Source organism: Muntiacus reevesi, chromosome 18 (assembly GCF_963930625.1).
Source record: "Muntiacus reevesi chromosome 18, mMunRee1.1, whole genome shotgun sequence".
Lineage (NCBI taxonomy): Eukaryota > Metazoa > Chordata > Mammalia > Artiodactyla > Cervidae > Muntiacus > Muntiacus reevesi.
This window is the reverse complement of record NC_089266.1, coordinates 14,164,494-14,286,389: the sequence shown is the minus strand read 5'-3', so window position 1 is coordinate 14,286,389 and position 121,896 is coordinate 14,164,494. Positions and strand designations below refer to the sequence as shown.

Below are 121,896 nucleotides of genomic sequence, written 5' to 3'. Positions count from 1 at the left end.
TCCAGTCCCATCACTTCAAGGCAAATAGATGGAGAAACAGTGGAAACAGTGGCAGACTTTATATTTTTGGCCTCCAAAATCACTGCACATAGTGATTGCAGCCATGAAATTAAAAAATGCTTACTCCTTGGAAGAAAAGTTATGACCAACCTAGACAGCATACTAAAAAGCAGAGACATTACTTTGCCAACAAAAGTCTATCTAGTTAAGGCTGTTGTTTTTCCATTAGTCATGTATGGATGTGAGAGTTGGACTATAAAGAAAGCTGAGCGCCAAATTGATTGGTGCTTTTGAATTGATGCTTTTGAACTGTGATGTTGGAGAAGACTCTTGAGAGTCCCTTGAACTGCAAGGAGATCCAACCAGTCCATCCTAAAGGAAATCAGTCCTGAATATTCACTGGAAGGACTGATGTTGAAGTTGAAACTCCAATCCTTTGGCCACCTGATGGGAAGAACTGACTCATTTGAAAATACTCTGATGCTGCAAAAGATTAAAGGCCTGATGAGAAGGGGATGACAGAGGATGAGATGGTTGGATGGTATCACCGACTCAATGGACATGAGTTTGGGTAAACTCTGGGAGTTGGTGATGGACAGGAAGTCCTGGCATGCTGCAGTCCATGGGGTCGCAAAGAGTTGGAGATGACTGAGTGACTGAACCGAACTGCATGGTCTAGTGATTTTCACTACTTTCTTCAATTTAAGTCTGAATCTTGCAGTAAGGAGTTCATGATCTGAGCCACAGTCAGCTCCCAGTCTTATTTTCTCTGACTCTATAGAGCTTTTCCATCTTTTGCTGCAAAGAATATAATCAATCTGATTTTGGTATTGACGATCTGGTGATGTCCATGTATAGAGTCTTCTCTTGGTTGTTGGAAAAGGGTGTTTGCTATGACCAGTGTGTTCTCTTGGCAAAACTCTGTTAGCCTTTGCCCTGCTTCATTTTGTACTCCAAGGCCAAATTTGCCTGTTACTCCAGGTATCTCTTGACTTCCTACTTTTGCATTCCAGTCCCCTATAATGAAAAGGACCTCTTTTTGGGGGTGTTAGTTCTGGAAGGTCTTGTAGGTCTTCATAGAATCATTCAACTTCATGGGCTTTTACCTGGCCCATGGCTGACACTGAAGATTTCATTTTTATACTTACCACATTGGAAAACATATGAGAGCTTCCCTGGTGACTCAAATGGTAAAGAATTTGCCTGTAATGCAGGAGACCCGAGTTCCGTCCCTAGGTCAGGAAGATCCCTTGGAGAAGAGAATGACAATCCACTCCAGTATTCTTGCCTGGGAAATCCCATGGACAGAGGAGCCTGGCAGGCTGCCTGTCAGTATCTGTATATGATAGTGAAAATATATCCATTTCAAGAATCTGTGGAATATTTATAAAAATAGACCATGTTTTAGGTCACAAAGAAAACTAATTAATTTCCCAATGTAGAAACTGTACTACAGAGCAATAAATGTTGAAATTAAAAACAAAAGTTTATTAAACAGCAATGAAAATAATCGTTGTAAAGAAAAAAAATGTTGCCTGCCATTCCAGTTCTACAAGGATCAAGCCATTAGCTGCTGCAGTTGCCCACCACTGACAGGGGACCTGAGAGGAATTCAGGAGCAAGAAAAACAGGAAGCATTCTATGCTTTGGATACTGGCCCCTAGATATTTAAGACACACATCTAAGGAAAAATGTCTACAACCTCCAGATTCTTGCATTTTCCCACATATAGAAAAGCACTAAAATCATTAACTTGAGATGGCTGTTCTTTGTGAACGGCAGTAATCTTTGACGTTTAACTATATTTGTGTGTTGTTTTTTTTTTCCAGCAAAAAATTCATGTATTTCTTGGCTCCTCCCTTACTTCTTGGCAACAATTTCTCAAAGCTCTCTGTCTCCTGGCCTAAAATCCCCAGTAAGACACTGAATAAACTCAGCTCACACATCTTACACTGTGGGTTTTTCTTAAAGTCCACATCATATACAAGTTACAAAACATTCCCCAAAATAATGATTGTTTTGGACCAAAGAATTTAGAAATTTAATTAAAAACTATGTAGAAAATAAGGAAAGTAAGAGTCCTACAAACACAGGTTGAAATGCTTTCATTATTACAGAAAACAATAAACTTTCCTTATTAAGTTGGGAGAAAAAGGAAATTAATTCCCAAGGAAAACATATAAAGGAAGTAATGATAACCAGATTATTGTGCCTGTGTGTTTTCTGTTCCCTCTTCCAGTAAATCAAACCCAGAGTGTGTGAGTGCTCTGTTGTGTCCGACTCTTTGTAACCCCATAGACTATCGTATAGCCTGCCAGGCTCCTGTCCATTGAATTCTCCAGGCAAGAATATTGGAGTGGGTTGCTATTTCCTCTTCCAGGGCATCTTCCCCATCCAGGGATCTAACCAGCATTCTGATTCTTTACCTGGTGAGCTACCTGGGAAGCCCAAATCAAACCCAGATTGCAAGGACATATTCTTACTGTCCACTTGTGATTAATGTGCCTGCCTCACAGTTTGATCTCAGTACTTAGAAGTACTTTCAGCTTTCCCAAAGTTAGACCTCTTCTTTCGGCCTCCGAAGTAGGTTACTTCTATTTTAGCATTTATTAAAGTAATATAATCACATAAGCCTTCCGCATCGCAACAGTACTTCAAACACATGTATTTGTTTACCACTTAGAATGTGTCAGTTGATTGACATTAATGTAATCCTTGTACACCACTGTTATTTTGGATTTCTCTGTTTTTCACAAATCGAGGCTCAGAAAGGCTAAATGATCAAGGTCAAAAAGCGAATTCATCACAAAGTCAGGATTTGGTTGCACATCGACCTGCTTTCAAATGCAAGCTTTTTCTGCCAGAACAGGTTACTTTAAAATCAGGGGCAAGACTAGTTTGTCACCTCAGCTCGTAGCTTAACTTAGCTCGTGGAACAGAATATCTAACAGGTTAGGCATTACTTGCGCCCTACTGTCTGTTAGGTTCCGTTTTGTGTACTATAGAGAGATACACCAGTCACAAGCCGGTGACCTAGGTGAGGAAAGAAATCAGAATTTAGGACACTGCGCGACACAGCCTTTACTTAACGCCCATCTCTATGGTTGGCATGTAACCACTCTATACTCTGGAGGACTCAGCGAACCCGGCCAATCAGTGAGCCAGTTTACAGTCACGTGGCAGGAAGTTTAACTTGCAATTGGTCAATAGTGGTAAGGCCCGCCCTACTACATCCGGTCTGCTTCTTTAAGTAGAAACCAGGCCCATTTCCTTTCCTTTCAGCCGCTGAAGAGGTGGGCAGGTGAGGTGGTGGTTGTTTTGTCCCGGGGCAGGTCTGTACCAGGTCTCGGGAGCCTGGGAATCGGGCGGAGGGCGGGCCGCCTGCGGTGATGACATCCCAAATAAAGCACGTGTTAGACTGCTGACGCGGGTGATGCGAACTGGAGTCTGAGTCGGGCTGCCTCGGCGGCGGGGAAGAGACGGGCCTGAGGGCGCATCGCACTCCTCACCCACCGCTTTTGTTCTTGCAGATGGCTCGGAGAAGGACGTCGGATGTTATTTTACTCCCAGCTTTTCAGTCTTCCCCCGAAGCCCCTCAATAAAACGGTTTGATTCCAGTGCTGGTGTCCGATGTTGTTGTTTGTCGCGACGCGCTGCCTTTGAGCCCCCGCCGCGCCTGCGCGTGGCGCCGGGGGTCAGGCTGCAGCGCCAGAGCACGTGCTCGCGCATAACTGGGGTCGTCTGCCCCAGCGGCGGCGGCCCTTTTAACCGCGAGCGACACGGCCGCCCTGGGCTGCCGGGGCCGGGGCGGTACGGGGGCCTGGGGAAGACGTCGGGGGTCCTGTAGTCTCTGCCTATTTCTTGTGCCTTCCCTGAGTCCGAGTGTCACTTTGATGGGGATCTGTGAGATGCGCAGTTTCATTTAACCGCCATGTGGATGGCCATCTGCAGGGAGAGGAGATGAGAAATAGGCTGTGGCCTTGAACAGTTCAAGGGCCGTGGTGTACTTCACTGGAACTGCCTCCCGGTCTTGGGCTCCATGAGCTTAAAAGAGGCTTACCTGGTGGCTCAGACGGTAAAGCGTCTGTCTGCAATGCAGAAAATCCAGGTTTGATCCCTGGGTTGGGAAGATCCCCTGGAGAAGGAAACGGCCGCCCACTCCAGTACTCTTGCCTGGAAAATCCAAAAGAGCCTGGTAGGCCAAGGTCGCAGAGTCGACCGACTGAGCGACTTCACTTTCTTTGACTCAATAGGGTATGCCTCAGACAGTGTGAACAGCTCACAGTCCCAAGGTTTTTTGCCACAGGGCACAACGATTACACCTACTTGCAGGTGTAATCCGTATTCTGGGTGTTTTAAAAACGTGCACAAAGGGAGAGTTGAGTTTTATCATCCACTGGATGGACATGAGTTTTGAGCAAGCTCTGGGAGTTGGTGATGGACACGAAAGTCTGGCATGCTGCAGTCCTCAGGTGGCAGACGACTGAGCGACTGAAGTTGTATTTGGGGCAAAATAAGGGCTGCAGCCCAGGAAACAGCTCTGAGAACCGCTCCAAAGAAGCAAGTCAGTACAAAAGAGATTTTGGTGAGGGAATGCATGCAACTGAGCACGTTTATTTCTCTAGTTTTCTGCTAGTCTCGTAAAGCTTTTGCTAGTCACAGGGGCAGTTGTCACCATGAGGTTTTCAGTGTCATCTGAAGACCTGTCTACCAGTCCCTGCCTGGAGCACGGAGTGCTTTATTACTGGTCTCCACTTGTAGGGGGTGGGTGTTGAAGGTCACCAGCTGCAGCAACACAGGATTTAATCCTTGGAGAGGTACATGACAAGTGCCAATTTGTAGTTAAAACATAGATGGCAACAGTCTCTGAGGCTTAGCTGAAACGTGCATTGGTTCCCAGGACAAAGCAGCAGGTGTTGAAAGGCAAGTACTCACAAGTGCCATGTCTTAACTGCTTTGTTGCTTAATAATGGAGGTGGCTCCAAGTCAGAGTTAGTAAGCAGTTGGTGTGAACTCAGCCTAGGAGGGCTTTGCAGGTGGTGCTAGTGAAGAGTCCACCTGCCAGTGAAGGAGATCTAAGATGCAGGTTCAATCCCCGGATCAGCAAGATCCCCTGGAGGAAGAAGGCATGGCAACCCACTCCAGTATTCCACCCTGGAGAATTCCATGGACAGAAAAAGGAGCCTGGCAGGCTGCAGTCCATAGGGTTGCAGAGTTGGACATGACCAAAGGATATATCCCATACCAAGGTGTGGTCTATGTTGGATCCTCAACAGAACAAGTCCAGTGATCACTCAAGAAACGAAAGCTGCCATTGGCAGCTGATGGCTCAGATTCTGTGCCACAGTTTATTCTGTTACCTAAACAGGATTAAGTAGAAATAACTTGGATGCTTATCTAGTATTTGACATGAGATATTTATTTGTGAAACAATGCAAGCGATTGTAAATCCCCCACATACTATTTGATTAAGTGCAATAAGGTACAGTCATGTGTAATCTCTTTACACAATAGTGCATCTAGTCCTTTGCCTTAAATTATTGCACAAAAATTATAAGACCAGTGAAGAAGACATGCGGACTGACAGGCAAATTGGCCTACACGATGAGAACAGTACACCAACTGGAATGGTCCAATAATTTAAGTCAAATGTTTTAATGGTGCAATTAAAGTAATCAAAACAGGGTTCAAATATATTCTTTCAATATATTAATTTCTTTAAAGTCATGTTCAGGCAAGGTGCTGCTGCTGTTTAAAAAAACACTATTAGCTTTGTCCACAGATGTAGTTGTCAAAAGTCACCCAAGGTAAGTCTGATGTTGAATGCAGCTTTAAACAATTAAAAATTTGTATTTTGAGTGTACTTCTCAAAGCAAATTATACAGTTGAGAGCCCTGAAACTTGTAAACTAAACATTCTGACACAAGTGCACAAAATAAAAGTTGGCAACGTTAAATGTCACGTTAATTTTGAGATCTGTAGTGTTTGATGTTGAGCGAACTTTTGGTCTTGACTCAAGATGATAAGAGAGCAGTCCTGTTTTGGCCATCAGAAAAGGAAACTGCCCACAAAACATCCCTAGCCAATTAGGTTAACAAGGCATTTAAGATGCCTATTTAAAGCTTCCCAGAGCACAGAGGAAGTGCCAGGTGGATGGACGGTGGCTCTGGCTTCCTGGCCCCACCCCAATCCAGTCTTGTGCAGTGTTTGACATTTTCACATATGCTTGGGTCTCAGGAAAACAGGATCAGTTAGAAACCAGGTGATGGTACCTTGTTGATAGAAGGCATGGGATGGTTTGATCTCATGGCTTTGCCTAATGTACACATAAATCCCACCATTCTCGCCCCAGCTGATAGTGTGTTAAGAGCTGTATGTTCTATGGCTACTTGCTTCCAAAACACACAATTTAATAAGAGTAAGTTGCTACGCACATCTCTTTATCACCAAAGACATAGTTGACAAAATTCCACTCCCCACTCTCCACACATGGAACCACATTGATGTTCTCTGGGGCTGCCTCACACAAACTGGAGAAGTGAGAAAATGTTCTACTGCACTGGCTGCCTGAGCAAGAACCTTGGAGGCATCGAGGAGGCAAAGGGAAGCCTTCCAGCTGTGCAGCTTCGCTCTTAATGTGCTCTTTTGCTACAACAAAACCTGGTAGACTTAGAAAAGCCAGGATGGGAGTCACCAGTAATCTCTGGATCCACTGGGATGATCCTTCCAGTTTTCCTTTGCTGAGGCAAAGCTTTGCAGCAGGCAGTCTGGACCCCAGTCTCGACGCCTCAGGGTGGGACCGGCACCGGCAGGCAGAGGGCCGAGCGTTGGCCCAAGGAAAGGCCTGTGCTACAGCCCAGATGGCAGCCGAGAACCCCACACTGAGCCTATCTCCTAGTGCTGGGAACACCAGGACTGCACCCATCACAGCTGATCAGCGGCCTCCACAGGCGGCTCTTTCAGGAGGCTGGAAGTGGAGCGAGGATCCATGGCCGAGTGCATGATGGGGATATAAACATCATCCATGTTTGGCATGACAAAAACTTTCTGCAGAAAGAAGGGAGAGACATGGAACAAGGCTCTGTTCTCTGGGAGTTGCCCTACTGTGTTCTGATAAGAATTTTAGGCTTTAGACAAGTTTTTAAAATACATATGAAACAACTTTTCTTACACATTCCACAGTCATTCCAAATATCATTCCTCTATGACATTCAGAAAGCCTTGAGGAATCAACACCAGTGCGTGAACATGAGAACCCAATAGACTGTGAGGCAGAAGCAACTTCTGAGTTCACGTACATATAATAAAATTACTCGAGTTGATAAATAACATTACGAAAATTGGCATAAGCTGCCCACAGGATTCCAAACTACTATATCCAGAACACATGTTCTAAGTAAATTTTATCCTAGCACTTAAAATCCTAGCAACAAAAATATAAGTTGATTTTTCCCCCCAAACCAGAACCAGTTAAAGCTGCTTAGAAAAGAAATCCTACTATCATGAACACCCAAAGGATAATCAGTGATTGACAGTAATGGTGCTTTGCCTATTTATAAACTAATCTTATGTAAGTGAATTTTGGCAATGTATTCAATTTCAGCAATGCTTTCTTCCAAAAGCAAAAACAAAAACATGTGGCCTTGGGAGAATGCAGTTACCCTTCAACTTCCCAACTTGCCTCGAAATTACCATGCACCAAAGTCTGCCCCCTAAAAGGGGTGACCCTTCTACCCCAACACTCTTAAAAGAGATGACCCACCCAAATTCCTCACATAGGAAAAAGGAAAAGAACTAAAGGCATGAGGTTGTTTTTCCCCTAACTAGGTTCAAAGTGCTTTTTCTTTTGGAGATAAAGCTTTCCATAAAGTGGTTGTTATATTTACAGATATAGCTTTTAAATAATATAGTTTTTAAATAATAAAAAGTATAATTTTAAAGGCAATGACTGAAAAGCTACTACTGCAAACGTAATATGCGTTTTCTTCAGAAGGTGAAATTCATTATAAAGTAAATAGTCTGTTAATCCATAAAACCTTAAAAGTCAACTATGCCTCAAAAACCTGATAAAAATTTAATAGAAACAGCTCATTGCAAGGCCTCAGCTACACTGCTATTTCCTGTGGTGGAAGAATGCAGAGACAGGCTTGGAGAATGCACTCTGGTTGAGTCAACTCCAGGACTACCCAAGAAGATTCACAGGGTAGGGACAGGCCTGATTCATCTTTGGACTCCCAAAGCAGGTGGCAGCTGCACATAGAATGTTTGTAGACAGGTAAGATGGATACCACACAAGCGCAGGAATGACTTCCCTGACCACGGCCCAGGTGCTACTCACTGGCCAATTCCAGGCCCCACCTAGGGAAAAAGTCCAAAGATGGCCCCAGCAGATGGATGACTTACCCCACTGGGACATGACAGTCATTTTGCTCTTTGACCCCAAAGTTTTGAGTTTCCTCTGAAGACTATGTAACAGGGTGTGGACGAGTTACAGGGTTTCTAAAACTAAACGTGAAATTTCATGCCTGTTTGATCACATGGGTACTTTCCCCAGATGAGGGTCCATAGCTTTCATCAGATTTTCCAAGAAGGATCCTGACCCATGTGAAGTTCAGAACCTCTGTTCTGCCTAGAGTCTTTAGACTCAGCATGAAATACTAGACGACACTGCAGGTATACCTGAAACTCTTGTTCCAGTTTCTTCTCTATCCAGTCTGTCACATGAACTAAAGTCACTTCTCTCTCTCCAAGTTTTGGCCGAGCTTTCAGCTCGATATATGGTGGCTTCCGGAAACCATACCTTTTAAAAGAAGACAATAACCACATTTAGAAGCAAAGAAAAGAAGCGGATGGTACCCAGAGTAAACATTCTTCATTTACACAAAGGCTTTATCAGTACTTGAAAATGTTTTCTTCTTCTGAAAATCCCTTCTAAAAAACAAATACTTCACTGCAACAGGTATGAATTGTGAACTCCCTGTGTCCCTGGACCCAGGGCTGTGATGACTGGGGAACAGTTCTGACAAACCAAGACAGCCAGGAAACACCACTGGAAAAGTCTATGACCTGGGCACTGTTTCTGGTTTTCGTTTTTCCTAAAATGGCGAGGATATTTTTTGTTTCTATTTTTATGAGAGTACGATACGTCTGTTACAAAACCCCAAATATAAAAGTGTATAAGGCAGGAAATAACACTGTCTCTCTCTGGATCTAGTAACCAAGATAGGACCACTGAGAGAAACGATCAATTTCCCCCACACTCCTAATATGCATACACGAACAGAGAACCTTCTGTAACCTGCTTTTTCATTCCACACTCCACACTATGATTATTAGAGCTTCTCAGTGGAGACAACTGGCGCTCAGAACTGTTGGTAAGGTATCCAGTCAAGAGACTGTGTGCTCTCAAACTAAAAACTTCTCTCCATTATGGACCAACGTTTTAAAACATCCAGGTACACCTTGGAGATATGTGGGCTCAGTTCCAGACTGCTGCACTAAAGCTAACATTGCAATAGAGTCATGTGAATTTTTTGTTTCCCAGTGCATATAAAAGTTATATTTACACTATGTTGTGCACTATTAGGTGTGCAAAAGTATATACCTCAATCAAAAAATACTCCATTGCTTAAAAAAAAAATGGTAACCATTATCTGACGACACAGGGCTGCCACAAACTTTTAATCTGTAAGAAATGCACTATGGGCAAGTGCAAGAAAGCAAAGCATAGTCAGACAAGGTTTGCCCATACAATAAAAATGGCAAGTTGCTATAAGTATTCTAAACACTCTGAATATGTATAGTTATCTTTGTGGATTAGTAAGAATAGTTCAGCACTCAACCATGCACTGGGTAGCACTAGGCTGTGCATGCTAAGTCGCTTCAGTCATGTCCAATTTTTTGCGACCCCATGGACTATCGCCCGCCAGGCTCCTGTGTCCATGGGATTTTCCAGGCAAGAATACTGGAGTGGGTTGCCATTTTCTCCTCCAGGGAATCTTCCTGACCCAGGGTTCGAACCGGCATCTTTTAAGTCTCCTGCATTGCAGGCAGATTCTTTACCACTGAGCTACTAGGCTAGAGGCCTCTAATTTTAATTACCATTGAGCAGTGGTGTTTGTAACTCCTAAGTCAAAGCTTGGGAGTAAAAAGAAGATATCTATTAACTCTTACTATTAAAAAAAATTTTTTTTTAAATAAATTTTTTTTTTATTAAGCTGTACAGTAAGGTATTATCTGGTTATTTTTGAATGGTAAAGTTATCAGTTCTTATTTTTTGTTGTTGTTGTTTTCATGTTCTTCCAGTGAAAATATTACTTTTTAAAAAGAAAATCCTAAATATTATTTTAAAGTTTTTACTAGGAAAACACCAATATCATCATTAAATGATCAGCCCATTAAACAACCCTTTTGTAATCATTTTTACAAATCCTTCTGAACACCAAGGATGTGCAGCAACATGCTGGTTTCACAGAGGTACCTTTTTCACAGGGGCTGCCCTGGTGGGTCAGAGGTAAAGAATCCGCCTGCCAATGCAGGAGACTCAGGTTCAGTCCCCGGGTTGGGAAGATCCCCTGGAGAAGGAAACAGCAATCCACTCCAGTATTCTTGCCTGGGAAATCCCATGGACAGAGGATCCTGGCGGGCTGCAGTCCATGGGCTCGCAAAAGAGTCAGACATGACTTAACAACTAAACAACAACAATCTTTTTCATATGAATGTAGCTTATGGCACAATGAGGTCTTTTATGTGATCGCTATATACCCTTATGCACATTCATAGGTCTTACTTGCCATCTTAAAATTGAGATTTAGAAATAGTTGTTTTCTTCTGCTGGGATCATGAATAATTTTCTTCAGTGATTCTCGGTCCTGGCTTAGTCTCCCAACCCCGGAATCATGGGGGCTGGGCTTGGCTGGGACTTTAACAAGTCCCCAGGTGACTGCGACATGCAGGTAGGGTTAAAACCCACTGGTTCATTCAAATGACAACTCTTTGGGTCACCCTTCTCGGTAGCTCAGCTGGGAGAGAATCTACCTACAATGCAGGAGACCATGGTTTGATTTCTGGGTCAGGAAGATCTGCTGGAGAAGGGATAGCCTACCCACTCCAGTATTCTTGGGCTTCCCTGGTGGCTAAGCTGGTAAAGAATCCACCCGCAATGCAGGAGACCTGGGTTTGATCCCTGGGTTGGGAAGATCCCCAGGAGAAAGGAAAGGCTAACTCACTCTAGTATTCTGGCCTGGAGAATTCCAGGGTCACAAAGAGTTGGACACGACTGAGGGACTTTCACAATCTACCAGTTACCAAGCACACATCCTGCCTCCTCAATGTGCAGGTCTGACCTGGGGAAGTCTTTCCTCACCACCCAGGACTCTGTTGGATGTGTGATCCCCATCTGTAAAGTGGGGCATAATGGTAGCCCTGTCTCCACAGGACGCTGTGAGGACTGGCCCGGCAGAGAATGAGGGTTCTACAAATCGCAGCTCTTCTTCCCGGTGGAAAGGGCTGGCTTGAGAGAGAAGGAAGACCTAGAAACAGCTCATCCCACAAACTTCACCTGTTGACTTCAACTCTTCCTAAGTGTGAAGATGAGTATTTTTTTGTTTGTTTTTATTTTTGGTTGCACCATGCAGCATATGGGATCTCAATACTTCAACCAGGGATTGAATCCATGCCCCCTGTAGTGGAAGCCCAGAGTCTTAACTACTGGGCCGTCAGGGACATTTGAAAGACGAGTCTTTCTCACCATTTTTAAAAAATCTGAATTAATATTTCATAGCATAATACCACATATGCACGCTTAGTTGCTGTCGTGTCTGACTCTTTGCGACCCCATGGACGGTAGCCCTCCAGGCTCCTCTGTCCATGGAATTCTCCAGGCAAGAATACCAGAGTGGGTTACCATTTCCTCCTCCAGGGGATGTTCCCAACCCAGGGATCGAACACCAGTCTCCTGTGTCTCCTACAGCGGCAGGCAGATCCTTTACCACTGTACCACCTGGGAAGCCCTGAAGGTATATCTTTATATGTGAATTAACCACTCACAGAAGAAAAGCAGAATCAGATTTACAACTAACTTTAAGGTTCCAAGAAAAACGTTTGAAAGTGCTTCCTCCCAGGAAGAAGGTACTTTCCATAATGTCACGGGTCAGTAAACTATGATTTTTATGATCATGCTCAAGGGGAAATCACTGGCTGACCCCAAGCGGCCTTCAACATACGAACCATATTCGATCAGTCGCAGGAGGTGGAATGTTGACTGCCAAGGTTCCTCTACATTCTTGTACTTCTACAGTTAGCAGTAGGGGTGTATTGGAGACTTCTTCAATCTTCTTTTTAATGAATTCTGTCTCTGTTGCTTTTTGGAAATATTTTGACTTGGTAATTTTATCAACAAACCTCATGATCTTGCTTGTTCTATGACCTCCAACATACCTTTAAGTGAGAGAGACAGGCAAGCGTTAGTGTCGGCGTTGTTCCTTCATAAACAGAAACTTGGTGGCTCTGTGTTCACTTGATTTTAGACCAGAGATTCTCAACAGCAGCGCCAATGACACTGTGGACTGGGAGATTCTTTGCTGCGGATGCCCCTCTGTATGAGATGTTTAGCAGTATCCCAGGCCTGGGCTGCCTTCATGTCAACAGCACATCTCCCAGCAGTTAAGACAATAAAGTGTCTTTGGACATTGCTAAATGTCCCCTAGGGGGAACAAAAGAACCCCTAGGTGAGAACTACTACTTCAGATAAGGTGTAGACATCAGATGGAGCCTAGTCTTGATGATGGAGAGTCAGGGCAAGTTCCCACAGTGCAGGCAGGGAATGCATCTCAGCTGCTCTCCTTAATAACCTTCAAATAGGGAATACAAATCTTAGAAAAAAGATTCCTGTGCCCTCTTAGAAAAAAATCTCACCGTCTCTATATAGCACATAAGACAACAGGGCCACAAAATACAGTAAAACATCTGCCTTTCGGATAGTGTCACACTAACTTTGAGCAGCAATTACTTGTCAAAGAGTTTTAGGAGCATCTAAAGAGAATAGCTACATCAAGATCATGTGCCAGCAGGCCAGGAAAGTAAGCTTCTGTATCAGACCACATCTACCTATGACTGCCCTAGGAAGAGAGGATATTTGTTTCTTAAAATCCCCCGCAGATCTAAGATTCAGGAATAGTACATGTTTGTGTGTAGGGAAAAGCCATTATTCTAAAGGTCAGGTGGGGAATTTAAATAGTGCACGCAAACTTTAGTGCCAACTCCTCAAACGTCTAGATTCTTTTTGTCTTCTGTAGGATTTCAAAAGTGAACAGGATGATGTTTTCTTACAAATGCTTCTGAATCACTTGGTTTCTTTATCGTTTCAGTTTCTTTGCTCACTGTAAATAATTAAAAGATCCTTACAGAGAGGCAGCCTAAGCACCACAGTCCAAGTAACAGGCAAAAGAAGCCCCCAAAATGAAGTTCATGATCGAAAAGGTCATCTAAGTGATCCACGTTTTCAAAATTCACCAAAGAAATCACTAGAATGTTTCAACTTTGTAGGCACTATAAGACGATCACTGGAGGCACGTGACCCGTAAGAAGGGAAGTAATGATCCCCACCGACACCAGGGGGAGCTGTTGTGCAATTTATGGTCCTTGTGTTAAACATCCCTTCCATTCTCTTATCTACTCCAATGGCCTGAGAAAACCATTTTGGTCTAAACTCTCTTAATAAGAGAAAACTATTTGGGTGTTTTTGATTTGGGGTCTGGAATTTTAAGCCACTGGCTTTGAATTATTAATGCAAAAACCATTCACTCAAAGTGAAGGAGGAAGTAAAATCAGAGAGGGAAAAGGCGGTGCAAAGCTCACGCCCAACTTAAGGCCCTGAGCCCCGGGGAGACCCCAGAAGCTGGATCTACTCACCCCTCAGCCCCCGGGAGGAGAGGTTTGTCTCCGGCGCTGGGCTCTGGTGCGTCGTCTTCGTCGGAGGAGCCAGCACTGGAGGACTCCTCGTCGCTGTCGGCCAGACAGAAGGCCCTGGGCCTGCAACTGATCAAGGCAGAGTCACCAGGCTGCCCGCCCAGCGCAGGCTCTGCTTAGGAAGAGCACGCGCTCCACCGCCGCCATGGCTATGGTGGCAGCACTCCCCGCCCCCCGTCACCCGGACAGAAGAGGCCTAATCCCAGAATCCCGGATGGGCCTGGTCCCCTGGGAGACTCTTCAGCGCCCAGTCCCCGGCAGAACCCCAGAGGGCTTGCGCCGGGAGGGTTGGATTCTGCGCATGCGTCAGAAAGACAGGTGGTCAGAGTATGATGCGGTCCACACAAAATGCAGTGATCTCGTCCACACAAAATGCAGTGATCTCGTCAACAGTGCAGCGCAGTCAATGGGAGGTGAGTGGAAAGAATGAAGATTGCATGGGTGACGGGACAACTCATGTTGGTGACATGACCACTTCATGGATGACAAGGATGTTCAAGCAAGTCCTCTAACACTGGCTGAGTTAAAAAAATTTGTGCTTTCTGGCTTAGTCATCTCCAAGTTAGTTTTGGCTCGAGACTGCTTCCTTGTGAAATTACATACCCCCACTCCTGCCCCAGCTCCTGAAGGTCACAGAAAAAGCCAACAACCAGAGGTACAAATCTCAAGGGATTCCAGGAGGCAACTGACATGGGAAGCCAGGAATCTTTCAGGAGAAGTACTAGTTTAAAACTTTTTAAAATGAAGTAATAAAAAGCTTCACCAGAGAGCAATGTTCCTCATGAATCTTTCCAGGGTGGCTTCTCAGTTTCCAGAGGCCTGGAGGGTCTGGATCACCAGCAGTGGCGAGTCATCAGGTTCCCCACTGAGGGCACTGGGGGTTCCTGGCTGAGCTCTGGGCCCACAAAAGGCAGCTTCCTCCCTGAAGGGAGGCTTTACTTCAGAGAGGCAGAGAGGCAGAAGGCAGGGCCCATCTCAGGCTCAGAGACTTGATGGGGACAAAATGAACAAGGGGCAGAATTGTCTCTGAACACTGTTACGCTATCAGTGGTCACTAAGCAGAGCGTCGGTCTTGTAATTTTGAGAAGGACAAAATCACCAGAGCAGGGGAAGGCATCCCAGCTTAGGTCCCACCTCCTGCACTCGAAACCCTCTGGGGTCTTCCTCAGATGCTGTCCTTGGCCACCAGAAGCCCACAGGGGTGGTCATCTCTTGGCCAACAAGGGCCAAGGGCACCCAGGGGCAGAGCACACCTGCCAGTGTGGCCTTGAAGGCCCAGCTGAGGTCCCGGCATGGGGAGGAGGGCACTGAAATCTCCGCCCTGAAACAGGAGCCCGGCTGTAAGAGGACCTCCCTGGCAGGACACCCGGATCCTCCTCAACCCTGCTCTGAAACATTAGAGCCCGCACTCTAGCCAACGGGCTTGAGTGTGACGTTGAGAAGAAACTCCCTCTGCAGACACAAAGGCCTCTTGTCCCCGGCCTCGGGGACAGCACCTGACTCCTCCTCCTTCCATCAGAGGCCGCTCAGTCCAGGAAATGCTCATGTGTGTCCGCTGGTCACAAAACCATCTCAGCCCTTTCAAGAGTTGGGCGGCCCTCACAGAGTTCTTCTTTTATATAAAAGGCAAAATATGATTCCTAAGAAAGCTTACACTGGGGCTTGGGATAAAGAAAGTCAGGGAAGTAAATCCCCAAAGATAATACGACCTTTCTCAGAAACCTATCTTACTTCTCAGGAACATGACGGCGCCCCCTGGTTCAGACCGCGTGCTGCCAGGTACGGAATCTACACAGCACCACAGGCTGCCTCGGTGTCCTGGACCGCAGTGAAGCCTGCAGGGACACTGGCCCCTCCTGTCCCCACTGGTGTTTGTCATCTGGCAGCCTCCTGACCTGAGGCAGAAGATGCCAAAAGCTGAGCACTGCAGTGAGCTCTCGGGTTCCTGAATTAACCCTCCGCACGATAGAGAACGGGACAAATTTTGTGGCTTAAAGTTAATAATTTAGACAATGCCTTATCAGTTAAAATAGATCAGATGACATGAAATTCTGATTGTGGCTAAATGGTACCTCTTCTCTCTGCCCGGGGAGCTGTATTATGCAGCACCAACACTAATTACAAGTGGGGCTAAATGTTTGGCTGATTCAAGTTTATAACTGAAAATGCATGTTGTGATCTCAGACTTATGATGAATTTCAGAGAAAGACAACCTGCACATTCTTATATATAAGGTATGCGAGTACACCATAAGCCTATTTTTTAAAACACACCTTGGAATTCCAGATGGGAGTCCTATCCTTTCTAACAGTCACCCTAAAGGGCTGATTCCAGTTTCGCTGCCTCTGCTAAAATTCTTTTTGGAAATGTGCTTGGAGTCGGACACGTAGGAAAAGCAAATTACTTTATCACTGATACTCTGTCTTAAACCAAACATTGCTTAGCCTCATAACCACTGGCACCTCTGAGTGATGCCTGGCAATTACTCAAATATCTAAGTCATCTAGAAAAAGTAGGATAATTTGTTATCACTCAGAGTACTTAAAAGAAGGTCACAGACACCAGAGGCAGCTCTACAAAGGAGCTCCAAAGAAAGCTCCAAGTGAAGGTGTACAATTAAACAGCCCAGTGAGGCGACTGCTTGGAGGGAGCCACGCTCTTGACAGTGTTCGTTTTCTTTAACAGAAATTAGGCCCATACATCTGCTACAGATGCGTGTGCAGGTACACCCACAGTCAGACTGAGTCACAGCGTGGATGACAAGGACGGGGTTCCCAGGACATCAGGGCCTCGGGGCGGGGTGGTGGACTTGGATACACTGAGCAGCCTAATTTGGAGGTCGGGGGCCCCCCTACGGGACTTGCACACCAGCCCAGGCTGCCGTGGTAGAGCATGGACAGGCTGTGTGCCTTACAGGGAACGCCGGCCCCAATGTTCATGTAAAGAGAACATTCCTGCTTCCTGACTCATTTCATTTAGGTCCCCTTCAGGCAATTCCTAAAGTTCCAACCGCCCAGCTCACCACCTGAATTCCATTTTGGGCATCTTATGGCCTAAGGTTACTGTAACTACCGTACACAACCAGAAGACTATTGGGGAAATGAAAAGACTAAAGGAAAAATGTATGCAAGTACAAAGTGAACCCACGTTTCAAAGGGACAGGCCTTCACTAGAGTGGAGCAACACAGACTTCTCACCACCAGCCTTGGGGTGATGATGTGAGGACAGGAACAGACTTCCTATGATAAGCAGGACTTCCAGAGAGCTGAGCAGCATCTCCTCGGGGACTTCTCAGGGCACAGTCATTTGCATGCTTGAAGGGGGTCGGACAAAAGCAGTGAGACCAAGCAGAGGCCCTGCCAGAGCAGGACAACAGGGGACAAGCCCCCGGCTGGAAGTGAGCCTTGGACTGGCAGCCACGAGATAAAGGGAGGACGTGGGAGAAAGGCTGCTGCTGGCCCACTCTTCACACTCGCGGCTCTAGGGGGGGCTTCCTGAAGGAAATTAAGGCTCATGTACCAGCCACAGGTGCAGGGACTCTGCCTCTCCTCTGGTACTCAGCCTCAGGGCGATTCCTCAGCTCGTAACTGAGGAGAAGTGATGCGAGGATCACTTCTGGGATTAGGCTCTTAGCTACAGATGGGCTTTTCAGAGGCTCTCGAAGCTCCCAGATATTATGAGCCAAGTGGTGTGTGGGGGGGGGCATTTTTCTGGGGCAAGGATCCAGAACTCTCAGATTCCCACTTGGGTCCTTTTTGCCAAAAAAAAAAAAAAAAAAAAAAAAGAATGGGTAAGGGTTCATTCTTCCAGGCCTTTTTCTCCCAAGGTCAAGTGCTTTGGAATTATATTTGTCTTTGCTTTTAAAATTAAATGACAGCCAACTACACATCAACATAAAATTTAACACCCTCACAGGAAGGCAAAACATACCAGACTCCACTGGGAAAAAAATGGTACTTTAGGTATATATTAAACATTAAATATAATATCATTATATTCTTAAAGCAGAGGATATTTTTCATGAAGTCTAGAGAAGCACTGCCTGCTCAGAAACATGTCCATCCTCTGATCAGCAGAATTTTATGAACTTGAAATTGCTCCAGGAGAGCCGCATGAATAACAGTGAACGTGGGACGCCTCAGCGGCAAGGATCTCAGTGACGCGTCCATGATGGGGCCCCACCTGCCCACAAGACCCCCTTCTTTCTAGTGGAGCCCCAGCAGCTTTGGGCAGCACGGGGCTGTTTCCAGAAAGGGCTCCCTGCACAAATGCTCCTGATTTAAGCCTGCTCTGTCTCGCTTCTGGTTAGTTAGAGCTCATTTTCAAGACCGCTCCTGCCTGCGGTGCTTGGTTTTATTGGCAGCTGTCTGCAGTTCTGCTGTCCTGAGGCTGGCCTGATGGTGCTCAGCGGGGCATGGCGCTGGGGAGGGGACAGAGGCTGGGTTTGACTCGAGGGCTGGATCAGGACCCCAGCGATCCAATCAAGGAAAGCCTCTTAAGTGCTCCTGATCTCAATCCTCTCAGGTCTACAAACGGGGCCTTTATGTCAGGGGACGTGATGAAAGGACAAGCTTCCTTGTGGTTGTCACATGGGTCCACATGAGACTCAACACTGATGGGGGGATGAAAAGCTACACGGAGGGCTGATCAATAGCACTCACCGGAAAACATAATCCACAGATTGCCGAATCCAAACACATTTTAACAAACAGTAGAAAGGTGAAAGGAAAATAGCACAGATACAGGTTAGATTGCATACAGCAGCTGAGATTCTCCAGTAATTAAAATATAAACATTTTCGTTAAGTCTCCTTGGACAAATCAGAATCATCTCAGTGAAAGAATGTTCTGGAATGTATGATCCAACTCCCCCCATCTATTGTGCGTCTACCACAAGTGTGAATTACAATCATTAGGGCAGCATCATAACAAAGCCAACACCTAAGAAGAGCTTGTGTCTTATGTCTATAACCAGGTGCTGGGAAGGTGGCTCCTGGTGGCATTTCTTATCATTTTACTGCTCATTCCATGCAAATGGGTTATAGATGTGAGATGCAGGCTCTAATCAGAATTTTTCAGTCTGATAATAATTATATAATTTAAATTTGTCATCTGAAGCAGTCATTTTTAAGGTGTGTGGGAACATAAAAGGTCCCAGCTTATTCAGTCTAGGCATCTAAGGGAAAAAAAATCAACTTCATCAACTGGCTCAAAAATTGGGAATATTTACAAAATCAGACAACTCCAGGGCAGATGCAGTATCTTCTACAAAGAAAGGCATTTACTAAGAAAATCAGTGTTGTCTTATTTAGGGAAAATGTGTTTCAAAATACTTTAGAAGCACCCTCTTGGCTGCAAAATCAATCATCTAATTATAAATAATTCTGACACTGTGATTAAAGCAGATAGACCCCCGAAGGACCTCAGCCCGGCCCACATATTGCTATCTGTGGCTGTAAGTTGGAGAAGGAACTTTCTGGATGGTGATTCTTTTCACAGAGCATTTTACTGTGCAGCCTGCCCTGCTGATCTGAATCAGGGATGCTTCCTGGGTAATCAGTACTGTGCAGCCCCGAGGCTGCTGGCCGGAGGCACTGTGCAGAGGTGGGGATTCATGGTCTGCAGGGGATGAAACCAGGACACATTCCCTGAAATCCTCTGTGGCCAGGAAACACTTTGATGGAAGCTCACTCAACCTTGGGTCTACTACACAACAAAGCTGCTTCTCAAGGGCTGGAGGGAGGAGGCGGTTCCCCAGGGTCGGGTAAGTAAATTCATATAGCCCTTACCCTTCTTTGCCAATTTCGCCAACCTTCAGGGCTTCAACAAGAGGCTCTTTACCTAGTTTGGTCAAATTCATTTTGGTCTCGAGAGTCATCAGAAAGGACCCGTTGTAGGACATTTCCAAATCGATCCAGAGTCCTAGAGAAAGAGTTAAAAAATAAAAAAAGGTTTCTTTCCCCCAGAAAAACATGACTACGAATAACAGTATTAAAACTTATATTTTAAAGTATCTAAGTAGGTATCACATTGTAAGTCTATATATACTGCCTGTACTACCAAGGCATGTGAGAGGAGACTGTGAAATGAGAAGCTTCTAGAAATAGTTCAAGCATCTGGAAAATTGCCAGCATTTCAACACCCACTATAGTGATCACAGTGACCTCAGCACACGTTGTTAAGAGATGGAAGGGTCCGGTCCTCTGGGTTCTTCTTACACTTAGTAAGAAACACAACCCCCAGGAGGAGAGGGCTTGTCCCAGGACAAAGGCGGGACGATGTCTGCTGATTCTCAGCGGGTTAGAGGCAGAGGAGACGTGCAGAGACTTCACAGCAGGTTGGGCTCTTTAAAGACATAAGTGAGAACCACTGTCTTTCTTAAAATTCTCCCCTCTTGGGGAGTGGAAGTGGGGAGGGGCACAGAAAATGGTTCAGGTTTAGCTTGGTGTGATAAGGATGGTGACAAGACCTTTTACAACCCTTTTCTTTCTGGAAATTGTGTAGTAATGGAAGCAAAAGAATTTATATTCCAGCCCCAGGATTATCCAGACAAAGCTGGGTAACCACTTTGTACCTTTGCTTTAAAACCTGTTCCTTAGAAGACACTCATGTTGATGGGAGCATATCTTAGAGGCTTTTGGCTTTGTGGAATTTCACTGGGAAGGCCCATCAGAAGTGGCCACTGACCAGATGTCTAAAATGCAAACAGAGGTCATCTCATGACCTTCTACCCAGGGTCCTAGAATTCAGCAGGCAGGACAGACCACACTGATTTTGACACTCCATGCACCACGCCACCTCATGGACTTCCCGTCAAAATGTGGTCCTTCAAGTGGGTGTTTAGATGCTAATAAACGTATAGATACTCATAAGACAAATAATATCTGAAAGGAAGCAGGAAATTAATTGAAAATCATGTTCACACACAGCCGCATTTTCAAGTAATTATAGTAAATAACCTATTCCCTGTTTGGTCACCAAGCATTAATTGTATAGCTCCTTACTAAAGGCAGAATAATTTCCATTTTGCTTTCACCAAACTCCTTTTTATCATAATTGAAGGTAATTATTTTCCATGAATGACCTGGTCTAATTGATATGCAGATCAGCTGTGAATGTCTTTGCAGCAACTCACAAAACTGCTCTATTTCTTGCTTACGTTAAACACTTAAAAATCATTAATTAGCTTGCTCTCCAAAGGCGCTGTTACTGGAAATAAGGGCACATCTGCTCTAATAAAGATATTTAGTCATTAATCACTTCCAAAAGAAAGGGGATTCGGGTAAAAGGCTTGATATTAATAGATTTTTAAACTCAATATAAACAGAACATCAATAAAGAAGATATTTCTTTAAAAAAAAAAAAGTCATTTGTTTTTGTGTATCTCCAGCTTTATTTAACTTGAGAATCAATAGACTCAAACTACCTGCTTGCTGTGTGTGTTCATACAGGATCCTTTCCTTTGAAAACCCTACTCAGGTTTCCAATAAATATTACTAGTTCAGACTCCCTTTGAAGGTTGGCATATTTATATACATATAATATGTATATTATATATTATATATAATATGTATATAACATATATGTATATATTACATATTATATTATGTATATAATATATACATATATGTATACATATATACATATACGTGTATGTTATATATTATATATATATATAATATGTATATATTATACATGTATATATATATACACACACACTTTTTTTTAGTGCTAACAAGTTTTAAAATTCCAGAGTCATACATAACTTTCCATTTGTACTTATCCTTAGCTTCCCTCTTTATTTTTTAAAATTAGTTTATTTAATTGGAATACAACTGCTTAACAATGGTGTGTTAAGTTTCTGCTGTAGAACAACTTGAGTCAGCTAAGGCTGTCATGTTAAAAGAACCAGAATTTTACTTATTATAAAGTGGAAGCGTTCATCTGTGTTTTAAATAAGGGTATATGGATAAAGGTTTGGTAAACAGCTGGCCCACACCCTGGTCATCGGGACACTCCAGTCAAGTCACCTGTGGCCTGGCCCCCTGAGCTGAGGCTGGAAGGAGGGCAGAAGAGTACATGGAGCCCGGTCACATGGACAGGGCTTGGGTTCCCCGGGAAATTTCTCGGCCTTCGGGCACCAGCCTCCTCCTCTGCACCAGGGGACGACGCCGCTCACATAGCCAGCGCCTGGTGCACCCTGGCAGGGCTCTTCCTTTTCTGCGCCATCGCCAGCCCACTTCCTTCCACGACTCTGGGCTGCAGCCTAGCTTGCTGTTGTTGCCGTGGCTCCTGGGAACCAGACCAGAGGAGGCCAAGGGGCCAGAGGGAAGAGGCTGCACCGGGCAGCCAGACAGCCCTGTCTGGCTGGGGAGCGGGGGATGGTACATGGACATCTGACCAAGCTTCTGCATAGGGGATGGAGCTTGTTTTTGTATCACTGTGTATGTCCCATGACGGTTGGATGGCATCACCAATTCAATGGACATGAACTTGGGCAAACTCCAGGAGACAGTGAGGGGCAGGGAGGCCTGGTGTGCTGTAGTCCATGGGCTCAAAAGAGTTGGACACGACTAAATGACTGAACAGAGTATGTCCCATGAGACCCACCCACAGGGCCCTGCGCAGTCCTCGTTCTTAGTGAAGATATAGAGTCAAGAATGGTTTGAGAATCTTTAAATACAGACACAAAGTACAAACACTCAAATTATCCTAACATGGCGTGCTTGCGTTCAGCTGAGGATGACTATTTGACCATTAGATGCAAAGAAAAAACATGTTTCTGTGACAATGATTCAGCTGCAAAAATCGCCCTGAAAACCTTGGAGCACATACACCTGAAGCCAAGACCACCTGGTTACATAAAGAGAGTCAGGAGTTCCCACCTTGCAGAACTGAAGGATGAAATCAACAGTTACCAGAAAGGTTGTCTTCTTCCTGGGGACAAATTAGCAACACTGAAGTGGGGACACACACCGTGTCCTGAGTGGCACCCTAACCCTAGCGGGCTGCACACTCCTCACCTGGCTGAGTGCAGGAACTGTTTCTTCTGGGCTCTTGACAAAGGTTAAGACTTCCTTGGGAGGCATTTCATTTAAAATGCAGCTTCCAGACTCCCCTGGTGGTACCGTGGATAAGAATCCCCCTGCCAATGCAGGGGACACAGATTTGATCCCTGATCTAGGGGATTACCATCTGCCGCAGAGCAACTCAGCCTGTGCCTTAGAGCCCAGGAACTCCAAGTGCTGAGCTCACACTCCCCAGAGCCGGTGGTCCTCAGCAAGAGAAGCCACCACTGTGAGAAGCCTGTGCACCGAGACTAGAGTAGCCCCCATTTGCCGCAACTAGAGAGAAAACCCATGTGTAGCAACGAAGACCCAGCGCAGCCAAAAAAGTAAATTAATAATAATAAATAATTTTAAAAATTCTGCTTCCTATAATCACCTGGCCTTGGTAGCACTTAAGGGCAAAAACTAGGAGTTAAGGAGCAGGATAAATTTTTAAGACAGGAGTAAGGTGGCTCCCCCGTGGCTCAGCGGTAAAGAATTCACCTGCAGTGTAGGAGACACAGGAGAGGTGGGTTCAATCCCTGGGTGGGGAAGATCCCCTGGAGAAGGGAATGGCAACCCACTCCAGTATTCTTGCCTGAAGAATCCCATGGACAGAGAAGCCTGGCGGTTTACAGTCTGTGAGGTTGCATAGAATCAGACAAGACTGAGCACCCCGAGAGGCTCTCTGGAAAGGGCATGAACACAAAGGGTCTTGTCTCAGTCTGCTCAGGCTGTGTAACAAAATACCACAAACTGCGTGGCTGAAACAACGGATGCTTATTTGGCACAGTTTTGGAGGCTGGAAGCCCAAGATGAAGGAGCCAGCTGATCCATTCCTGCTGAGGGCTCTCCTCCTGGCTTGCAGACAGCCACCTTCACCTGTGTCCTCCTGTGGCAGACAGCGGGTTAGCTCTCTGGTCTCTTCTCTAATCCCATCGTGACATCATCTAAACCCAATCACCCCAAAGGCCTTGTCTCTACCATCTCATTGCAGGTAGGGCCGCAACAGATGGATCTGGGAGGGGCACAAACACTCAGTTCATGAGGTCTCTACCACACAAGGGGTCTTCATGTTGCGAGGCTGTCCCGTGGTGAAGGGTGGCACCTGATTGCCAACAAGTCCCTGTTGGCCTTTCACTGGCAACAGGGGAAACACAACTTACAATGAACATGACAAACTTCAGTCAGGCTTCACACAAGGACCTGAAGAGCTCAGAAGGTTGTTTTTCTGTTCCCCTTTTTTTATCTTTTAACATAGCGTCTGTCTTTTTTTTTCCTCCTGGATGCACTGGGTCTTATCTGCGGCACTTGGGACCTTTATCACGTCATGCGGGATCTTTCTCGTTGCAGTGCACGGACTCTCTAGTTGTGACTCCAGGGCTCAGCAGCTGCAGGGCGCAGGCTTAGTAATTCCACGGCATGTAGGATCTTAGTTCCCTGATCAGGGATCAAACCACTGGACCACCAGCAAAGTCCTGTTTATTGAGTTCTTGACACAGGCTATCAGAGCTCAAGATGCTAAGCTAAACCCCTAGCCTCAGGCAGTTGATGCCTGAAGAATAACAACAACGGCCTGGGCCGCGGGGAGCAGAGCAGACTGAGACGCCACCACAGGTAAAACACGTACCCTGGTGCGTGTCACCCGAGACAAGTAGAACAGAGCTTCTTCCACCTTCTCCCTGGTAGTTGATTTAATAGATTCTACTAGGGCTTCCCTGGTGGCTCAGTGGTAAAGAATCTGTCTGATAGGCAGGATGGGTTCAATCCCTGGGTCAGAAGATCCCCTGGAGAAGCGCGTGACAACCCACTGCAATATTCTTGCCTGGAGAATCCCATGGACAGAGGAACCTGGCAGGCTACAGCCCATGGAGCTGCGAAGAGTCGGACACACTAAAGTGACTGAACACAAAGGCATTAAGACTAAGAAGCAGTCTTACCATGTTGGTAAGAATCTAGTACTTTCACTCAGCAATTCACTGTTGTGTTTACTATTAAAATAACTAAGTAAAAAATAAATAAAATAAAATAACTAAGTGACCTCAGTCTCACTGGAACGGGTTTAAGGGGCAGGGGCAGCACAGGAGGTAAGAGGCCCTACAAGCCTTGCTCACTGAGCCCAGCTCATGTTACCTGCTCCTCCACTTCACTCTACCCGTAATTGATGGCTGATTTTTCTCTTTGAAAGCCAAAATCTGGCATCCAAAGAACAAAAGCTCTCAAAATGGAAGATGTAGTCATATGTTATCAAGAACAGACGTTTGAGCTATTCAGCTCTTAGACAAGCACATCGGTGACTGTTCTGCTCCTGGCAAACAGACCGGCGCCACGTCGCTCCCTCGGATACCACAGGGAACTAGGATTGTTCCTCGTATTCGGGTGTGTCCTTTAGGACAGATGTCATCTTTGGTTCTTTCAACCTGTAACTGCTCTCGGAACGGCTCCACCTTTCAAGGTCGACACAGTCCCAAATCAGAGTCTCTCCTCTCCACCTCACCCAAGACCTGCAAATGGGTACATTTTTATCCTTTCTGCAGAAAATATACTTTTTCTTCCTGCAACACCATCTGGCCAGACAGTGTATGTGCCATTCTTGTGCTGAGCCCCACAGTCTGGCTTTGTCACGGTGGTCAGCCCCGGGCAGCTGCTCTCTTGATGAGGGTGTAGCCGACAGAACGGGCAGCTCACAGCTGACTCTGGTTGCACTCAGTTCACAGCACTGAATAAAGGCACCAGGCACCATAAATCAAGGTCCACAAGACAGTGTAGATGGTGGACCTGCCAGTCACGACTATGGGCATCTCTGGAGACAGACCAGCTTCCCATTCCTGTGCGACACACAGTCATCTTTCCAAAGAATCTGAGCTCTTTCATGCAAACCTGGGTTGCTAGTTGGGTATCTTGAAACAGGGAAAGCCGGTATCACACGGCACTCTTTCCATCCGCTCAGTGACCATCTATCTGCAGACTTAACTCCATGTCGCAAACGTCCTGAAGACTAAATGAACTAATCTGAACCTGAGGGGGTCATACTCCATGTCCCTGGTCCATCCTGACACTGCTGACGCCCCCGCAGGTACTGCTCTGAGACCTCTGGTCCCAGGTGTGGAAGATAAAAGCCTGGCCGACGGCCGAGGGTCCCCACTGCACCCCTTCAGGAAGATTTTCCTGGTCAAGCTTTGCAGCAGCGAACACCGACAGCTTCCTGTGCGTCACGTGTGCTCTCTGAGGGTAACGCAAAGCGTTTCGTCTCCACCATGACCAACAAAGGAGACGCTCCTGCCCTCAGCACTCTGTGGATGAGGAAACCGAGGTGCTGGGTGCTCAGTAACCTCCTGAGGCCTTGCTGTGGGATCACAAAGGAGCAGTGCCCGAAGGCAGGTGGCCTGGCCCAGAGCTGGTGTGCACGTGAACCTCTGGCCTGGAATCTGTGGAGCAGGATGAAGGCGAGGCTGCTGAGTGGCCTCTGGCATGTCACCCCCTCTCTGGGCTTTGGCGTGTGCATCTAAACAGGGCAGGGTCCTGCTAGGGAACCTCCAATTGCCTTCTCAAGTCTAAACCATCAATCTAACCAATTCTTTAAGAGTTGGAAAAAGGAGCTATATATTTTCAATGAATTTTTTAGTTTAAACTTTTTGCTTTCTATTGGGGCACAGCCAATTAACAATGTTGTGATAGTTTCAGGTCAACAGCTGTGAAGGGACTCAGTCATACATATACATGTATCCATTTTCCTCCAAACTCCACTCCCAACCAGGCTGCCACATAACACTGAGCAGAGTTCCCTGTGCTATACAGTAGGTCCTTGTTGGTTATCCATCATTTTAAATTAGCTTTTATCCATGAGAAAAAAAACTCAGGAGAGAATGGACCGAGAATGTACCAAATGTAGCAGAAACAGTCACCCGGTTATCTCTGAATGGTGGGATGAAGGGTTATGTTTTCCTTTTTCCTTTTCTAAATATTCCAGCTTTCCCCACTTTGGGTATCCGTTGGATGAATGAAGGTATAAACATTACCCTAACAGAGTTAATAAAACAACCAGAAAGAGCCTGGCCTGGTGGCCCTCCAAGGTCAGGCCCGGGGGAGAGCAGCCGGTGGGGACGAGGGGTGGGAGGGGGAGGCTGTGTGGCCTGTGGGGAAGGAAGGAGACCAGTCCCTGCCCACACGAGGTGTGCGTGGGGTGGGCAGGGGTCAGAGAAAGAAGGCGCACAACCAATTTCTAAGGGATGGCCACTCTCCACCTTCTGGCCACCCGCCACTGGTAGGAAGTGAAGGTGCCCAGGAGATAAGAGTCCTTTCCCCTTATTTGCTGCACGAGAACCCGGCTACGTGTCCTGGAGCCAGGACAGGTCAGTGATGGCAGATGACTCTAGGGAAGTCCCTAGAGTCAGTTTTAACAAGTCACTCCTGATTTTAATTTCCTCCAAAGCAAAGGTTTCTCTTAAGAGCAATGGAACCCAAGCCAAACCGTCTCTTCATGTTCATTTCTGTTTTACCATCACATGCATCCTTTGCAGGCTTGGAAAAACCTAATTTGATCAAACTTTCAAAACCCACAGGCTTTACGTCTTTATCTTTCCTTTCTTTAGTAACATTTCCTCCCTTGTTACGTAAGCAGGCAGATCTCTACAATTTGCCCCGAAAGGAGTTAAGTAAGCCTCAGATGGATTAAAAACTGGCAAAGCTTTGATCTGTATAATAAAACGTCTGGCTGCAGCTCTGGCTCCAGAGGAACAGGAAAGAGACTTGAGACTGAGGCATTTAGTGTATTTCACTCAAAGCCTCACAAAGCTGCCCTAAGAGGCTGCGGAGTTCACAGCCACCGGAACGCTTCTTAAATGCTTCAAAGCCCAGCTTCAAAGACTAGCTCTGGCCCTGCCCCCCTCTCTTTGGAAATTTCTACTAATTCAACAAAGGACAGTCCTGAGATAAGAGACTGCAAATGCATTAGAAAACAGAGCATGCACACATATTATTTTATTTACTTTCTTTAAGCCCAACTCTCAGGAGGTTTATGTTAGTTGATCATTTACCAGTTCGTTACTAGTCAATTCCTAAAGAGGCAAAGGGCAACCCAGAGCCTGCTAGAGCCAGAGGAAGGCAGGCCGTCCTGGAATGCAGACGGGGCCAAGATCCGGGCTCTGCACCTGACATGTAGATAATGCAGCTTTTAAAATTTCACTCACAGTTGACAAAACTCTAGTAAGGCCATTTGTAAAGAAACAATCCTTTCCAGCTTTACTCTTGGTGAACCAGAAATTAACGAAACCTAGGAACACTCAGCTTTATCTAAGTGTAGACATGATTAAGTGGTCACAGGTGATCTCAACATGCTATTAGATGGACCTCTGGATTTGCAAATATTTCTCTGATCTTTCTCTGAAATCGATGAGATGCTAAGAACTAGGAAATATGGGCTTCACTGTCAGATGAAATACTTGCTAGAGCTGCTAACTGTAGAGCTGGAAAAAAAAAACTCTTTGCATTTACATCAAATGTATACAACACAGAACTTGATTTCACTAAATATGTTCAGGAGTCATCTGATGGAGCCTTACAGGATAAAAGTAGATGCTAGGAGTCTATAAATTTTACAAAACATTTACTTCAAAACAAACATCACTCTCTTGAGAAGTTGTGATTATTTTCTCTCTTACTTTGTTCTCGAGCTTTTTGCGGAATAATATAAATCTAGTTTAAGGGGAAAGAGGCTTGGGGCTTCCCTGGTGGTCTAGTGGTCTAGTGGTCTGCCAATGCAGGGGACACAGGTTCCGTCCCTGGTCCAGGAAGATCCCATGTGCCTCGGGGCAACTCAGCTGGTGCGCCACAACTAGTGAGCCCACGGACCGCAACCAGCAAAGCCTCAAGCCCTAGAGCCTGCATTCTGCAATGAGAGAAGCCGCAACAATGTGGGAGGTGAGCGGGCCTGAAGCATAGCCGTCGCCTCTCGCCCTGGCAAGGGCAAAGGCCATGCAGAGCCTGGTCACACAAAAGCTCAGCCCCCAGTAACTGGCAGAGCAGCATCTTTGGGCTGGAGGAGGATCTTTAAGGATCCAGAAGACTAGAAGGACTAGGAGGGAAAGTCCAGATATACTCCCCAGCATTTTAAGGCTGTGACCATTAAGAACAGAAGACACACAACATGAACTATGGTTAAAAACACCTCCCCTAAAGGGAAAGTTACTCAGCTGTGTCTGACTCTTTGTGACCCTGTGGACTATACCCGCCAGGTTCTTCTGTCCATGGAACCCTCCAGGCAAGAATACTGGAGTCAGCTGCCATTCCCTTCTTCAGGGAATCTTCTTGACCCAGGGATCAAACCCACTGCAGGCAGATTCTGCACCAGGGAGGCCCCAAAACAGGGAAGCCTCCAACTCTCACCAAACACAAAGCCTTGGTTTTCAATCTGCAGTGGTGGCAACATTTTAACATTCATATAATCACTCAGTTCCTCTCTAGAGCCAGATAAGAGTTACCTTGGTGGTCAACGTAAGGCTTGAAGGCCTGCAGGATTTTTGGCACAGCTACCCCCATGTCAAGTTCCGTCAGAGTTAGCTCATTCATGAAGTACGGGAGCTGGAAGAGAGAAGGGAAAACGAAGGAGACATGTCAGTAGCCTGGTTAATGTTAGAAGTGCACAGCCTCAGAGGGAACGATGGTCCAGGTGTGGGGAACACATTTATTTAGCCAAAACTGATTAAGCACACACCACACATGACGCATCATGTTACAGACAGAGCCATGGACAAGTCAGGCAAGGCCCTTGCTCTCATGGGGTTTAGGTTGAAGGGGCAGAAACAGAAAAGTAGACAACTAGACAACCTAACTTCAGAGACTGATTGGGCTACAGAGAAAACAAGATGGGTGATGGGGAGGAGGAAGGCTGGGGAGTTTTGGATAAGGTCAGCGAAGGCGTCTCTGAGGGTGTTGACTGTGGAGAAGGAATCAGTCGTGCTGGTCAGGTTAATAATGCCCAGGGTTGGCTGAAGTCTGGGAAAACGGACCCCTCTGAGAGGACTAGTGGGGAAGACAGGAAGTCACTAGAACATTGACTGTAGGCCAACTTACCACATGTATTAAAATCCTTCACACACAAAAAAATCACGTCCTTTGACCCCTGTGCTAGACTTTTTCCCTTGCCCCCGTGGATTTGAGTTCCTCTCTACAGCCCGGGAGGCCGGTCTGCGGGAACCGCACAATGACCTCTCTTGCCCTCTGACTTCTGCTTGAGCTTGGCCAGTGGGACACACGAGTGTGCAAGGGGCCGGGAGGTACCGGGAGGGAAGTACAGTCGGGCACTCGTCCCCTCCCTTCGCTCAAGGCCACAGCTCCTGCCAGACAGGCGGCACCTTCGCACAGACACCGAGCCTGAGTTTGGGTAACCACTCCCCGCCAGCCCTGGGGTACTGCCCTAGGCCTTTCGGTTTCTCTGCATCAGTCCACACCTTCCTAAATCCTCCCTTTATTAAACTCTCCCCTGTGGCTTGTTCCATCTGAATGTGTCATGTGTTTCCCACTGGGACCCTGACTAACACAGCTGTCAGTGAGAATTTACTCTAAATGAACTAAAATAAGAGTGCTGGTATCATGCTTAGAAATTCCTACTTCATCTCCAGAGCACAAAAATTAATTCTATGCTTCCTCCACCTGGATTAATGTATGTTATGTATATTTTAAACAATATAGTTTAGTTAGTCCATTCCTAATTTTAGCATAAGACATAAATTAGGAATCTACCTTAGTTTTTTCCCCAATGACTACTCAGGCATCTTAACCTATTTCTAAATCTTTCCCTACTGACCTGCAAAGCCACCTTTCAACATGAGATTCCTATCTCACTGGAGTCTGTATTGAGCACTGTTTCCTAACAGTATCAAAGTGCTTTTATTACTGTAGCTTTAAAATACATTTTTATGTCTGGCAAGTCCATCTCTTTTCTTTTCCCCAGAATTTTCTTAGTCTCCTAAGTACTGCTCCAGTTAAACATTAGAATAATTTTGTAAAATTTAGAATATAATTAAGAGTTAAAAAAAAATTGAACATATGCTGAACATCTCCCATAAAATGAGAAGCATCGAGCCAAGCATGAATTTCGTGCCTATTTGAGCTGGACCTCTTTAGCTGTCTCTCTGCAAAGAAACTCAAGATATTTTCAGGATTCGCCAGTCAGAGAATGTCATCTTTGATTTTTTTGTGGAGATGGAGGTGTTAAATAGGTTATGATGTCTGAGACGGACAAAACGTGACTACAGTATTCAAATGTGTGTTCTGAATTGGTGGTTGCTTTATTTGGAAAACCATTTTTCCAAAGCATCAATGTTATATGGTACTTGGCCTCCCAAGCAGCCTACAGAAATGCTACTTGGCCAAGAATGTAGCCAAAATCTGGCACCCCTGCCCCAGTCCTGTGTGTCTATTATTGTCATTCTAACACCCAGTGTTTCTGGAGCAGGTCAGGTTTCCATGGGAACAGGAGCCGACACCGAGACAGGGAGTGGACTGCAGACAGAGAATGTGGAGTCCCTCCCTGTGCCCCGTCCAGGTTCCCGCCCACCCTCATCCTGGCTCCCTGGAGTCCCCAGAGGGCAGAGGTAGGGCCTGAGATGAAAGCGGGAACTGAAGGAGACCAAGAAAGGCTTGGTGTGGTGGTGGGCACCAATTACCAGTGAGCAGGAGTGGGGGTGGAGAGCAGCCAGGCGTCTCTCCCACTTACTTACCTGAGTGCCCAACTCCAAGCTTCTGCAACATTTCTAACCAACCCCATACCTCTCCCTTGCTCAGATCTATGGTCTGAATCCAAACTCTCAGGACCAGGCCCAAGAGCAGCTTCCTTTCTGCCCTGTGGGGGCGGGGGAGGGCCAAGGAAAGGTCACTCCCCCAACAGAGACGCTCCTCTTCCCACCCAAGGGAACCCAGGGTGTGCGCTTTACCCTTCACGTAAACCCAGCTGGGGACCGGGCACTCTCCAGGTTGCTGGGGGGTGAGTCGGAAACCACTGCAGTAACTGAGCAGCATCTGCTGACCTGGGCACAGAGGCCACAACTACCGGGGGCTCCAAGGTGGAGCCGGAGCAGCCGGCCAAGCAGGGTGTACCTGCTGTCGGGACAGAGACTCAGCTTGTTTTACACCCATCACCGGGCACCAGCTACACACACAGGGCTGCTCTTTCACGACGTGAGCCATAATCGCAGGTGAAGGTAACAACCCGAGCCTGCAGCCAGCCAAGAGCTGCCCGTGAGTCAGGCCCTCGAGGAGACCAGGAGACAGGGCAGAGCTCTGTCCCGGGGGCAGCTGGGGCTCCTCCAGCCATTCTGGCTCCTGACTGGTCATTCACTAACGCTCGCCACTGGGTTTACAGAACGGCCCTGCCTAGGGGGACTTGGCTATTTGCTGATTGTAGTTCTCTTGGCAGGGGTGGTGGCAGGTCAGAAGTGGGGTGATACCCTGCTGCTTTCCGGCTTATCCCATTGCCAGGCTCCCCCCTCTAGTCTGCAGGGCACTTCTGGGGGCAACAGCTCAGGTGGGGGTGGGGGGTAGGAGGTGCTGAGGCTGGCACTGCGGGGAGGACAGCCCCCGCCTCTGAACTGCTGGTGCTGCTGGATCGGGGCCCCTTTCTCCTCCCTGACCTCCCAGCACTCTGACCTCAAAATACGGGAGGAGGTTTAAGTTTGTGTCCTGCAAAATAGCCCACATGACCAGCCAGCAAAGGGAGAAGAAGAAAATGAGAGACTTTTCTCAACCTCTTCTGGGTTAAGGGACCCCACCTTTAACCTGGGGTGGACTCCCAGCACCAGCACTCTGATACCGTGTCCCAGTCTGTTCTGGAACGTCTGTAACGGGAGAGTGGTGTCCCTCGTCACCATGATCTGTGGCCCTCCTGCTCAGGGAAGCGCCCACGACAGTCTCTGGGAGAAGAGCGGTACCAGCCCCGCCCTGCACCTCCACCCAGACCTCAAGCCCTCCATGGTTTTCCAGAAAGGGGAGGAGGCTGAGCGAGCTCCAGGGTGGCTGCTGGCCTCTGTACTCCAAACACTGCCTCCTGCTTCCCCGGGGACCTGGCCAGCAGAGCAGGCAACCCTCAACTCGCCCGGAGAACACAAACAGGCTGACCCTTGTCCACAGAGCCTGCCCTGAACTCTGCCTCGAAACCCGCTCCCCTGGCTGAGGTGATGCCCCTTCCTCTTCCTCGGGGCCTGGGGAAGGGACGACAGTGAGCCGCGTGTCAGGGAGAGCCTGCCTGAGTCAGGAAGGGCTCTGTTCATGATCTAAAGGAACCAAACCAAAGCTCCTCCACGTTCACAGTTTCTTCGAACACCGTTTTACCTTCATTCACTGTCTCCTAACATGGAGTCCCTGAACTCTCGAGATCATGGGCAGGATTCTGTGTCACGGTGCTTTCTTCTAGGGAAAAGATCCATATGTTTCTGCTTCTCCAAAGTGGCTATGACCCAAAAGACACTGACTTTAGCTGCTGACTGGGCAAGCTCTCCGTGAGGATCTGCGGACCACGGTGACTCTTCCTTGGCAGGGTGTTCACTGGATCAAAAGCTTAAGTCTCAGTCACCTAACTCAGGTCTGCTGGTTGGCAAAGGTGGTACTAAATGAGTCACTAAGTGGCAACCATGAAGAACACTTATGCAAGTTTAGACTCACTTCCAAGCAGGCCTACAGCAGCATCGGGACTGTTTCTTCAGCAGAGAGAGAGCCCAAAATAAAAACACCATCTGGCCAGAAGTAAAGGTCAAATGCAGACACACTGAGAGCGCAACAGAGGCCTTCCCAGCTTTGAGAGGAGTTGGGAAAGAGGCCTCATGTAGCCTGGCATTTTCCTCACAGCACATGCTGTGTGGCTGGGTGAGCTCTCCCGCCACACGATTCAAGTTCATTACTAACTTAAAGGTAACAGAATTCCACACAGCGAAACAGCTACAAAAGCTCACATGGTCCCAGATCGAATCCTGGATTGGATAATCCGAGAGTGGATAACAATGAGGGCCATGGAAGAAAAAAAAGTAAACAGGAGCAGTCACTAAATCCCCAGATGCAGTTAGTCAGATGGTCAAGGTCACAGCCCAGATGTGTTATTTGGTAAGAACTCACTACTCTCCATTTGTTCTATGTTTTCAACCTCATTATTTTTCACTTAGGACATAACGTATAAAATTTCCAGAAGTTAAGACGTGATGAATTGGAACACTCTTGTGTGGAAAACAATACCTTTATTTTGCTGAGTTTCATTTGGATTTTCTTAGACACCAGATCAGACCAGTACTTCTCTCCTAAGAAGTCCCAAAACATTCTTCCAAGCAAGGCATTCACCCAGGCTTCCTGTTCCTCCTCCTCAGAGGGTGGCGCCTCTGGCAACTGGCAAAAGGAAAGGGCCCAAAATTAGCTAGAAAGCAACTGGAGAACAAGACAGGTGCTTATTTTTATAAAGTCACTGACGGTTCCTCCCTCTCGAGATGGGGGAACCACGTGAGTCGTATTTCTTCCCTATAAATTACAAGTCCCACATTATGTCAGTGAACAAGAAAAAGAGAAACAAAAGCCACCATCACCAATGAAAACCCCTCTTCATCTATTTTCATTTGCTACCAGTCTTCTCGTGAACCAGCTAATATTTCATACAATTAGCTCAGCCATATTACCCTACTGCACCCCCCACCCGCCCCCAAATCAGCTTGGTACCAACGTTCTGACTCAATGACACATCTCATCAAATGCTTGCCTATCTTTCTTCCAGTTAAGACTCCCAGGACATCTAACCGTCAAGCTGGTCTCCCCAGACAGCCCCAGAACTCTCACATTTAGCCTGACTCCTATGAGGTCACGATTCTCTTGGGCGAGGGGCAAGGGTTGCTTAGAAATACTGGTGTCTGGGTCCTATATCCGGAGATGCTAATATGAGTGGGTAAGAGGATTTTCTGGAAGCTCTCTCATGGATGCAATGAGCAGGTGAGGTTGAGACCCACAGCCCTCGATGAGAGAGGGGAATTCTGTGCAGCTCCCACAGCTGTCCTCACCCATCTCTGCCCAGGCCTACCCTCCACTGGATACAATCCATCCCCAACGCCTGTCACGGCCAACATGCGAGGTGGTGGTGGTGGTATAATCGCTAAGTTGTGTCCGACTCTTGCGACCCCATGGGTCATAACCCTCCAGGCTCCTCTGTCCATGGAATTTTTCAGGCAAGAATAACTGGAGTGCATTGCCATTCCCTTCTCCAGGGGATCTTCCCAACCCAGGGATTGAACCCAGGTCTCCTGCATTGCAGGTGGATTCTTTACCATCTGAGCCACCAGGGAAGCCCAACGTGGGAGGTGGGAAAAGAGCACAGCCTGTTAGCCTCTAATTTCCAAGGCTGAGTACTGAGCCCTAGACTCTTGGTGGGAGAGGGCCCGGGTGGGGGACAAGCAGAGGGAGAAGTGGCCACGACACCCAGGGCCCCTCTGAGAGCACAGGTGATGCTTGGGGCATCCACTGACCCCACACCCAGCCCTAGGATAAGACTCCTTCTCAGGCTCCCTCATCTACATCTCACAATACCCCAGAAAGACAGGACTTTTACTTCTATTTTAGGGAGGAGAAAACAGACTCAGCCCTGATCAGTGCCCTGCCTGAGGCCCCTAATTCATCAGCGCAGCCTGACTCACAGCCCCTCCCTGTCCCCCAGTGCTCCGTCCTGTGGGAGGAAGCAGGAGTGACTGGCCCCTGGTGTGACAGCCGTGTCCTGTGCCGAGGGCTCTAATGAGATGACAGCTTCACAGAGTCAATTAGCCTTGGAAGGCAAAGGCCAAAAGAATGAGAAATGCAGGATCTGTGGGCTATTCACCCTTTCTCTTCCCTCTGCGGTTGATACAAATGCATTTGGATTGTCCTCACGGCTGCCTGCAGCCATTACACGCAGCGGATGCCTCTGTGCTCCACGCGTGCAGGCTCACGCCCGTCATGTCTGTCCTGGGCAGCCCCACACAGCTGTGTCCTAGGCTGGTGGCAGAGTATATGTGTGTGTGGCCTGCTGTTCATGCACTTGACACTTAAAAGACCTGGTGACGTGCAAGTGTCCTCAAGGTCTATGGCAGGTATTTATGTGTGACTCTTCTGAAGTCCGGAGCCCTTAGGGTCTGACCCAGTTGAACCGGTCACTGAGCGTGTGTGGAGCTCGGCAGATCACCCAGCGCCCACCTATCCTCTACTCCTATCAGAGCATGTGGCGTTCGCTTTGGGGACGTGGTGTTCACTTGCATTTCTCAATGTAATGTTACTGCATACAAGCAGGGAGAGTCTATGAGCGAGGAGTCCTTCAAATTGGGATGCTTTCAAAGTTCTCCCTTATGAATGTTGGTGAGTTTCATTAAAAACAAAAATTAAACTCTGGTTTAAAAAATAAATACATTTCAGAAGACACGGCTCTGGCTGCCTTGTGTGAACAGCTGTGGGGTACCCTCACTGGGCCCTTGGGCTGTACAGGCTTCCACTGGCAACCAGGGCACCTCGGCCACCAGGTCCCAGATGGATGAGAGGGAGTCTGTGCCCAGCAAGCAATGTCATGCTTCAAGTAGTACGTGGCTTTTAGAATCGCTTTTTTTCTCTGCCTGAAAGTCTGCGCCCCACCCGAGGGGAATCTGGTCTAGCTCTTCCGAGGTTACTCACTGTCTCTGAGTCACATGAGATTATCCACGCAGACTTCTGAGTGAGCACTCATCCAAGGACAATGCCCTTCTCCCCTGGGAGGCCGGGCAGAGCCAAGACGCTGCCCACACAGGACAGCGCATGTTATGCTCAGATCTGTAGGCTGTACAGAGAAGAGGTCACTCTTTCCCTTCTCCTGTGGGAGGGCTTGCCCTTTACTAACCTCTCCTTACACCCGAGTTATTCACAGGAAACGGGGTTTAACACAATATAGTAAGAAACAAAGCCTATTTCACAACTTTTGTCCCAGCCAAAGGCATATGATGTGGAAACAAATTTCCGAAATTACTGACAAGCAGGTTGTGTTTTTTCTTTTCAACTGTTCCTTTTTCTAATGCAGGGTCTCTCCACAGACTTGAGGGGAACAAAGAAAAATCCAGGAGCAGCAGAACGCTGACAATGCATCAGGGCAGCTTTATGAACAAAATCTGGGTTCAACAGGCTGCTAGAAAGAATGCATTTTCAATGAAAGTCATAAACATGTAAGACCTTAAACGATAAATGTGCATATACTTCCTCAGGCTGCTATTTGGCTGCAGGGAGGAATGTGAGAAGCATATTCATGTCACCATTTCAACTAAAGATGTGTATTTAGAAAGGGTAAGTTTCTAAAAATGGCTCCCCAAATAAAGTCTGGAGAGCTCAATGGCCAGGAGCTGAAGCAAGGCCATTAGAACTGTCTGATTAGCTCTCAGGAGGTATTTTATTAAAAACTAACCCGTAGAAAGAAAATAGTACAGATTTACTTTGTGTGGTGTAACTCCTCCTATTATAAACAGCCAGATGAGCCCAGCTTTTTAGGGACAAAAAGAGCTTAGAGGCTTTGCTGCTAAGGTTTGGTCGCACACAATCTGGTGTCATGAGGGTTTCACAAAGGGCTGCAAGGTCCAGGAGAAGGCACAGTGGAAGACCCTCCCATGGGAGCTGTTTCCCCAATTACAAAACCAAGCATAAGTGCTATAGAAAACACCCATAATCCCACTATCCAGATTTAATTATTTAAAACATTTTAACTACATCTTCTTTCAGTCTGTTTTCAACATATATATACTTTTAAGAATACGTAGATTAAAAAAAACAGATATAGCTAACATGGTCTTGTATCCTTTTATAAAAACAAATTTATGGAGATATAATCCAGGAGGCACTACTGATAAAGAACTCATCTGCCAATGCAGGAGACTTAAGAGACTCAGGTTCAATCCCTGGGTCGGGAAGGTACCCTGGAGAAGGGTATGAAAACCCTCTCCAGTATTATTGCCTGGAGAATCCCATGGACAGAGGAGCCTGGCGGGCTACAGTCCATGGGGTTGCAAAGAGTCAGACACGACTGAATTGACTTAGCACACAGCACAATCCACATACCATACAATTCAGCCATTTAAAGAGCATTCAGTGGTATCTGGTATATTCAGAGTTGTGAAGCCATGAGCACAGTCACTTTTAGGATATCTTCACTACCCCCAAAGAAACCCTGTATCCACTAGCAGTCACTCCCCATTCCTCCCAACTCCATCCCCACCAGCCTGAGGCAACCAATCACTAATCCGTGGCAGTGAATTTGCCTATTCTGGACATTTCATAAAATGGAATCAAACAATATGTGTTCTTTTGTGACTGACTTCTTGCACTAAGCGTAATGTTTTCAAGATCATCCATGATGTAGCACGTATCAGTACATCCATCATTCCTTCTTGATGTGGAATAATATTCTATTATGTATATACGTCACACTTTATTCATTCTTCAATTGATGGATACTTCAGTTGTTTTCCACTTCTTGCTACTGTGAATAACACTGCTATGAACAGTTGTTCACAAGTTTTTGCGTGGACACAGTTTCATTTCTCTTAGATGTATACACAGCAGTGGAACCGCTGGACCACATAACTCTTATGTGTAACATTCTGTTGTTGTTCAGTCGCTCAGTCTTTGCGACCCCAGGGACTGCAGCATGCCAGATTTCCCTGTCCTTCACCATCTCCCAGAGCTTGCTCAAACTCATGTCCATTGAGTTGGTGATGCCATCCACCCATCTCGTCGTCTGTTGTCCCTTCTCTTGCCTCCAGTCTTGCCCAGTATCAGGGTCCCTTCGAATGAGTCAGCTCTTTGCATCAGGTGGCCAAAGTGTTGGAGCTTCAGCTTCAGCATCAGTCCTTCCAATGAATGGTCAGGACTGATTTCCTTTAGGATTGACTGGTTTGATTTCCTTGTAGTCCAAGAGACTCTTAAGAGTTCAAAACTCCCAACACAACAGTTCAAAAGCATCGATTCTTTGCCACTCAGCCTTCTTTATGGTCAAACTCTCATATACATACATGACTGCTGGAAAAATCATAGCTTTGACGATATGGACTTTGTGAGTAATGTAATGTCTCTGCTTTTAAAAATGCTGTCTAGGTTTGTCATAGCTTTTCTTCCAAGGAGTAAGTGTCTTTTAATTTTGTGGCTGCAGTCACCATCTGCAGTGATTTGGGAGTCCAAGAAATAAAGTCTGTCACTGTTTCCATTGTTTCCCCATCTATTTGCCATGAAATGATGGGACCAGATGCCATGATATTTTTTTGAACACTGGGTTTTAAGCCACCTTTCTCACTCTCCTCTTTCATCTTCATCAGGAGGCTCTTTAGCTCCTCTTTTCTTTCTGCCACAAAGGTGGTGTCATTTGCATATCTGAGGTTATTGATATTTCTGCCGGCAATCTTGAGTCCAGCTTGTGCTTCATCCAGCCTGGCATTTCACATGATGTACTCTGCATAGATGACATTCTGAGGAACCATCAAACTGCTTTCTGCAGCAGCTGTGTCATTTTATATTCCCACTGTACAAGGGTTCCAGTTTCTCCACATTCTCACTAACTGCTATTATCTTTTTCATTCTAGCCATCCTAGTGGTTTAGAAGTAGCATTGCATTATGGCTTTGATTTGCATTTCTCCAATGACTAATGACTTTGAATATCTTTCATATGCTTATTGGTCGTTTGTATATCTTTGGAGAAATATCTGTTCCGATCCTCTATTTCTTAATTAGGTTTTTGTTACTGAGTTGTAAGAGTCCTTTATATCAGTGATCCCCAACCTTTTTGGCTCCAGGGACTGGTTTCATAGAAGACAACTTTTCCATCCACCAGGTTGGTGGTAGGGGATGGTTTCAGAATGGTTCAAATGCATTATGTTTATTGCACACTTTATTTCTATTATTACTACAGCAACTCCACCTCAGATCATCAGGCGTTAGATCCTGGAGGTTGGAGACCCCTGCGTTATCTATTCTGGGCACAAGACCCTTAAGACATGTGATTTGCAAACTCTGGGTTGCTTTTTCCCTTTCTTAATGGTATGTTTGCAGCATAAAAGTTTTAATTTTGATGAAGTCCAATTTATCTTTTTTTTCCTTTGGTTGTGCGTACTTTTGGTATCTTATCTAAGAAATTTTTATCTACCTCCAAATCAGAGATTTACTCCTGTATTTTCTGTTCTAGGATCCATTTTGAGTTAACCTTTGTATACAGTGTGAGGGAGGAGTCTGACCTCATTCTTTGGCATGTGGAAGTCCAGTTGCTTTAGCACTTACTATTTGCTGAAAAGACTACACTTTCCCCCACTGAACTGTCATGACACTCTTATCTGGAGGCTTTCTAAAATTTATTTTAAAATTGGATTATATGGCTTTACATTTTTTACTTATTGTATGGTAAGCACTTCGCAATTCCACTTTTAAAAGTTTAAAAAGCAGACTCTGAGGAGGGAAAGAGGAAGTCTTGGGAAGCCACTCTGCCTGTTAACATTTCCTGGTTCCTGTTTAATTCCGGTTTGCTTTGTAGAGTTCTTATCTTCTGATAACACCAAACAGGAGGTAGTCCCTTATGATCCAGTTTTTAGGTAATGAGATAGTGGAACTAGTGATAATGAAGATAGGACTCTCCAGACCTGGGGCAGACTACAGGAGCTCTAAATAGTTTTTAACACCTTCCAGCGAAAAGCAATGTGGCAGTGTGTGATGTGATCTGAACAGCAGAGCCTCATACTTGGGGGACTCAGAGCATGGCCTCACCGATGGTCCCCCGTTCCCAGGCAGGCCGCTCTGGGGCCCCCAGAACTAGCAGCATCCCTGGCCTCGCACCCCTCAGCAAATCCACAGGCTGCCAGTGGGGTCTCCCTTCCTGAGGTGCCCACTCCAGGTAATCCCAACTTTAGACATTTCTTAAAAGCGTCCTCATTTTCTTAATTTATATCTTCTCCTCAAACCAAGGAGACTACCTCAACAAGATGGTCAAGCTGTGGGTCTTCTCAGCCAGCCTCATGGTCTCACTGTTCTAGAGGGTAAGCTGCCTGAGAAGAGAGAAAATGGCGCCAAGATCACAGGGCTTTGGAGACTTCAGAGGCTGGCACAGCCTGTGCTTTGAGATAACAGAGTCACGAGGGCAAGTCAGGGCTCAGAGGCTGACGGCTAATGGCTAACCATCTGGAGAACCAGGCCCTTCCTCCAAAAACAGTGGTATTTTATAATTCAAGTTTTGAGCTCCAAAGTGCCTTCAGAAAGCCCCGAACTTGCTTTTAATTACTGAGTGAGAATCCCTAACAAAAGTGCTTAGTACTGTTTAATCCAAGTCTAGTCTATATTTACTAGTTATCACTGGGTATTTTTAACACGGGCTTGGCTCCTGAGCACCTGCGGCCTCACTCACCTCCTGACCCGCTCAGCACTGGGCAACGCGTGAGAAAGGAGGCCAAGTGTGTGGACACTGTGAGTGACACAGGCCACTCCAGACATGGCAGCCTGGAGCCCCCCGGGCGAGGAAGGCTTTGAACACGGCCTGTCAGCGCAGCAGCAGGCCGAGGCAAAGGCTGGAGCTGTGTCCCAAGCTCCCTGAACAGAAGGGGAAGGACGTGCGACCTGGGGTAAGCGTGCGGGTGGTGGCCCACACTGACGGAGTGACAGTGTAACCTGAAGAGATGTCCAAGGTCCCCTTGAGTCTCAGAGGCCCTTCAGTCCCTCCTGGACTCGTGACAGCAGAGGCAATATGAACCAAAGAAATACCCTGGCCATCTCGGGCAGGAAGGATGTGTACAAATGATCACATCCAAAAGGTCCACACTTGATGAAACTGTGAGGAAACAGGCATTCTTGTGACCAGAGGGAATGAACACTGGTGCAACCCTTATGGAGGGGAATTTGGCAATATGTAACAAAACTACATGTGAGTTTACATTTTGACATCCTGCTTAGATTTCATCGTGAAGTTGTATCCCCAATAACACAAAAATACACATAGCCACAAAGTTATTCACTGCAGTGTTTGTAACTGCAAAATATCATAAATCATCTATATGCCTATAAGAGACTGAATATACTACAGAACATTAACACAATGAAGTCAGTCTTCATGGCTGTTTTAAGAAAAAAACAAGAGGAAGGGAAGATACCTAAGAACTGATGTGGAGTGATTTCCAAAGTGTACCGGTAAGTGAAAAAAGCATGCGAAAGAGTGTTCTTAGCGTGGACACCCTCTGTGTGAGAAAGGAGGGGAAATGAACCCAGAGAGGATGAGCCAGAGTCTAAGGAGACTGGGTCACTACTGCGGTGAGGGCGGGGGTGGGGAGGATGGCATGAATGAACAGGGTGGGGGAGACGGCACTTTTCTGAGTATGGCTTTGTACAGCTTTGGTTTTGGGAACCACGCGAACGCTTCACAGGCAAAGAATAGAAAGGAAAATCAAAGATGGGGTTGGGGGAAGGTCCTCATTTGCTCAAATCTCAAAATTAAAGAGAAATGAAACTAGTAAAGAACTATCTCCACTGAACAGAAAAGCCTGAAAAGTGACAAAAGGAGTACAGGAATAAATACTGTAGCATATCTTATTTCCCCAAAACGGTGCAATGCTCTTCTAAGAATTTGCCGCTCCAGTACTCTTGCCTGGGAAATCCCATGGATGGAGGAGCCTGGTAGGCTACAGTCCGTGGGGTCTCAAAGAGTCAGACATGACTGAGCGACTTCACTTTCACTTTTCTCTTTCATGCACTGGAGAAGGAAATGGCAACCCACTCCAGTATTCTTGCCTGGAGACTCCCAGGGACGGGAGCCTGGTGGGCTGCTATCTATGGGGTCGCACAGAGTCGGACACGACTGACGTGACTTAGCAGCAGCAAAAGGTAGAATCTATGCCCCTCTGGGCTCTTTGACTACTCTGACTAACAGCACAGGAAGGAAGTGACATTATTTTACTTCTGAGATTAGTCATACTTTTACTGTCATGAAAGGCAGTACAGTGTCCACCTGTCTTTTTCTCTAGGGACACTTGTGCTTAGAACCCAGCCACCACAATGAAGGAAGCCCAGGCCACAAGGAGAAGAGCCGAGGCCCTCAGTCTGAACTCCCAGCCACCACCCAGCATCTACATGCAAGCTGTGCGAGCGTCATCTTGGAAGCAGGTCCTCCAGCCCTGAGTCCAGCCTCCCCATCTGTCACTGCATGGAGCAGAGAGAAAGCTTTACTGCGAGGCCTGGTGAAATTATAAATTTGTGAGCAAAATAAATCATTGCTATTGTTTTAAGCTACCCCATTTGGGGCTGTTTGTTACACAGCAATAGATAACTAACACACACACCTATACCTGTTCACAACCATCTCTACTATCAGACCACCCCTGAGAGCCAGGACATAGACAACATGTGCTTCAGGCCAGCCAAGTAGATGTGGAAGCCCAGCACTAATCCTCCTGCACTTTCTTCAAAAGCCCCTCTTTCAAAGATAGTTGTCTCTGTTCACACAGTTCTGGTTCTCTGTGGCTTCCTAGCTCGGGCAGATTAGAATCAGTAAATCAAGGGGAAGGGTGGAGACGAGGATAAGCAGTCGAGGAAGGGCAACTAGGACACACCAGGTAGCTGACAGCTGACAGAAAATGCTGCAGTCTGTGGTCTGGGGTGGCTCAGACCGGGTGAAAGGCCTCAACTCGGTGGCCTCACCAGACCACAGGCCTGAATTTCCATGTATTGTACTGAGTCTTTAAATCAGCAAGGAAAGATGAAATCATCCCTGCCTGCTCCGCCTAAGGGGGCCAGGAAGTGCCATGCGGTTTTTAGAGATTTTTATCAGGCGCAGAAGATGAAAAAAGATCTTGGTGCCTAAAGGGGTAGCGCTAAAGTGCCTGGAAGAAAGGTTAGCAACAGCAGCGCTAGGTCGGGGCCTGGGCTGTGTGCCAGCAGGGCCTCCCACAAACCCCAGCGATGACATGAAAGAACAAGCACATGTAAACACATACTGAGGAAACGATGTTCTAAAACTGTTAATTTACAGAACTCTTTTTTAAAAAGCAAGCATTTACTTAGTAGATCATTTTCTTACATCACACAGTTCTCCTCCTGATCCTCCTGAGTCTGATGGGGGTCAAGACAGCTGACTACCCAGGGAGAAAGGGGACTGGGGTGGGGGAGTGGGAGTCAGTGGTAAACAGGACGGTTCTAGAACAGTTGTATATGATCCCACCCTAGCTTAGCAGGAAGTCTACTTCCCACTCTAGCTGGTAAATTAAGTCAGAGGTGCAGGCAGTGGGTCAGAGGCCAGCAAAGGCATATGGTCTTTTTTGGCCCTGACAGAGTAGGATGAGGGAAGGTTCTGGGGCCTCTTCCATAGTGAAGAGGGTCAGCAGAAGAAATAAAGGCTGAAGGCACAAAGAGGAAGGCCCCAGATGCTTCTGGTTAACAGAAACACAGTCATCTGATCAGAGGTCAAACACTAGCAACTGAAGATGGCCTCGTCCTGCCCCACAGGCGGAGGCTGTGCCTCGGAACCTGAGCGGCTGGAGGCCTGCGGTCGAGCAGTCTGAGAATGACCCACCAAGAAGGCAGTCCTGGCGGCCAGAGGGCCTCGGAGTCTCGGATCAGGTTTGGAGCGCTCCATCACTTAGCAACTGCGAAATTAACCTACTTAACTTCGGTGAGGTTGGGTCTCTCCACCTACAAAATGGAGAGCGTACCAGCGGGTTGGCAAGACTGTTCAAGGGATCAGAGTAATTCTATTAAAGGATCTAGCAGGATCTGGCAGATGGCAGCTTATGTTAATCACAAATGCTCTCAAGTCAATGTCCAGCTTGTTATACTAATACTGTGCAAATAATGCTGATGGTAAACCTTCAAAAGCCCTGGACACAGCTGAGGAGTCTGAGAAGTTGAGAATACAATGGCTATTGAAAAATTAGACCTCTACTGCTAATGATTTTGTGAATTTCCCTGCTGATCACCCAGCTGCTCAGATCAAATGCTCAGGGGTAACCTCTGACTGCTCTGGTTCTCTCAATCCTGCATGGAATTCACCCGCAAACCCGGCCAGCTCCCTCCAAGAGTCTCCCAAGGGCAGCTGCGTCTCACCCCTGCTGTGACCCTTCAATCTCAGCCCCACTCTCGGCTGCCACCGTCACCTCCCATTCGCCACCACCACCTCCCATCCACCCTCTTCCTCCTCCGCCCCTTCTCCATGAGAGCCACGTATCTTTTTCAAACTCAAACAGATCAACATTATGCCCTGCTCAAAGCCCTCCCAGGGCCTCCCATGATCTGACTGACGAGGAGCTGACCTGAGGAGGCCCTGCCTCTGTCCCTCGCTCACTGTCACCCACGCCGACCTCACGGTGGTTCCCTGAACACTGCAGCCACATCCCTGCTTTGGGGCCTCTGAACCTTCTGGTTCCCACACCTGGAATGCTCCCCCCACACAGATCACAGGGCTCGCTTCCTCACTCTGGCCAAGGCTCTGCCCAAGTGTCGCATCCTCAAAAAGGCCCTCCTCGACCATCAATCTAAAGTAGACATTCTGGCCACTTCCCATTCTCCCTTGTTTGGCTTTATTTTAATCCTTGTCGGCACCCGATGTTCGATGCTCGCTATTTCCCAGAGTAGAATTACAGCTCCCTAAGAGCATGGCCCTCATCTGTCTGGCTCATCACTGTGTCCCCAGTGCCTGGAACAGGGCCTGGTACAGAAGAGGCGCTCGAAGGGCTAGTGTATGAAGACCTAAGTTTACACGCCGGACAGCCAAGCCAGGGCAGCCAGCTTTACCTTTTTCCCCGTGGTGGGGCTGCTCTCCGCGCTCAGCACAGGGCTCCTCTGCGGGCTCCGGTTTTCCTGGGGGACACACCTGGCCATGTACACGCTGTAGTCCAGGAGCATCTTTTGCCGCACGCCGCCCACCAGCTCCTTCTGCTTCGGCTGGGCCACAAGCTCATCCACGCTGCCTTTGCTGCTGCTGCGGCTGTGGGTCAAGTGTCCTGAGGGGCTGCTATGTCTGCTGTGTGAGGGCAAAATCCCTGGGGCAAAGAAGAGATGGCTGTTAACGCAGACGAAGAGGGCAGCAGCAAGGGAAACGGAACACAGAGCGTACTCCAACGGGTTCAGTTGAAAAGTGGCTAAAATGCTACCAATCACTGTTCAAAAAATATAAGGCTATTTCCCAGCCTGAAAGACACCCTCCATTGTAATGATAGATCATTTTTTTAGAAGAATTTTTATTTTTCTTCGAGATGATTCAGAGTAATGGGAGCCATGATACATATCTGGTAGGTACCCTTTTTTCTTCCTGGTAACTTGTTAGGGTCAAATGAAGGACTGATACACCTCCCAGGGGCACATGGAAAGGGGGCAGAAAGCTAACTGGAACTGCCATAAGCCTGTGGATGGAAAAACACACCATCTTTCATTCATTCATTCATCCAACACGTTTTTTTAATCAAGCACTTTCTCTGGGCCAACTCCACATTAAGAAAAAGATTAAGACACACACAATAACTACCCTTGAACTCAGGCACCCAGACAAATAAACCACAGTTTTCTGAAATAAACACTGTAACTGAAGCACAACTGGGAAGCATAGGGAGAGAGCCTCTGCCCGAGAGAGCTGAGAGGCGCTTCCCCCAGTACTGACCTCCACAGGCAGTAACCTCTGAACTGCCCCTTGAAAAAATAGTTGGCAATTTTCCCAGCCCAGGTGGGGAACAGCAAGCCAGGCAGAGGGAACAGCATATGCCAAAAGCAAAGACAGGGCGCAGAAAGCAAAGACAGTGTCTTCCAGGCACTGTCTGGAGGACAGTGAGACAGTCAGCGACGTTCCAAGCAAAGTACATGGGATAGAGGGACAGGAAATGAGCACAGGGGCCTGGTGATTGAGGCAAACGCAGCGAGTCAGGAGCCCAAGGATTCTGACACTTGGATGGTGATCTCAGGCATGGAGGCCATGCTGAAGGCCAGGAGCTTGAGAGCATGAGCTGCCTTCTCACCAGCCTTCTTATTACAACTAGGGTTCTGCTGCTGCTGCTTCTCTCAGAGGAGCCTCAAGATATAAAAATAAATATAATCCTTAAGGAACCAGCAAAGACAAAAAAAAAAAAATCTGTAAATATTTCCATCACTGGTTAAATGTTTTGGTACAGAGTACCGCAGTGAGCAGCCTAGAAGGTAAATGACCCCTGAACACACCTTAGGTAGCAGACAGTCATCAATTCAGGGTGGGCCTCCTTCCTACCTGGGAATCTCTCTCAATTCACTCACAGGCCCTTTAAAAATACATAAGCATTAACACACATGTCATTACCTGGTTTACTTCCAGAGACACCAGGTGGTGGCTTCTTGGTTTCTGACTTCAGCTTAGATGCCAGAAAAAATCTCCTAAACCACTCCTCTTTTTCTCGGCCAGTTCTCCCAAAGAGATAGAGTATCTGATCTCGATGGCCAGATCGTGTTCCCTCCTGAGAGTGGGGTGGCTTCTTAGGGTCCTCGCCTCCCAGCTCCCGCTCAGCTGGTGGCTTCTCTTCGGAAGTTTCTTTGTCAGTCTGGGCCTTAGACATAAAGTCATCTTGTTGACCAAGCTCAATACAAATGGGGTACTTTTTATTCCAGATTCGTTTTCGAGCCAAACTTTTAGGCACAAGATAAACCTATGGAGAAAGGGAAATGATTTACATGCTAAATTAAGAATTGGCTATGATGAGCACTACTACTGTGCAGAGCACAAATGCAGACGTCATAGTCACTTTTGACTAAAATGATGAATGTAAAAGAATTGCCATCTGTCCATAACACGACTAGAGAAACTATAATTTTTTAGAATATTTATTTATTATTTATTTGACTGCCAGGTCTTAGTTACAGCACACGGGATCTTTAGTTGTGGCATGCGAACCCTTGAAACTAGAATTTCTAGAAATGACTTTTTCTTCAAAATAAGTCCAGAAAGGAGATGTTCAAGAACTTCGACAGTTACAAATATCTATGATTTTCAGGTAACAGTAGCACAATAACTATTTAGAGGATTATCATCAATTAAGTCTGAATATGAACTGACTTTAATGACCCTGGGCCAAACTTAAGCCAAAGAGGGAAAAAAAAGAATTTATCAAAGTAGATCTTGACAGGAAGCTCAAGTTAATCAACCTCAAGTTAAGAATAAATTTATTAAAAAAAAAATTTTTAAAAACTTCTGCAATTTTGGGGAAACTCAAAGATCATGCACGAGAGTTTTAAGAAAAATAGAGAAACAGCTTTTTGGAATAACAAATAATTTACATTTCTCAAGAACAGAAGTATGTCATACTTTTAACAAAATGTGGTTATTTTGCACATATATCCATAATCTCCAGATTTATAGGGCCTCCATTAGTTATTAGCCAGCACTGTAACATGTGACTTTTTGTCTAACCAAAAAAAATTAACTCTCCAAGTCAGAAGGGTGTATGATGCCTTTGCTTCTCAAAGTGTGGTCCGTGGATTAGCAGCATAGATATCACCTGGGAGCTCACAAAAATGCAAGCTCTCAGGGTCCCCTCATAGTTGCTGAATCAGATTCTGCGTTTTTAAAAGACACTCAGGTAATTCATATGCATATTAACGTCTGACAGGTACTGCTCTAAATTAGACTAATACTTTAAAAACACACACAACCTTTTTAAGTGAAAAAAATACAGTAAAGCATTTAATATTCCAAATACTTTTCATTCATCTAAGCTTCCAAAAGTAGGCTCACCTTGCTGTCCGAGAGGTCGTAGATTTTCTGGCTGATGTAGGTGACCTCTGGTTTTGTTTCGTTGTAGCTTGCCCTTCTGGATATATTTTTATTGGGCTTTGAAAGTCTCAAGGTCCCACCCTCAAGTCGAACAAAGACTGAATGTGTCAAAGTCGCATGGTAAGTTTCTGGATCATAGTTGTAAATCTCATTCATCCATCCCTGATGGAGAAAAATTTCCATTAACAAAATGAGAATAAACAGACATCTGACTCAGTATGAAAACGATGGCCACTTCGATATTCAGGACACTGAAGCCAAACTTGACAATGAGGCAAGTACTAACTTATTGATGACAAGAGACTGTTGAGACAAGTTGCTTAGCTTGAAGGATAATCAGTGCTGAGGAGTAATTTGATATGTTCTTGATACCTAAAAACCTGTCTTTTCAGGCAGGAAAAGACAATGTCCATTTTCCTAAATAATTAAAGGTTTCCTTCTTTTTTTGAAGCTGATAAGCCAATCAGGAAACTTAAGTTATTTTGATGTAAATATAAGTCTCTCACCCTGACCTCCTCTGGGGACGAGTGATCCCACCCAATCTGTTCTTAATTAACCAGACACATCCATTTCTCAGCCGGCCTGAAAACAATCTTTGAGATTTCACAGACCATATTAACTCATGTTACCGTACCATTCCCCATTTATATCTCAGTGAAATCATATAGTAAAGTGGATGATCAAGAGTTAGGCATTAAACAGAACTTTCCTGGTGGCGCAGTGCTTAAGAATCTGCCTGCCAATGTAGGGGATGCAGGTTCAATCCCTGGTCTGGGAAGATTTCACCTGCCTAGCAGAACTAAGCCCGTGCACCACAACTACTGAAGCTCTCACTCTAGAGCCTGTGCTCCGCAACAAGCCCTTACTCATCACAGTTAGAGAAAGCACGCATGCAACAACGAAGACACAGTGCAACCAAAAATAAATAAATAAAATATAAAAATAAATAAATAAATTGCACTTATACATATGCTATTTCAAAAAAAAAGAGGCATTAAATAAATCACAGATACAATCAACAATACATCAAAATTCAAAGATACACAGTAACTTTTAAAGTTGTGTTCCAGGTTCCCCCTACCCATTAATATAAGTTTAAAAATCCACATATGAATACAAAGAGCAAACATATATATATATACACACACACACATGTATATGTATGTGTGTGTATATATATAGGCTGTGCTGGGTCTTCATTGGGGTGCTTGGGCTTCTTGTGTGGCACAGCGCATGGGCTCTAGAGCAAAGGGCTCAGAAGTTTGCAGTGCATGGGTTTAGCTGCCCCGGGGCACATGGGATCTTAGTTCCCTGACCAGGGATTAAACCCACATCCCCTGCAATGGAAGGCAGATTCTTAACCACTGGACCACCAAAGAAGTCCCAAGAGCAAACAGTGAACTGTACAGGCAATACACAACACCGTTACACACAATAAAATTATGCTAAAGCTGGTTTTAGCTGCAGTCAGTATTCATCATTTAACACTGCCAGCCCCACAGTACTTTTTCGGATGATGTGGGTGACCCAGATCTCTTTAAATGAAGTTCTTTAGGGAATTTTAATTACTATGTTCCCACTCTCATTTCATAAATGTCTTTGAAATAAGCAGAAAAATGCTGAAGATCACTACACTGGAGTTGGGGTTGTCATTCAAGGAATAGCCATTTCCATGGTGAGTATTTGAGTCTCACACCAAAATCCTGAATTGAGATCCTTGGCAAGTGAGGGATTTTCAAAATTCTGTTTTATTCTTTCATCAATTCATCAAAACATTCACTGAATCTACATGCCAAGTAGTATGTCAGGAGTTGATACACAGATTTTTAAAAGAACAAGATTCTTGACCCAAAGGTACTCCCAAAACAGTTGAAAAGAATAGGTCCTCATTTCACCATTTCACGACCCCACTAGAGTAGCCATTAAAAAAAAGTTCTCACAAAGAGTATCCTGAGCACTTGACTGGAAATAAAAACAGACAAATACACTTCTTTGTCATTGGGTGTGTGTATGAAATTTAAGAGCCAATTATATAGATTTATACACTTTAGATCTTTCGCATGAGCTAGGGATATTTCTCCATCCTTCCAATGAGTCATTGCATCTATTTAAAAAATGCTGGATGAGCAAGCAGTTGCCATGGGAAGAGGGTGTAATCTAGGTGTTTGAAAAGAAAGGACAATGATCAAAGCAATGATGCAAAAAACGGGGACAAGTGATAGAGCACTGGAAGTCTGAAGTGCAGTGTACTGTCAGAGCATCAGCTTGGGTGGGCTTATTTTGCTTAGTACAGAACTAAATGCAATTTTTGGTTCACAGTTTGTCTTTTTCTTCAGTCTATTTTTATGGGGAAGTCCATTCACTGATTTTTGAATGTTGAACAGTTTGCATTCTTGTGAAAATTATGCATGGGTCGTGATGTGCTGAAGTTGGATTATACGAGCTCATGAGAGCTGATACCACACATCTTTTTCCAACTCCACATTCAGGGACCTTATGTTGGTCCCTGAACTTGCCAGTTGGTCATGGTGGGAGATTGACACCATGGAAATCCATACAAAGAGGGCTTCCCCCACCAACTGGGGAGCCAGTTTACCAGCGCAACACAACTATTATGCTATTTATACATTGTTGAATTTGGTTTGCTGGTGTTTTGTTCATTTGTCCCAGTGCATGAGGGAAGGTTTATTGTTTTGTTTTGTTTTGCTTTTGCAATATCTTTTGGTATTATCTAGCCTCATAAAATGAGTTGAGAACTGTTCCTTCTATTTTCTGGAAGAGTCTGTATAGAAATAACATTTCTTCCTTAAAGGTTTGGTAAATTTGCTATGGAAGCCATGTAGGAATGAAGTTTTCTTTATAGAAAGGTTTTAAACTATGAATTCAATTTCTTTAGTTACTATTGGACTATCCAGGTTATCTATTTCTTCTTGCACGAGCTTTGATACTTTATAAGGAAATTTGTCTATTTCATTAATTTTCCAGCTTCTGGGCATAATGTTGTTTGTAGTATTTCTCTTTTATTCTTTTAATTACTATAGAGTCTAAAGTGATGTTCTCTCCTTCAGTCCTGACGTAGATATTTCTTCCTTTCTAATATAATCATTTAATACTATTAATTTCTCTCTAAGTACTGTATCAGCTCCAATTCTTGATTTGCTATATTTTCAATTTCATTCAGTTAAAAATATTTTCTACTTTCCCTTGTGACTACCTTTGGACCCATGGCTAATCAGAAGTGTGTTTTCCAAATATCTGGGAAATTTTCAGATATTTTTCTGTTACTGATTTCTAGTTTATTTCCATTAGAATCAGAGAATGTGCTTTGTGTAATTTCAGTTCTTTTAAACTTGTTAAGGTTTGTTTTATGGCCCAGAATATTTTCTATCTGGGGACTGGTTCATGGACACTATAAAAAATATGCTTTCTGCTATTGTTGGGTAGAGTTTTCTATAAATATATTTCTTTGTCTTTTTAAACACAAACCTTCTTCGCTAAAGATATCCTGACGTATGATCCATAGTTTTCCTTTTTATCCAATTTGGTTGCAGAAAATACTTTCTTATGTATAACAGGTTTACTACGCTTAAAATCCTAAAGGCAACTAGATTAAAAGAAAAGTTGAAGCAGATCTGATTTTTTCAGGGCTGCTTCAGAACCATGCTCAAGGCCAGGTTATGTTTATTTGCAATGTTACTAAAACCAAGACGAATCCATGGAGGGAGGGAAAGATGGGCTGGTGCTTAAGAAGGTCTAATGGTCAAGGAAGGACTAGGAAACTAAAATGGCAACTAGTTATCAGTGTCATTTATGAGCCATTTGGCCACATGGTTCCCACCTGGGATTGCTTTTTCTTGAATTCATTACAATACTGCTTCTGTTTTAAGTTCTGTTTTTTTTGGCCATGAGACATAAGGAATTTAAGCTCCAGGAGCAGGGATCAAACCCACACCCCCCTTCATTGGAAGGCGAATCTTAACCACCTGACTGCCAGGGAAGTCCCTGATCATCGTAATTTGATATGACAAACATTTTTGCAATAATATCTCCATATAAACAGAGAAGGAAATGGCAATCCACTCCAGTATTCTTGTCTTGAGAATCCTATGGACAGAAGAGTCCATGGGGTCACGAAGACTCAGACACAACTGAGTGACTAACACACACATCTCCATATAAAAGACCTTTTATTAGTTTCCAGTTATGTAAGATTATACTAGACATACAAAAAAGCCAATAGCATGAACATGGTTCTGAAATTTTAAATAAAATTCTCAGCCTTATAGTTACCATCCAGTTACCAGACAAAAAGTATGAAAGGAAAAAAGACAAGCATTATATTGTGAAGTTATCTCAAATAATAGGACAGTCTCTGAGAAAGAGTATAAAGGATCTTCCCTTTTTGAAACTCCTAAGTCTGGACAGATTATTTATGAGTAAGAGAAATTTAAGAATAAAAGATTTGACTGTTTCTCTCCAGTTGGGCTTCCCTGATGGCTCAGCTGGTAAAGAATCCACCTGCAATGCAGGAGAGGCCACCCACTGAAATATTCTGACCTGAGAATTCCATGGACTGTATAGTCCATGGTGTTGCGAAGAGTAGGACACAACTGAGCGACTTTCACTTTCTCTCCAATTACTTTCATTTCTTCTTTCCTAAGTCAGAAAATGTGGAATTATCCAGGGAAGCACTCACTATCTAATGGAAATACAACATGAGCCATAAATGTGCATCATGGAAACATGTAATTTTAAAAGTGGCTAGCAGACACACCAAAAGAGAAAAAAGCAGGTGAAATTAATTTTAACAATGTATTTTATTAACTCAACATAACCAATTATCATTTCCTTTTTAAATATTTATTTGGTCTCAGTTGCGTCACATGGTATCTTCCTTGCATCACGTGAGATATGGTTCCCTGACCAGGGATCGAACTAGGGCTCCTGGCACTGGGAGTGTGGAGTGTTAGCCACTGGATCATCATGGAAGCTCCCAAATTATCATTTCAACATGTAATAAATATTAAAAATTATTTTAAAAGTCTTTTGTTTGTACTAAGAGAACTCTGTAGTAAATACTGTACTAAACATTCTTTGTTTTGTACTAAGTCTTCGAAATCCAGTGTGTATTTTACACTTCGAGAACACCTCAGTTCAGAATAGCTGTAGTTCAGTGCTCAGTGGCCACACATGGCTGGTGGCTACTCTATTAGACAGCCCAGGCCCAATTCTGGGGTTCCAGCTTTTTAAACCTAGGCGCTGGGCTCAACCAGAATGGTCAAAACCCTCCTCTTTCCTCTTACGGATACTTCCATAAATGCAGGTTTATGCCGTGTGTTAGTAGGCGCTTTACATTATTAAATGAGAAGATACTCTAAAGTCATCTCCAAATGAACCATGCTATTTTAGAAATTCAAAACCCCTTTAAAAAGCTAACATAAAATACTAAAAAATCAGGAATAAGAGCAAAAGTAATCTAGCTAACAAGCTAAAGTATTTAAAAGCTCATGAAGTTCTATAAGACCATTAAAAGATACTCATTCAACTTGTGAACAAACGTACATAACATGTTTAGCGTATTCCTTTGATTTTTGGTAGAAAAGATGAGACACAGACACGCTCATGGGCTTGCTCAGGCGAAGAACCATCACTCTGCACTACCCTAGCAAACAGCTGCTCAGCTTCTGTTCCTTGCCAAGTTCTTACATTTGGTTAACGAGAGCAACCGTTTGTTTCCAGGTGCTTCGGGGACTGGTTTTAGCCGCAGAGCCAGGCTCGCGATGAGGCCGCTTGAGCTACCGCCTGAGCCCTCTACAGAGTTCCCCTGGGCCACCGCCCGTGTCCGCCCGTGTGGCCACAGCTCTGAGGTGAGATGTGGCTGTCCTCCTCCGCTGACGGCTCTGACAGGGACAGACCGCCCTCCGCCACCCGCCACGCTGCAGGAACACTGGAGCAGCCTGATTCTGAGGAACGTGGGACATTTCAAGTCCCCAAAGCCACAGGACCCTGCCCGCCCCACTAAAGGGATGGCAGGGAGAAGCAGCGGGAGGCCCAGGGAGAGAGTCCAGGAGACGCTTTCCCAAAGCGGAGGGGCTGCGAACTGCCTCTCCTAGTTAGGACTGGGGTGGGCTTGACCCTCCTTCTCCCAACCCCCATCCTTTCACAATCACCCAAGGCTGTGCTCCAAGTACAAAGGCACCTGTGGTTTCTCCTTTCCTTTTATCTTCATATTTCCTCCTTCCGGCACTACCGTTCTCTTCTTTGTGTTAAAAATATATTGGAGGTTAAGGTCTACAGCTGCCAAAACCGAATAAATACAACCCACAAATCAGGATTTGAACTGCATGTCTGCTGCGAATGATCGTTTGTTAGCTTCAGTGAGTCTGGATCCTTGATTTTACTTGATGACATGAAAGACTGCTGGTCCAAACACAGGCATGGAAACCACCCCACATCCATCAGCAGAATCACTAAGAGCGTGGCACAGTTAGGTTCTGATCCTGGCGTGACCACTGACCGCCTGGCTGGAGGATGCTTAGCTTCAGACCCTTGGCTTCTCACCTGTAAAAGGGTCTGGCATGTCTTCCCGGCTTCATGCCTCCCTTGTCCCCACCTCCCACTAGGCTCAAGCCGGAATGACTTTCTCTACACTAACAGTACATAATTTTTTTTTAATATATACTTAAAATATTTATTTATTTAGCTGTGTTAGGTCTTAGTTGTGGCATTCGAGATCTAGAGTTGGGGCATGTGGGATCTAGTTCCCAGACCAGGAATTGAACTCGGGCCCCCTGCATTAGAAGCTTGGAGTCTGAGCCAATGGATCACCAAACAAGTCCCAACGGTACTTTACTGAGGTACAGTCTGCATGTAGAAAAGGAATAAATCATATGCATACGATGTTTAAACTGCTAATATTGGTATTCATTATAAAAGCTGGCATTTCAGTTCACATTATGATCCTGGCCTTCCCATGAATTATCTCCTTCTGCCAATTCCCTAAGAATTTGCAGGTATGGAAAGTGGTGAGGCAGGTTAAGTGATTTGATTAGACAGTGGGTTTTGTTTTATTTTGTTTTTTAATTGGTCTGTGAAGCGGCAAATCTGGGACTTAAACCGAGTCTGTCTGCCTTTGAGGTCTGGGCTCCTACCCTATCTCCACTGCACCGCCCCACCTTCAGCCTGGCTAACATCTGCCCAACCCCTGGGTCACGGCAAAGATATCGCTTTTCCCAGGAAGCTTCCCGGATTCCCTAAACTCTGTTCTTTGTTACCTTTATCCTTCACTCACTAACTGCCTGGTTTACTTAACTAAAGCCTCCACAAGACAACCATAGTTTTTAACAAATGCTTGTCGACTGAATACATAAATGCAGCCTAATTCAGAGGGTGGCTGTGAGTACTGAATACAATTTGTAAAGCACAGTAAGCAGCACAGATTGGTGTGCCCGTCACGGCCTGCAGGCACAGCTGCGGCTGCTCAGGGGGAGAGAAGCATAGGAATGAGCTGAGATCCTACGAGGTGCGGGAGCTGCAGGGTTCCGTTTGAAGTAGACTTGGTCACTGTTCCCAAAGAGGAAAATCAAACCATAACTGCACCAAAGAGCATAGAATAAGAGAAGCAGCAACTCAGAAAGACACAGAAGAGTGAAAACTGTTAATGCTTTCCAGACTGGAAATTGAATTAGCCACTTCCCTGTTGGCTCAGATGGTAAAGATTCTGCCTGCAATGCAGGAGACCCAGGTTTGATCCCTCGGTCGGGAAGATCCCCTGGAGAAGGGAATGGCAACCCATTCCACTATTCTTGCCTGGAGAATACCATGGACAGAGAAGCCTGGAGGGCTACAGTCCATGGGATTGCAAAGAGTCGGACACTACTGAGCAACAAACATTTTCTAACACTTATCAGAGAAAGCAGTGTTGTGACTGGAGCCCAGGTGTCCCCACTCCCACGTAAGGCTCTCTGGAACATCACAAGCTTTGATAGGAAACCCTGAGAGAATCACAAGAGCTGCCACTTGACCCACACTGTCGGGCATCCAGGATGCAGCCTGGCCATTGGGAGGCTCAGGTCAACAGGTGGCCAGGCACTGCTGCTCTCCGAGTTCTCTGTTCTGCCCCTGAATGCACTCCTACTAACCTGAATCCAGGTTGCCCATGCAGAAAGCAATTACCCAGTACAAACTCTGACTGCTTCTTTTTTGTGTGTGGCTGCCTCGTGGGGCATGTAGGATCTTAGTTCCCTGACCAGGGATTAAACCTACACCCCTTTATAGAGGAAGCTCAGAGTCTTAACCACTAGACCACCAGAGAAGTCCCAAAATAAAACATTTTTTCTTTTTTTCATTTTTATTGTTTTGGCCTCACCGTGTGGCATGTGGGATCTTTGTTCCCCAACCAGGAATCGAACCTGCAACCCCAGTAATGGAAGTACGGAGTCTTAACCACTGCACCACCAGAGAAGTCCCATGACTGCCTTCCGACACCAGCAATCAGCTAACTTTTTCCTGGGGCCTCACCTACTCCCTAGATGAAGCTATACATAGAATTTCCAGACCAAAGCAGCCAAATGTCCAATCTTGTGAGCAGCGCAGCAATTCCAGGGCCTTCATCGTGTTCCCCATATAGTGACCACTGTCAACTGCTCGGCTGTTATAAAGTTCTGAACTCTGAATTGCTCACCAAGTAAGATCTTTCTCCAACTCTGTCTTGTTATGGGACACGGGGGTGGGTATAAAGGGAAAGAGATACAGTTAGTAACTCATTCCATTTCAACAGCTCAACTAAAGAACTCAGTGGAGAAGGAAATGGCAACCCACTCCAGTATTCTTGCCTAGAGAATCCTGTGGACAGCGGAGCCTGGTGGGCTGCCGTCTATGGGGCTGCACACAGTCGGACATGACTGGAGCGACTTAGCATGCATGCATGCAAAGAACTCAGAAACACTCCCAACCCACACTAGAGAGTCTTAGACAAGCCTTGTTTCTTTCTGACACTGGAACTGTCAACGTGGAGACACAGGGCCGGCCGCTGGGGGGGACAATGACTGCAGTCAACTGGGCTGCAGCTGTCTGGCCCACAGACTGATCCTGTGATCCCAGCCATAAAAGGTCAGGGGTTTCTCTTCAATTCTCTGCTGGATTTAGAAGCCGTGACTGACTGAAAGTACAAACCACAATCTATAAAGGGGCTCATTTAATACTTGAGAAGATTAAAAGCTACAATTAACCTTTTGCAAAATAATAAACTCTGGGAGAACTACTATTGGGCTCACTTTCAGTTACAGTGCCAATCAGGAGGTCAAGGCCAGTGCTCTCTTCGTCAGCTTGATGTTGAGCTGACCAGAGAAATGCGCCAGCCCTTTGGCCTGAAGAAGCAATGGGGATTTCTGTCTTCAGCGTGTGGAGGGCCTGGGCCGACATCCTGCTGTCACACGGCTGTGCTGGCCACAAGGCTGCCTGCCCCTGCATCATTCCTTCATCTTGTCTTTCAGAGAAGGAGCAAACCCTAAACATAAGAACAGAGCCAGGACCTGAGGTCCCTGCCACTGAAAATCATCTCTGAAGCACACAAAAATGTGGTTATTTTTCTTTTGTCCCCCAGACTAAAACATAAGCAGGATTTTCACTTTGCCAGGCTCCAACCCTTTTTGATGTATTAATGGTTTAGAACCAGAGTCATCAGTTAAAACCTAATATCATAGATCATGGGCTTAGAGAATATGGCAGGAACAGTCTGCTAAACTTTAGATGCTAATTTGATTTTACCCACGAAAGACAGATAGACCTACTACGGACACACAACTCACAACTATGAATGACAGGCTCAAGCAAAAAAAAAAAAAACATTCAAAATAAATGCTGCTTGAAGACACTATCTTAAAAAAAAAAAAGTCCATTAAGGGAGGAAAGCACCAGCATCAATACTATCTGCATCCTCTGACTGCTGGCTTCAAGGTCACCTTCACGGCAGTGTCACCAGACACACTGGAGTCAGGGTTAAAGCCACAGTCTCAGCCTGGGAGAACGGCTGTCCTCCTAGTTTTTCCTGTCGTTGGGGGCAGCTTGCGAATTCAGGTATCTGCATTGGCAGACAGTGATACAGGTAGGAGATAACAACCATGTACATTAAAAAAATAACACTGAATATCAGATGAACCAATGAAATAATCAAGGTCTGACTTATGTCAATACACAACAAACATTAAATCATATTAACAAGTGTTGAAATTATAAAACAGATTAGCAAGCAAATAAATTAGTAAATCAGCTTTAGCTCATACATCCTATCAGTTAAATTTTGTTGAGAATACCCACAATATATACATTTACTTGTAAACTATCAATACATACATGTTCTAATACAGCTTTTATAAAATACAGCTTTTATAAAAATTTAAAACAGTAATAAAGAGCAAAAAAAGAAATATTTAATAATTAGCCTTTTCACTAACTTAGTTATTCCTTACTAACAGCTTTGTACTATCTTCAGCTGACACATCAAAGTTCAATATACATACTTTAGGGTGAGGCTCACTGTTAATGATAATGGATGTAAATCCATATTTCAAACAGTCTTCTTGATAATTTCCAAGGATATTGACCAAAGGTCAACAAATGGTCACCTGCACATTAAATATTAGCAAAGCTTATTTGCTTTCTTACAGATAAAGAATAAAAATACACATGCAAATAGAAACTGTAATATTTTCTTCTTGGATTGTGTCTTTAGCAACCTATTTGGGAGACTACTGAATAGAGAGACAGAATGAAACAGTTCACAAGAGCCACTGGGGTACCAAGAAGCCAACATGCTCATATGCTGGGGCTATCTTGCCTATAATCTCTTGTCTTTGGGGGGATGGCAAAAAGCTCATTCTTAAAGGCTAATTATTGCACAGTAAAAACAATCTTCAATGGGTTTTGTATCTTACTTTACATGACACATAAAATTTGGATGTGAAAAGGTATCTAGCATTGATATTTTTTCATGGTTAATATCTTACTCTTCTAAAAAAAAAAAAAAAAAACATGATTTGAGAAACCTCAGACTCATAATGCCCACGCCTCTCTCCTCACTCCATAGATGACACCTGGAAGAAAACCAAAAAAAGTACTGGATGATCCTCCAGTACTGAGCAGGAATTCAGGATGCATTTTCCCAAGGAAGTAATGCTGCAAACTGTAGTTACATGTAGGTGGACCAGAATTATGGTTTAGCCATGCCATAAGCTAATAGGTGAAAAGGAAAACTGGCAGAATGTTGATAATTATTGAAGCTGAATGTTGGATACAGCGGGATCCATTATACTTTTCTCTCTACTTTTGAGTATACTTAAAATTCCCTACAATAAAACATTAAGAAGTAAAAGATGAAAAAAACAAATCATTCCAGGGTAGCCTGACATCCTTGCCACTGTTCCTATGCAATCAAGAGGCATTTTCCACACAGTTGCTTCTCCAACCAACTCAAAACATGGGGTAAGTGAGACAATCTGCACTGAGACACCTCACCTGACCTCTCCCAGCAACAAGGGGCACTGGGAAATAGCCGTGATTATAAAAGCCAGACAGAAAAATTTAAGTGACCTATTTCAGGGGCAGGGTATTTTCAGTTAGGTACAATGTGGGGGAAAAAAAAATTTTTTTTTTTCAATTTCTCGTATTCATTGTACTGAGAATTCTGAGAGACCAACCAAGAGCAACCTTTTCCGGCTGTGTGCAACAAATCTCTTTTGGCTGAATGTAATGAAGCTGTTTTTGCCGTAAGGTTTGGTCACTCTAATTTCTTAAAAGAAAGAATTGCATGAAATTGAGGTTAAAATTACAACTTAGAATTTCTTCTCAAAATTGATAATGTTCTCCATATGAAAGTGTTCTTTTATATGTCAAAATCACAGCCTGCATTTAGGGAACACAATTACAAAAACTTATCCCTCTTACTAGAATTGATGCTTTTGAACTGTGGTGTTGGAGAAGACTGCAGAGAGTCCCCTGGACTGCAAGGAGTTCAAACCAGTCAATCCTAAAAGAAATCAACCTTAAATATTCATTGGAAGGACTGATGCCGAAGCTGAAGCTCCAATACTTTGGCCACATGATGAGAAGAGCCAACTCATTGGAAAAGACCCTGATGCTGAGAAGGATTGAAGGCAAAAGGAGAAGGGGGCAACAGAGGATGAGATGGCTGGATGGCATCACTGACTCAACGGACATGTGTTGGAGCAGACCCTGGGAGACGGTGGAGGACAGGGACGACTGGCATGCTGCCGTCCGTAGGGCTGCAAAGAGTCAGACCAACTTAGCGACTGAACAACATACCTCTTATCAAACATCTAAATGTGACATGACCCAAGGAAAAAAGGCTCTCCAAAATTAATAGGTGAGTTTGGCAATGGTCTAAAAGTAGTATTAGTCAACCTATAGGCCATATCTTCCTAAAACAGGTTATCACTATGGAAACCAACACCCTACACTGCTGGGTTCTGCAGGTGGTTTATAAGTCTGAGGTAAAGACTTCACTCATGAATATAATTTACAATTACATGAGTCATACACTCAGAACCTTTCAAAATCTGTAGGAAGCATCTCATTATGGACATGTGGAAACTCTGTGTGCAAGAATGTCACCGAATATAATTGTGCCTAAGCATCCGAGGGGGGCCTGGTTCTAAGACCCCTGCAGACAATGAAATCCATAGATGCTCAAGTCCCCTTATATAAAATGGTGTGGCATTTGCATGTAACCTGTGCACATCCGCCTCATAAACTTTTTAAAAACTTAATTAATTTGGCTGAGTTGGGTCTTAGTTGTGGCATGCAGGATTTTTTTTTTTTTTTTTTTTTAGTTGCAGTATGTGGGATCTAGATCCCTGATCAGGGATCAAACCCAGGCCCCCTGCCTTGACAGCATGGAGTCTTAGTCACTGGATCATCTTACCTAAAATAGTGTTAACTCTATGTTAATAGTTGGAAATACAGTGTAAATAGTTGCCAGCATGCGGATTGTCCGCATCTGGCAAATTCAAGCTTTGCTTTTTGAAACTTTCTAGAATTGTATCCAGGTAGTTTTGATCCACAGTTGCTTGAGTATGCAGATGGGGAACCTGAGACTATGGAGTCTGACTCTACACTCCTGGTCATGAGACAAATACAGTCTTGGAGAAGAAAGAGCATCCAACGTGCTTAAGAACACTCAGCAAGGCAAACATCCCAAGTACGAATATGAGATGCCTCATTCTCCCATTCTTACCCAGAGCCCCTAGTTCAGGGTATCTAGTCACACAAAGTACAACTCCCGGAAGGTTACTGCTTAGCGGTGTTGCCCACAATGATGCCCTTGGACTCAGTGGAATGCACAAGGCCCCACCCAGAGCTAATTTACCCAGACCTCCGTGTTTGTAAGTCCCATTAGCTTCTCCTAGCATTTGGCTTTCGTGTGTTCACATGTCACTTTGTTTTATTTTATTTGGCTGTGTCGGGTCTTAGTTGCAGGTGGCATCTTTAGCTGTGGCATGCAAGATCTTTTAGCTGCAGCGTGTGAATTCTTAGTTGCAGTATGTGGGACCTAGTTACCTGACCAGGAATCGAACCCAAGCCCCCTGCATTGGGAGCATAGACTCCTAGCCACTGGATCAACAGGGAAGTCCCCCACATGTCACTTTATTATGAATGCAGGTAGCAACTTTTTCCTCCTATTTTCTGTTTTGTATCAGCTATGAATTCCCATCACTAAGAAAAAGGAGGCTTTGGAGAAGGTTCTGAGAGTTATCCTGTGGATGTTGTGACAGCTCTTTTGCCACAGCTTCTGTTCTAGACAGCAAAGCTGCTGACTGGTGGGGCTTGGGGTGGGTGGCGGCAGAGTATCATGAGGTCTAACCAACCCCACACCAGTCTCTGAGAACAGCTACGGCTTGGCTGCAAAGCAGTCCTTTTGGCTCACCATCCCACACACTCATCACTGCTGCAGTGTCATTTTTAAATACAAATGTCTGCAGTGTGGCTGGAATAATAAAACCACCTGGATAAAGTACAGAAAAGCTTTATTTTTCTTCTCCCTTTCCTGGTCATGTGAAGGCACCTCAAAGAAAAACTGCAGTGTTCCTTGAATTGCTTATGAAGCCAATAAAGAAACCAGGCTCTCAGTCCAGGCTGCAAGGACTTCCTGGGCCCATCAATGAGAACGTCTATGGTTCAGAGGTTTAAAACCACACTGGCTCCTAAAACAGTCCCGAGCACCGAGCTTCCTGCCTGACAGGTTTGGGGGCTTCCAGATAAAGGGCAGGCAGTCTGCAGATCAAGGGGCTGGGCCTCTGTACTAGCACATTCTGTCACAGAATGATGTTTTATAGCCTCCTGTCTTACTGAATGCTTAAAAAATGTCCCATACCTGCCCTCAAGAATTGCATCATGTCCTTTATAAAAACTAACTAAATAGCATCAGATGCACAGGAAATAAACCCGCTGATAAATTCCCTAAATCAAGCCATTTTTCAAAAAGTGACTCTTTCAATTCCCACTAGAAACGGGTTCACAGAACTGCTTTACAAAGAAACCAAGGCCCATCTTCTGCACCACTTTAAAAGCCATAAATCTGGAGGCGGAGTGGAAACCGAGAACACGCCACCACCCTCATCTCTCCAACGCTCTACTTGGCATGCATTCCTCATCCCTCACTCCCGTTGCACTCGATGTATGAACACTGGTAAGAGGAGAGCAGACTTGCTGCCAGGCGATTTCTAAGCAGCAAACATCAAGTTTCCAACCCTGTCAAAGATGGACCATCCTGGCTTTTCCACTCCTGTGGAAAAAGAAAAAACTCTCCATAAGCTGTACTTTTTATTGTAATTATTTTTTATCTCCTTGAAAGATCAGTCTTATCAAATCTCTTTTAAAAAAATATTTATCTGGCTGTGCCGGGCCTTAGTTGCCACACGTGGGAATGCAGGATCTAGCTCCCTGACCAGGGATCGAATCTGGGTCCCCTGCACTGGGAGCATGGCGTCTTAGCCACTGGACCGTCAGGTAAGTCCCTCAAACCTTATTAATTTATTTTTAATTGGAGGATAATTGCTTTAAAATATTGTGCTGGTTTCTGCCATATATCAACATGAATCAGCCCCCTCAAATCTTGACAAAATGTTTTTCCCCAAAAAGGCAACTGTCAGGGAATTTTTTAAAAAAGCAACTTCCTAGGGAGATGACAGGGTCAATATTAACTTACTGCCTAAATTTTCAGATTAAAACCTCATTCATTCATCCATCCATCCATCCAACAATTACTTAACACGTGCCTAGTACATGTCAGGGGCTGAGGACACAATGATGAACAAGATGGCCATGGCCTGTGCGTTCATGAAGTTTATGGTGTCCTGGGGAAGACAGACAGTAAACAGATAACTATGGCTCTGATAAGTTCTATGAAAGTGAGGTAGAGCAGGCTAGCCGTGCCTTCAAAATTCAGGCATCTCTTTCCATAGTGGGAAGGGGCTTCCCGGTGGCTCAGAATGTAAAGAATCTGTCTGCACTGCAAGAGACACAGGTTCCATTCCTGGTCTGAGAAGACCCCCTGAAGAAGGAAATGGCAACCAACTCCAGTATTCTTGCCTGGAGAATTCCATGAACATAGAAGCTCGGTGGGCTACAGTCCATATAGTCCACGGGGTCACAATGAGTTGGATACGACTCAGCGACTAACACTTTCACCCTTTCCATAGTGTAGAGCCACTGCAGAGAAGAAGCTGCCCCACCGAGTCCTAGATTTCCCAGGGCCTCTGGCATTATGGAGGGTCTGTGGGACTACTCACCCCAGTGGAATGTGAATGGAAGTGATGTGTGTCACTTCTGGGTCCAGGCATTTAAGGAGGTACATGTTCTCTTTGCTTTCTCTTTCCCCTTCTGCCAGCTGGATGCAAGAAATTCTAATAACTTAGAGTGGTGGTCAGCAACCTGGGCCCAAGGCCTGTTCCTATGAAGTTTTATTGGAACACAGCCACACTCATTCATTTACATATAGCTTACAGCTCCTTTTCTGCTACAACGAGGAGCTGAGTGGGCTGCAACAGAAATAGAGCCATAAGTCTAAAATATTTACTCTGTGTGTGTGTGTGTGTGTGTGTGTGTGCTCAGACATGTCCGACTCTTTGCAACCCCATGGACTACAGCCTGCCAGGCTCCTCTGCCCACAGGATTTTCCAGGCAAGAATACTGGAGTGGGTTGCCATTTCCTCCTCCAGGGCATCTTCCCGACCTAGGAATTGAACCCGAATCTCTTACGTCTACTTGATTGGCAGGTGGATACTTAACCACTGCACCACCTGGGGTTGGGGTGAGTATCTACTACCTAGCTCTTTAAGAAAAAGTTTGCCGAGCCACAAGATGGAAGGAACTTGGGCTCCTAACCAACATGGGCCCCCATCCACCTACGGCCAGGAACACCCATACTGGACTGTTAAGAAGGCAAGGAACAGACTTCTAATTTGTTACAAGAGCAAATGTTATCCTACCTCATACAGAAAGCACAATGCCCAATGAGAAAATGGAAAATTAGGCTCTATTATACTATCCTTTTCTTATCACAACATTGTGTTCTAAATGTAATGTCAACACTGCTAAATGTTTTAAAGGGTCTTTTTTTCTCCTATTTGGCTGAGTCAGGTCTTAGCTGTGACACACGGGACATTCCCTCATGCGGGATCTTTCATTGTAGCATGTGGGCTTAGTTGCCCCTTGGCATGTGGGACCTTAGTTCTCAGACCAGGGATTGAACCCTTGTCCTCTCCTTGCAAGGTGGATTCTTAACCACTGGACAACCAGGGATGTCTCTAAAGCGTCATCTTTTCAAAATGCTTCCCCAGAGTGTGATTTCCTACTCAGTAAAACTAATCAAGCCCAAAGCACAGTTGCATTTGAAATCTTCAACTTGCAACACACATCCTACCCTTCTAATTCTTGGTAGTGGCCCCTTTTAGAATAGAGAATGCATTTAGCCAGGTGTCTAAAAACAGCCCTGCGCACCAAACAAAAGACCTCAGGCTACAATGTACAATTTTCTTGAATTACAGGTGTCAGTCCATGACAGCACGGAAGTATTTGTTCTCTTGAAGGAAAATCCAAATATATTTATCACAGGGACCAAGGGTAAAACACCTTCCTTAAAAAAAAGGAAAAAAAGTCAGTCCTGCCTGGCTCCCCTGTGGGATCTTGGGCGAGTAACTTACCCTCTCTGTGTCCACATCCTCATGAGCACGTTACCTCACTGCAGACGGCTGTGGTGAGGATTAAGTGAGATACTATACCCAACATTCAGCGAGCCCGCTGTCGGTGCTCAGCCTTGCAGTGCTGGCTTTACTGTTTATTATCAGATCAAAGCAACCACACTGTGCCGTAACTTTGGCATCCTCTGCGTGGTTAGTAAATTCTTGACTAATTAGTAGAAAACTTAGTAAACTGTAGTCTCAGCACTAAAGATCGAATGATTAAAATTAAAATCTTCCCAAGACAATTAAGAGCTCAAACCAGTTTAAACAGAATACTGCAGTCAGTCATTAGGCACTGGAAGCAACGTAAGCACCATTTTTCTTTGCTAAAGTTAGCACTAACTTAGAGGGCATGCACTTCAGGCAGACGCGGCACCACCCTGATCGGCAAGCTTAGCAGCCAAGCATAAGGATCACTTTGCTCCGCTTCTGATATGAGTGCTACACTTGAGTGTGTCACAGCCTCAAGACTGAGCACCAGCTTCTCTCAGAAAAGAAACACTCTCCTAACATATTGCCATGTGAATGGGGGAGAAAAAAAGGTTGAACTGCAGAACACAGGCATACCTCATTTTACTGTGCTTTGCTTTACTGAGCTCCACGGATGTTGCGTGTTTTACAAATTGATGGTTTGTGGCAGCCCTGCACTGTCAGCTGATGGCTGACGTTTTTTCAGTAATAACTATTTTAAAAAATATATTTTATGGAAGTACAGTAGATTTACAAAGTTGGGGATCAATGAAGTATTTTTATTTATTCGTCTGCACAGGGTCTTAGTCACACGGGATCGTCAATCTTCATGGCACCATGGGGGATCTTTAGTTCCAGCACCGCATATCTTTTTTGTTGTGGCATGCCAACTCTTACTTGCAGCATGAAGCATCCAGTTCCCTGACCAGGGATCAAACCCGGGCCCCCTGCACTGGGAACATGGAGTCTTTGCCACTGGACCACTAGGAAGTCTCCTGAAGTATTTTTAAATGAAGGTGCATACATTGGTTTTTTAGACAGAATGCTATTGTACACTTTACAGAGGACAGTACAGCGTAAACGGAACTTTTACATGCACTGGGAAACCGAAAATTCGTCTGACTCCTTTATTGCAATATTTTGTTTTATTGTGGTAGTCTAGAACTGAACCCATATCATCTCTGAGATGTCTGTATATGATCCCATTGAATCAAAACAAAAAGAGTTCCTGTGTGATATATTTACTCATATTTGCAGAAATGTAGGAAAAAACAAGGATATATATGTATATATTATATACTGTATTAACTATAATTCCCTCCCACTAGTGTGATAAAGAATAATTTTTTCCTTTGAGTTTTCTGTGTTTCTTTAAACATTGATCATGCATTTTTTTTAAATAAGGGAAAAAGGTTATTAAATTAAAAAATAAAGCAGAACAAACAATATTTTGCACTCTAAGAGTTCTTCCCCTGGTTTTGTGGGGGTTTTGTTTTGCAGTAAATAGAGATCATGATGCCCTTTACTGGAGCACTCATTTAAACAAAGAGGAGGAAAAACCTGTTAATAGAGAAACCAAACAAGCTTTGAATTATCAAAAAATCAGAAAATAACAAGTGTCAGCAAGGATGTGGAGAAACTGGAACCCGTGTGCACTACTGGTGAGAACGTAAAATGGTACAGCCACTGTAGGAAATAGTGTGGCAGCTCCTCAAAAGAGTAAAACTAGAATTACCATACGATCCAGCAATTTCACTTCTGGGTACATAAACCAAGGAATTGAAAGTATGGTCTCAAACATCTCTCTGTACACACACGCTCATGGCAGCATTGCTCACAAGAGCAAAAACGTAGAAACAACCAAAGTGTCCATCAACAGATGAAGAAGTAAGCAAAATGCAGTTAGTGTATACATACAATAGCAGCCTTAAAAAAGAATAAAATTTTGCAATATGCTACAATGGAAGAACCTTGTGGACATTATTCTAAGTGAAACAAGCCAGTCACAAAAAGACAAATACTGTGTGATTCTACTAATATGACATATTTAGAGTATTAAAAATACAACAACAACCAAGGAAGTAGAATGGTGGTTACCAGGAGCTAGACAATAGCCAGGAAAATAGGAGGTTATTGTTTAATGGGTTTAGAGTTTCCATTTTAAAAGGTGAAAAGGATACGGAGATGCACGGTGGTGACGGTTGTACAATAATGTGAATGAATATTAAACATAATACTGCTGACCTGTACACTTAAAAATGGTTAAGATGGTAGATTTTGTTAGGTGCATTTTACTAAAATTAAAAAATATATATACCCAAAAAATGTGCTTAACTTATGACCTATATAAGCTACAGCTATGCTTTCAATTGTGTATATTATGAAACATACAGAAGCACCAGAAACTTTTAAAATACGTGGAAATAAATACAAATGGAAGTTCAAATATTTTCTTTCCAATGAATTGCCTCAGGCACCCCTCGGGAGGTCCAAATCCTAAAATCTGACGGGCACAAAAAGGTAATGCCTCCTTCTCAAGCCCAGGCCCCACTGTGCACAGAGCAGTGTGCGGCAGCCCAACCCTGACACTACAATCGGTCTTCTCTTCCGCCGCCCCTTCTCTTGCATTCCAGAAGTCTTTACCCTGGGGTCCAGGGTCTCAAATAAATTTTTTTAATTATTTATTTATTTATCTGGCTGTGCCAAGTCTTTGCTGTAATACACAAGATCTAATTCCCCAACCAGGAATCGAACCCAAGTACCCTGCATTGGGAGCATAAAGTCTTAACCGCTGGACCACCAAGGAAGCACTACCCTCAAGAATATTTCATCCTAACAGACTCAGCTACCATGAATCCCCAGTAGGCAGCAAATGCCTGGCAAATTCAGAGAGAGACTGAAAAGGGAACTGAACGGAAATGCTACTGGAAATTCTCCAGAGCTACAGAGATCCTTACGAAGCTACCTGATGAACTGGCAAAACATGAGCTAGAATGAGGTTTACCAAACAAGTCTTTTGGGTGCCTGGAGATACTAAAGTCTTAGAAACACTGCTTGACCAAGCACCTGTGGAGACAGTGAACTAAAAAGATACAGTCAGATCTACAATGAGGCTGGTTGCCAGCAAGCAGCTACTGAGAGGCTTACCTTCAGGATCTCAGGTTCTTTGATATCCAGGGACCTTGGGCTCCAGTGTTGTAGATGTTTATGTAATCTGTGATGTTTATGAGCACTTGGTGGTGTAAAAAACCAAATCAGGCAGACTGCAGTCATGAATCCAAGGCCAACGCCCAGGAAGAGTCCGCTCACGTAATGGGGGAGGGGGAGGATGAGGTACGCATAGACGCAGAGGACAAAGAAGCCCAGCGTCTTGACGGGTATTTCCAGCCGCTGAGCGGCCGAGTCCACCTCGTGGTCACTGTCCGGAGCTAGGCCATCGTCCGCCAGCCCCTCTGGCTTGAGAGGGCCTTCTGGGAGCTTCTCAGCTTTACTCTCCCCCTCCGGTTCCAGGTCAAAGTCCTCGGTGTACAGTTCGCAAAACTCTTCATCTTCTTTGCTCGCTAAGGCAGACAGAGAGCATTTCTCAAGAACCAGGGAGCCGGTCTTCGGGCCTCCCTCCTTCAGCCCGCTCCCCTGGGAGCTCCTCGGTTCCGCCTCTCTCGCGGGCTCCTCGGAGGGCTGTGCGTGGTCGCTCCTGGGGACGCCCGGGTCGCTCCCCACGCCCTCCCCCTCGGAGTCACACTCCTCCTCCTTGATGCTGTAGTTGTTATTGCTTTCCAAGTGACCGTTCAGGCTGGACAGATTGGAGAGCTCGGAAGCACTTGAAGATAAGGCTTTGGGCCTGTGGCTGCCACTTTCTTCCCCTATAATTTTACTGAACAGCTGAAAAGGGTCATAGATGACTTCCGAAAGGCGTCGCTTAGTGTCTTCGATCTTGGCCTCCATTTCGGGCACTTTAAAAAAGGAGCGCGTGTCGGAAGGCGACGTCAGAGGGGAAGAGGGTGCAGTTTTGGAATCCCCACCTGTGTTCCGCGGCTGCGTGAACTGCTTGAACAGGTGTAAATTCAGCTTGGAGTCGGGGGGCCTGTAGGACACGGCGTCGGACTCCTGCCGGGAGGTGTCGGTGGACAGAGACTTGACTAACGTCTTCATCAAGTGCCTGTGCCGTGGGGGGTGGGGGGATTCTTTTGGCTCCACCTCGGTCGACAGGGACTTCACGAGGCTCAGGAAGGGTTTGGCGCTGGAAAGGGTGGAGGACGAGGCGCTGGATGAGAGGATGGGCGACCGGGAAGGCGAGGACAGCGGGGAGGAAGAGCTGGTTTTCTGCTCGGACAGGGAGGACACGCTGGGAGAGCTAGCTAAGAGCCCCGACGAGGACGACCCCGGGGACAGAGCCAATGGCACTGCACCGAATACTTGTGCGGCCGGAGCGGGGGGCTCCAGCAGCTTTACGGTGCTCTCGGAGACGGGCAAGACGGCGGGGGACACGGGCAGGCCATCCGCCAGGATGAGCTGGGCGCCGGGGCCGGCGGGGTCATGGCCACCCCCGGGTTCAAGGTAAAGGTCCTCCTTGGCTTCAAGCCCCGTTACAACGCCCTGGTCGTCCAGCCCCTCCTCCAGGCGCTCCCGGAACTCCTCCTCCTCTTCCTCCTCCTCCTCCCCGGACACCGAGAAGTGGATGGCGATAGTGTCTCGGGACACGGACCTCTGCACGTGCACTCTGGGGGCTGATGGTTTTGGCATGTCAAGGGTTTTCTCGGCATGGCGACCATTCAGACTTGTCATCGCCGGCTTCACAAGGGCTCAGGCTCTGTGAAAACAGCGAGAAAAACCGGAGGTCAGAAAGCGGTTTCTCCACGGGAGACGCTGTCCTGTGTGGACCAGAGCGCGGCTGAAGCTCACTTCTAAATGGTGATTATGCTTTTACCTGGCAGATGGCCACCCTTTCTCACTTGAGCAGGTTTAATGGTTTAATTTTCATCAAATAAATTCCAGTGAGGCATTCTCTTTTATGAGCAAACTACCCACCCGTATTATAAATGCCATACAACCTGTTCCTTCACAACATCTAAGTAATTGTTTCCTCCCTGTTAACTGGCCCATTTCTATCAGTAATTCTATACTGCAAGGCTTGAAAGGCCTGCACAACAGTTGTTACCAGCATTAGTTCAGAACTCCCACAGGATAAAATGCAGCATCCTGGCGATTTTGAGGATCTTGGAACAAAAATTTCACCAGTGGCTTTCCGGCTATAAAAAGTGAATCCTGGAGGGTTATGGCTTTCACTGCAATTTTCACAGCAATCCTAACAATTATTTGGCTTGTGTCTCCCACCAATGCTCATATAGCCTGCCACTGCAAATAAGTAGCAGAGTAACCAAGGGTGGCAAGCAACATCTGCAAACTAATTGCTGTGACCGGCTGGCTTACTTCCCAAATGGTAGGTACCCTGAGGCCAGAATATTTAGGCAGCCATAAAGACATGGCCATTTCTAAGACTTCAAGATAAAGCAAAGTTATATTTTCAGCTGAATCCAAGAATCCAAGGGCAGGAAAATGAAAGTCTCAATGCTGCAACCCACCACCAACTGAGAACCCTGCTAAGAGCTGGGGTGAGAGGCACGGAGGCGGCGTCACTTAGTCGCTGTCGAGACAAGAGACACCTGAAAAGCTGGGCAGCAAGGCAAATGAAGCCAAGCCTGCCTGAGACACCCAGTGCATTACACCATCCCCCATTCACTTAAGGCCCAGTTACAGGGACCCAGGCATCATGACAGGTCCTACCAGAGGGAAATGAACACCACCATCTGGAAAGCACGACTATCAGAGTAGCGAAAACGTACTTGAGGAGTGACCTGCAGGCCTTCTAAGGAGGGTGAGAGCAGCGTGGGAGGTAGGACACCTGCCTGCTCCTTTAAACTGATGGCAGGCTGTGGCAAGATAGGCCTGATTAGAAAGAAGGGACGAAGGCATGAAGATGAGCACGGGCATCGTGTGTCCTGACACACAGGTCTATTCTCCACGTCCAGGGTGGGGGGTGAGGGCCAGCACGAGCGAGGCATCATGGAAGAGAGGAAAGGCGGCCTTGGGGCCAGGAAACAAGGCTTCTGACACCTGCTCCTTCTCCAGCTGACTCGGTGGGACCTTGAACAAGCCAAGACCTCTCTGGGTCTCGGAATCTTCATCTGTCAAATGAGGGACCAATGACTTTGAGACTTTCTAAATCTCAAACTCTTATGTTTATGTTTAGAGGTGATAATACACAACGCAATCTGCTACTTACCCTGGTAATCTGCCATAGAGTCAACATTATGCTGCCTGATCCTTTAATTTGAAGAACTCCTATATTTAAGTCTTCTACCAAATATTCAGGTTCAAAATGCTAGCAACTGAGACTACCAAAACAAGAGAAAAAGTAAACCTGTGTTTGTTTGGAGGTGATGGGGGAGAAAAATCAAGGTGAGGAGGAGAGGGAGGGCAGGAAAAACTATTTCCTAGAAACAAGAAATAATCCAGTGATGACAAGAACTACAGTTCAAGAGCCCAGTCACAACAAAGATACATCTCAAACTACCAATTTCTACAGTATCAACATTTGAGAGAAATTACTTTCATAAAAACTTTTCAATCGAGTTTTGCCCAAGCTCCTTCATGATCCTCAGGCTCTCCTGTCCCCATTGGAGCCAAGAAAAAAGAATGATTTCTATTGATCAGACAAAACACTCAAATCCAGGAGCTGGCAGTAAGCTAGAAAGACACAGCCGCAGGTCCAGGACAATCCTTCCCTGTTATCTCAAAGCCAACATGTTTGTTGGCTTAGGAAGAAGAAAAATACGAAGTACAAAACCCATTTTTCATTTTAATGGCCACCTACTTTTATAGGGGCTTCCCTGATAGCTCAGTTGGTTAAGAATCCACCTGCAATGCAGGAGACCCCAGTCCAATTCCTGGGTCAGGAAGATCCCCTGGAGAAAGGATAGGCTACCCACTCCAGTATCCTTGGGCTTCCTTTGTGGCTCAGCTGGTAAAGAATCTGCCCACAATGCAGGAGACCTGGGTTCAGTCCCTGGGTTGGGAAGATTCCCTGGAGAAGGGAAAGGCTACCCACTCCAGTATTCTGGCCTGGAGAATTCCATGAACTGTATAGTCCATGGGGTGGCAAAGAATCAGACACGACCAAGCAACTTTCACTTTTACAGGGGTAATTTTAAAATAAAATAATAGAGGTAATTTAAAAAGAAAGTTTGGTTTTTGATGATTCTCAGTAGGCTGAAAAATAAGCTATTTCAATTGCTTTAATAACATAAAGGATGATCTGAAAGGCTCTGCTACTCTGAGGCTGGTAGTGAAAGTGACAGTGGGCACAGGTGCAAATACAGAGAGCATGACTGGGGGCTGAACAGAGTAAGTCAGTCATCTGGGGAGCAAGAGTGGAGAGGCTCTTCTGGAGTTGAGGTGGGATGGTTTGGGAATCTGCAGGCAAAGTCAGGCCCAGTCCAGAAGGCCAACAATAGTGCTTCCAGAAGCTTGTGGTCTCAGCAACCAGACAGGGCCATTAGGGGCCCATCTGCCCAAGCCTCCAACACATAGTCGGGCCTCCTGACTTTACAGGAACCTCAGCTGATCTCTGACTAGACTGTCTTAAGATCTTGTTGGGCTGCACCCTGCAGGCCTACAATGCTGTATTCACCCAGCTTCAAGACCAAAGAAGAAACAGCCCAGACTCAGTGACGGAGACAATCAATGGTTTAGTGGATGGGGGAATTTACATGTCTGAAGCAAGGTTCTGGAGCAATATCCACCATGTGCAGTCCGTGGTGAGCAAGACATGGCAGCAGTCTTTGCTGCCAAAGGGAAGGGGAGACTGCTAGTTATAGGGGGAATTGACATCAGGTTTGCTCACTGGTAACCAGGGAAACTAGCAGCAGGGCATGCCCCTTACTGCCCCTTTTGATAAGAACAGTCACTAGCTGGGGCCTGGGGCAAATATGCAGGTGGGTCAGTCCTGTGAATAGGTATAAGTGAAGCAGGCACTGGAAGAGCGTGGGATGTACAGAGAGCAAGAGAACAGTCATCTTGAGTGGCCCGTGTCAGCCAGCTGGGCTGAGCTGGGCCTCCTGAAGAGCTAGGTGCTGACTGGCTCACCACTGCTGACGTCCTGCCTAGGGCTCAAGCAGTGGCCTTAGAGGTTTGGAATAAACTCTCCCAAATCAGGTTTTACTAAAACAAGCCACACGAGGCTAAAGCAGCACTACTACTTTTCAAAATAAGAAAATCTTACAGCCCTTTTTGCTCATCTGCAAGTGAGGGGGCTAGGTCAGATAAACAAAGATTGCTTCAAGGAGCCAAACTGCTGATAACTGTATGCCCTGGAACCAGAGTCCATGGATTGGGTTCTAGACAAATCTGATCATCATGTGGCTGCTCCCTCTTCCTCCTAGGGAGTCCTCCAAGCACCCCCTCTCCATCCTTCATGGGCTGGTGGCTGGGGCCAGTAAGACTGACCTTCCTACGGCCAAGGTCAAGGGAACAACACCTGCCTGCTATCCAGGAACTTTACGTGACTGCTCCAGGGGCACAGCACTGAATGAGGAGGGGCGGGGAGCCGGTCAGACGAGGGCTCTTGGCACTCATGTCCCGATTCGCCACCACAGCGATCTGCCTCCTCAAGCGTGTCATGCACGCTTGTTATTCCTGCTTGTCCTGGTCTTGGTACGGCCCTCCGTGCACCGGCATGAACTGCTCTCTCAGGAGCTGAGAGCATGGTTCTCAACATCTAGCATGTGACCAGCAGGATTGGGAAATAAGAACTCGTTATCCATCTTATAATCTAGCATCATAAAAAAGTAGCCTCCTGCCCTCTACTATCTCAACTCAATTATAACCGGACTCAAACTAAATAAATGAGGACAACCTTTTCTCAAGCTCTCAGGAACTGAAATGTCAATAAAGGTCATTTCTCTCCCAACAGGTCTCCTTTTTCCAACCACCAGCAAGAGACCTTGGGTTTTAACAATGATTTTGAGTCTTGTGAGGGGAGTGCCTAAAGCTTCCACTGTCAATTAGGATGATTTCCTGCCAGAGGTATGTTTAAACAAAAGTCTGATTTGGTCATGAGCAAAGTATGCTAAATATGAACCCCATCCAGCCCCAGAATGGACGGGGGTACAATAGCTAGGTGAGGTTGATAAACTGAAGTCAGACGTCTGGTGTCTGGGAAAACAGGTTCTATTTGTCAGTTCCACCATTCTGCTGAAAACAAGTAACAATGAAATCAATATTAAAATAAAAAAACAAACTGAAAAGCACTGAAGCTTCAACAACTGAGTAAAGAATCGCAAGCCCGGCAGGAAGAAAGAACCTCAGAGAGATGAGCCCTACAGAAGCTGCTCTTGCCCTCAAAACACTGGATGATTCTGCCAAATTGGAACCTTCATTTTATTGATCTTCTGAACAGAAATCGTAGTTCAGGGCTGGCTGAGGTGGAGCCCTAACTGGAGATTGTTCCCCAATGAGCTGGGACGTCAAAGAGCTACACCTACCTGGGAGTAGGTGAGCCAGAGGCAAATGGCCCTCACTTAGATCTGAGCTTCAAGGCCATTAAGCTAAGTGAAGGAAGCCAATCACAGAAAGACGAATACTGTGTGATTCCATTTTGTGAGCTATCTAAAGTACTCAAACTCAAACAAACAGAAAATAGGACGGCAGTTACCAGGGGCTGGGAAGTAGGAAATAGGGAGTTGTTTTGTAATGGATATAGAGTTTTGTATGATTAAAGAATTCTATAGATCAGTTGCATAACAATGTGAATATATTTTCACTACTGAGTTGTACACTTAAAAACGGGATGGTAAATTTTATGTTACTTACCATAAGACTCTTGAGTCCCTTGGACTGTAAGGAGATCAAACCAGTCAATCCTAAAGGAAATCAACCCTAAATATTCATTGGAAGGACTGATGCTCAAGCTGAAGCTCCAATATTTTGGCCACCTAATGCAAAGAGTCGACTAATTAAAAAAGACCCTGATGCTGGGAAAGGTTGAAGGCAGGAGGAGAAGGGGATGACAGAGGATGACATGGTTTGATGGCATCACTGACTCAATGGACATGAGTTTGAGCAAGCTCCAGGAGATGGTGAAGGACAGGGAAGCCTGGCGTGCTGCAGTCCATGGGGTCACGAAAAGTCAGACTCGACTGAGTAACTGAACAACAATAATTAAAAAATAACTTTAAATTCACCAGTCACAACTTCAGAATGAAATAATATAATACCCTGAACCACTTATGCCGACTAAAACAATTCAAAAAGCTCACATTGTTCTTTAGTGTTTATACCACCATGTGGTTATGTTATAAGATAATAAATGCAAATGTATTCATTTATGCTGTCATACTTTTAGCAGGTGGGGAAGTTATTTAGAGCCAAATGCTCTCTGAACCTTAGTCAGGTCTGTTTCAAGGAAGCAGAGTATCTTGAACCATTCTGGGGATGATGAGTCTTGATTAAAGTCTTCACCGTAAGTCTCCAGTAAAGTTATTATGCTTTGTAAAGATGTTCATAGCTCTTACTAAGACTGAGAAAGCCTCTAACAAGGGTTTCTCTCCCCAGCATTGATGCAGGATCATAGTCTATGCAGTCTAAAAATAAGGAAAAATAAGGAACAAATCAGTGGCTCCCATCTAACCTGAATTCATAAAAAACAAAGGCCTCAACAAGAAGCTGGTAGCCAACTGCCCTCCCAACATGCCCTCCCATGGATATTACGAACTCCATGATATCAACCTCATCGAAGTCAGTTAGAATAGCAACATCCATGAAATTTATTTTATTTCTAGTCACTCAAAAAGGTTATCACCATTAATTAGTTCACGAAAAGCCAATCAACAATAAATCAGATTGTACAATGAAAAATGAAGAACTCTTTCAGGGCTCACTGTTGGCATTTATTAACTCGGAGATAACAACCTCTCTGAATCTGATAGGTTTGTTGTTTTCTGTGAGTTTTCTGGACTAGTTTGCTATTAACAACTGCCCTTCTTGCCTCTAGCTGTATTTGAAACAATTCAATCTCGGGATCTTATAGAGCCATGAAAAGAGAAGAGTTCCTTCCAGGCCACCCACTCATCAGCAACTCATCTCCTTGGTCCTCTCACATTAGAACAGCCAAACAGTAATGTGGCCGTTATTATTATCAACATCAACATTATTATTATTCTCAGTCATATAGTAGGTTAGAGGACGTGCTGGAGGAAGGAAAAAGAGGAGGGAAATGGGCAATTGTGATTGAAAATTAAACTTGTCTCCAGATGTAGCGAGCACACTAACACAGCATCTTAAAAAGCAAGCCTGGTTTGGAATATGCCTCATTTCTCAGAAGCATCCCTAATCCTTCAACATCATTGTGAAAATTCTTTGTCTTTGTAAAATTTGGCCCATTAAGATATTTGCTGTCTTTGGACAAGCTTGCACTTGGACATATGATGTATGGGCACCATCTGCTAGCATGGGTTGTGTCAGTCAATAGTCTTAATTCCAAAGCATCTCTTGGCAGAGGAAAAGAGTCAAGCTGCATTGTACTGCAGACAATGTCCTAACATCTCTTATCTGTGCAAGCTTTTAATAGGATTTGGTTTTAGGAAAAGTAGAGAAGGGCCTCAGGACTCGTTTTTTTCCATCTTGATGCTGCAGAGGAAGTGGTGAATCTGGTCAAGAACAACTAGTATAGGCAGGTCTGATTTAGCCTAAAAATCTCAAGTACATCTTAATAGCCATCCCTTGATTCATTTAAATTCAATGAAGCAGCTGAGAACTGCCAGCAGCCAACAGATTCTAATCTGTTAATACTCCACCTTACAAACAAAAATCAATATTGACATTGTAGATAATGAACTAGTGTTAGCCTCAGCTTCATTTAAAAGGAGAAAAGAAAGAAAAAAGATGGTACTCTGCTACCAGCACAGGCATCCTCACAAGGCACTTAGACCTTGACTGTGAGAAACCTGGAACTCCTATGCCATCAGTTGTTAGGTTCCCAGACTGACTCAGTCTCTTCCAACCTAGTAGAACAACACAACACAAGGGTGATACGATTAACACACAACAGCTTCACCCTCTGCAGCCTTTTACACCTAGTATGAGGAAGGCCCCCCTGGGAAGAGGGCCACATCCCTGAAGGAAAAAGGGGTTCAGAAGCATCAACGTGATGAGAATTTTGCTTTATAGACTGCTGGATGGTTCTGGTAGTGAAATCCAAATGCAGTAACTCTTTCAAAACCAGGTCACACCTTCAGCACAACCACATGAGGCCTATGGAGGTTTATAAAAGATAATCCCGATGCCATCCATGGGGCGCGGGGGTGGGGAGATCTCAAGGAGACAACAGATGTCATATGATGACGTCTATATGAAAGTTCAAAACAAAACAACTCTGAAGTAATGAAAACTCAGGATAGATATGCCCAAATCAGATGGCACTAATAGAATAAAGGAGTCTGGGAATTTTTTTTTTAAGCAGAAAAACCATGTTATGTGACTTAGGAGGAAGAGATGTGAACAAAATAATATGCCAGATGTGAAACAGCAGCATATGGAAAGGCACTGAGATGGAAACAAGTCAATCAAGTTAGAACAAGACAGTTGCTAAACGACTGGGTCGGCTATAGATGAAGGGCTGTACTGGAGGCATGGGAGGAAGATTAATATTTGATTTTAGAGGCAGGGAATTAATTGCTCAACACCTCTGAAGCCTAAGTGCTTGCATTTATATTTAAATCTTAGGAAACAGAACCACTGGAGGTTCTTGGGAAGTCTGCAACCTGGATGTAAATAGTTTTGTTCAGGTGAGTGCCTGGAACCTGGGAGACTGTGGTGCTGAAAATCCAGGAGGATGAGCAGAGGGTAGTGGCTGTGGTCACAAAAGAGCACATTTTTCAAGAGCTCATCGGGTCAAAAGTTAATAAGGAAGTGAATCTGACAAAGAGTAAATGGAGTTCCTTATTCAGTTTTCATTTTTGCAACCATTTATTGATTTATTTATGGCCACACAGTGTGGCTTGTAGGATCTTAGTTCCCTGACCAGGGATTGAACTCAAGCCCTCAGCAGTGAAAGCTCAGAGTTCTAACCACTGGACAAACAGGGAACTCTCAAAACCATTTAAAGGCTGAGATTATTTCCAAATGAAAAACAACAACCACAAAAGCAGTTTCCTAACTACTGTTTGGCTTTGAGTCTATTGTCATATATTGCTCCCTCCCTCTGCCCATGGGCCCTTCCAGTCAGAGTTATCAAGCTCAGTTACAGGAGGGAGCCCAAGTTTTAATATTCTTTGAATTTTTTAAACTTTATTTTGAAATAATTATAGACTCTCAGGAAGTTGCATAAGAGAAGTCCTGTATACATTTCACCAATCATTCCTTATATTTTAAAATCAAACTTTTTTTTAAAGTGATGTTTTGATCATGCTGTGAGGCATGCAGGATCTTGGATTCCCAACTAGGGACTGAACCTGCACCCCCTGCAGTGGAAGCACAGAGTCTTAACCACTGGACCACCAGGTCAAACCTTAAAGGCAAATTCCAAATGGTTAGGAAGTCAAGTTTTAACCACAGACCACGAATTCATCCCTGTTAAAAAAACGTATTCCAACGGGCAGAGTGAAACTTCCGCTTATAAGGACTTTCTAATAGTCTTGCGTAAGGTCTTCAACGGTCAACTTTAGGAAGACAGCATCAGTAGATACTTCCCAAGTACAGGAACAGCCAATTCACGCGAAAGTTCAAAAGGCCAGTAACAAAAAAGCTCAGCTGACCAGATACAACAAAGAATCAAGAAACAAATCAATGAAACAATTTTGGTCATCAAATTTCATCATTAAAATATAATATGGGATGATGTCAAGGGCATGTTGAGACAAACCCTCTATTATATTGGCACATAATCAGCAAAAACTTTTCTGAAACCAATTCTGCAGTAACTATTAAGTACCTCAGTAATGTTCATACCTACACACACCAGGCAGAAAAAGGACTGGAGGGGCATTAATGCTAGTTTTCTCCATGTAACAGGCTTATGGGTAATCTTTATTTTCTACTTTTTAGGTATTTCCAAATCCTATTAATTAGGTAATTCCAAATACTTTCATAATCTGCGTGGGGGGGGAATTACATGTAATAAGTGTATGTCAATTTCAAAAAAAAAAAAAATAATAATAATAATAATAATAATAATAATAAATAAATAAAACATTAACTTCAGAATATCTAATCGTATTAATACTAGCTGCTCATCCCCCACAACTTACCCATGAGAAAACTAAGACACAGAAAGATTCATTTTTATAAAACAAGTCATACCATATGTATATATGTAATCTGTTTTAATACTCAAGAAGTAATCTAGCATCTGGAAAGTAATCTAATATCTGGGAATCAGCAAGACCTTTGTGTTCAGTTCTACTAACATGGTAGAATCTGACCCTCAAGCAAATGTATTTACTCTAACCAAGCCTCCATTTCTCCATCTGCAAAATGGGAATGACAAAAGACAATTCAGAAGATTAAATAAAACAATTTATATAAAAAGTACTGAACATGGTCCCTGGTACAGAGCAAGCATTTCTAAAATGTTAACTGTTCATACGTAAGTATTTCCTCAAGTCAACAGATTCTTTAACACATGACTTTAGCTTTATGAAATGAATATTCTATAATGGAACCATTTCAACATGGGCTACTACAATATTTTCTGCTATGACACACAATGCTATAATACATTATGATGCTCTACATACCTCTGACAGCTTCTCTGATTATTTCCTATGTGTGTTTGCTCAGTCATGCCCAACTCTTTGTGACCCTATGGACTGTAGCCTGCCAGGCTCCTCTGCTCATGGAATTTTCCAGGCAAAAATACTGGGTTGCCATTTCCTTCTCCAGGGGATCTTCCTGACCCAGGGATCAAACCTGCATCTCCTGCGCTGGCAGGTGGGTTCTTTACCACTGTATTACCTGGGAAGCCTGATTATCCACTTAGAAAATATTTTTAGACATGGAATTACACAGCCAAATAGTATATATAAATTTTCACTGCAGCTTAAAAAAAACCACACAATTTCAAGTTCATTTAAAAAAAATTTTCAAAAAACAGATGTATGGAGAGGAAAAGTGAAAATTTTTCCTGCTTTCCCCAAAAATCAATTGTTTACAATGCACCCTCTGTCCTTCTATATGAATTTATAAATGCACACAAACACACAGAGCTATTTTTGTTTTTAGTCTTAAGTCATACTACACATATCGTTTTGCCCTGTGTTTTTCACATATTTCCTGGGCCCCTTCCTAGTGCCAATACATACAAATCTACAGGCACACACACTTTTGCTTCATGGTATGGATATACCATCATTCATTTAATCACTCCTTTATTGACAGAAAGTTGACTTTTTTCCAGTTTTTACACTAAAAACAACGCTGCTTTGAAAAGTTTCCTATGTAAATCTAATGCACAGAGCAAGTCTATCATAAAGTTTCTACCTTGAACCCCTATCATGACTGAACATTATTTTTAATTATTACCCATCTGATGGATGGGGAAAAGGCACCTCAATGCTTTGAGAATAAGTTCATGTTTCCTCGCAGCTGTTTCTCTTCTCTTAACTGGCCGTTCACTTTTCTTGCCCAAGGATTTTTCTTAATCACTTTACGTATCATGGATAATTAACACTTTGTCTACTTTACGTGCGGGAAATATTTTTCCCCATCTCTGACTTTTAACCATTATGGTCCTTTTAAAAAAACATACAAAGTTTTATATTTTTAGTGTTGTACCTCTCAACCTTGTCTTTATATTTTCTTAGTTTTTACTTCCTGAAGAAGCCTTCCTCATTCCATCAGCATAAAAGTATTACTCTCTGAAATCATTTTAGAAAACACTGACAATAACATATATAACACATGTAACGTTCTCTGTTCCCTATACAAGAATTAAATTTTGACTTTGGAAAAAACTGACCCATTTGGACAATCATATTTTCCAGCTATAATAAGCAATAAAGTACTTGAATTTTTCCTCTCCAAATCATACTAGTCAACCAGAAAACCTAGTCTACATATCTGAATCCATTCATATCTATTGACTGTTTAGTTTCACATGCAAAAATTATTTTTGATTAATTCTTCATAAGTTGAAAAAAAGTCTCTGAGAACTTAAAAAAATTAGCCTTTCTTTTTCAGTGAGAAACAATACTTTTCATACATGCATCAATAGACTTAATCTTGACAAAGGGCAGTAAAATCTGCTTAAGTGTATACTTACATCAGAATTTTATTTACAGGTAAAGAATCTGAGGCCTGAAGAAGACAATGTTTTAAAAATCAGGTTTAAGAAGTCTGTGTGACTGTGTGTGTAGGGGACAGCAGTGGGATTGAAAGGAAGTGGAGGGGAGGAGATGAGAGAAGGTGGCAAGAAAGAGGGCTTCCCAGGCGTGGGGTGTGTGCTGGCCCTTGGAGGTTGGACAAGCTGACTGCAGAGACCAGGTAGAGAGTACGTTCCAAATGAAGGATGGAGTGAGGGTAAAGGGAAGGAGGCAAGACACCCAAGGCCACATCCAACACCTGCAAGAAGGCCTGGAGGTACCGGGTTCCTGGCAGAGGTCCTGGACAGCCATCTGTCCACACTGTGGCTCCCTCTGAAGAGAACCACTTGCCCACAGGCATCCTGAGATCTCCCCCATCCCACTCCACCACCACTGAGGACTGTGACCGGGACGGACTTTAACTGAGAGCAGCCCTGTGATACGAGCCGGCCCTGAAGTCCACCCCCAAGTGTGAGATTTTGACAACTGCTCCGTTGGTAGTGGAATCAGTCACTGAAAACGCAGACCAAGGGAAGCCAATGAGGCGGCAAGGCTAGGAGACCAGCAGAGGACCAAGACCCTCAAATAACGGTGACGGGGCTCACGCCCTTCACCTCCTCGAACCTTGGGTTCTTTCGCTGTAAACCAGGGCGAGGGGGGGGACGGTCCTCTGTTATTTTTAAGGAATTTTCCAGAAAGCTCTAAATTTTATCAGTCTGTGAGTCTATAAGTCAATTTCCATGGGAAAGAACCTCCTTAGAGGCCTACTTTTTCATTTTGCACCAGAGAAATTCTTGGCCAGTGCTCAAATCAAGCTAAGTACACTTGGACTAATGTGCCTAAGGCAATTAAGTCCAAATACTTTTCTAATAACATTCCAACATTTCATCTCACATTAACAAACACTTCTAGACCTTCCGGACTGGTCTTGCTTAGCCCAGCTGTAGAAACATCCCTTATCTCTGGTTACAGGTGGAGAGTGGGCTGACTCCGCTAAGAATGTGATGCAGATTAGCAGCACCTGGGTGTGCTGGGGCAACAGAGGACATGTGTCAGTCTGGCTTCCTCAGGCATCCCTTATCCGTCCCCCTCCACCCCACCTCCCCAATGCCACACTGCACAAAAGGGCTGCCTCTGCGCCAGCTGTGGTAAGCACAGAACTCCCATCAGGCTCTCTACCCCACCGCTTCCTTTGTTCTTACTTGGCACAGATGTCCCTTCGAGCACCACCTCCTGGCTCCTCCCTCCTGTGGATTCATCCCACACCAGCTCCATGTTCCCACCGCCCTCACTTCTACAGTGCCCTGCAGAGGGCCCCGGGGACACAACGCCCTGCCTCTCGCACAAAACACCATCCGCCTTCTATTCTGCCTGGCTCTTTTTTTTTTTTTTTAATGGAGAGGAGACCAAAGTAACAGAAGGGCTGGCCTCGTTTTCAAGACTAAACCACCATCTGTACTTTCAGAGCAAACCACCATCTACACCACCCCCTTTAAGTCATCAGCCCTGCTATCTACTGCCTGTGAGACATCCATCCACACCAGGGCTGGAGTCACTCCTGCTGCTAGGGATCTCGACCCCAGCCAGGGAGGGTATGGAGCTGGGAGGGTAAGGGGCAGGGGGGACATGGTTGCTGCAGACCCCAGCCAGGAGGCGGCTATGGCATGCAGACCTGGCCTATGTCCTTGCTGCTTCCAGGAAACTCCTGAATTAGCGCACTGATTTCCTAGTCAGATCCCCCACAGGTGTGATTCCAGGCCTTGTCTCTCATCCAGGCCTCCTTTGTCTTTTCCCTTTCTCCTTCTGAGCACATGGCCTTGCCCCCAAATCACCAGGAAGGCGGTATGAGTTGCTATCTTGTCTCCCATATCCATCTATCCACACCAATCACTATTCCCATTCCCTGGAGAGGGATTCTTCCACCCATTCTTATCTCTTCTCCACCCACACACAGACTCTATCTGGGACCAAAGAAGTCTAATTCTAAACCAAGGGACCCACCTCATTCCTGCCCACCCCACGCTGGCCCACTAAGTCCCTCTCATCCATCAAGGAGCCACTGCTCTTCCAACTGAGGCCCCAATCAAGAGAGTCTTCTCTTCTTTACCCACCAAACCTCTTCTCTTCAGTTTTCCAAGTCCTGTAGACGCCCACCTCACACCTCAGCATTTCTCTTTGACTTCACCCCTTGCCCCAGTCTCCAGACTACATGGCATTCTGCTACCAGACTAGTCTTTAAAATACTGCTCTCATCATGTCACCATTTTGCTCAAAATTCTATCATGTTTCTGTGTCTCATCTAATCTCCGTGGCCTTCAGGACCTAATATGCCCCAGTTGGGTCCTGGGTCCATAGGTCTACTCAACATATTTCCAGTTACTGTAAAGTGTTCCCAATATTCTGGCTGGGTGTAGGAGGCACTGGCTCATGTGAAAACCATCCTCCTTCCACCTCCATTTCTGAAGCACCCCATACTAGACATGCCTTCCCCTCTCTCCTCTGACTTTTCAAATCCTAGCATACTCCATGAAGGCAGTGACACCTGAACTGAACCTCTGTTTCCTTCTGGACAGCTCTAGCCCCTCAGGTGACCTCCTACAACATTTACACCACCCAAATAACCAAAGAGAGTAAATCCTCAACCAAAAGGAGACGGAGTTCCGAAAGTTCATCAGTAAATCAACTGTCTAAAATTCCAAATCCATTTATCCTGAATGACAATAAATGGGAAATAAGTTCATAGGCCCACAAAACTTATGAAGTCCACAATATAACCTCTATGGTACAAGTTTTCCAAACTGTACAGAACCGCTATTTATAATTCACTCAAAAGACTGAAGGCAAAAGGAGAAGGGGGTGACAGAGGATGAGATGGTTAGATAGCATCACCAACTCAATGGACATGAGTTTGAGCAAACTCTAGAAGATAGTGGAGGACAGAGGAGCCTGGCATGCTGCAGTTCACGAGGTCACAAAGAGTCAGATATGACTTAGCAACTGAACAAAAGAAAAACACATTCTGAGCTCAGATAATGTCAGGGCCCTAGAATGAGGGCCACACTCCAGAAAAAGACAATTCTAAAGACTAGGAAGCCAAAGGCCCAGGGGGTAAATCCAGACACTTTTCACCCCTCTGCCCCAGGAAGCCTTCTAGAGTCTGAACTCCACTTCCAATCCTGCCCAAGGACATGAGTGCTTTAATTCATGTGTGAAATTTTCTCATTCAACAGAAGCAAGCCTCTGGAAAAGTACAGAGGAACTGGGTCTGCGGGCCGCAGATACACAGGAGTCCAGGTGACAGAGGAACGCCTCCTCCCAGGACCACTGCAGGCAGGAGAGACTGCTGCAAGGACTTCCATGCACTGCCACAGGAAACGGCATCGGGGAGAATGTGGGTAACTTGTTATTGTGTCTGGAGAATGGAGCAGGGCACACAGATAACGTCTAATTTTAGCATGCGTAGGAATCTGGTGGCCACTCCCAGGGGGACTAGATTTTAAGGTCAGGGGGAAAAAGCTATTTATAGCCAAAATCACCCCCAAAAGCAAATGCCCAACGTGGATGGGAGCATCTCCGGGGCTCCTTCTTGCCTGCAGTGCTTACTTCATATTGTTTTACTATTAAGCCTCTGTGACTCAAGTACACATTAACAAAAGTATTTGTTGTGAGGATTAAGGTGGAAGGTGGTTGCTTTTCTGAAGTGAGCTGAGAACTGGATGAGCCCATGGAGCACAGAAAAACCTGGTTGAGAACTCTGGCATTGGAGAGACCCAGCCTCGGATCTCAGGTTCCCTGCTTCTTACCGCCGTGCGACTGTGGACAAGTCACTGCAAAAAGCCTCTTTTTTCTCATATGTAAATAAAATGGTGATAATAGTGCCTACCTCACAGGAGCTGCTGGGAAAATTAAGAAATAACATTCAAGGGACTTCCCTGATGATTCAGTGGTTAAGACTCTGTGCTTCCAATGCACAGAGTAGGTTCGATCCCAGGTCAGGGAACTAAGATTCCACATGAGGTGCCACCAAGAAATTTAAAAAACAAACAAAAAACAAAAACAAAAAAAAAGAAAGAAAGAACACTCAGCATATGTAAGCTATTATTTTCAGCATCCCAGCAAGCATGAGCACATCTTTTTCACCCACAAAGACTTGGCTGGAGTTGACCCCACCAGCCATGGTACCAAAGATCAAACAGACTTCTCAATCACTTGAGCAAGACTGTCTGGTCTGACCTCAGGTTTATTTCAGGAAGCTGTGACCACTAAGAATGACAAACACAGGAGCAAAGCAGAAAACTGGGAAGGTCTATACACTATAATACAAAATGAAAAAGCAGAATTTGGTACGATGTGTATATATCAAACATATCTACGCAAAAAGTACATACAACCAACAGGATCCCAGGAGGCTACGGAGACTAAGTACTAATAGTCAGTGCTTCACTGTAAATTATCTTAGCTTTTAGTGCAAAGCTGGTTGAAAGGATCATTTTTAAAATGAGGGCACTAAATGAGACCTGCTGTTTTACTAACCTTTTTTTCTGTCTCTTCCCCAGGCTGGCCACAAGATTCTAATAAATGATGTTTAACAGTAATTGATCAATTCCATGTACTATTGTTCCATTTCAATACAGATCCAAATTTTACCCAACAATCCACATTTACAAAGGGTTCATAATAATATTATGAAATCAAATCATTGCTACAGGTGAGATAATGATAAGCACAGCTAAGTAAACAAGAAACAATTGGTTGCTTATTTGGACACTAAGGGCACTCGTATTCAAGGTCAATCTCATTCTAAAGGTATTGAGCATGTTTGGTTTGGGGAGTGATGCCTGATGCCAGGCTCTAGTAACAATGTCTAGAGTCAGACCAATCCTGTCTCAGAAATTCCTATTATGTCATTCACAGCCAATCAGAACTTGGTATTGGCATGAAACCATACAGACTTGCAATTCCCAACAAAAGCAAGGAAACTTGATGTTTGGGTAGTTTGTGTGTCCTCTCCCTGAGTAAAGATGTAGCTTCTGTGAAGCCTTTTGAAATGTTGACACGGTGCCCTGGCTCCTGTGGGTTCCTTTGCAGATCCAGGTTGGAACCATCAGCCTCGGTCAGTCCAGCTCCGAGCAGCAGTGTGTGGTGGGACAACCGACCAGCCAGCCCTGAGCACCTTCTTAATCCCAGCTCTCAGAGGGCAGATGCACCTTGGGACGGGGCAGAGGGGAGCTATGCCAGAGAATCCTAGGAGACATCAGCATGCAGATGACTCAGCCATTCCTCCCCATCTTGGGGTTGAGCACAATGGAAGAGGGAATGAAAGACATTTAATTTGAAAAAATTCTAAGTATGCACGCGCCCCCGCCCCAACCCCAGTATCTACCATGGAATTGAGACTCACTGGTCTAAATCAACTCAGAATATCAGGAATGCACTACATATACTTAAATACACACACACACGTACATACACCTGCACAGAAAAAGGCGATGGACTCACCAGAAACTAAGTTGGAGACACAGTATCAGCTATTCCCGGGCACCAGGAACTTGTTAATCCAGTCTACACAGAATGCATCACCCTAGGGGCAGGTTGCTTTGTAAGAGATTACTGCTGTGTATCAACATGAAAGAAAAAAGAAAGGCCAAGCTCCACCAAGGCTAATCAACCAATCAATTCAGATATTTTTAATGAGGACTCAGAGGCGGGCCCACTGCTTCCGCAGGCACAGGACACTATCAGACCCGAGTTCTGCTCCTGATCTTTAACTCATCTGCCTTCACTGTTAGCCCTGAGAGTTGTGGCCACATCTCCTGGGGCCGGTCCCACCCGCCCCAACCCCCATCCCCACCCCTAATCCCAGGCCCCACAGTCAGGGCTTCCAGAGCTGCCCATTCCTGCATATCTGTCTCACTGCTGTCTAAAGGCCTGAAACAGGACAAAAGACAAGAATGAAAAAGAAACTTGGAGGCACCAAGTAACAACAGAAAAAAGGCTGTTTCTCAGCCAATCAAGGAAAATAAGTGCAAGAAGCATTTCATAGCCAGAAATATGAGTACACAGCATGGAATCATGCTGTCTAATGTAATTCTGGAGCACTTTAAACCTGACGGCCATACTGGGGCTCCATTTGACGTTTCAAAGAATTGAACGCTGTAAAGTTGTGATCTTGATATTTTCCTCTTCACAGGTCCAATAATTGCCTAACAGCAGTGTCCAGCCCTTTCCCAGATGATGAGTGCTAAGTTCGTTGTTGGGTTTTTTCTTCTGGCTTATCTGGGTCCTCAGATAGTCCTCTTGGCCAAAGCGAAATGCCAAAACAGAAGCAGAACTTTCTGGCCATCCTTGAGCAATTAGGACCCATCAAATCCCACTCAGATAACTCAACGCCGAAAAGTGCACTGCCTGGGCCAGCTGAGGCTCCCTGGAAAGAACCTCCGCTCAGGAGAAGCCTCACTGGGTCAGGGTTTTCTGATCCATCAAATGAGGGTCATGATGGAGAAACCCTCCCCCTCAGATTGTTAGGAGAAAGAAAAAATAGGATAGCCCTTCATAAACTGGAAACTTTGGGCACATTAATTAATTAACCACACTGCACTCTCCCCCTGGATACAACGGAGTAAGGTATACCAAGGTAATATCACCACTTACTCTCAAAATAACCTGTTTGGCTGATATTCTACTAAAAGATGTATCATGGTTATTCTTCTCTCGAGAAAATTCGGGGTTTTTTCCCCTCGAAAAACTGTGACAGTCATTTACATTTCCGTAATAAAGAGCATCATTTATGTATAGAACAGTACTTGCCCCAGGCAACTAAAAAGCAGAAGAGTTATTTCTGGGAGGAAAGGAGGGCCATGAGCCACGGAGATCCAAGAGACACACAAACCTGAGTCAATAACAACAGTTCATTTTTACATGGCTCTAAATACCATACCAACAATACCTCATTTAAGTCTGACGAGCCACTGAGGTAGGTACTAATACTATTTCCACGATTTACAGGTGAAGGAAAAGACCAGAAGTGGTTTCCAAGATAAGAAAGCTACTCATTAGCAGAGCTAGGACTCCAAGGCCATGTTCTTCACCACTGTACTACACTGCCTCGCTCAGCTTTTTGCAGAGACCAACTGATTCCCGGTCAACCGAAGCTTTCCACAGGTGCTCTGAGCTTCAAGAAAGAGTTCCATTCAGTCAATGTTCACTGAGCGCTGGTTCTAGACCAAGCTCAAGAGCTTCACCCTATCTGTCCAGGAAGTATCCACCCCAGGTTGTGTCTAAAGACAACTTAGGAAAGCGTTGAAAAGTGCTTAAAAACAAAACAAAAAAACATTGCAATAATGCACAGAATGGGCTATAAAATATTCTACTGTTCTAGCTTCCTCAAAGCCTGTCTGGGATAACAATTAACTCATTAAGGACATACGCTCCATGGTGGAGAGGCTTTCCTATGGTATAACAAACTACAGTTTACAGCAGAAAATAACCAAGCAGGCCACAAGAGCTTAACTCACATGGTCAACCAAGGCTTCTATATGTGCTAACAGGAACACAGTCCTTACAAATGGCAAGTAGGTAAGGACTATAGAGAAATGGGGCAATATGCAAATAGAATCATGATAAATGAGGGGAAAATGCAAACTAGTAACTACACTGTGTGTGTGTTAGTCACTTCAATCACGAACGACTCTTCGTGACCCCATGGACTGTAGCCTGCCGTCTTCCTCTGTCCATGCGATTTCCCAGGCAAGAATACTGGAATGGGTTGCCATTCCCTTCTCCAGGGGATCTTTCCTACCCAGGGATCAAACCCAGATCGCCTGCATTGTAGGTATATTCTTTACTGCCGGAGCCACCAGGGAAGCCCCACAATGAAAACACACAGCTTAAAAATTGTATGTTTGAGATGCTAGAGTGATAGAGACTTTCTCTCTCTTCTACGGAGATAAATAGAGATATACACACACACACACATACATACACACTACCTATGTACATAAATGTGGGTGTATAACTGTGTGTATAAAGTTTGTCCCAAATATTTTAAAGTCTATTAACCCTCCAGGTACCTTAAACAGCAGCTCTTCTCAATGTGGCACTCCCAGCCCAGCTCACGACCCCCGGCCCAGCACAGATTCAGCTGGGCCACTGGCTCAGATGCTGGGCAAAGTGACGGAGGCAATACTGAAGAGGAGGGTGGTGGCGGAGTTACAAAGGAAAGAAGGAAGCAAGGGGCAGGTGGCCTCTGGCCGGAGAGGCAGGCACCATGTAGGGTGGGAAGAACCTGAGTTTCCCTTTCAGACTGTGTGCAAACCCTAGCTCGGCCCCTCACCAGCTACATGACCTCAGCCAGGTTACATGATCTTTCTGAGCTTCAGTTTTTCATCTACAAAATAGGAAAAAGTCGACTTCAGAGCATCTGTGTGGGGAAGAAAAGAGTTCTACACTAGCTCCTGCACAGGCTTCTTCTCAAGTGGCCAGACCCCTTCCTTCCCTGACCAGAGTCAGTTTCCTCCTCTGCCAAGGGGCAACAGTAACCACAGGGTGTCTGAGGACTAGTGGAAAGCTTTTAGCAATGGATCTGTCCATGGTGGCCCTAAACAAACACTGGTTATCAATGTACCCTGGGTATGTGGGGTCACGGGAACAACTGTGGGCTTCATTAACATGTCACGTGTGAAAAAATGTATCAAAGGGTGGCAGCATCACTGGGGGGCCTTCCCAGGTGGTGGTAAAGAACCCATCTGTCAATATAGGAGACATAAGAGACACAGGTTCAATCTCTGGGTCAGGAAGATCCCTTGGAGTAGGAAATGGCAACCCTCTCCACTATCCTGGCCTGGAAAACCTCACAGAGGATCCTGGCGGGCTACAGTCCATGCGGTCACAAAGAGCTGGACACAACGGAAGCACCTTCGCACAGCATCACTGGCAGAAGTGCTGTTGCTGTTTAGCTGTTAAGTCATGTTCAACTCTTTCTTGACCCCATGGCCTACAGCCTGCCAGGCTCCTCTGTCCATGGGATTTTCCAGGCAAGCATGCTGGAGTGGGTTGTCATTTCCTCCTCCAGGTGATCCTCCCGACCCAGGGACTGAACCCATGTCTCCTGCATTGGCAGGCAGATTCTTTTACCACTGAGTTACCTGGGAAGCCCTGGTGGAAGTATACTGCTTCCTAAAAAATTGTTTCATAATTTTGTGATTCAATGCTTACAAATGATGTTCAGGAAAAAACAGCCTTAGGCCAATGGCTGCCATATTTCACCCTATAAACAGGCCCCCTGTGTCTGGGACTAAGGGCCAGCTCAGGTCATATGGTGTGACGAACATCCTAAGGAAAGAAATCATGTGGTTAGAGACCTCTGAAGTGACAGGTGAAGAAGTCGGTTCATACATTTTATTTTACTTTTCATTAATTTTTTAAATTTCCTAATTTTTCTTTTTTTTAATATAGTTGACATACAATACTATGTTAGTTTCAGGTGTATAGCAATGACTAGACATTTAAACACATTATGAGATGACAGCCATGATAAGTCTAGTAATCTTTTATCACCATAAAAAATAACTACAATATTATTTACTATATTCCTTATGTTGTATATTACATCCCCATGACTTAATTTATTTTATAACTGAAAGTCTGTACCACTTAATCTTCTTCCCCTATTTTGCCCATCACATACTCCTTTCCCCTCTGGCAACCACCAGTTAGTTTATTCTCTGTATCTATTTCTGTTTATTTTGTTTGATTTGTTAGATTCCACACAAAAGTGAGATCATATGGTATTTGTCTTTCTCTGACTCATTTCACTTAGCATAAAACACTCTAGGTCCATTCATGTTGTTGCAAATGTCAAGATTTCATTCTTTTTTATGGTTGAATAATATTCCTTTGTGTGTGCATGTATCGCTTACAAATATCTCCTCCCATTCAGTAGCCTGCCTTTTCATTTTGTTGATGGTTTCCTTTACTGTGAAAAATCTATAGCTTTCATGCAATCCCTATCAAAATATCAATGACATTTTTTCACAGAACAAGAACAAAAAAATCCTAAAATTCATATGGAAACACAAAAGATCCCAAATACCCAAAGCAATCTTGAGGAAGCAGAACAAAGCTGGACGTGTCACATCCCCTGATTTCAAACTGTACTACAAAACTGTAATAATCAAAATGGTATGGTACTGACACAAAAACAGATACAAATCAATGGAACTGAACAAAGAGCTCAGAAATAAACTAACACTTAAATGGTAATTAATCAACAACAAAGGAGGCAAGAATATACAATGGGGAAAAGATAGCCTCTTCAACAAATGATGTTAGGAAATCTGGCCAGCTACATGAAGAAGAATGAAACTGGACCATTTTCTTATAACAAATATAAAAATAAGCTTCAAATGAATTAAAGACTTTAATGTAAGACCTGAAATCATAAAAGTTCTAGAAGAAAACACAGGCAACACGCTCTTTGATATTATTCTTTTAGATTCGTCTCCTTAGGCAAAGGCAACAAAAGCAAAAATTAATAAATGGGTTCACACATTTTAAAGACTGCTGGGCACAGATAACATCAGAAAGCCAGGTACAGTGGCAGAGCTCAAAGCCAACTGGACAGCAAGCAGGGAGATGCTGTCTGCTTTGAACCTCGGCGAAGAAGTCAGCAGCAACTTCATCTCTCCTCCTGTTCTTGCCGCAAGAAAACTGACAATAAGGAAAAGAGGACACCAAACCAGATAAGGCCAGATCATTCCCTCAAAAGGTCACTGACGCCAAAGTCCTGACTCTTCAAAAGGTCCTTCAAATTAATCACAGTCTCTTCAGAGAAGCCTCATGAATTCCATGGCCTCAAAGACAACTGTTATTCCCCCAAATTTGTGGCAGTAAAAATAATGGCAGGACTACTCTCAAATGCTCCTCCTCAGAAAGACCTTCTCCAAGAACGTCTCCCCGTCCCTTTAGTCTCTTTATTTTTCAGGACACTATATTATATGGCTACTAACTTCTTCCCCTCACAAAATACATCTCTATGTAGGCAGAAACATAGTTTATTCGCTGCTGTGACCCCAGTTTTGTACAGAGCAGACACTTAAAATATTTACTGGTTGGTTGAATGAATGAACACTACATACAATACCTAAGTAACTTGTTTATATCCTTTTCAGAAAATTCCATACAGTAGAGAAGATAAGCCTGTCATTTACAGTTGAGTATATTTTTAGAAACTGGGCATCAGGTTTTAGCTCCTGAATGTAACATATTATAACTGTTGTTATGAACAAGTGAGATCTAATTTAAAACTCAGATCCTCTTTATTCAGTAATACCCTCCCCAGGAACACAAGCCTTCCTAACTGAGGACTGTGGGCATGGTCCCTCTCCTTTCACAGGACCACTCTGTACATTGTTTCTGCTCAGAAAATGCATTTCTTTTAGGAAACTGAAATTCTAACTGGGTTGTTGTTCAGTCACTAAGTTGGATCCAACTCTTTACGACCCCATGAACTTCAGCACGCCAAGCTCCTCTGTCCCTCACTATCTCCTGGAGTTTGCTCAAATTCATGTCCATTGAGTCGATGATACTATCTAAGCACCTCATCCTTTGCTGCCCCCTTCTCCTCCTGCCCTCAATCTTTCCCAGCATCAGGGTTTTTTCCAATGACTCAGCTCTTCGCAACAGGTAGCCTAAGTATTGGAGCTTCAGCATCAGTCCTTCCAATGTATATTCAAGGCTGATTTCCTTTGGGACTGACTGGTTTTATCTCCTTGCCATCCAAGGGACTCTCAAGAACCTTCTCCAGCACCACAGTTTGAAAGCATCTATTCTTTGGCACTCAGTCTTCTTTGTGATCCAACTCTCACATCTGTACATAACTACTGGAAAAACCATACTGTTGACTATACAGACCTGGATGCTGTGTCAAAGATAAGAATCCTTCAGGGACAAGGGGGAATATTCTTCAGTGGTGCTGAGTTCTTAGACCTCAATGGCATAAATAAAGGCTCCTCTGCAAGTCACCATCCACTGATGTGGCGGGAAGGGGTCAGAAGTGGAAACTAAAGAGCTGCTGCTAACAACAGGACTCCAGACCTGTGGCTCCAGGGCCTGCCCTTGTGTCAGAAGCACCTGACTCCCTGCTTGCCTCATACAGAAGGCTGTTGGAAAGCACAACAGATGATCTGAAGCCAGGACACAAATCCAACAAACGCAGTTTTCTCAAGGTACTTTCTTAAACACATATTCTCAAAGGGGAGAACTCTGAAGTCATGTTATGCCATAATAAAGCAGGCAATGCCTCCTTTAAAACTGATATAACAAGTGATTTACCTAGCAAATTAACTTCGGGTTCTAAAATCCCACTGGGTCAAAGGCTGTATCTGTCCTTCCACTCTAAGGGAAAACACACATATATAACTAGGGAAATAAATGCAGAGTTGGTACTGCTTTTCAAAACATAATTTGCCCTTAAACAAAAAGAACCTTCTCCCCAAAGTCCCTAATGGGAAATACTGGGCCCAGCTCTGCAGGGGAAGGGAGCTACACCTTCCAGAAGCATTACTCTCAGGTCACATGACTTTCTCAGAATGAGTGAGGCCTGGCTGCAGCTCCCAGTCCTGTTCAAACTTACTGTCCAACAACCTACAAGGTACATTTTCAAGCCACAGTCTGTACTCTTCAATGAAAAATGGTATAATAACAGCAAACTCCCTTCTAAAATTCTCTCCAAAAACTTGCATCTTACTGTAAATCAAGGATTATTATGTCTACATGCAAAATTGATCTGTGTGTACATGTGTGGTTTTCTAGAGAGATCTCATAGTGTTCAGAGGATCAAAAGTGCATGACCTAAAAGTAGTTAAAACTCTACTCTTAAAGGGCAGCAGAACTTTTTCCTTTGGGTTATTTTGGGAAACCAGGTTCCCTGATGGCTCAGTGGTAAAGAATCCACCTGCAGTGCAGGAGACTCAAGAGATGCAGGTTCAACCTCTGGGTTGGGAAGATCCCCTGAAGAAGGAAATGGCAATCCACTCCAGTATGCTTGCCTGGGAAATCCCATGGACAGAGGAGCCTGGCGAGTTACAGTCCATGAGGTTGCAAGCAGTCAGACACAGCTAAGTAAGCATGCAAAGTTTCTCAGAGCCACCTCTGGTTTCTAACAAGTTAGGACCTGCCGGAGGTCAAATACTTTTTCCCAAGAAGTATACTAGGAATCGGCAGTACTAGCTACCATACTCCTTTTGTGGTGCGCGTCCCCCACATTCCTGGGGATGCCCGACGACGGCCCACTGGACCTCACAGCTATGACAGCCCCTGAAATCAAGATGATGAATCAGCGAGGTCTGCACTTAGGATGGTGATTCCTGAGTTTGCTTTGGACTCTTGGACGTTGACATTTCCCACTGCAAGCTGGTAACACGTCATAATAACTTACTTGTTTTTTGTTTCTTTTTTTAACTCAGAAACACACTATTTTATCCAGCTTCCTAAGCAAGATCAAAATTAATGTTGAGTCTTCAATGCTTCAGTACATCACTTAAGATACAGGACACATTTCCATAGAAACTTTCCTCCCAGGCAAGTTTTATCTCTGACTAAGCATTTCTACATCAAAATGTAACCCTAAAGTAATTGTTTCCACTGGTCTCTGACCCTTCTCAACCCACTGTGTCCTAGATATTAAAGAATTTTCAACATTCTGTAAGAATTAATACATGTACATTTGCCCTCCCATTTAAAAATTATTTTTTTAATTTTTGTTTTAATAAACTTGCTCTCTGTGAGGTTTTTCTAACATGGAGACTTAAATATACTACAGATTACATAAACTCTCCACTTCCATCAATCCCAAATGCTGGACCTGCTGATCACACACCCTTTGTCTCTACAAGTCATGGAAGAAAGTGACTTTGTTACTCTAAAATCTCACTCTCATTTCATGTGTACCCAGTTACCAATATTCTTTCACACAAAGGGCAATTTTTGGTTTTCTTCCAAAAATGTGACCAAAGGTACAATGAATAGCTGAAAATGACTGCTTTCTGTTTTTTCTCCTGGACTACCATCTCCCTCTAGCATTTCTTCTAAACCAAAAGACACTATTGTATTTGGAAAATAATCAGTTTTTAGAAAAAGGTACCTTTACACTATTATTTCCAGAATGACTTAGATACACTGAAGGGGAAATTACAATCTGCTGAGAAAATTGCAAAATAATTTCTAATTCTATTTGCTATAATTTGACAATACGATCTTAAATAGTCTAGTAAATGTACCATTTTGAGATGTCTCAAAGCCATTATCCTAATTGAAATCTATTTAAATGGACTAGTCAGTTTCTTTTCAAGTCATATAAAAGCACACACAGACCAGCGATCCTGCCTATTAAATCAAGGGGGGCTGGTAAGCCTGTAAAGTACATGTCACCAAAGGAGTAGAGATTTTAGCCTCAAAATACCTCAGCCATCTATCATGGCATATGTAAGCGGTGGTCTAGAGAACTTCTCATGCTGACATACATATGAAATGAAGTATTGAACGGTCCTCCTTTTTAAAAAATCGAAGTCAGGAAAAGCAGACATGTTCTATTCATCAGGCTGGTTTTCACTCCCAAGTTTTTGTTTCCTACGTTTTACTGTTTTCTTTAAACAGCAAACAGACCTTTCACTTCTCTGCATTCATAGAAAAGTGGAATGGATAATCCCAAACAACTGACTTGGGAATGCACTGCACTTTTGGATAGCTTTCCATTAAAATGGGACAGAGGAGGAGGGATGTAAACTGACTGGGGTTCCAGGTACAATGGGGAGAAGGAAAACTTAGGGGCTGGTGAGAAATAATTCACCTTCGGAAAACTGAGAGCCAGGGCCATAACTTCCTCTGTATTTACAATCCACAGTGCTGACTCTTCATTAATTTTAGATGAGTTTCACGGTAGGTTTTTTGTAATTACCAACAGCTTGCATTACTAGCGCAGGAGCTGGCTCTATCAATTAAGAGATCTGGTTTCCTAAGCAGAGCCTCCCAGATCACATGCCCACCTTCACATGAAGGTGTGTGCTGCCGGGGAGCTACTGAATCCTCAGAAGTAGCAAGAGAAGAAGACCCTCCTCCAAGACCCCTTTCAGGGCCAGATCCCTGACCCCCCAGGATGCTAGGGGAGAAATTCAGAGAGGGGAAGAAACTCAAACTACCAAAGGTAGATGATGATCACCTTTGACTATATATGTAACAGGGTTCTGTTATAATAACACACATGTCACCAGTGCTGTCTTATATATTGGTCTGCCCCTGGAAGAATGGTCTTTTTTTTTTTTTTTTTTTGGCTGTACCGCATGGCATGGGGTATCTTAGTTCCCCAACCAGAGATTGAACCCAAGCCAAGCCCCTGGCAGTGGGAAGCACAGCGTCTCAACCGCTGGACCGCCAAGGAAGTCCCAAAAACGGTCCTTCTGAAAGCAATTTCTTCTGTCTTTTCTGCCTCCAGCAAAACTAGAATAAGGAATATAAAACAGAATCATACTTTCATAAGCAGAGCTCACATCCTAGGACACACATGAGGTCCACAAGGAAAGAAGGGAGCCAGTGACAGTGAGGGCAGATGTGGGTTCCTGACCAGTTAGAGGCTGCAAGAGTAGATTGCTGGACTTCAGGCTAGGAATGGTAAGCTAAGACCCCAAGGGGCAGAGTCAAACAAGGCTGCAAGGTTCAGACTCCCAGTTCTCTTTCTACTTCAGGCCCCCGCTTTCTGGCTGCAGACCAAGAATTACCAAACCCAACAGAAAAGCCCACAAGAGGGAAAAGATTAACTTAGAAGGCATTAGGATAAAAACAGAAGGAAGAAAAGGTGGTATAAAAGAGATAAACCCAAGAGAAGCCCTGTGAGAATTTAGGGGGTTGAGGGGGGAGGCTGGGACACTGATCAAAAGAAATTGATTAAGGAAACCAAGGAGAAGATATCTTGGTATAAGATACCTGGTTCAGAGGACAAATTTATCCAGTGCTCTCCCACAAAGGACATTTTAAGGATTTGAGGAGGGCAAAGAGGCCAGTAGTGAGGAAAGAGAATCTCAGGGGTCTAGGTTAGCCTGGCATGACTGGTGAGGAGATGCCAGGCTTGCACGCACAGACTTCCACCCACTGGGACCCTAGAGACTGTTCCAGGTTCTCTCTCTACTGTGAATTGGTCCCTCCTTTCCAAAAACCTGGCTTCAGAGCTTTTTAGACGAAACATAAAGGAACTTTAGAGCTGGAGTTCTTCCTTAACCTAGCCTGATGCACGTGAACACCCCAGCCCACCACCACTGTCACTCGGCCAAATGCACATCCACAAACACCCACAAGATTTCACATTCAACTTGTGAGAAGACAGACTTCTCCCTTCCCCAGCCCAAAGTTAAAAACCCTGACTGAAAGAACTCGGTGCACTGTTTTTAGTAAGGGGGCGCGGTAGTATCTTGATCCACACCCCTCTGGATGGTGGGTGCATGCTCTATAGGCCGTCTGAGAAGGGTGAGGTTCTGCTCCAGGAAGACGACACTGGTCTAGCGCCTCCCAAAGTGTCACCAGGACTTTCACTCCTGGAACCAAGACCTTACTGGGAAAAGAGCTGCTTACTTTCTAGACACTCCACAAATAGCCCCCAAATGGAAAAACAAATGAAAATTCCAAAACATACTTTAGTTAAAAAAGAAAAAAAAATCTGGCACGTTGGCTTATAAAGTATTAACCTGGGAGAAAAGAATCTAACTAACCACTTTATAAGGCTTCCCTTGTGGCTCAGCTGGTAAAGAATCGCCTGCAATGTGGGAGACCTGGGTTCAGTCCCTGGGTTGGCAAGATCCCCTGGAGAAGGGAAAGGGTACCCACTCCAGTATTCTGGCCTGAGAATTCCATGGACTGTATAGTACATGGGGTTGCAAAGAGTCAGACACGACTGAGCGACTTTCACTTTCAACCACTTTATAATTAAGAATTTATCATGTTTAATTGCTATTTAAATACCTGCTTTAAGATTTTTGAAATGCCATCTTTAAAAAATGAATGGCAAAGCGGGTAAGGACTTCCTTTAGGAGAGTCACAGAAGAGGGACAATCACTGAGAGCCGAAGCACGCCCAGTGACAGTCCCCAAGCACAGCCACTGGCTTCTGAGCAGTGTCATCTGCCGAGTGCTCAAGGGATCCTTGGAGGATCAGCCCACACTAACTCAATATGGGGATAACCTATTTGACAAGCCCTTTCTCAAGCCTCAGAGAATCTGACCTGAAATCATCACGGTGGTGGGAGGAGGCATTCTGAAGCCAGTCTCCAGGCTCCCCACTTGTCTGGCCAGACCCCTCGGTCCTTAGCAACAGCATCACACCACTGAGAGATACTAATGTGCCCTCCACAACCACAGGCAGGAAGAGGGGCCGACAGGGCTGAACCGCGTACCTGCCCTGTCTCATTGTGGCCAAAACAAGAAACCAAAAACCTCTCATCGTGCTTGAAGTACCAATTTGCTCACTTGTAGAAAAGAACTCCTAAAACAGAAAAATGTGGCCAAAAAAATACTCCTTTCTTCCTGAGCTTGAGCACCCATCTCACTCAACACTAACCAATTACCGGACCCACCTGCTCTGTGCTCACTTAGCGCAGAGGTGGGCAAGAGGCCAGGAGACCCCACTGCAGCACTTGGGAGGAGCCCAGGGGAGGCAGGACGGCATTTCTGGGAAGGGAAATTGAAGTTAACAGGTCAACAACTCTGACAGATAACATAGGAAGGTTAAAATTCTCATCAAGCCCCAGTAGAGGGAGGTTTTAGAAAACAGTTAAGTCGGCAGTTTCTGGAAGATTTCTTGTTAGCTGCAAGTCAAAAATGTACGTACTTTAAACATGTCTTACATTTTAATTTGTTAGATTAACACTTTGTTAGTTGGAAGAACCTCTTGACCATCCACCCCAGAAAACCCTGGGCCCTGTACTTGTTCCCTGTGCTGCCAAGAACGACTCTTATCACCTAATTCAGAAACTCAAATCGTGCTTTTTTCCTTCTATGAGGTTTTCGTACCACAAATCAGACCTCATGAAATAAAATTTCACTGCAGGCTATTAAGCCTCTGCCAACACCCCTCTCGATCACAATCAAGCCTGAAGACAAAAGCTCAAATGGCCAAATGAGTTTGGTTTCAGGCTCACAGCATGATCAATAGTCATTTCTGTTGGGAGTTTTAGCCTTAAAAAAAAAAAAATTAATGTTCCTGTTTTACTATAACCTACCCCATCAGGATCGAATACCACTCATCACCTCCCCACAGACACTAGCCTACCCTGGGAAATTAAAACAAAAGCAACTCCTCTCCCCTGGGCTTTCCACTACTCTTGACTTATTTTCCACTTCGATCTTGCCTGTGAACTTAGCCAAAGCCCGCAGCTCGACCTTCCCTGAGGACGGCTCCCTTCGGACTTCCTAGCACAGGTACTAGGAGACCCCACTATTTCTATTCTGAACCTGGGTGGGGGAATGGGAAACCGAACAGGGGCCACATCAGACTAGTCACTGCCCTGAGCTAAAGTTCCAGAGGTCACTTCTAACAGACATCTGGACACTGAGGGCACAAGGACGGCCTCCCTTCCAGCTCAGGCAAGGAGCAGGTCCCTCAATTTGATCAGAGGAAGCAACAAAATGAAGTAGGAGATGCTCAGCCCAGTGACTACAGGGTGGAGAGCAGGCACCGTGAAGCCAGCCTCCCCTACCCCGAGCTCTCTGCCTATTGCTGGCCGCAGCCACAGGTCCCCTTGCTCTCTGCATGGCTTCCCCCATCCTCGTTGTCAACCGGCTTTTCCTCATTTGTCACCGTTAGGTCCCAGCAGGATCACACAAACACATATACACACTTCCCTTTATCTGCTCTCAGAGGTAAAATGATCAGCAAGGTAGGGTTGGAATCTATCACATGGTCCACTCTGAATGGAATTCACCTTATACAAACATCTGCTTGGTCCACTACACCTGCCAGGAGGCGTGTTTTAAAATCTGTCTAAGAAAAAAAAAAAAAAAATCATTGCCCCCTCAGCCTGGCAGGCAGAGTTCTACCTGCCCTCTGCTCTATTGTCATTGAAATGTTTCCCTCCAGCCTTCCATGATCAGGGCACACATAATGAATCTCACAGAGGGTTTTCTTTTTAGAGCCAGGTGTACCCACACTACTTGGCTCTAATCCTCCCTCCCACCAGATCACAGTTACCTGGCTGAGCTGTTAAGGTTTCCAGGGCATGGTGGCATCACCTGCTCACCCTCCACCAGTGGCGTTCTCAACCAGCTGATGCCAGTTCCCACTTGGGGTTCCTGGGCACCACTTCAGTACCCACGCTGCTGCGAGGTCACACAGGTCTCTATAGTCTCTGGTTCTGCCATTTTCCTGGACTCTTTTCTGTCCCCTTAATACTCAGCTTAAAGCCTTCTTATAACCAGACTTGCAAGACTCCTGAGGAAAGACATATCACTCCGGTCTTCATGACCTCTCTGGTTATTGGAGGCTCTGGTTCAGGGAACCAGTCCCTTCCTTCCAAAAATAAAAACAAAAACACACATTATCTAGGAAACCAGCTAGTGACATCCCATCAAACTGAGAAAACATCCCAGTTTTCTCCTTCAGAATCACAAAAGTTATAGAAGAAATGTAACCACCATCTCTGCCAAGTCCTTCCATTTCCTAGTTAGAAATTCATAGTCTTGCTGAAGATCCAGGGTTCCCCTGAGTCTCTCCCACATGACAAGAGGGTCTGAGGAGCACCGGCGGGCTCCTCCCCTCAGCTGGAAGTGGCCCAGGAGCAGGGCATCTCCTCACCGGCAGGGTCAGGACTGAGCACCGCGGCCTTCCGTTCTTCCCAGCGGCTGGAAGTCTCTTCCCGGACAAGACACAACTAGACTCCCCTCCCACAGCTGCCAAGAGCGCTTCCCAGGAGGCTCAGCAGTGAAGAAGCCGCCTGCCGGTGCAGGAGACAAGCGTTCGATCCTCAGGGCGGAAGACCCCCTGGAGGAGGAAATGGCAACCCTCCGACTCACTCCAGTGTCCTCCCTGGGAAATCTCACAGAGAGAGGAGCCTGCGGGCTACACACAGTCAGTCCATGGGGCCGCAGTCAGAGGTGACTGAGGACAACACGGCCAAGAACTCTTCTGAGGACCCACCTGGCATGATTCCGGTGAATCCTGCGCCACCGCCTGTGGAGCAGAGCCCAGGGGGGCCAATGGGAATAAGAGCCACGGTGGGAAGCGAGGAAAGGGAGACAAACATGAACAGGGCAGAATCCCGACTAGAGACAGGAAGACTACAGCATCCCTGTCTGTGGGTTGTATACGGTAGACTCCAACCGTGAGTTCTCCAATTGGAGCCCAGTGCAACTAAGCATATATTCAGGGAGAGTGATGCCCCGAGGGCAGGGATAGGAAGTCAGACAGGAGGGCCCCCCTTAACTCAGCAGGCAAATGCTTTTCAAGCGTGGGTCAAGACATGTTTCTCCTGTAAGACAGCGCTAAACCCACCCGACAGCGCCAACCACAGATTCCCACAGGCTATCCCCCCACCCTCCGCCCCAGCCTGGCCAATTCCCTTCTCAGATTATCCTGCTCTAAAAACCATTCAATCCTTCCAATAAATCCAAGTGTTAAAGAGCATTCTTCAAGGTCCCCCCTGTGCCTAATGTGCTTACATTCATTCATTCATTCACTCACCCAGCAAACATTTAAGAAGCTCATGCAGTGGGTCAGATGCTGAGCGAGGCACTGGGTATATAATCGTGAGCACAATGGACGAGGTCCCTGCCCTCCTGAAAGAAGTGGGAAAGTAGATGTCTCCTAAAGAATACGTCACAACAGGGAGAAGTGGTGTAGAGAACAAGAGAGGAAAAGGGAGTGAGGTGAGGCGGAGCTGCCTCCTAAAGAGGGAGATGCAAGGTGGTTCAGTTCCTGAAAGGCTGAGCTCCCTTCCAGCTGGGAAGAGAAGGGTCGTGGACTGTAATTAGCTGAGAGGGGAAGAGGCCTGGGCCCAGGCTGCAGCGGAGGCGGGCAGGGGGCGCGGAAACACACAGGACTTTGCAGACCAGGTTCAGAATGTGGCTCTTATCCTCGAAGCAACAAGAAGCCTTCCTAGGATTGGGAACAAGGATGTAGTGTGATCATATTAGGAATTTTTAAGAGAAAGAGACCACTCTGGCTGCAGAGGGGTGAGGAGATTAGAGCGTAGGGAAAGCGGCTGTGGGAAGAACGGGGATGGCTGCTGCCGCCTTCAAAACCAAGAGAGTTGTTTAGACTACAGTGGTGGCAGTGAAGCTGAAGAGAAAGAGAACCGTTCAAGAGATGTTAGAGAGAAGAATATAACAGCACCTGGTAACGGACGAGATAAGAGCCAGCTTGCATTTGCAGTGAAGAGAAATGTCAATTACCTCCGGCAGCAAATATTGGCTGTATACACTTTGCAGCTCACTGGTATTACACTTACTTCCTTTGGCACCTATTTTTCAGAATTTCTAGACAAATTTAAAGCTCTTCTCCCTACTTGCTCTTAAATCCATTCTTAAAAACTGTCATCTGTTTTGAAACATATTTGTTAAGCATGTACTATGTGCTGGGGAGGAAAAAGGGAACTAAGACAGCCCAGGCCCTTGGCATGTCTCCTCTGAACCTCTAAACCCTCTGGCAGTGAATGCAGCTACCAAGGGTGAGGTTACCCTACCACCTGAAACCTTTATATGAACCAGTCAACAGATTCCCGTCTACCTCTCAGAAATCTGTGACACAAGAGCAGCACAAGCGCTTAGCAATGGAGAGCGTCACTCCTTATTTCATAAGAAGGATGCCCTGGACGACATCCCGCATTAAATCTAACCTCTCGGGTTACTGAGCTGTCAAAACCGTGCTCTTAGAGGAAGACCATGAACCCCAAGAGGCAGTTTCTCCTTTTACATAATCAAACTCCTTTTCTCTAAAATATATTGAATTCGGGACCTACACAAGAATTGTGCTCTCTCATTTGTTGTCCAAATTAGTTTCTGCAGGATTTTTCCTATCGCAGAGATTGAACAGTGTAGCTCCAGGGTTTATGACACTATCAATGCGGCCACATGGAGCTATTTAACTGAGAATTAAGATTAAAACATCAGTTTCTCAGTTATACTAGCCACCTTGCAAGTGTTTGATAGTGAAGGCAGCTAGAGGCCACCATATTGACAGCGCAGATGGGGCACGTTCTCAACACTACAGAAGGGTCTGTGGGAAAGAGTTCCACAGAAGGGCTACTACGAGGTTCTCTGCAGGTTTGAATTCTTCTTGAGAAACACACAAAAGCTTAACAGATAAAGACTTTCAACATATAGCTGTGTTCTCCTTGATTTTATAAGTGAATGCTATAATCTGGACTTTATATACACCAAAAAATAGTGCTTTTTAGTTAGTCTCATAGTTTGGGGTTTGTGTATATTTTATTTGCCAGGAATGCTGAAAATAAACATGTGATTCCTTGTGAGGAAGAAAGGGACCAGGATTTCACAAGCCACTGTGAAGACTGTCTTATTCTGTGTGTGTGTGTGTGTGTGTGTGTGTGTGTGTGTGTGTGCGCGTGCGCTCAGTTGTGTCTGACTCTTTGTTACCGCCATAGGCTGTAGACTGCCCAGGCTCCTCTGTCCATGGAATTTTCCAGATAAGAATACTGGAATGGGTTGCCATTTCCTTCTTCAGGGGATCTTCCTGACCCAGGGATTGAACTTGAGTCTCTTGTATCTCCTGCATTGGCAGGCAGATTTTTTACCACTGCACCACCTGGGAAGCTTCTTTCATATATATCTTATACATTGCCCAATACAGTTGATATTCTCAGTAAATACACAAATTATTTGGCCATCTAATTTTGTGCCTACTTTTCATAAGCAAGTCTATAAGAGGCTTGCAAGAAATGTTCATTTCAGATTTGGAATGGCAACCATTAACACCAGTCCTGTAATTATGGTGGTGCAGCATGCAGGAATTTTTTCTCTAGGACCATATCTACCATGTGATTTTATATCCCAAAGATACATTTATACTGTGACAGGAAATCCACCAACAATGCTTCAAATGTGAAACTACCTGGGAACAAGATTGGAAAATGTTGATAATTATTCAAATTGAGTGACAGATACAAGAGGCTCATCTTTTCTTCTTTACTTTTGTGTATTTAAAATTTCTCTCCCGAATAATGGACTTTTTTTTTCAAGGAACTAATGCAACTATACACAAATTCAATCTGTTCTAACACATATTCTGGAGGGTAATTATAAACTTTGATATGGCTGGGTGCATAGCATTTTACCAAACCTCTCAAGCCAGGCCAAGAACCAACCCAGCCAGTGACCTGTTTTATGAAGTTCTCCTCCTGCGTGATCCCTGGGCTGCGGTGGGCGTTAGGAAGCACCACGCTGAGCGCCTTCAGAGGCCGGGTTCAGGTGGGTTCTGCTCTCAGCGGCTCGGAGCCGTCATGCTTACCACCTGACAGTAAGGCCACTGTCTGCCTCATCTTATCGGAAGAAAAGGCTGATAATCAACTTCCCTCCCCATCCCAACACTAATGCAGATGCCTGCAGACTGAGGAACAGTGCTTCCAGTCCACCCCAGCTTTCAGGTGAGCCCTGCCGGGCACTGCAGTGGCCCCACGGCAGCGCTGCCCAGTGGCCGGGCTGTGGTTAGCACGTGGCCGCCCCACACCACGCCACGCAGGGATGCCGCCAGTGGACATGCGCAGGAGCCATTTCGGTCCCACCTGCTGCCCTCTGGCTACTTTACACCCAGGATGATGGAAACGTGGACCCAGAAACACAAGCTCATCCCCTCCCAGGCCAAGTCAGTCAGCAAACCTCTCTAAGACACTCCCACAGTGCCTCAAGCAGCGACAGGCTCGGAGTCCCAGCCCTTCCCCTCTGCTCTCTGAGGCACCTGCCTCTCCTGCATCCGCTCCTCTTGGCCCTTCCTCACCGCAGCCACACCGGCCACAAGCCACTCCCTCCCTTGAGGCGCCTTCCCAACACTGGCTCCCTCCTTGTATTCTTTCTTAGGGCCTGTTTTCTTCCCCCCTCAGAGGAAGGAGACTTCCAACTTCTCACAATTTAATGTATACAACACACACGTCAGTTGACTTGTTTACTGTCTAGACTACATAATGTGCTATGTGCCAGCGGGGAACACATCTGTTTCACTCCCCATTGGATTTCTTTCCAATGCTAAGCACAATGCTTGGCTCCAGCAGACACTCAGATAGATACTTGTTTAATGAGGGATGATCTTGCTGTTCAGTCAGTCCTTTCAGTGGTAAGATTTTTAAATTTTATATTTCCAGCCCCAAATGATACATAGAACCATCTTGAGGAACACTGCTTAAAAGACAACATTAAGTGTAAGAAAGGACTTAAAAATGAGAAAGAGAACAGACCGGCTTATGTCAGCTTTAAGTAACAAACGTGAAATGAAACTTACGAAATGCATATTGTAATTCTCAAAGGTTATTTGCAGGAATAATCCTACAAGGGTTGGGGTGGTGGTTGTTTTAAATCTCAAAACCTAAACAAGTTGAAGAGAGCTCCTCTTGCCCTGTCCTGGTCTCAGCAGTCAGGATAAGCCCAGGGGGGCTCAGTGTGTCCAGTCATCTCTTTGGGGGAAAGCCCTTAGAACCGATCTTCTGGGCAAATCCAACAAAGGTCACTAGGTTGTTTCACAGCCCACCCATTAGCCATTCCAGCAGCATATTCACAGAAAGGCCAGATTCTTCTCTCAACAGTCCTATCTATGCTCACAGTGACCTGGCCTGTGGCTTTTATTCACCAAAGAAAAACCAAAGAGGACTTAAGTCTTTTGCAACTCCCATAGGGTTTGTCCTTAAATTTAACAAAGTTCTCCCAATACACAGCAGATGTTCTAAAGGAGAACTCAGAATTTAAACTGGGGTCAGTACACAGTAAGAGGCTGGGAATATATGACCCCAAAGCAAAGGGAAATCTCACTTTTTGAACTGAGAAAACTTCCAGGGCACAAGGCTTAGATGATTTCAAAATGAGGCAGCATCTACCTGAAACAACCACAGAACTAAAAAAAAAAAAAAAAAAACAAAAAACCAACAACCACAGAACTCACACTGCGGAGCAACAGAAGCCTGAATTCTAGTCCCAGCCATAAGCCCTTGTCCTCGTTGCGTGATCTTGAACATGTTAGTTAACTCTGAACTTCGGCTTTCTCATCTTAGAATAAGATTGATACTAGGGTCTACTATTCATAAGGGCTTCCCAGGTGGCACAGGGGTAAAGAATTCACCTGCCAATGGAGACAAATGAGACTGGGGTTTGAACCCTGGGTCAGGAAGATCCCCTGCAGTAGGAAATGGCAACTCATCCCAGTATTCTTGTCTGGAAAATTCCATGGACAGAGGAGCCTGGGGGGCCACAGTCCATAGGGTCACAAAGAGTCAGACAGGATTGAGCATAAGCAATCACAGGATGATGTGAGGTTGAAAAGTGGGAACAGTGCCTGGCACACAGCAATCCCCCATGAATGACAGTTACTCTTCTTGGTATCACCTACCCATGTTTTCTCATTACAAAAGCACTAGCACAAACATCCACCTGACACTTCAGGAGTCCTTTCCTTTCAAACATTTAACTTCTCAGATCCTTCAATTCATAAACTCACATAATCAATGACACTCTATTGGAGGGAGCGGGAGGAGGAGACTAAGAAATCAAATCCTCACTTTGGAGAGAACTTCAAGGTCCAGAGTGGGGAAATGAAGTGCCCAAGACACACATAATAACTGGAGAAACCCCCAGGACGGCCAATGGGTCTCTTAATACCAATTGCAGTGGTCTCTGCACCTCACTCAGAAACTCAGGGTTTCTGTACTTGCCTCCGAGCACCACTCTGATGAATGGGGCTGCACAGACACTTCACACGATGCAATTAAGCATCACAAGGAGCTTGGCCAGAGGCAACATGGAATCCTGCACAAAACCCTGAGGTGCTTTAAAATTCACACATAAGAGTATTCATATCAGCCCAGGTTTCCAAACTTCTCATAAGGATAGTTATTTTTAACTTGGGATTTGAAGTTGACAAAGAACTTAATGAATAGGCAGAGAGCTGTCTGTCCATGGCTGGTTAGCTCCTGAAGTTAATGCTTCTCACGGGGACAAGCGTCAGCCAAAGGACAGAGCTTTACACAAACTGGAAAATGTTCCTGCAGCCCACAGATCATGGATTACTGCCTGGGCTCCGAGTAGCAAATCTTACAAGATGCTCCCTAGCTTTCCTCCAGAGCCACCTACCAGTTAACCTTATGTTCTGTCATTCAACAGCATCACGTGTTCCTGGCTCACGCTGTGCCAGGCACACAAATGACTTCGTGTAATCCTCACAACTACCAACAGAGAATGCACTAGCATGGTTCATCTGATCTAGGACCCCACTTCAGTTCAGTTCAGTCGCTCAGTAGTGTCCGGCTCTTTGCAACCCCATGAATCGCAGCACGCCAGGCCTCCCTGTCCATCACCAACTCCCGGAGTTTACTCAAACTCATGTCCATAGAGTCAGTGATGCCATCCAGCCATCTCATCCTCTGTCGTCCCCTTCTCCTCCTGCCCCCAATCCCTCCCAGCATCAGGGTCTTTTCCAATGAGTCAACTCTTCGCACGAGGTGGCCAAAGTATTGGAGTTTCAACTTCAAAATCAGTCCTTCCAATGAACACCCAGGACTGATCTCCTTTAGGATGGACTGACTGGATCTCCTTGCAGTCCAAGGGACTCTCAAGAGTCTTCTCCAACACCACAGTTCAAAAGCATTAATTCTTCGGTGTTAAGCTTTCTTCACAGTTCACCCCACTAGGATACCATTATTTTATGTACAAAAAAAGGAAGTCCTGCCAACTACAATTGTCAGACCTCATAAATTTAAAAGATACTTTGGCTTTCCTGGTGGCTCAGACCGTGAAGACGTCTGCCTACAATGCAGGAGACCTGAGTTCGATCCCTGGGTCGGGCAGATCCCCTGGAGAAAGAAATGGCAACCCACTCCAGTACTCTTGCCTGTAAAATCCCATGGATGGAGGAGCCTGGTAGGCTATAGCCATGGGGTCACAAAGAGTCAGACACAACTGAGCAACTTGACTTTCACTTTTTTTTCTTTTCAGAAATGTGAAGATGAGACGAGGTGTATTGTCTTACATTTGTGGAAATGTGAACACTGTCCCATTTTACAGATAAAGAAACTGAGGTATACTGAAAACAGTTTGCCCAAGGTCACAGAGCTAGTAAATAGAAGCACTGGGATACAGACCTGATAAGTCTGGTCACCTTTTCATGGCAGTAAACTCAGATTTCCCAAGAGTCATATGAATTACCCAAAAACACACCTGGCAAAGAGGCAGGACACAGGGTGCTAACACCTGCTCCGCCATGAGCACATTAACTGTGGCAATTCTCTGAACATTTCTGAACCTGACCTTTCATGTGTCCAAGAAGGCACTGTGCTAGACTATGATAAACTGCCTTTCTTCTTCTGGAAAAGCAACGCGGTATACTATGGGAAAAAGTACAACTGGAATCAGAAAGTCCTAGACTGAAGTTCTTGTTCCAGGGAATTCCCTGGTGGTCCAGTGGTTAGGACTCTGCTTTCACTGCCGAGGGCCTAGGTTCAATCCTTGGTAACAGAACTAAGATCTGTTCCACCAACTAACCAGCTTATGCCCTGGGCAAGTTACTGAACTGCTCTCAGCTTCCTCTCCTGTAAACTGAGACTCTGTGTGTGTGCCTGCGTGCACCTGCCCGCTCAGTCACTCAGTCATATCTCTTTGCGACCCCATGTACTGTCCTGCCACGCTCCTCTGTCCATGGAATTTTCTAGGCAATACTAGAATGGGTTACCATGTCCTACTCCAGGGGATCTTCCCAACCCAGGGATCGAACCTGCATCTCTTGTGTCTCTGGCATCGGTAGGTGGATTCTTTACCATTGCACCACCTGGGAAGTCCAACCAGCATCTGTCTCCCTTAGAGGGCTGCTCAAGGACAAAAGAGGATATACTGGGTTGGCCAAAACATGCGTTCAGGTTTCTCCATAAGATGTTATGGAAAAACCTGAATGAACTTTATGGCCAACCCAATATACACAGAGAAAGCAGCAATGGCAGAGCTGGAATTCAGCAAATGCTCTTTCTATACCAACCACCTTTTGCTTTGGGACAGAGTTAAAGAACAAAAAATTCCCTGTGACCTCAGCAATTGCCCAGGGGGACACTGGTGAGAGTAAGAATCAGACAGAAGAAAGCTGACTCTGAGGGCTACTCAGGCAAAGAAAATGAACTGGAAGCACCTGGAGGGCAGGGACAGCTGACCGACTGGTTCCAAACTTTCGAGTAAACTCACTGACAGAGGGAAAGGTTAAAAAGAACTTAACACCATCAAACAGAGAAGGAAATGGCAACCCACTCCAGTACTCTTGCCTGGAGAATCCCATGGACAGAGGAGCCCAGTAGGCTGCAGTCCATGGGGTCACTAAGGGTCAGACACAACTGAGCTACTTCACTTTCACTTTTCACTTTCATGCAGTGGAGAAGGAAATGGCAACCCACTCCAGTGTTCTTGCCTGGAGAATCCCAGGGACGGGGGAACCTGGTGGCTACCGTCTATGGGGTCACACAGAGTCGGACATGACTGAAGCGACTGACTAGCAGCACCACCACCACCACCATCAAAAGACACTGGTCAACAGATATGAGGATGAAGAGATACCAAATCTGACACAGAAAAGCAGTCTTGGAAGATCCAGTTTGATACCAAAAGTGACCTACAGTGGGATTTCCCCACTATCCTGTTTCGTTCTTACAATAAGTAATATTCTGTGCATTTCACCTCTTTCTTTCTTCAAGAGCTTCAGAAAATCCTCAGAAGTTATGAGCTCTGGAAGGGAAGGTGAGTCATATGGATGCAGAAACAACCTGCTGACCTGCCTTTTTTCTCCATTGTGCCCAGAATGCCTCAAAGTTTCTGGCACATGGCCAACTCTCAACAAAAATTAGTTGAGTGAATATTTTTTGACTACGTGCCATTTCACTGGGACCAGAACTCCCAAACATCCTATACGTTTATCCTACCTAAAAGACTAACAATAGTCTTTCCTGCTTCTTTTCCAGGCGCATTCCAAAACCATAATCTCTAATGTGCAAACGATACACTCAGCAATGCTATTTCTCCAATCCTCTCATGTGATGACTTTCTACTTGTCCTTCAAACCTCAACAAGTCCCGGTCCCCTTAGTCCCACCAAAACCCCTGCACTCTCTCTTCCCCTTCCTCTGTCCAGCCCTTGGGCTACTCGGCAGTTGCCTCAATTACCGCCATCATCTGATCTGAATCGGTTTGTTAATCTCCTTCCTATCAGGCATAGCACCTTTCCTGGAGATAAATGCAGGCAAGTCCAGTTCACCCACAGCTCTCCACCACCCCCAACCCTGAGGCCCATGTGAAAAAAAGAAACCATATGGCAAAAATCCCACTCTGCCCTCATCATCTCAGGAGGCTGTTTGTTTTACATAAAGTTTAGCTCAATCACCAACTTTTAGAAGACTCTGAAAGAATGCTGTAATGATTTAAGGGTTGGCTAAGAGCTGACAGGGCTTCCCTAGGGGCTCAATGGTAAAGCATCTGCCTGTCAATTCAGGGGACTCAAGCAGTTTGATCCCTGGGTCAGGAAGATCACCTGGAGAAGGAAATAGCAACCCACTCCAGTATTCTTGCCTGGGAAGCCCCATGGACAGAGAAGCCTGGCAGGCCACAGTCCATGGGGTCGCAAAGAGTAGAACCCGACTCAGCAACTAAACAACAACAACTAGAGCTGACAAAAATGGCACTTTTGCTCTTTCAATACCTCCCTGGAGGTAAGCTGCACTGTGTCACCCAGCTCTAAATCCACAAACCCAGACTTTCAGGAATTCCCTGGCAGTCCAGAGGTAAGGACTTTGTGCGCTCACTACCCAGGGCCCTGGTTTGATCCCTGGCCCCAGAACTAAGATCCCATTAGCTGGGTGGTCAAAAAAAAAAAAAGAAAAGAAAAGCTAAACTTTGCAAGCACTCCCCATTCCAGAGTTCAAGGACCATTTGCGTCTGTTTTTCCTTATTGGCTTCCATATAAAAGTTACTCATTGTTTTCCTTCCAGCTTACATCAGGCTCCTGAAAGGACTCCTTTAAAGCCTTTGATGAAAACCATCAAAACATGCCAAAGGCTGGTTCTTTTCAACGTCTGCGCAGAGCAGCCAAGGTGTCACAACCTAGAACTTCAAACATGAATATGGCAGCACTCCTGCCTTCATGGAGCCCACGCATTTCCTCCAAATAAAAAAGTATGCCCTCCATGGGCAGCGTCTCTTAAAGACGGTAGTGACAAAGTACTTCTCGGCTTTGGAGGAAGAGCGAGGGTGGAGACAGGCTTTGCCCTTACATTGGATGCCCTGTAACCATAACAACCGATGGTTTCAGTAACCATCAACCCACCGAGGGGCTAAGTTTTCCAAAAGGCATTTTCAAGAGGGGAAATCTCCCCTGCACCGACTCCCGCGTCAGCCGAGCGTTCTGGGGAGCGGTTCAGCCCATCTCTGGTCCCACCGATTCGTTCCAGCGCTCGCCAGCAGCACAGCCTCCGCCGTCACACCCCGCGCTCCGGGCAGGGCACCTGGCGTTAGGCCTCAGCCCAATGTCACTTGTTAACCTTCCAAAACACCCGGCGTTCGGAACGCGGTCGTCTCAAGTCTCAGGCGCGCGAACCACCCACTGCCACCCGCGATTTCCAAGAGCTGGCGAAAAACAACCGGAGGAGCTGAGAGCCTCTGAAACGATCCACTTAAAAGTAACTGCGGTTCTCGACTTCCAGGCGTTTCGCGACGTGAGCGCCGGGGGAGATCAGAACCTGGGGCCCCATTCATAAAATTACAAGCTGTTTTCCCTCAGTTTGCGTGTGGACTGTCCTCGGCTGGGGCCGAGTCCGGAGCCCGTGGACAGCAGGCTGGGGGGCTGGCCGGCGGGCACCTCTGGCGGGGTCAAGCCCACACCGCCCCACACCGCCCCCAGAAGAAAGAAGGGTGCGCCCGGGGGCCTTGCGGGTAGGTGTCCCTGTCAACTTAACCGGGACCGTGACAGCGGGGAGGGGCCCTGGGGGACCGGACCCCCGCGCCCAGCCGCGCCAACGGCCGCCGGCCCCCGGACCCTGAGGAGCCGGAGCCGCCCCCAGCCCCGGCCTTCTCGGTGGGCGCTCCCTCCACCGCTCCGCCCGGCCCCGGGAGCTCTCACCCCGGATCCACTGGCTGCCTCATTGTACTGTGCCGGCGCCGGGGCTTCACGGCCGCCGCAGACCCCGCTCCGTTTCGGGCTCGGGCCGCCGTCCTGCCGCCCGCCCGCACCCGGGGCACCGGCCGCCCCGCCCCGCCGGCGGACCCGCCCCGCGCCCGCGGCCGCCGCCGCCAACCAGAGGGCGGCGGGGGCGGAGCCGGCCTCGCGCCAGGCCCGGCCAATCCAGCCCCTACCAGCACGCCGGGGAGCGGCCGCGGAAATGGGCGTGCGATTGGTCGGGTCTGTTAAAGAGGCCGCCGCCCACGGGGCTGGGGAGAGGGGCGGCGGCGGGGTTACCTGGAAGAGCCTGGGGTGGAAGGGATGAGACCGTCTCTTCTCTCCTAGTCCCGCAGCCTCGCTGTCCCCAGCACTTTGCATTTATTAATTTCCTCTTCCTAAAGTCTAGCAACAAGTGGGGGCAGAATCTGCCTCTGTTAGAAAGAGAAACTGAGGTCCCCAGGGTCTCCTCGCTTGACACATTGACTCGAATTTGAGTTTCATAGGGCCGTCAGACACATCTGTTCCCGTCCAGTCCCAGAAATTGGCTTAAAAATTATCCAGCTCACCCTGGAGAATTTTGTAAAACATATTTAACACACATTCCGTGTGTCTGAAATGGGACTGGGAAAAATATGTATTTTTCAGCGTCCGTCCCCCGAGGTGATTCTGATGTAGGTAGTTGGTACAAGAGCCACATATACAGGCAGGCACTTATTATTTCAAGTCCCTTATGGCAATGAAGTTCAAGTGCAACTGCCATAAATAAAAATAAGCTCTTCTTTATCCTCAAAAACAGTAATATGGTTGTGAGATTTGTTAGTTTGGCTGGAGGTCGCCTACTGAGAAACTCAGGACAGTTCCCGAGTGGGTCATGCCAAGAATTGAGTCTGAAGGGCACCGGGCTGGGTTGAAGCAACAAGGCAGTCTTGTTCTCTGACTCCGGAGACAAAGCTTAAATACTTAAATGGCAAAACACACCCTTCCTTGTTGCCATCACCTGGCCCAGTCATAACCCCAGGAAGGTGCCTGGGTTCCAACGCCATCCAGCCCAGCCCATTCTCCCAAACACATGCCTCTCCTCCTCCCGGTGTCCCAGACATCCATCTGACCCAGAAGTCCCTGCCTGAAAGTGAGCCTCTTCTGCCTAGACCCCTCCTATGAGAAGCAAACTGCCTCCAAAGAACAGCCATATCGCTGTTGGTGGTGATGGTGGTCATGGTGTTTTGGCTGGTTGGTTGTTTGTTTTGGTTTTTCTGTGATTTCTGTGGGTGTTATGTTTGTCAGGAACAGCTCAACACACGCATTTTCAGCCCCATCGAGATTAAGTCTCTGGGTTGCAGACATCACTGCCTGGGAACATTCCCTTGGCCCTCCCAAAAGAAAAGGAATTCTTGTTTTAAATGCAGAGGGTTCCAGTCTTGGGTATCTGGAAATGTGCAACAAAGGCAGTTAGCACTAGAGAAACAGCCCAAAGTTCATCTTGGCCACACCTTAGAACCTCCACAGTTTGGTTGGAGTGGAGTGGGCAGTGAAGGTGGCGGGGGCCTGGAGCTGTACCACTGCCAGGGTCCTGGGGAAGCTGGCATTGTGTATCTCAGAGTGCCCGCCCTCACCTTCCTTGCCCAGGCAAAACCCTACATAAATAATTAGGTTAATTAATATAGTGTCAACCTAATCTCAAGCTGGAGGCCCATAAGATCCATCATGAACACGAAGAAGGAGCCCTTCCTTTTGAAAAGTGAGGAATTTGGATGCTTTGAAAAATAAACAAATGTATCATAACGTAATAATATTAACACTTCCTCCTACCTTTAAGAGATTACTCTGGGCCAACACTATGTCAAGATCTTTGCGCGCATTAATTCATTTGAAACCTTATAAGGACCCTGTGTGGTAGGTGTGGTTGTTATTTTCTCCATATTATAGATGCCGAAATGGAAGCTCACAGAAGACTGGTAATGTGTCCAAGGTCACAAGACTAGCTTAAGAAAGAGCCAGCCTTCATGACCTCCTAACTGCCTGTTCCAGTGTTTGCCAAAGTGCCCTTCCTTCTTGCCAGAAACAGGATGGCTAACTTCAAAAGGCAAAAGAAGCGAACACCACTGCACTTCTCCAAAAGACAGTGTAATTAATATAGCAGCACTGCCTTGGAGTTTAAGTTCCATTGCTCTAACATGCCATCTGTTTGACCTTGAACAAGATATATCATTCAATCCCTTTGAGCCTCTGACTGCTCATCTATAAAAGGGGATAATGGTAACAAATTCTGCCTCCTTGGACTGGCATGAAAACCAAATCAGTAAAGAATATGTATGAATGTACACGTACTTTGAACTTACAAATGAAAACAGTGATTTTAGACCTTGGTATCTTGACTCAGTAAAGTGAACAATGACAAAGGCCAGGGTTTGTGATGCTAAATTCAAATATCAAACAAGATTCCTTACTTTGTCCCCCAAGTATCTATAGGAATAGTATGTACAAAGTGAAGTAAATTTTTTCTACCTACAGAAGAGATAGAAGCCACAGAAATTCAAATCTAAGTTATCACTCTGGCATCTGCCTCCCTTCACCCCCGCCCCCCCAACCATCACTTAAGTCTCTCTCACAACCCAGGCTTCAGTTTAAGCCTACAGATTCCAGTATACTTGAATTATTCCCAATTGTGACCTTTCAAGACAATCCTTATTTTCTCATGAAACTTTAAAAAAAATGCTGTAAGATTTTTACTGCAATTTTTTGACACTGCACTTCTGTCTTGGCAGGAGAAATGGTTATGAAGTACACAAAAACAGAAAAGTTAATCCACGTATACATCGAAAAAAAAAGGTTAGGGTCCCATTGTGCCACAAGCTGCACCATTAATGAACAATTTCTGAGAGCTCTGTAAGTACCAACTGGTGTACTCAGCATTGGGGATGAAGACAGTATTTTTTGTTTTAAGTGCAAAAATGGTGAACTTTTGGCACTAAATCTAGCAGAGAAAGACTGACATATTGATGGACCATTATTGGCCTCCACAAAGTTAAGCCCAAGAGCTATGGGAGGTAGAATAGACATTTATAACCCCTGGGGAACCCCAATAATGTTTCATTTTTAAAAAAAAACTTTCATTGTTGCTAGCTTATATATTTATTTTTGTGGCCATGCTGCAGGACACGTGGAATCTGTTTCCCGACCAGATACTGAACCGGCACCCCCTGCATTCGGAGTGCAGAGTCTTAACCAGTGGACCGCCAGGGAAGTCCCTGATAATGTTTTAAGGGTGACCAGATGAAGGCTATTGAAAAACCAGAAAGGTAATAAAAACCTAAGGAAGAGTGTTGTCTGCAGGGGGGGAGAGACCTGAACGTATACCTTGGGATTTGGAAATTAGAAGGTTACTGACTGTGCTCAGATGCTCAGTCACGTCTGTTTGTGACCCCATGGACTGTAGCCCTCCAGGTTCCTCTGTCCATGGGATGCTCCAGGCAAGAATACTGGAGTGGGTTCCCATTTCCTCCTCTAGGGGATCTTCCCAACCCAGGGATCAAATCCGCTTCTCCTGCATTGGCAGGTGGGTTCTTTACCACAAGTGCCACCATCCCAAGCCCAGGAACAACTGCTTCAGAAGGTTACTGAGGCCACTGACAGAAGCCGAGTGGGTGGGGCTAGAGATGCAGACTCTCGCTAGAGCTAGACTGAGAAGAAGAGCTAAGAAGAGAGAATGAAGAGGCCAGGCAGGACAGGACCGATGGGACAGGGTCCCAGGAAGCCCACAGGGACAGGGAAGAAGGCCTTGGGGAGGAAGAGGGTCTGTTCTTCCACTTGAGCTGGATGTAGATAAGAATGGGTGTGGGTGCAGATTCATTCATAGATGGAGGGCAGGAAGTTGGGGAAATTCCTGCCTGCTGGTTTCTATTATTTTCATTCTAAAGTGAGAAATGAAGTCTTCTCTTGAGAGTGGGTGGGAGGTGGTAACCGGGCCTTGAGGAAAACAGTGAAGAACTGGAAAAGCCACCGAGAGGAATGGAAGAGGGAGCTGCCAGATTGAGAGGGAAAGTTCCTGGCAGCCGTGAGGGCCCATGCATTTGAAGCACTCCTGTGACAGGAGTCAGATGGATGGTCACGTGGGGCTCGGCAGCTGGGTCCTGTGTGGAGAATCCAGAGTGAAGAATTTACAGGGTCAGGAGCAGGAGAAACCCAAAACAGTGCAAGGTATAGACAACAGATGGGTCAAAGTGATGGATCATGGGTTCTAAGTTGGATGGAGATAGAAGGAAATCTGCGGCGGTGGAGGTAGGGGGGCTGCCGCTGGACTGGAAGAAATATGTGGGGCAGGAGAGATGGGAAGAACCAGACATGGTGTCAGCTTGGAGTGGGATGGGTTAGGTGAGGCGTTCAGAGAAGAGCAATTCCAAGTGATGACAAGGTCAGGCCCAGCCATGGAGTTGGAGTTTTTAAACACACTTAACTCCTGGATTGTCCCTCCCCTGGTTCCTTTTAGAGAATGATCTGTGGCTGTGTGGCCTCCAGCGCTTTCTGTTCACTCTGCACCACTCTCTGAGATGATGGAGGTGGGAAAGCATCCTTCTCTCTCGTCTGGTTTTCCTTCTAAAATAAAAACCTGTTAATGAACAGAAGGACACCCACTATCGTCATGGAGACAGGAGCATTTGCAGGAAGGGATGCTGGTGGGAAGTCTTCCGGGGCTTTAGAGGTGCCTCACCTGGTGGGTTGATGCACTTGTGAATAATTCCCAGCCATCAGGGAGTGGCAAACAGCCAGCTGATGTCGATTATATATTTTGCTAATTAGCATGTGAGACCTGAAGTTATTAGATAGAAATGTCTCAAAGCTCTGTCATTCTAAGGGAGGACCAGTGGGGGAATGGTGACTTCTAATTGATGTGGAACAGAGCTAGAGTGGACTTCTAGGGAGAAATCCTGACACCTCCCTCCATTTCCCTGCTGACTCTCTGCCCACCCTCTGCTCCACACAGTGAACGGCTCCATCGCACAGCATTTACTCCCTCCCTTTCCCTCTAACCCGCCATCCTAGAGGCCTTCCAACCACCGGGCCTTCTACTCCACTCCAGCACAGGAAATCCAGTCTCCAGCTTGTGCAGAAGCACCCTGGCACACAATTTTAACTCCCGGAATGAAGGGTCAGCCCTGCAGCCAACAGGTGCTGGCCCCCACTTCTGTATCTCTTTTCCCCTTAAGTAGCGGAAGTGGGAGGACTCAGCTGGCTTTTTGGGGGTGGGGGATGCTCAGCTTGTAGTTTGTGGGATCTCAGTTCCCTGACCCAGGCCATGGCAGTGAAAGCCCAGAATCCAACCACTAGATCCCCAGTGAACTCCCCCAGCTGGCCTTTTAATGACACATGTGCATGTGTGCTAAGTCACTTCACATGCGTGCTAAGTTGGACAAAAAGTGTCCAACTCTTTGCGACCCTATGGACTGTAGCCCACCAGGCTTCTCTGTCTAGATTCTCCAGGCAAGAATACTGGAGTGGGTTACCATGCCCTCCTCCAGGGGATTTCCCAATGCAGGGATCGAACTGATGTCTCTTATGTCTCCTGCATTGAAGGTAGGTTCTTACACTAGTGCTACCTGGGAAGCCCTTAATGACATACACATCCACCTACACATAGGGGAAGGTTGTCTGTTTTCATTTTGAAAGTGTGATTTACATACCCTGATATAGAGTAGCTAGAAGTCAGTGGAAAATATCCACCCCCAATCAGATTAAACAAAATGAAAAATGGTAGAACTGCTAGCCTCTGCCATGTCCATGTGCCTGCTCTACTCAGCATCTATATGATTCAGAAGACAAAGATGGTCTATATTCGGGTAAAAGCTTAGGCAAAGAAAATGTTTCAATCTGTTTGGGCCAAGGTTCCCCCCAAAGCAGAACTTGAGACAAAGCTCACGTGTGAGTACATTGCTCAGGAGCATGAACCCAGGGAACATACCCAAGGCTCAGGAACCAAAGCAAGGATGGGGCCAGAGGCATTTGATCATCCATTACTGGGGTGGCCGCTTTCTGGGCTGCTCGATTAGGAGATATTAAGAAGCCCTAAGAGAAACATGTCAGGACCCACTGTCTAGGGTAGGAGAGACAGAGGAAGGCATTTATCCAATGGTTTCTGTCCCCATTGGTGAAGACCTCTGCACAGGGGTCTGAGCTGTGCTTCCAGGGTATGCTGGCCTGGCATTGAGTGGGCATCAACAGAGATGCCCTGGGTGTGATCCCGAGACAAAACATTGTCAGATTGTACCTGCTGGAATCTGGTAGGAGCAGACACAGAACTGGCCACTAGAGTGGTGGCTAAAGATCTCCAGTGGTACATAAGAGGTTTCCAATCCAAAGCCCATTTTTTAAACAGGGTTTCCCTTGTGGCTCAGTGATAAAGAATCCACCTTCCAGTGGAGGAGACACAGGTTCCATTCCCGGTCCAGGAAGATCCCAGCTGTCGTGGGGCAACTGTGGTACCTGTGTGATCTAGAGTCTGTGCTCTGCAACAAGAGAAGCCGCCTCAGTGAGAAACCTGCATAATGCAGCTAGAGAGTGGCCCCTGATCGCCAGAACTAGAGAAAAAAGCCTACATAGCCATGAAGACCCAGCACAGCCAAAACTAATTTTTTTTAAAGAGAAGAACATCCCACTGTACCAAAAAACTTGTCATCTTAAGTTAGGCTGGAGGGACACAAGATTTCAAATGTCTTTTAATTTTGTTATAATGTTCTGTTTAGAGAAGCAGCGTTAGGCTGCTGGCTTTGGGGTCATTTGAACTGGTTTCAAGTTTTGCATCTGTCATTTCTGAGCCATGTGACTTTGGAAAAGATATTGAACTTACTTGAACTTCCTTGAATTGTTTCCTCATATATAAGTTGGAGATATCCACATCATATGTTATTATAAAGATTAAGAGTATGCATATATCCTTAGTGTAGCATCTTTTCATATTAAGTGCCCAATTAGTGGAAGTTTTTGCTTTTCACTCTAGGGCAAATTCCCAGCCATGGAGTTTACTGTGTACAGGAAGACAATGGGGTGACATGCCTAGGCCTCAAAAATAGAAGTGAAAGAAGATATCACATGGTTGCAGGCAACAAAAAATGTCTAATACTATGAAACAACCAAACAGCTTTTATCTACAGTGGCTAAATATCTTGGAGTTTCCAAGAAAGTTCAATTTCAAATGATCTTTTGTGTTGTTGTTCAGTTGTATCCGACTCTGTGCAACCCCATGGACTGCAGCACGCCAGGTTTCCCTGTCCTTCACCATCTCCCAGAGTTTGCTCAAACTCATGTCCATTGAGTTGGTGATGCTATCCAACCATCTCTCCTCCTGCCCTCAACCTTTCCCAGCATCAGGGTCTTTTCCAGTAAGTCAGCTGTTCACATCAGATAGCCAAAGTATTGGAACTTTAACTTCAGCATCAGTCCTTCCAGTAAATAGTCACAGTTGATTTCCTTTAGGATTGACTGGTTTGATCTTGCTGTCCAAGGGGCTCTCAAGTCTTCTCCAACACCACAGTTTGAAAGCATCAGTTTTTCTCTTGTGTTGCCCCACTACAAAAATGCCTGTTTGAGGGGCAGTCACCTTGACCTTGGACCAGAAAATAGCACTATATGTACATCCCACTAGGAATGGGATCATCAGTCCTCCAGTTTCTTTTGCTCTACCAATCCCTGGAGTGTGGGAAACACAGCTCTTCTTTTTCTTTTTAAAATTTTTTATTTATTTCTTTGTGGGATCTTCTCAGATCAGAAATTGAACCCGTGTCTCTTACATTGGCAGGTGAATTCTTTACCACTGAGCTACCTGGGCTTCCCTAGTGGCTCAGACGGTAAAGAATCCACCTGCAATTTGGGACACCTGGGTTCGACCCCTGGGTTGGGAAGATTCCCCTGGAGGAGGGCATGGCAGCCCACTCCAGTATTCTTGCCTGGAGAATCCCCATGGACAGAGGAGCCTGGCGGGCTACAGTCCATGGGGTCGCAAAGAGTTGGACACGACTGAGCGACTAAGCACAGCCCCGAGCCACCTGGAAGCCCTCCTTTTACTCTTGTAGGAAGACTCCGGTGTCCTCGGCCTCTCTTTCTCTCATCCCCACACCAGCTCCTTATTCTTTCCTTCTGTGGAAAGGAGCACACATGCCCCAGGCCCTCATGATGCTCTCCTGGTGATCTCAG

The 121,896-nt window shown here is 45.5% G+C and overlaps 1 protein-coding gene and 2 non-coding genes across 3 annotated transcripts; 2 read left to right on the top strand and 1 right to left on the bottom strand.

The window, feature by feature from the left end:
• The first annotated feature begins 3,383 nt into the window (after positions 1 to 3,383).
• Positions 3,384 to 3,453, top strand: LOC136150431 (small nucleolar RNA SNORD104). Its single transcript, XR_010659856.1, has one exon. It is a non-coding gene; the product is annotated as a small nucleolar RNA SNORD104 (small nucleolar RNA).
• A 197-nt stretch (positions 3,454 to 3,650) lies between these two features.
• LOC136150459 (small nucleolar RNA SNORA76) lies at positions 3,651 to 3,783 on the top strand. The gene has a single exon (XR_010659879.1). It is a non-coding gene; the product is annotated as a small nucleolar RNA SNORA76 (small nucleolar RNA).
• A 1,617-nt stretch (positions 3,784 to 5,400) lies between these two features.
• On the bottom strand, positions 5,401 to 113,812 carry TEX2 (testis expressed 2). The gene is made up of 12 exons (XM_065908689.1): positions 113,674 to 113,812; positions 69,135 to 70,797; positions 48,721 to 48,921; positions 47,293 to 47,635; positions 45,765 to 46,012; positions 34,235 to 34,381; positions 29,494 to 29,593; positions 19,757 to 19,889; positions 13,912 to 14,037; positions 12,229 to 12,438; positions 8,680 to 8,800; positions 5,401 to 7,047 (listed from the first exon to the last, which is right to left on the bottom strand). Exons 2-12 carry the CDS (start codon positions 70,770 to 70,772, stop codon positions 6,925 to 6,927), a joined length of 3,390 nt encoding a protein of 1,129 aa, XP_065764761.1. The 5' UTR covers positions 70,773 to 70,797; positions 113,674 to 113,812; the 3' UTR covers positions 5,401 to 6,924.
• Between the last annotated feature and the right edge of the window lie 8,084 nt (positions 113,813 to 121,896).

What these genes read in the sequence shown, in the direction of transcription:
- TEX2 (XM_065908689.1), bottom strand. Translation starts at nt 70,772, where the DNA reads ATGACAAGTCTGAATGGTCGCCATGCCGAGAAAACCCTTGACATGCCA. An exon ending in ACGACCTCTCGGACAGCAAG is followed by an intron (nt 47,636 to 48,720) that starts GTGAGCCTACTT and finishes CTTTCTCCATAG; the next exon opens with GTTTATCTTGTGCCTAAAAG. An exon ending in GGCGAAATTGGCAAAGAAGG is followed by an intron (nt 14,038 to 19,756) that starts GTAAGGGCTATA and finishes TGCCTTGATCAG; the next exon opens with TTGCAGGCCCAGGGCCTTCT.